This window comes from Ziziphus jujuba, chromosome 4 (assembly GCF_031755915.1).
Source record: "Ziziphus jujuba cultivar Dongzao chromosome 4, ASM3175591v1".
Lineage (NCBI taxonomy): Eukaryota > Viridiplantae > Streptophyta > Magnoliopsida > Rosales > Rhamnaceae > Ziziphus > Ziziphus jujuba.
In genome coordinates, this window is record NC_083382.1 from 27,303,465 (window position 1) to 27,415,082 (window position 111,618).

General features: G+C 35.1%; 1 protein-coding gene, 3 long non-coding RNA genes and 1 pseudogene across 4 annotated transcripts; all 5 read left to right on the forward strand.

Moving 5' to 3' along the window:
- The first annotated feature begins 7,830 nt into the window (after nt 1-7,830).
- LOC112490296 (uncharacterized) lies at nt 7,831-13,714 on the forward strand. The gene is made up of 3 exons (XR_003054549.3): nt 7,831-7,981; nt 9,047-10,584; nt 13,319-13,714. It is a non-coding gene; the product is annotated as an uncharacterized LOC112490296 (long non-coding RNA).
- A 4,585-nt stretch (nt 13,715-18,299) lies between these two features.
- LOC125421937 (uncharacterized) lies at nt 18,300-19,721 on the forward strand. Its single transcript, XR_007240415.2, has 2 exons — nt 18,300-18,484; nt 19,535-19,721. It is a non-coding gene; the product is annotated as an uncharacterized LOC125421937 (long non-coding RNA).
- A 45,163-nt stretch (nt 19,722-64,884) lies between these two features.
- LOC132803489 (uncharacterized) lies at nt 64,885-66,679 on the forward strand. The gene is made up of 2 exons (XR_009638786.1): nt 64,885-65,023; nt 66,435-66,679. It is a non-coding gene; the product is annotated as an uncharacterized LOC132803489 (long non-coding RNA).
- An 18,213-nt stretch (nt 66,680-84,892) lies between these two features.
- Nucleotides 84,893-88,578, forward strand: LOC125418339 (zinc finger BED domain-containing protein DAYSLEEPER-like). The gene is made up of 5 exons (XM_048471220.2): nt 84,893-85,048; nt 85,933-86,070; nt 87,712-88,024; nt 88,140-88,250; nt 88,363-88,578. The coding sequence occupies exons 2-4, from the start codon at nt 85,939-85,941 to the stop codon at nt 88,247-88,249; spliced, it is 555 nt and encodes a 184-aa protein (XP_048327177.1). The 5' UTR covers nt 84,893-85,048; nt 85,933-85,938; the 3' UTR covers nt 88,250; nt 88,363-88,578.
- Nucleotides 88,579-89,651: 1,073 nt separating this feature from the next.
- LOC125421969 (anaphase-promoting complex subunit 10-like) lies at nt 89,652-90,501 on the forward strand (annotated as a pseudogene).
- Nucleotides 90,502-111,618: the final 21,117 nt, after the last annotated feature.

Genomic DNA, 111,618 nt, shown 5'->3' on the forward strand with positions numbered 1-111,618 from the left:
CATATTAAATGCAATTAAATCACAATAATAATAATCAAGAATTTCTTAATAAACCAAACTTTCATTTAGCATCAATAGGCATATATATATATATATAATACAATTTACCACAGTTATAAATAAATTCCACCACATGAGTATATTTTATAAATATTAAATTAACACAAAATAAATATAATTAATCACCCCAAAATAGTTTTAAAAGTGGGTCACTCACCTTAAGCACTTGTATCAATCGAGATCCTCTGCAGGATCAACTCTACTACCCACATGTGCATCTAAAATATCCACAATACACAAAATTATTTATTTTAACATTTTAATCGGGTAACTCCCAAATGGGTTCCCGGGGAACGAACACGAATGACAACCAAAATTTTTGAGTGATATATCGAATCGAAGCTTGTGAAACGAGGATTACGAATCTGGTCTCACTTTCCGGAGATCGGACCCGAAATGGCCCGAATCTCATCAGAAAGGTGTTGGGTTTTGGATCCTCGGATCTCACAAACCGCCGCAAGTTGGAGGAAACCGACCTCAGATCTGGGTTCAGGGAGTCGAAACTAGTGGGAAAAGACGGACGGTGCAACTGGGAACTCGTCGAGAAGTTGATTTCTCGATGAGCTGCCGTGGTCACCGGAACCCGTCACTGCCGGCGGCGCATCCGGTGGCCACTGGTCGTGATTTTTGAAGGGAATGTAGATCGGAGGATGGGCGAATGGATGGGACTAGCAGTGAGGTAAACGGAGATCGGAATGGAGAGAAATATGGGTTTGAAGCAATCGGCACTGCCGTCGGAAAAAATCTCGATCCGGGCACGTCAGCGGTCCGGTGGCTACGAGATTTGGCTGGCCGGCTGTAACACCCCGTCCCAAATCGCACCGGAATCCGTGCACGTTGACCGAGGTTGACCGTTGACCGTTGACCGAAAGGGGTCAAAAGTTGACTTTTTGACTCGGTGGGAATTTCGAGTTGACCAGGGTACCGTGGCGAAGTGCACGATGCCACGAGTTCGTAGACTGGTAGCACGTTGAAATCGGAGCTACGGTTTGGAGGTTATGGATGAAACAAGTTGCGGTCCAAACTGTCCAAGGGGTGCCGGAGTTGACATTTTGTTTTTGGAGAATTGAGCTTTGACTCGTGCATGGTTGTGAAGTGCTCGTCGATACGAGTTCACAGACTAGCGGCACGCTCGAAACGGACATCCGGTTAAAAAGTTATGGACGTTTGAAGTTTACCGGATACCGTAATATTTTAATGTTTTTGGGTCGGTGAACAGTGAAATGCCACGTGTCAGCTTCTGATTGGTCCACGTGGCATGACCAGTGTCACACAGGGGTTTTTATTTGTTAAAACTCTCGGGGAAGAGAGAGAAAGAGAGAGAGGAGAGAGAAAGAGAGAGAGAGAGAGACCGCCGGCCACCGGAATTTTTGCACTGTTCCGGCCGAGTAACTGTGCACGCGCCGGCCAGCAAGCTTGCCCTCCTCATTTCCGGCAAAACCTCCAAATTTCACGGCGAACGGCCGCCTGACGCGCCCGGATCGGAGCTCCGAAGTTCGGCGGCGAGTTTTACCCCTCCACCGCCGGCCACTGCAAATCGACCCTTTTCCGGCCATTTTCCGGCCACACGCGCCAGCTAGCCTTGATCCTCTCCTCAAGTCCGGCCGACCCACCAAAAATCACGGCCATCGGACCTCCGACGCGCCGGGATCGGAGCGTTTTCCGGCGAGGGGCCGGAAATCTTCAAACGGTGATTTCTCTACCGTCCGACCTCCGTTTTGCTCACCGCCGGTCCTGTTGGATTGCTCTCCTCAAGATCTACAACTCTGCAAAATTTCACCACCAACGGCCACCGCACGCGCCGCCGCCGGCGATGATTACCGGTGACCGTGGCGGCTCGCCGGAAAATACTGTTCCGGCGAGTACCCGAAATTCCGGCCAGCTCGAGTCCGCAGTGTTCGACCTCCTGAACCTGAATCCGACTTCCGTTTCCGCCAATTCGCGACGGTTTGGGAGAAGTACGGAGCCGAAACTCAAAAAACTTTCCGGCGAGATTCCGACCCCGTTGGGTCCGATCACCGGAAAGTAAGACCGAATCCGTGATCCTCATCACGCGAGCTTCGATTCGGTATATAACTCGTAACCCTTTAGATATCGCTTGGTGTTCGCTCCCCGGGTATCCATTTGGGAATTATCCGAATAAAATATTAATATTTTTGGTTTGTGCACTGTGGTTGTTTAGGTGCACGAGCGAGTAGTGGAGTTGATCCCGAGGAGGATCTTAGTTGATTTGCGCTCTCCAGGTGAGTGACCCATCTTCAAAAATTATTTTGGGCAATTAATTATATTTAAATGGTATTTAAATTGGTATTTAAATTATGCTCATGTGGTGTGATTTATTTATGATTTTATTTTGGTTTAATTTAATTTATTATGCATGAGCAAGGTGTATTTTGGTGGTATTTGTACGTAGTTTTTAAAATTGATTTTCCGGGCATAATTGGGTTAAATATTTTACGAAAATATTTGTTTATATTTTATAAATTATGCCCGTGGTATTTTTATGGTTGCATCTCGTACTTTGAGAAAATTGTGGTTTGTTGGTTATCAATGTTTCGTACCGGGTTGTTGAATAAAAATATGTGGGATGGTGTTTTGTGAAAATTTGGTATACTTCCCACGGTGGTTTTTGGAAAAACAGTACGGTTGGTTATTATTGTTTATTTTTAGACGCACTCATACAGTATTGGTGTTCTGGTGTATGGTGTATGGACACGTGGTAGTGCGCGGTTATTATCTGGTTTAGCGCACGGTTATTACTTCACCCGTGAGTTTCCATTGGACCGTGGGCAGGCAAGTTTGTTTGCGCACAGCCGCCCCCCTCCTTGGCCGGGTGATGGTTTTTAGCAGTCGGTACTGTCGGGACGCCGAAGTGACCGCTGCAGGTTTCTCTCTTTAACCCCCCGCCAGTCGGTGCTCGGGACGCTGGGTATCGGAGGGCATCACCGATATATGGTGTGGTGCGTCGGTGTAAATTGCAAATAATGGTTTAAACCCCAAAGGTGTTTAAAAATTTATTTACTATAATTTATTATATTTTTATTATATATTTGGGGTATGTTTTCTATTTATTTATTGTGTATCAACTGGTTTAATCCCTTGGTTTTTGGGAGGTATGTACATTGGGTTTTGCGAAAAGGTTTTAAAAAGGGAACATTTCAAACGGAGCGATTGGTGAGAGTTTTGAGGGAAATCATTATTTTCCAAAGGTTATTATTATTTATTTATTAATTGTTGGTATTTGTTCCACTCTTTAATTGTTATTATTTTATTATTATTATTAAAAGGTGTTCAGTAGTCGGGTTACTCACGGAGATGATTAGCATCTCACACTCTTAAATTCCGTTCCCTTAGGTGCAAGTGGTGGTAGACGTTCTTCCGGAGCGAACCAAGTTTTCCGCTGCTGTTGTGTTTCGAGACGTACTCTGTACTCTTTCATTTCAGTGTATTATTTCTTTTCAGCCTGGTTGTATTTCTGTTGTTTAGCACTTCTTAAAGCTCTGTATACTATTGGGATACTTCTGTTTTATTTATGCACTGGACTGTTGTTGCTTTTGAGAAGTGCTGGAATTTGTGGAATCAGTTGTAGCTTGTGGGAGGAATAAGGAGATGTTTATAGAAGTGTGTTTTCAGTGCAGGTAGTTTGTGGTAAGTAAATCCCTTAGGGGAGGCTCTGTCGGATTTTCCGTTGGAGGGTCCGGTAGGGTTTCCCTGGGATCAGGGCTGTCTAGGGTTCCGGGGAAGGGATTCTGGACGGGTCCTGACACCGGCTGGTTTTCAAGTGGACTTCAAGGTGGGATGGCGCATGTACAGAAAGGGTGGCCGGAAAATGGCAAATCAGCAGTGGCCAATGGTGGTCTCTCCTCTCTCTCTTCTGCCCTCTCTCTATCTCTCTCTCCGGTCACATGGCTCACACACAGGTTTGAGCCAATAAGAAGCCATCCCGTGGGTGCCATTGTGCACTCACGGGGAAGGCTGACGGCTTGACACGTGGCCCTCATTTGTCACAATAACACCATTTAATTAAAAATAATATAAAATAATAATGTATCAGAAAAACTTTGCGAGTACATAACTTTTAACCTGATGTCCAAATTAGGCATGCTGTTAGTCTATAGACTTGTACCGATGAGTACTTTACAACCATACAAGAGTCAAATCGAAATTCTACGTAAATAAAAAATCAAACTTGGCACCCTTGGACAGATTGGACAGCAACTTGCCTTGCGCATAACTTTCAAACGGTAGCTCCGATTTCGATGTGTTACTAGTCTACGAACTCGGGACGATATGTAGTTTGAATTTGTGCCTTGATCACGCAAAATTCCATCCAGAACAAAAAGTCAAAATTTTGACCCTCTCGGTCAATGGTCAATGTAACAGCCCAGACCACCCGCATGAGATATTGTCCGCTTTGGGCCCAGCCCGCACGGTTTTGCTTTGCGACCCCATTACACTGTGGGTCCACAAAATGCGTCTCAAGGGAAAGGTATCCACACCACCTTATAAGGCGTGCTTCGTTCCCCTTTTCAACCGATGTGGGATGTTACAGTCAACCTCAATCAACGTGCAAAAATTCCGACATACTTTAGGACGGGGTGTTACATTTGTCACTGGCTTTCAAATTTACTGTATACATTGAAACTTCTTTAGGGATATCTCCCATAACATTATCCGAAATCTAAATCTTAATTAGGAAAACCAAGCATATATGTTAATTCATCAAAATTAAAAAAAATTGGCATAATGGACAAGTTGAAGTTCCTTGTTTCTTTTATTTTTGGTTGGACTTGGATTGGCCGATTGGGAAACAACCCGAACTCCAATCTTCTAGGCAGATAGTCGAACTCGCAGCGGTCTGCTCATAAAACAACCCATGGGCATATCAATGTGCCGTCTTCAATCTCTGCGTTATGCCGTCGAAGCTATGTATCTTTTTCCTAAAGCATCTTGGCCTCTTCAGCCGCCTCTCACAAAAGCACAAGCTCCATTGATTCTTCAGCATCACAAGCAACCACCTAACGTTCCCTTCTACCATCACTTCTGAGCAGACCCACCATTTTTTACCAATCACTGACTCCCTGATCTTCCTCTGGGTTTCGGATAATTTTATTAACGAATGGGGTCTTTTGGGTTTAAGGTTGCTGGTATTTTTTTTTTTTTAATCACTTGGTTTCTTGATAATTTTTCTCTGATTTTTGTATGATTAAGATTGTATTTTCTGATAACTTTGGATGTTATTATGATGTGATTTTGCAGCTATATATTTTTAGTTTCTTTCTTTTTCTTTTTTTTTTTTCCCCTTATTTTACTCTTTTTGTAGTGGTGATAGCTAGAAGATAGTGATTCAGTGAAATGCAAAAAATTGTTATTAAAAGTTGTTGCCAGGTCTGTTTCAAAAAAGAAAAAAAAAAAAGAAGTGTTTTTGCCTGGTCTGCAATGATCATAAAAAGTGGTGATTCTGTTGCAACCCGACCTTGGATAAACATTTTCTCAATGCATAATATATTCATGATGCCTCTGCCAATTTCTAGTTTCTACGGCTTTCTAATTTGTCATTATTTGAAAGGCAACGGTTACTAAACCGCTGGCATGCAGAACTCAAGTCCGGTTGTTTAGAAAATATTCAACGATGATCAATTTTTACAAGTGGTTTAAAGCTGCATGGACATACTTTTACACATCATAAACTTAGGGTAGCACACCTTTACTGTTTTAAGGAAACAATAGCCTTTTTATCTCTGGAATGTCCCCGCTGAGAACACCTTAATGGTGGTGAGAGCAAAATTTTCAAAATTTTCTCTCTTATGTACCGAATTAAATGGTGAAATTTAAATGGATGCTGCAAACCTATTACGACTCAATTGAGCTGCCATTGGGGCTACAAGAATGATAGTTGTTATTAGTAGTGAAATGTGACAATTTAATCAGAAAAAAATTTACTTTCCCATATTAATAAGTTTTTTTAAATTTTTTTTTTTATACTGGGGCCAAAATTAGGAAAATTTTTAATATAGAGACTTAAAAATATACAATCATTTGCATGTATTTAGTTTTTCTCATCTTAACCAATAATTGTTTTCATTGATACTTGTCAATATTAATGGTAATAAATAACAAAGTTGTTCTAGCTATTTGTTTTAATTGTTCAAATTTATTTTTTTTCCCTTTCTTTTAATTTTAAAGGAGTAGTTAAGAGAAAAATTTTTGAGAGTGACACAACAAGCAGACATTTTCAATACATATTCCCACTTCAGTGGATGCATGGGGACCTTACTTTAATTTCTTGTGCTTGTTTCCTTGAGGAAGAATATTTCAACAGACGCAAAATTTTAATCAATTTAAAGCTCCCGATAAACCTTCGATTTCTTTATTCCCTTGGTTATGCCGTATGCAAACGTCGATTAAGAGAAGAAAATGGCGTCACTTTTCACACCATCCTATCTGAACTTTGGAAGAAATTTTGGAGTGAAGTGAGGGACAAGGTCATGTGATTTTAAATTTCTTTTGATAAAACTATAACGCGTTTGCATAGATACATTTAACATCTTTTTTCCAAAGCGACTGTAATAGCTGGAATTTAACTTAGAAATTGAAAATAACTAATTTATCTTAAATAATGTCAAAGGTTGTGAAATTAATTAAGCTTAATTTTATTAATCTTTGTTAATGTTTTCTTTGCTAAAATATTCTTCGTTGGTGTTAGTCATTGATTATTTCTATGGAATATTGTAATTAAAGTGATACAATTATCACTATGTATATTCATTTATATAAAAAAGAAATTATCAATATATATATTTTTTAATATTTTTGGCTTCCAACCCCAGCCAGGATGCAACTGAGGAGGGTGACATAGCAAAAATGGCCATTGCCATTTAACTGCGACCTTGGCCGCATATTTATTTTATTTTTTAATTTCCATTCATATATATATATATATATATATATATATATATGTCAAATCATATGCAGTTATAAAAAAGTTTTTTTTATAATATTCCTAAGTCCTTAACGCACAAGCTTAAAAAAGTTATATATTCTGTTGGAACTTGGAACTTGGTACTTGGTAGTGCCCATTCTTAAATTTTGAATATTTTAACCTTTGATTTAAAGCAACCAATACAACATCAAAAAATAAATGATAATGACAAAGTTGGAATTCCATAACAAGATTAGCACGCGAAATCGACACGATGAGAAAAACTTAAAATATATATATATATATATATATCAAAATGTCAAATCATATATGTTACGAAAATAATTCTATTTGACATTTGTAAGTCGTAACGAACAAGCTTAAAAAAGGTACATGGAAAATTAATCACTGTTTTTTAAGAAAAGCTATCTTTTAATAAAGGTATGCAGAAAATTGATTCCTTTCTTTTAAAAAATGCTAGCTCACTGTTTTTTATTGGTAACTCATCGTTAATAAAATTTATATGTTAAATGATAATTTAAATTATCATTATTAAAAATATATTTTAAAATTTTTAATATAAAAATAATAAAATATATCACTCGTTATTAGTGATAATAAATTGTAAAATTTATTTCTTTTGTGTATTGGATAAGAAATATTTATATTAATAGATTTAATATGATATATATATATATATATATAACAATGATCCTATATGATTAAGTTTATTTATATTTAATTTAAAAAATTAAGGATATCTTTAGATAATATATCTCACTGATAAAACCGACACGCATAAATAAAAGTAACAAGAAAAAAAAGTCTTATAGGGCATATATATATATATATATATATATGTAAGTAGAGAGTGCCTTGTTTTCATAAATACTCATCAATTAAATTTGTAGATCTAGCTTCTATCATTCAATTGGTGTGCAAATGGAAATCTTTCAGCTGATCGGCTCGATTATGAAGGGAGACAATATTCAACCACCGGTAAAATTCTTAATTAATCACCTCCATGCACATATATATGAACTATTTGTGCGTACACACATATTCATATCATTTTTTAAAGAAAAACACATCATTTATATCATTATTAAGTATATATGTTTATGACTGGCACTTCAGCAACCAATTTAATTGTCAGATTTCCTTTTAGTCTAGTTTACATAATTATCTGCACATATAATTCGGTGATAATGTGCATGCCACACAAACATATCCATGCAAACAATATAATCTTATAACTTAAACACCACTCAACTTTTTTCTTTCTTTCTTTCTTTGTTTTTTTTTTTTTTTTTTTTTTTTTTGGATAAATTGGAGGAGGATTTTAACAAGATCTTAAATCGAGAACTTGAAAGGTATCGTTCGTAATTATTATCAGTAATTATTGTCAAATGGGTTGTCTTAAAGGGACAAACATCCATCAACATTGACATTTCTATCTTTCAGTATTCTTCTTCTTCTTCTTATTATTATTATTATTATTATTATTATTGTTATTATTATTATAATTATTTTTGGAGAGATGAAGCATACATTCATGAATGATTAGTGACTCTTATAATAGTAATTAATAATGATAATTTTTTGTTTTTAACAAAACGAGTTTCATTTTATAAATAGTTTGAAATTATTTTCAATTTAATTTTTTTTTTTCACCTACTATGTGATCAATGTGGCAAATCCTTAACACTTGTCATATAAATATTTTTTATTTAATAAATTTGAGGATTCTTGCATGTATATTTTACACACACTCTCAAAACTCTAAATTTATTCATTAATTCTTTTTTGAAATCTATCAATTTAATATGATAGAAATTTCGATTTTGATCATGTCACACATATTATTAATTAACTGTTAGCTTTTTGGACAATTTGACTCGCAAGAGAGTGTATTAAAAAAAAAAAAAAAAAAGCAATTATACGGTAAATTAAGAAGGTGATTTGAGATGATTGGATGGGTGGTTTTTAATTAAGTTATATTTGTTTTTGTAAATGTAATTATACGGTATAACGATGAATATAAAAAAAACTTCCTGTTTTTAGAATCAGGTCCCGCGGGTTGATTTTGGTTCACCGAAAAGTCGCAATATCAGGAGACTTGACCAACCGGCAGGGAATAAGGGAAACAACAAACAAGGCTATCCCAAACCAGAAAAGTTCCCCTCCTCCAAATAAACAATATTTATATATTAAGGATAAATTTTATTTTGACCCTTTCAATTTTATCATATAAAGAAAAATTGACAAATGAGTTTTTAATATTATTTTTCATTAACATTAATTAAATTTATAACTAAGTCAAAACTGAAAGGGTTTAAATGAAATTTTTCTTACATATTAATTAATACAAATTTACTATCATAAAAGATAAGTGCCTATTTTAGCAAAATTTTATATATATATATATATATATGCATATAACTTTGTTATAATGGGTAGCCACTCCTACTATGATGTGGGTGTCACCAGACTCTCAAGGGCAAGAGATTGAACTGTGTATGCTCTAGAAGTTTTCTACTGGCTAAGCTTATGCTATTGATTCTCGTATGAAATACTGTCTAATTATCTTTAGTAGATAAAAATTATATATATATATATATATATATATGTACAAATGGACTTGGAACCTTGCGATTGTATATATAAATGGAATTTATAAGCATATAATAAAGCTATCGAACTCCGGACATCTGCCAGAGATATTTAGTTAAGGATGAAATATTATATATATCTAATTATGTGCATATAATTTTATGCATAAGGCAATATTTGTGAGTATATAAATGTGGTTTGAGCCCCTCTCCTTGTCCGGTTTAATTTTTAGAATAAAAATAATTATCCAAAAAAAAAAAAAAAGAATCTTAGAAGGATAAACAAAAAATAATTAAAAAAGAGCAGTGAAATAGAATAACTGCTTTTTTAGATGATATGGAATTCAGTTATTAATTTGATAGGAACAAAGATAGAAAAATGGAGATCTTCTTCCTCCATGCAATATGTATACTTCAAATTAATTATTTTTTATTTATTTTTTAATTGGAAGGTGATATATAGTATTCATAAAAGTGAAAATTTGTGTTTTATATATCTTTGAATTAATTTATAATTTAGAAATGTCAGAATACTATTTTTTATTTTTATCATTTTCAATAATTTCTCATTCTAATATCTTGAATTCAAAATATGCAAAAGTAGTATAAATTGAATCAATATTACTTAATAAATATCAAAATATTTTCAGATTTTTAAAAAAAAATTAATGAAATTTCATTAATTTATAAATAATTGGTGTCATTTAAAGCTAGCTAATTGAAAATTTTAATTAGGAAACCGAAGCGAAGTATATTGAAAGTTTCATCAAAATTGTAAATAATTGCCATATTCAACTGGTTCGACTTTTCCTTTTTTTGGGGTCCACAAGACCGGTTGGACTGGACCTCAGCAGTCAGCACCACGTTTAGAAAACAAACCGAACTCTAAACGTTTTAAAGTGGATATCCGAACCCGCACCGAGTCTGTGCATAAAGGTGCTGACTTCAACCCATTGGTAATTTTATTAACCAATGGGTTTAAGGCTGCTGGTACGTGTTTTTTTACTTGATTCTTGATAATTTTACATGATTAAGATCGTAGTTTTTGATAATTATGGGTTATGATGTGATTTTGCTACTATTTTTAATTTCTTTTTTTGTATTAATTTATTTGTTTTTGGCTATGATAGCTGGAATATAGTGATTCAGTGAAATGCAAAAAATTGTGATTTAAACGAGTTGCCTGATTTGTAAAATAAAATAGGGAAAGTTTATATTTCTAAAAACAGATAAAAATTTTAACATACATAAATTATTTTTTTAAAAATTTATTCTTAAACTCAAATATCATTTAGTAAAGTTTCTTTTCACTTCCTTCATTTATTTATTTTAATTTTGTTTTTATAATTTATGGGAAAATTTATAAACATTTATAAATTTATAATTTTTTATATTGTTTTTTTTTAATTTTATTTTATCTTCTCTTAAAAAATTTCAACCATTTAGTACTCCATCCAAAATATAGTTTTGTATAAGAAGTGTAACTTTTATAGTTTTGTTAATCATAAAGATTTTTAAATTTAAAATTATCTTTGAAACAACTTTTTTAAAAAGAATATTTTTCTCTTAACTTTTTTAATTATTGGCACAAATGATTTAAAAAATTTTAATAACTTAAAAATAATTTTTTTACAAAAAATTGAAGTATATAAAAGAAATTTTACTAAATAACTTTGATTTTAAAAATAATTTTTTTTAAAAACATCTATACATATTTTAAATTTTTTTAAAAAATATTTCAAAAGATAGATACCTTTCAAATTTTATTTTCAAAGCTTTCTATGAAAAAAACAAATTTGTATTTTAAATATTTTTTTAATAACTACTAATAAAAAATATTGATTTTGTTAGAAAAATATATTTAAAAGTAATATTCAGGTCTCTTTTACTAGTTACTGAATGTGTCATCCCTAAATTATATAAAAATTTTACTTTGTTCCCTTTTAATAAAGAAATTTTAAATGAAAATTAGTTAGAGACTAAAAACATAAAAAATTTAAAAACCAATTTTTTTTAAAAAATATTAGTTTGAGGACCTAAATATAAGCAACGATATAGTTTAGGAGAAAATTTTGCATCAAACCATGGCACCATTTAATCCCTGCCACATCCATTGACCGTGTGTCACATAAACTTATTAACCTATAATCACCTTGGGATTATTAGGAAACAAACCTCTTCCACATCTCATGGGATTCATAGGCTCAAATTTTGATATCTTTTCCTTGTACATCCTCTCTGCTGTCTTTCCTTATGTAGAATATCTGTCAGCTGTATAGCTTGTAAATCTCCATTGATGGAGGACCAATATTCTAGTTACCTTTTATTCTCTCTTTGTAACTATATATATCTTTCAAATTCACTGTATACATTGAAACTTCTTTATGGTATCATAGCTCAATTAGCTTCAACGAGTCTTTTTCGATCCTTCATTTTTTTTTTTCAATGGAAACTCCTAACTCCATCTCTACCAATATTCAAACACCAGTATCTTCTGTCCTTGTTCAGTCTTTAGACCAACCTGCATTAATCCCTTTCAATGCTTCTCAACTTCCTATAAAATTAACCAACAACAATTATTTCTCATGGAAAGCCTAGATCGATGCTCTCTTATTTGGATACAACCAGATTGATTTCTTGGATGATACTAATCCCTGTCCTTTTCCTCTCTTGACTGACAATGGTCAACCAGTCCCAAATCCCGGATATATCTTCTGGATGCGTCAGGATAAACTTCTGTTGTATGGTATTATCTCCTCTCTTTTTGATTCGATTGCCCCACTTGTGGCGTTAGCCACCACCTCGCGAGAAGCATGGCAACATCTTACCAAACTGTTTGCCAATGCCTCTGCATCCCACATTCTTGGCCTGAAGGAGCAACTCACTATCATCAGCTGTGGTACTCAACCAATGAACAAGTATCTTGCTAAAATCAGAAGTCTTGCTGATGAATTAGTCTTAATTGGATCTCCCGTCGGAAATGATGATCTAGTTATTTACTGTCTCAATGGCATAAGTTCAAATAAATGTCTACAGCAATCCGTGCTCGTGATGCAATTATTACTTTTGAGGAACTCCATGACAAACTTATTGAATATGACAATTTCCTTAAACGTGAGGAAGTCAGATCTGGTTCTATGCCTCTCACTATCAATTCCACTCATACCTCTAAGTCACGGAATCATTCTTACTGGCAAAGGAATGGATATCAAAATCGTGGACCAAACGGCACTCTCAACAGCTCCTCATATGGCTCGAAACCTTCATCTAATGGTCAAAATTATGGTGGTCCACCATTTGCAAAACACCCTGTCATCTGCCAGTTTTGCTCTCAACCTGGTCACATTGCCAGACAATGTTACTCAGCCAAGAAAATTCTTCTTGAAGGCCACCCTAACGTCAATCACACAACCACTTGTAACAATATCCAATCCCCTCAAAATTGGCTTGTTGATTCTACCGCATCACATCATGTGGCTTTCTCTTTTGATGCCCTCTCTCTTCATCACCCTTATAATGGTCCGATGACATTGTACTTGGTGATGGTAATGGACTTCCTATCACTCACACGGGTTCCTCAACTCTCTCCACTCCTCACACTTCCTTCTCTCTTTCTAATGTTTTGTGTGTGCCTACCACTCAAAGAAATTTAATTTCTGTCTCTCAGTTTTGCAAGACAAATAATGCTTCCATTAAATTTTTTCCATCTTTTTTTGTTGTGAAGGATCTAGCTACGGGGGCACATCTAGTTCAAGGAAAGAGAAGGAATAATGTATATAAATGGCCATCCATTAACGGGACTTCTTTCCAGTCCAAGCTTGCTTGTGTCAGCATCTCCACCTCTTCTCATCATTGGCATGCGAGACTTGGTCATCCCTCATCTAAAATCCTCTAGCTTGTTTTGTTCTCAAAATAATTTTCCTGTTAACTCTGGTCAATATGCTTTTACATTTTGTGATTCTTGTCAATGTAGTAAAAGTCATAAACTACCTTTTGGCACTTCTTCTATCACAAGTCCTCGTCCTTTAGATTTAGTTTACACCGATGTATAGGGACCCTCTCCAATACGCTCAATGGATGGTTTTTCTTACTATGTTTTGTTTGTAGATCATTTCACCAAATATTCCTGGCTTTTTTCTATGATAAACAAATCTAATATTTTTTCTTTATTTCCTAAATTTAAATCCATGGTTGAAATTTTTTTTTAAACACCCATTGTTACCATTTACTCTGATGGAGGAGGTGAATATAAAGGTCTGAAATCATTCTTGAATTTCACGGTATTCAACATTTAATCTCACCACCTTACACTCCTCAACATGTGGCTACCGCTGAACGTCGTCATCGCCACATCGTTGAAACTGGTTTAACTCTCCTCCATCAAGCTTCTTTGCCTTTATCATTCTGGACCTTTGCTTTTCAAACCGCTGTCTACCTAATAAATCGTCTTCCTACGTCCATTCTTTCCAACAAATCTCCACATCATATGCTTCTTCGAAAGACTCCAAATTACACCAAACTTCGAGTTTTTGGCTACCTTTGCTATCCTTGGCTTCGACCATACACTAAGCACAAATTAGAAGCTCGATCCCAGCCTGGTATATTTCTTGGTTACTCTAACCTTCATAATGCTTACATTTGTTTTGAACCCAGCACTCATAAATTTTTTTACTCTCGTCATGTTCAGTTCTTTGCAACTACATTCCCTTCTCTGCAAACATTTCATGCATCTGACCACATCACCTCTTCAACTTATATTTCTTGGTCCCGGGCCTTTCCTTCTCTCCAAAACCGAGACACGTGCTCCCCCACCCCACCACATACTGTTCCTACTCCTTCTCCATCAGATACCTCACTCACTTTGGTCACACCCACTGTCACTATCCCTCCTCCATCATGTCCTCTTCATCCTTCCATTTCATCTTATTCTCAGTTCGCAACCAAGCCTTCTTTTTCTTCGCCCCCGTCTAGTTCTTTTGCTTCTCCTTCAGCTACATCGTCCTCTTCACCATTCCTTCCTCCTCCCACTCCTTTTGTTTCTACACCCATTCCTTTCCCTTTAATGCCGATTGATACAGCTTCTCATATGGCTGACCATTTTGTATCTGCACCTATCTCTTTCTTGATTGATGCTGCACCCGTGGTTGATTCTTCACCTGCACCTCAGCCACGTTGAACTCACCAGATGGTTACCCAATCACAAAACAACATTTTTAAGCCCAAACAGATTAATACTACTACCTTTCATCCTCTTTTTTTACCAATTGAACCTACCTCTGTCTCTTAAGCACTGAAAGAACCACTGTGGAGGGAGGCTATGTGTGATGAAGTGAATGCTTTGCTATGCAATGGCACGTGGGACCTTGTTCCTCAGGACCCAAATCAGAACCTTGTGGGTTGTAAGTGGGTCTTTCGTGTGAAGCGTCATCTTGATGGTCGAGATGATCCCTTCAAAGCTAGCCTTGTCGCAAAAGGCTTCCATCAACGACTCGGTATCGATTATACCGATACCTTCAGTCCAGTCATCAAACCCATTACTATCCGGGTAATACTATCCATTGCTTTAAACAATGACTGGCCTATTCGGCAGCTTGACGTGAACAATGCCTTCTTATATGGGAAACTTGCTGAAGAAGTCTACATGCTTCAACCACCTGTTTTTGTGGATGAATCACGACCCACTCACGTTTACCACCTTCGAAAGTCTTTATACGGCTTAAAACAGGCCCCTCATGCTTGGTTTTCAACCTTAAAGGAGTTCCTCTCCTCCTGTGATTTTGTTGCCTCCCAATCGGACTCCTCCCTTTTCATTTTCAACAAAGATGGTGTTAAAGCTTTCTTTTTAGTTTATGTTGATGATTTGTTGCTCACAGGTAATTCCAGCTCCTTTATCGACAGGTTCATTGCTGATTTATCCAACCGCTTTTCCATTAAAGACTTGGGTGCTCTACTTTCTTCCTTGGCATTGAAGTTATCCCCATTTGTGATGGCTTTTTCTTGTCTCAACACAACTACATAAGAGATCTTCTGGCACATTTTCACTTGTCTGGAGTAAAAGAAAATGTCACTCCCATGTCCACAACTACCAAACTTGTCCTAAATGATGGTACCCCAGCAACTGATCCTACTTAGTACAGAAGTGTTATTGGTGCTATGCAATACTTCTCCTTAACACGACCTGACATTGCATTCCCAGTCAACAAGCTTGCTCAGTACATGCATGCTCCAACCCAAACCCACTGGACTGCTACCAAACGTATGCTCCGTTATCTCAAACATACTATCCATTATGGCCTCACACTTCGCCGCAGCTCTTCATTCAATCTCTTTGCTTACTTTGATGCGGATTTTGCGTGGTCTGCAATGGTCATAAAAGTGGTGATTCTGTTGCAACCCGACCTTGGATAGACATTTTCTCAATGCATAATATATTCATGATGCCTCTGCCAATTTCTACTTTCTACGGCTTTCTAATTTGTCATTATTTGAAAGGCAACGGTTACTAAACCGCTGACATGCAGAACTCAAGTCCGGTTCTTTAGAAAATATTCAACGATGATCAATTTTTACAAGTGGTTTAAAGCTATATGGACATACTTTTACACATCATAAACTTAGGGTAGCACACCTTTACTGTTTTAAGGAAACAATAGCCTTTTTATCTCTGGAATGTCCCCGCTGAGAACACCTTAATGGTGGTGAGAGCAAAATTTTCAAAATTTTCTCTCTTATGTACCGAATTAAATGGTGAAATTTAAATGGATGCTGCAAACCTATTACGACTCAATTGAGCTCCCATTGCGGCTACATGAATGATAGTTGTTATTAGTAGTGAAATGTGACAATTTAATCAGAAAAAATTTTACTTTCCCATATTAATAAGGTTTTTTTTTTTTTTTAATATTGCGGCCAATATTAGGAAAATTTTTAATATAGAGACTTAAAAATATACAATCAATTGCATGTATTTAGTTTTTCTCATCTTAACCAATAATTGTTTTCATTGATACTTGTCAATATCAATGGTAATAAATAACAAAGTTGTTCTAGCTATTTGTTTTAATTGTTCAAATTTATTTTTTTTTTCCCTTTCTTTTAATTTTAAAGGAGTAGTTAAGAGAAAAATTTTTGAGAGTGACACAACAAGCAGACATTTTCAATAAATATTCCCACTTCAGTGGATGCATGGGGACCTTACTTTAATTTCTTGTGCTTGTTTCCTTGAGGAAGAATATTTCAACAGACCCAAAATTTTAATCAATTTAAAGCTACCGATAAACCTTCGATTTCTTTATTCCCTTGGTTATGCCGTATGCAAACGTCGATTAAGAGAAGAAAATGGCGTCACTTTTCACACCATCCTATCTGAACTTTGGAAGAAATTTTGGAGTGAAGTGAGGGACAAGGTCATGTGATTTTAAATTTCTTTTGATAAAACTATAACGCGTTTGCATAGATACATTTAACATCTTTTTTCCAAAGCGACTGTAATAGCTGGAATTTAACTTAGAAATTGAAAATAACTAATTTATCTTAAATAATGTCAAAGGTTGTGAAATTAATTAAGCTTAATTTTATTAATCTTTGTTAATGTTTTCTTTGCTAAAATATTCTTCGTTGGTGTTAGTCATTGATTATTTCTATGGAATATTGTAATTAAATTGATTCAATTATCGCTCTGTATATTCATTTATATAAAAAAGAAATTATCAATATATATATTTTTGAATATTTTTGGCTGCCAACCCCAGCCAGGATCCAACTGAGGAGGGTGACATAGCAAAAATGGCTATTGCCATTTAACTGCGACCTTGGCCGCATATTTATTTATTTTTTAATTTCCATTCATATATATATATATATATATAAATGTCAAATCATATGCAATTATAAAAAGTTCTTTATAATATTCCTAAGTCCTTAACGCACAAGCTTAAAAAAGTTATATATTCTGTTGGAACTTGGTAGTTGGTAGTCCCCATTCGGCAACCATCTCCAATCTCATGAATTACGTACATGAGTTAATATAGATTCTTAAATTTTGAATATTTTAGCCTTTGATTTTAAAGCAAACAATACAACATCAAACAATAAATGATAGTGACAAAGTTGGAAATCCATAACACGATTAGCAGGCGAAATCGACACGATGAGAAAAACTTAAAATATATATATATATCAAAATGTCAAATCTTATATCGTTGCCAAAAAAATTTTATTTAACATTTGTAAGTCGTAACGAACAAGCTTAAAAAAGGTACATGGAAAATTGATCACTGTTTTTTAAGAAAAGCTATCTTTTAATAAAGGTATGCAGAAAATTGATCCATTTCTTTTGAAAAATGCTATCTCACTATCTTTTATAGTTGGTAACCAATTATTAATGAAATTTATATGTTAAATGACAGTTTAAATTATTATTATTAAAAAAATATTTTAAAAATTTTAATATAAAAATAATAAAATCAAATATCATTAAATAAAATATATCACTCGTTATTAATGATAATAAATGGTAAAACTTATTTCTTTTGTGTATTGGATAAGAGATATTTATATTAACAGAATTAATATGATATATATATATATATTTATTACAATGTTCCTATATGATTAAGTTTAATTATATTTAATTTAAAAAATTGAAGATATCTTTAGATAATATATCTCACTGATAAAACCGACACGCATGAATAAAAGTAACAAGAAAAAAAAGTCTTATAGGGCATATATATATATATATATATATATATAAGTAGAGAATGCCTTGTTTTCATAAATACTCATCAATTATATTTGTAGATCTCGCTTCTATCATTCAATTGGTGTGCAAATGGAAATCTTGCAGCTGATCGGCTCGATTATGAAGGGAGACAATATTCAACCACCGGTAAGATTCTTAATTAATCACCTTCATGCACATATATATGAACTATTTGTGCGTGCACACATATTCATATCATTTTTTAAAGAAAAACACATCATTTATATCATTATTAATTATATATGTTTATGACTGGCACTTCAGCAACCAATTTAATTGTCAGATTTCCTTTTAGTGTAGTTTACATAATTATCTGCATATATAATTCGGTGATAACGCGCATGCCACACAAACATATCCATGCAAACAATATAATCTTATAACTTAAACACCACTCAACTTTTTTCTTTCTTTCTTTCTTTGTTTTTTTTTTTTTTTTTTGGATAAATTGGAGGAGGATTTTAACAAGATCTTCAATCGAGAACTTGAAAGGTATCGTCCATAATTATTATCAGTAATTGTTGTCAAATGGGTTGTCTTAAAGGGACAAACATCCATCAACATTGACATTTCTCTCTTTCAGTATTCTTCTTCTTCTTCTTCTTATTATTATTATTGTTGTTATTATTATTATTATTATTTTTGGAGAGATGAAGCATACATTCATGAATGATTAGTGACTCTTATGATAGTAATTAATAATGATAATTTTTTGTTTTTAACAAAACGAGTTTCATTTTATAAATAGTTTGAAATTATTTTCAATTTAATATATTTTTTTTTTTTTTTTTTTACCTACTATGTGATCAATGTGGCAAATCCTTAACACTTGTCATATAAATATTTTTTATTTAATAAATTTGAGGACTCTTGCATGTATATTTACACACTCTCAAAACTCTAAATTTATTCATTAATTCTTTTTTGAAATCTATCAATTTAATATGATAGAAATTTCGATTTTGATCATGTCACACATATTATTAATTAACTGTTAGCTTTTTGGACAATTTGACTCGCAAGAGAGTGTATTAAAAAAAAAAAAAAAAGCAACAGGTAAATTAAGAAGGTGATTTGAGATGATTGGATGGGTGGTTTTTAATTAAGTTATATTTGTTTTTGTAAAAGTGATTATACGGTATAACGATGAATATAAAAAAAACTTCCTGTTTTTAGAATCAGGTCCCGCGGGCTGATTTTGGTTCACCGAAAAGTCGCAATATCAGGAGACTCGACCAACCGGCAGGGAATAAGGGAAACAACAAACAAGGCTATCCCAAACCAAAAAAGTTCCCCTTCTCCAAATAAACAATATTTGTATATTAAGGATAAATTTCATTTTGACCCTTTCAATTTTATCATATAAAGAAAAATTGACAAATGAGTTTTTAATATTATTTTTCATTAACATGAATTAAATTTATAACTAAGTCAAAACTGAAAGGGTTTAAATGAAAATTTTCTTACATATTAATTAATACAAATTTACTATCATAAAAGATAAGTGCCTATTTTAGCAAAATTTTATATATATATATATATATATATATTCATATAACTTTGTTATAATGGGTAGCCACTCCTACTATGATGTGGGTGTCACCAGACTCTCAAGGGCAAGAGATTGAACTGTGTATTCTCTAGAAGTTTTCTACTGGCTAAGCTTATGCTATTGATTCTCGTATGCAATACTGTCTAATTATCTTTAGTAGATAAAAATTATATATATATATATGTACAAATGGACTTGGAACCTTGCGAATGTATATCTAAATGGAATTTATAAGCATATAATAAAGCTATCGAACTCCAGACATCTGCCAGAGATATATAGTTAAGGGCGAAATATTATATATATCTAATTATGTGTATATAATTTTATGCATAAGGCAATATTTGTGAGTATATAAATGTGGTTTGAGCCCCTTCTCCTTGTCCTGTTTAATTTTTAGAATAAAAATAAGTATCCAAAAAAAAAAAAGAATCTTAGAAAGATAAACAAAAAATAATTAAAAAAGAGCAGTGAAATAGAATAACTGCTTTTTTAGATGATATGGAATTCAGTTATTACTTTGATAGGAACAAAGATAGAAAAATGGAGATCTTCTTCCTCCATGCAATATGTATACTTCAAATTAATTATTTTTTATTTATTTTTTAATTGGAAGGTGATATATAGTATTCATAAAAGTGAAAATTTGTGTTTTATATATCTTTGAATTAATTTATAATTTAGAAATGTCAGGACACTATTTTTTATTTTTATCATTTTCAATAATTTCTCGTTCTAATATCTTGAATTCAAAATATGCAAAAGTAGTATAAATTGAATCAACATTACTTAATAAATATCAAAATATTTTCAGATTTTTAAAAAAAAAATTAATGAAATTTCATTAATTTATAAATAATTGGTGTCATTTAAAGCTAGCTAATTGAAAATTTTAATTAGGAAACCGAAGCGAAGTATATTGAAAGTTTCATCAAAATTGTAAATAATTGCCATATTCAACTGGTTCGACTTTTCCTTTTTTTGGGGTCCACAAGACCGGTTGGACTGGACCTCGGCAGTCAGCACCACGTTTAGAAAACAAACCGAATTCTAAACGTTTTAAAGTGGATATCCGAACCCGCACCGAGTCTCTGCATAAAGGTTCTGACTTCAACCCATTGGTAATTTTATTAACCAATGGGTTTAAGGCTGCTGGTATGTGTTTTTTTGCTTGATTCTTGATAATTTTACACGATTAAGATCGTAGTTTTTGATAATTATGGGATATGATGTGATTTTGCTACTATTTTTAAATTCTTTTTTTGTATTAATTTATTTGTTTTTGGCTATGATAGCTGGAATATAGTGATTCAGTGAAATGCAAAAAATTGTGATTTAAAGGAGTTGCCTGATTTGTAAAATAAAATAGGGAAAGTTTATATTTCTAAACTCAAATATCATTTAGTAAAGTTTCTTTTCACTTCCTTCATTTATTTATTGTAATTTTTTTTTATAATTTATGGGAAAATTTTATAAACATTTATAAAGTTATAATTTTTTGTACGTATTGTTTTTTTATTTTATCTTTTCTTAAAAAATTTCAAACATTTAATATTCAATTCAATTTTTAAATATACTTTTGTATAAAAAGTATAATCTTTAGATGTCAGGACCCGTCCAGAATTCCTTTCCCGGAACCCTAGACAAGTCCTGATCCCAGGGAAACCCTACCGGACCCTCCAACGGAAAATCCGGCAGAACCTCCCCTAAGGGATTTACTTACCACAAATTACCTGCACTGAAAACACACTTCTATACTCATCCCCTTATTCCTTCCGCAAACTTCAAATTACAGCACTTCTTAAAAACAACAATAGTCCAGCGCATAAATAAAAACATAAATATCCCAATAGTATACAGAGCTTTAAGAAGTGCTAATCAACAGAAATACAACAAGGCTGAAAGAAATAATACACTGAAATGAAAGAGTACAGAGTACTTCTCGAAACACAACAACAGCGGAAAACTTGGTTCGCTCCGGAAGAACGTCTACCACCACTTGCACCTAAGGGAACAGAATTTAAGAATGTGAGATGCTAATCATCTCAGTGAGTGACCCTATCTACTGTACACCTTTAATAATATAATATACCAAATAAAATGATTTAATTAATCAATACCAAATAAATAAATAATTAAATAAATAAACAATTGAGATAACAATTTCTCTCAAAACCCTCACTATTCACTCTGTTGGAAATGTTCCCCTTTTAAAACATTTTCACAAAATCCGATATTCGTACCTCCCGAAAACCAAGGGATCAAACCATTTGATAAACAATAAATAATAAATACCCCAATATATAATTAAAATGTAATAAATTATAGTAAATAATTTTTGAACACCTTTGGGGTTTAAAACATTATTTGCAATTTACACCGACGCACCACACCATATATCGGTGATGCCCTCCGATACCCAGCGTCCCGAGCACCGACTGGTGGGGGGTTAAAGAGAGAAACCTGCAACGGTCACTTCGGCGTCCCGACAGTACCGCTGCTAAAACCATCAACCCGGCCAAGGAGGGGAGCGGCTGTGCGCAATAACAAACTTGCCTGCCCACGGTCCAATGGCAACTCACGGGTGAAGTAATAATCGCGTGCTAAACCACATAATAACCGCGCGCTACCACGTGTCCATACACCATACACCAGAACACCAATACTGTATGAGTGCGTCTAAAAAATAACATTAATAACCAACCGTACCGTTTTCCAAAATTACCGTGGGAAATACATTAAATTCTCACACTTACCATCTCACGTATTTTTATTTAATAACCCGGTACGAAACATTGATAACCAACAAACCACAATTTCCTCAAAGTACGAGATGCAACCATAAAAATTCCACGGGCATAATTTATAAAATTTAAACAAATATTTTCGTAAAATATTTAACCCAATTATGCCCGAAAAATATTACTTAAAACCATGTACAAATACTACTAAATACACTTTGCTCATGCATAATAAATAAATTAAACCACAATAAAACCATAACCAAATTGTACCACATGAGCATAAATTAAATACCAATTAAACATAATTAATTGCCCAAAAATGATATAAAATCCAGACACAATCAATTACTGAAAATACTTGCTCATGTGTAATAAATACCATTTAATCACAATAAAATAATAATCGGAAATTTCTAATGACCCCAAAATTTCATTCAGCACCAATGGATAAATATATATATAGAATAATATTTTTTCCGATTGTATTTAAAATACGCCACATGAGCACAATTTACAGATATCAAATTAATACCACATAAATACAATTAATTATCCCAAAAATATTTTTAAAGGTGGGTCACTCACCTGGAACACGCAATTAAACCATGATCCACCATGGGATCAATTTCACGACTCACCGGTGCTCCTAGAACAAAATTCACAGACAGTCAAATAAATTAATATTTTAATCGGGTAAATAATACCCAGTACCCGGGGGATCAAACACAAACGTTAACCAAAATGGTCGAATAATATACCGAATCGAAGCTCGTGGAACGAGGATTACCAATCCGGTCTCCATCGACCCCAATTCCGCCGGAGGTGGCCGGAAAGCTTCGGCCGGTTTTCAACTTGAGGGATCTTTCAAACGGTGGGGATTTTGGGCAATCTAACCCTGGAAATGGACTCAGAGGGGTCGAAAATGATGGGATAGAGGTATGAGATGGGCTGGGTTGGTCGAAAACGGCGAGAATCGCCAGAAAAATTTCACCTCGCCGTCGCCACTTCGCCGGCCCGATCTGGGCGCGTCCGGCGGCGGCTGGCCGGGAGATTTGGTGGCTGAGGTCGCGAGGTGGTGGGCTACACCGGTGGCCCACGCGTGTAGCATTCCGACTGCTGAAATCCGGCCAAACGCCGGTCAAACAGAGAGAGGGTGAGATAGTCAAAGGAGAGAGAGAGAGAGAAAAAAAAGTCTGCGTGTTTTGTTGATGGGTCGGGGAAGAGAAGGAAGAAAAGGAAAAAAGAAAAGGGTGTTTTCCCACGTGGGGAAAAAAGAAAAGAAAAAGAAAAAGAAAAAGAAAAAGAAAAAGAAAATGAAATAAAAAATAATTAAATAATTAAATAAAAATATTATTATTTAAAATAATAATTAAAATAATTTGATTTGTACACCTGGTTGACATGTGGCTTCTCAACATGGTGACACATGGTCACCTTCATTAAATCACACGTGGCACATCGTTACGCGTTTAAAAATAATATTAAAATAATACGGTATTTGAAAAACTCTATATGTCCATAACTTTCAAACCACATATCCAAATCGGACGTGCCGCTAGTCTACGAACTTGTATCGATAAGCACTTCACAACCACGCATGAGTCAATGCTCAAACTTGCATGAATAAAAAGTCAACTTCGGCACCCCGTGGACAGTTTGGACCTCAACTTGTTTTGCTCATAACTTTCAAACCGTAGCTTCGTTTTCAACGTGCTACTAGTCTACGAACTCGTGCCAACGTGTACTCCGTAACGGTACCTCAGTCAACCTAGAATTCCAACCGGATCAAAAAGTCAACTTTTGACCTCTTCGGTCAACGGTCAACGGTCAACCTCGGTCAACGTGCAAAAATTCCGACATGGTTCGGGACGGGGTGTTACATTAGAGTTTTATTATTCATAAAGATTTTAAAATTTAAAATTATCTTTGTAAAACGTTTTAAAAAATAATTTTCTCTTAACTTTTTAATTATCGGCACAATTGATTTAAAAAAATTTAATAATTTTTTTACAAAAATTTGAAGAATATAAAAAGAAACTTTACTAAGTAACATTTGATTTTAAAATAATTTTTAATAATAATCTATAAATATTTTAAAATTTTTATGTTTTTAATAAAATATTTCAAACGATAAATGCTTTCAAATTTTATTTTCAAGGTTTTCTCTGGAAAAAATTTATATATATATATATATATATGTATTTTAAAGGTTTTTAATAACTATTAATGAAAAATATATATTTTGTTAGAAAAATATATTTAAAAGTAATATTGAGGTCTCTTTTAGTAGTTATTACAGTGTGATTTTTATAAACTATATAAAAATTTTACTTTGATCCATCTTAATAAAAAAAAAAATTAACGGAAAATTAGGTAAAGACTAGAAATATAAAAAGTTCAAGAACCAATTTGTTAGGACCCGTTTAGGACCCCTCATCGGAATCTTAGACAAGCCCTGATCCCAAGGAAATCCTACCGGACTCTCCGAGGAAAATCCGGCAGAACCTCCCCAAAGGGTTGGACTTACCACAATATTACCTGCACAAAATTTACACTTCTACAAGCACTTCTTTATTCCTCTCACCTTACTACAATTTATTCCACAACTTTCAGCACTCCGATAAAATAAACAGGAAATTCATGCAATATTGATACAATAGGTCCAGTAAGTATACAGAGCATCATAAGTTACAGATGAGTGTGAAAGTTATACAACATAAAATAGGAAACAATAATACAATAGAATACAAGAAAACATAACTCTTTGAAACTCAACAGCAACAAACGTCGAGCTTGTTTCTGATGTCGTCTACCAGCCCGAACCTAAGGGAACATAATTTAAAACAAAAAAAAAAAAATATATATATATATATATATATATGAGATGCTAATCATCCCAGTGAGAGACCGTGGCTAGTGTAAGGAGCTAATAACAAAGATAATATATTAATAATATATAACCAACCTCATTAAATAATATTTATCAAAAAAAAGTATAATATACGTGATAGAAATAATTTAAAGGAAGAGTTTCCTCTCAAAGCCCTCACACTGCACTCAATTTAGAAAGGTTCCTTTTTTAAAACATTTCACAAAACCCAGCAATTATATTTCCCCAAAATCAAGGTAGCCAATAAATAATTAATTAAATAACAAATAAATGGAATATCAACATTTAAAATACACAATCATGCAAATAATAATATAGAGCACCACAATTTATATGAAAATATTTAATCAATAATTACCAATAAAATGCAACAATTTTTGGAATCCAATGCACTCAGAATAATAATCCGGAATAAAGTAAATTTTTAATAACAAATAATAAATCATATAAAAAAATGCCATAAAAATTATTTGTTTGAAATAAACGGTAAAATTTAAATAAATTAACAATTTTTAATTGAATAGTATTTCCAAATAATAAGCTTAAAAATTCAAATCGAAAATAGCCTGACGCACCACACTATATACCAGTGATGTCCTACGGTACTCAGCGTCCTGAGCACCCTCAAGCAGGGGTTAAAGAGAGAATCGGCATACGGTCGCTTCGGCGTCCTGACAGCGTCGCTGCTAAAACCTGTCATCCCGGCCTAGGAGGAGGGCGGTTATGTGCACTATACTAAACCGGCCTACCCTCAGGTCCATAGGTAACTCACGGAAGATTAAAACCTGCGCGCTAATCACAATCTCATGTACAGTACAGAATACCAGTACTACATAAGTACGTCTAAAATAATTAAAATAAAATAAATACCAATAGCCCATTTTTATTATTACCAAAAATTTTCGAAATTTACCATGGAAGTTATAAAAATCTCCAATCCCACATTCTTTGCATTTCTCACCATAAATCATCAATATAGAAAAGAAATATGGTTTACTCAAAACCATGAAATCAACCACTTTGCATTATAAATACATAATTACCTTTTTAAAACATACAGTACCTTCATACCAATATTTTTCTTCAAATCCTTTAAATCAATTTTTTCCTCCAAAATAATATATAAGGCTCACAAAAATATTTAAATATATTTTCTCTTCATAAGCCCTTGATTGTACATGAAAATTCTCGGTAAAATGATAATAATAATCCAGAATTTAAATCATAAATTCTTTGAATTTCTCCAATATTCAATCATGGCATCAAAATATATATATGTATGCATATAACCAATCATCCAAAATTTGATAGTATAATATAAATACCCAATTTTATAAAATTCCAACCACATACATATATTTTCCAAATATTCAAATATCACCAAATAAATATAAATCATCACCCGAAAATAGTTTTTTTAAGGTGGGTCACTCACCTCAAGCGTGTGTCTCAGTCAAGATCCTCCGCAGGATCAACTCCCCTACTCACCCGTGCACCTAAAATATCAATATTTCACAACTTCGATTAAAATAATATTTTAATTGGGTAAATTCTCAACCGAGTATCCAAAATTTACAAGCAATATACCGAATCGAAGCTTGTGAGGTGGGAATTATGAATCCAGTCTTACTTTCTGGAGATTGGACCGGTGGTGGCCGGAATCTCGTCGGAAAGCTCTCGGCCTTTAGAGCCTCGATTCTCCCAAACAGTCGCGAATTGGAGGAAAAGGACCCCTGATCTGAGTTCAGGGGGTCGGAATTAGTAGGGAGGGGCTGGAGACGTGACTGGGTACCCGCCGGAATTGGATTTTCCGGCGAGCCGCGGAGACCCACCAAAAACCATCACCTCCAGTGGCGCATCCGGTGGCCGATGGCTGAGATTTTCGGGGGTTTTGTAGGTTGAAGGGAGAGGGTCTCAACGGGACCGGCGATGACAAGAATGGAGGCCGGAATGAGGAGATCTCGACGGTTGAAGAAATTGGCGCTGCCGTCGAAAATGGCCTCGAACTGGGCGGGTCGGCGGTGAGATTCAGTGGGTAGGCCAGAATTTCCATGGGTGAGAGACCGGTCAGGTGCGTGTGGCTTGAGGTGGCTGAAAAACGGGCAAATCGATGGTGGCCGGTTGGGTTCTCTTCCTTTCTCCTCTCTCTCTCTCTATCTCTCTCTCTCTCTCCCTCCGCCCTCTCTCTCTCTCTCTCTCTCTCTCTCTCTCCTCCTTGGCTTTTCCCCGTGAAATGGTGAAATAACACAGCCCATGGGTGTTACTGTGCACTCACGGGATTGAATGAGGACGCGACATGTGGCATGAACAGTGCGCACGTTTCACACATTTAAAATAATAATAAATTAATACGGTGTTAACAAAACTTTGCAGATCCATACTTTTTAACCGTACATCCTAATTAGACATGCCATTAGTCTATGAACTCGTATCGACGAGTATTTCATAACCATGCACGAGTTAAAGCTCAACTTTGCATGAATAAAAAATCAACTCCGGCACCCCTTGGACAGTTTGGACCTCAATTTGTTTTGCTCATAACTTTCAAACCGTAGCTCCGTTTTCAACGTGCTACTAGTCTATGAACTCGTGACAACGTGTAATTTTTAACGGTACCTCGGTCAATGTGAGATTCCATTAGGATAAAAAAGTCAACATTTGACCCCTTCTCGATCAACAACGGTCAAAACCAGGTCAACCTTGGTCAAATTTGAGAAATTTCCGGTGTACTTCGGAACGGGGTGTTACAAATTTTTAAAAAAATATTAGTTCAAGAACCTAAATATAAGCAACAATATAGTTTAGAAGAAAATTTTGCATGAAACCATGGCACCACATAATGCCTACCACTTTCCTACCACTTTCATTAATCATGTGTGACATAAATTTATTAACCTATGATCACGCACAATGTCACTTTGGAACACCTCCCATAACATTATCCCAAATGTTAATCAGGAAAATGAAGAAAAGTATATATATTGATTCATCAAAATTATAAATAATTGGGATAATGGACAGGTTGGACTTCCTTTTTTCATTTATTTTTGGTTGGATTGGCCGATTGGGAAACAACCCGAACTCCAATCTTCTAAGCGGATATCTTCGTAAAACAACCCATGGGGCATATCAATGTACCGTCTTCAATCTCTGCGTTAGGCCGTCGAAGCTATGTATCTTTTTCCTAAAGCATCTTGGCCTCTTCAGCCGCCTCTCACAAAAGCACAAGCTCCATTGCTTCTTCAGCACCGTAAGCAACCACCCACCTTGCCCTTCTACCATCACTTCTGAGCAGACCCACCATTTTTGACCAAACACTGACTCTCTGATCTTCCTCTGAGTTTCAGATAATTTTATTAACCAATGGGGACTTTTGGGTTTAAAGTTGCAGGCATATATATATTTATATATATATATATATATATATATATTTAATTGCTTGGTTTCTTGATAATTTTGCTCTGATTTTTGTATGCTTAAGGTTGTATTTTCTGATAATTTTGGATGTTATTATGATGTGGTTTGCTGCTATATATTTTTAATTTCTTTTTTTTTTCCCCCTTATTTTACTCTTTTTGTAGTAATGATAGCTGGAATATTGTGCTTCAGTGAAATGCAAAAAATTATTATTTAATGTTGTTGCCTTGTGTCTTTTCCACCCAAAAAAAAAAAAAAAAAAAAAAAAAAAAGGTTTTTGCCTGGTCTGCAATGATCATAAAAGTGGTCATTCTGTTGCACCTCGACCTTGGATAAACATTTTCTCATGGCATATTGATGATGCCTCTGCTAATTTCTACTTTCTACGGCTTTCTAACTCGTCAGTATTTGAAAGGTAACGGTTACTAAACCGCTGGCATGCACGACTCCAGTTCCAGTCCGGTTCTTTAGAAAATATTCAACGATGATCAATTTTTAGAAGTGGTTTAAAGCTACATGGACATACTTTTACACATCATCAACTTAGTGTAGCACACCTTTACTGTTTTAAGGAAACAATAGCTTTTTCACCACTGGAATGTCTCTGCTGGGCACACCTTAATGGTTGTGAGAGCAAAATTTTTAAAATTTTCTCTCTTATGTACCAAGTGAAATGGTGAAATTTAAATGGATGCTACAAACCTATTACGATTCAATTGAGCTTCCATTGTGGCTAGATGAATGCTAGTTGCTATAAGTAATGAAATGTAACAATTTAATTGATTGTCGAAAAATTTTACTTTCCCATATTAATTATGTTTTTTCTGTTTTTGATATTGAAGCCCATATTAGCAAGATTTTTAATATAAAAAGTCAAAATATATAATTAAATGCATGAATAAGTTTGTGTCATTTTATGCAATAATTGTTTCTATTGATACTTGTCAATATTAATGGGGCAAATAACAAAACTGTTTTAGCTATTTGTTTTCAGTGTTTGAATTTTTATTTTTTATTTTTCCTTCGTTTGGTTTCTTTTCCTTTTTAAGCAGTGGTTAAGAGAAAAAAATTTTGAAAGACACGATGAGGAGACATTTTCAAAACGTATTCCCACTTCAGTGCATGGGACCTTACTTTAATTTCTTGTGCCTTTTTCCTTTAGGAAGAAGATTTCAATAGACCCATAATTTTAATCAATTTAAAGCTTCCGATAAACCTTCAAATTCATTATGCCCTTGGTTATGCAGTATGCAAACCCGGATTAAGAGAAGAAAATGTCATCACTTTCACACCATCCTATCTGAACTTTGGAAGAAATTTTGGAGTGAACTGAGGGACAAGGTCATGTGATTTTTAGTTTCTATTGATAAAACTATAACGCGTTTGCATAGATACATTTAGGCTCTGTTTGGTAGAATTTTTTTTTTTTTTTATTTAAAAGCTCTACTTAATGATCAAAAGCTTTTTTATAAAAAAATAAAAATGTTTGGCAAAAATCAATAAGTATTTATTGACCAAAAAATGAGTTTTTTAAAATTATTTTAGAGAAGCTCAAATTTTGAGCTTTTCTAAATTTTTTTTTAATTTTATATAGAAATTTAATAATCATTTAATATAGCTTAAAAAACATTTAATGCAGCTTTTTTATTTACAACCAAACACTTATTAGTTTTTTAATAAAAGTTATTTTTTAAAAAAATTTATTATATAAAACTCTACAGACTAAAGCTCTATTTTTATCAGCTATACCAAATGGATCTTTAATATTTTTTTTTACAAAACGACTGTAATAGCTAAGATTTAGCTTAGAAATTGAAAATAACTTATTTATCTTAAATAATGTCAAAGGTTGTGAAATTAATTAAGCTTAATTTTATTAATCTTTGTTGATTTTTATTTTGCTAAAATACTCTTTGTTGATTTTAGTCATTGATTATTTCTATGGAATATTGTAATTAAAGTGATTCAATAATCAAAATATATATATATATATATATATATATTCATTTATTTAAAAAAAAAACAATATATTATATTTTTTGGCTTCCACCCACGGCCAGAATCAAACTGGGGAGGGGCACATAGCAAAAATGACTATTGCAATTTTGACTGCAACCTCTGCCGCATATATATATATATATATATATTTTTTTTTTTTTTTGAAAATTTCCTTTCATATATATATATATATATATATATGTCAATCATATGTAGTTATAAAAAGAATTCTTTTTAAGATTCGTCAGTTGTATCGCACAAGCTTAGAAAATGTATATATTCTGTTGGAACTTAGTACTTGGTAGTCCCCATTGCGCATCCATCTCCAATCTCATGAATTACTTACATGAATTAATATAGATTCTTAAATTTTAAATATTTTAACTTATGACTTTAAAGCAACCAATACAACATCAAACAATAAATGATATAGTTGGAAATCCATAACAAAAGTAGCACGCGAAATCGACGCGATGAGAAAAACTTAAAATATAAAAATATATATCCATATATATATATATATATATATATATTTTATTTTTTTTTGAAATTTCCTTTCTATATACATAATCTAAATGTCAAATTATATACAGTTATGAAAAAAAAAATCATTTTAATATTCGTTCAGTCATAACCACAAGCTTAAAAAAGATATGTAGAAAATTTTGATCATGTAGAAAATTTTGATCACTTTCTTTTGAAATATGCCATCTTGCTGTCTTTCCTGGTTGGTGATCGATTTATAATAGAATTTATATGTTAAATAATAAGTTAAATTGTTATTATTAAAACATATATTTAAAATTTTAATAGAAAAATAATAAAATTAAATGTCATTTATTAAAACTAAATACATGCTTGTGCGATGTATGTATAATTGTAATATATTATTTTGATAATAGATTATAAAAAAAATTATAATCAAATCAAATATAAAGCATCATAAAAATAATATTAAATTAAAATTTTAAATTTAACATAACTAATTCAAATTTTAAAAAACTTCTTTGAAGATCATATTAATACTTAAATTGGTAGGTTCTCCATCTCCATCACAAATTAATATCTTCAATCATTTCTTATTTGTAATTCTAAAAACTGCAATATATAGTTGTCCATGATTGAAAACTGATATTTTAAAATAAATTCCGACATACAAAAGAGATTGACCTTGACTCTTATTAATAATCATAGTATATGATACAATCAAAGAATATTATCTTCTTTGAAACTTAAAAGATAATTTTGGATCCGATAGAGTTAAAGTTATTTTTAGAATAAAAACTTTAAATCCGATATTGCTCCTTGAAATTATTTTGCCTTCGAGAACATAATAACAAATAGTATGACTTTTCTTTTATACATTGACTTACAAATATTTAATATGATAGATATAATATGATATATAATGCAATGATTCTACATGATTAAGTTTATTTATATTTAATTAAAAAATTGAGAATATACTTATGCATATCTCATCGACAAAACCGACACATATGAATTAAAGTAGTAAAAAGAGTCTTATAGGGTCTATATATATATATATATATGTATAAGTAGAGAATGCCTTGTTTTCATCAATACTCGTCAACTGAATTTGTAGATCTAGTTTCTATCAGTTGGTGTGAAAATGGAAATCTTTCGGCTGATCATCGCCTGATTATCATTGGAGTCACTACTCAACATCGGGTAAGATTCTTAATTAAAGATTCTTAATTAATCACCTCCATGCACATATATATATATATATATGAACTATTTGTGCGTACACACATATTTATATCATTTTTTAAAGAAAATCACATCATTTATATCATTATTAATTATGCATGTTTATGACTAGCTATTCAACAACCAATTTAATTGTCAGATTTCCTTTAGTCTAGTTTACATAATTATTTATATAATTTGGTGATAATGTGGATGTCACACAAACATATCCATGCAAACAATATAATCTAATAACTTAAACACCCTTCAAACTTTTCTCCCTTTTTTTTTTTTTTTTTGGTGTAAATTGGAGGAAAATTTTAACACAAGATCTTAAATTGAGAACTTGAAAGGTATCACCCATAATAATTGTCAAACGTGTTGTCTTAAAGGACAAACATCCATCAACTAGTAACATTCCTGTCTTTCGGTTGTCTTCTTCTTTTCTTCTTCTTATTATTACTGTTATTATTATTATTTTTGAAAAGATGAAGCATATATTCATGAATGATTAGTGAGTATTATGATAGTAAATTTTAATGACAAAATCTTTTTTTTTTTAAAAACAAAATGAGCTTCATTTTATAAATAGTTTGAAATTATACACACACACTGACACACACACACACACACTCAAAACTCGAAATTTATTCATTGATTTATTTTTGAAATCTATTAATTTCATATGATAGAAATTTTGATTTTGATCATGTCACGCACATTATTAATCAATTGTTAGCTTTTTGGACACCTCGACTTGCACGAGAGAGTCTTAAAAAATAATAATAATGATTTGAGATGATTGTTGAGTGGTTTTTAATTAAGTTTTATTTGTTTTTGTAAATGTGAGTATACAATATAACGATGAATATAAAAAACCTCTCGTCCGCAGGCTGATTTTGGTTCACCGCAAAGTCACAATATCAGGAGGCGCAGCCAACCTGCAGTGAATAAGGAAAACAACAAACAAGGCCTCCCAAGCCAAAAAAGTCCCTCTCCCCAAAATAAACAAGATAGATTTCATTTAGACTTTTTTAATTTCATCATAATTACATTTATGATTTATAATTATAAATTTTTATTGCAAAAAAAAAAATGATAAATGGGTTTTTAATATTATTTTTCATAAATATGAATTAGATTGTGATCAAGATAAAACTAAAAAAATCTAAATGAAAATTTTCTTATATATTACTTAATACAGATTTACTATGTTAGGAGATAAGCGCTTATTTTAGCAAAATTTTATATTAAGAGATATATATATATATATATTATATACATATAACTTTGTTATAATGGACAGCCACTCCTACCACGTGTGTCACCAGCCTCTCAAGGGCAAGAGATTGAACTGTGTATGCTCTAGAAGTTTTCTACTGGCTAAGCTTGACCCGCATACTGCAAGTGTTAATAGATGCTATTAATGCTCGTATGCGATACTGTCCAATTATCTTTACTAGATAAAAATCATATATATATATATATATATACACACACAAATGGACTTGGAATATATACAAATGGACTTGGAACCTTGTGGATGTATATCTAAATGGAATTTATAAGCATATAACAAAGCTATCGAACTTCGGATATCTACCAAAGACATTTAATTAAGTGCGAACTATTATATATATGTAATTATGTGTATATAACTTTATGCATAAGGCAACATTTGCGAGTATATAAATGTGGTTTGTGCTTTTCTCCTTGTCCTGTTTAATTTTTTGAATAAAAATAATTATACAAAAATAGAATATTAAAAATATAAACAAAGAAATAATTAGAAAAAAGCTAAGTAAAATAGAATTACTGTTTTTTAAATGATATGAAATTCAATCATTATTTTGATGGGAATAAATTACGATAGCAAAATAGAGATCTTGACAAAAGAATTCCTTCATATGATATGTACACTTCAAATTAATTATTTTATTTTTTTTCTTAATTGAAACGTGATATGTAGTATTCATAAAAGCAAAAATTTGTTTTTTATATATCTTTAAATTAATTTATAATTTAGAAATGTAGAAATACTACCTTTTTATTTATGATTATTTTCAAAATTTTCTTTTCTTGTCCTAATCTTTTGAATTCATAATCTTTTATTGAGCCAGTATCATTTGATAAATATTAAAATACTATAAGGTTTAAAAAAATTAATGTAATTTCATTAATTAAAAATAATTTGTGTCATTTAAAGTAGCTAATTAAAAATTTCAACTAGGAATCCCAAGCAAAGTATATTGAAAGTTTCATCAAAATTATAAATAATTGGCAAATTGGACTAGTTCGACTTTACCCTTTTTTAGGGATCCACAAGACCGGTTGGACTTGGACCTCAGCAGTCAGCACCATGATTGGAAACAAACCAAATACTAAACCCTTTAAAGTGGATATCCCAACCGGCACAGTAATTTTATTAAGCAATGGGTTTAAGGCTGCTGGTATGTGATTCTTTTACTTAGTTCTTGACAATTTTGCTCTGATTTTCGTACAAAAGATTGTATTTTTTTATAATTATGGGATATGATGTGATTTTTCTGCTATTTTTAATTTCTTTTTTCGTATTTATTTATTTATTTAGGGCAATGATAGCTGAATACCGTGCTTCAGTGAAATACAACAAATTATGATTTGATGTAGTTGCCTGGTTTGTAATGGTTATAAAGTGGTGATTCTGTAGCACCTTGACGTTGCGTAAAGTTTTTCTCAGTGCGTAGCTATGCAGTTAAGGAACAAATATTTAATACTCCGGCAGTACCAGCTCCCACCGTTAATACATTGGTGGGCATTTTTCATATTTAATTTGATTCTATCAAATGATATGTGATATCTTTATCTATTTCTATCAATGAGGCATTTTTATAGCTTATTTTTCTCTATGCTTCGTTGATTTTTAATATAAACCTTTCATTTAACATTTAAAGGTCCATATAAATACCACCTTATATATATATATATATATATTCTATATTTCATTTAATTTTTTAATAAAACTAAATTGTTTTATGCCACATCATCAGTTTTATTAACCTAAAGAAAAAAAAAATCTCGTATGAAATTGCCATGTCATCTCATTGAATTTTGATTTTTGTAAAAAAAAATTAAAAAAATAATATTTATCATCAAACCACATATTTATAAATCAAATAGCAATGTAATTGGTTGTTATTAAAAGATTCATCTTTAATATTTTAGTATAAAAATATATAATTAAATGATCCAACTACAATTTATTATGTGAACTAGTAATCATCATCCCGTAATAAATAAAAGATTCAAAAATCAAAATCTTTTTCTCTCTTATATTTATCTCTTTCTTTCTAACTCTTCCTCTCTCGTTTGAACCAAAATTAGGATTGGGGTTTCCAAAATCCCTTTATCTTTCTCTGCAGTTACAAGTTTTTTTTTTTTTTTTTTTTCAATCCTTTTTTCGACGTGTATATATATATATATATATAGACATATGGTGTGGGTTGGATTTTTAAGATTCTTCTGGCTCTTTCCCTTTGCTTTGGATTTCTGATTGGTTTGATTGCCTTAAAATTTCTTGAATTTGAGAGAGGTGATGGTTTCACCACCACTTTCTATCTTTCCTTCAAACAAGAAAGGAACGTCCAAAAAGGGCGGAAAAAAAAAATCAATTTATTAGTGTAAATTTCAAAAGATAAGTACAAAAATATTTATTGTAATTTTCAAAATTCGAAGAATTAAATTGAAATTAATATAAACTTAAATTAAACCGGTCTAAGTAAAAAATATTCCCAAATATTAAACTAAAAATTATAGAGACCAATCGACAGAACCTGAAAATACAAACCCCATAAAAAAACACACATCTCCATTCTCCTTTTAAAAGAAAACAATTTATCTATAAACAAAATATATATATATATATATATATATATTTGGTTATAAATAAAAAAAATAATCTCAATAGTTAAGTATCTTTATGTATACCATGAACATACCAGAACGCATGAGATTCGTGTAACACCCCGTCCCGAATCGCACCGGAATCCGTGCACGTTGACCGAGGTTGACCGTTGACCGTTGACCGAAGGGGTCAAAAGTTGACTTTTTGACTCGGTGGGAATTTCGAGTTGACCAGGGTACCGTGGCGAAGTGCATGACGCCCTGAGTTCGTAGACTAGTAGCACGTCGAAAACGGAGCCACGGTTTGAAAGTTATGGGCAAAACAAGTTGAAGTGCAAACTGTCCAGAAGGTGCCGGGAGTTGACTTTTTCTTGTGATGTAATTTTGAGTTGACTCTTGTATGGTTGTAAAGTACTCGTCGATACGAGTTCATAGACTAGCGGCACGCTTAAATTGGACATGTGGTTAAAAAGTTACGGACGTTTGAAATTCGCCGGGTACCGTATTATTTTAATATATTTGGCTTAAGTGCACAGTACGCCACGTGTCAGCTTCTGATTGGTCTACATGGCATGAACAGTATCACGCAGGGTTTTTATTTGTTAAAACACTCGGGGAAGAGAGAGAGAGGAGAGAGAAAGAGAGAGAGAGAGAGTCATCGGCCGCCGGTCATTTTCACGTTTTCCGGCCTAGTTACTGTACACGCGCCGGCCAGCCAGATTGCCCACCTCATTTCCGGCAAAACCTCCAAATTTCACGGCGAACGGCCGCCGGACGCGCCCAGATCGGACGTCCGAAGTTTGGCGGCGATTTTTCCCCCTCCACCGCGAATCGGCACTGTTCCGGCCATTTTTCGGCCACACGCGCCTGCCAGCCTTGATCCTCTCCTCAAGTCCGGCCTACCCACCAAAAATCACGGCCATCGGACCACTGACGCGCCGGGATCGGAGCGTTTTCCGGCGAGGGGCCGGAAATCTTCAAACGGTGATTTCTCTACCGTCCGACCTCCGTTTTGCTCACCGCCGGTCCCGTTGGATTGCTCTCCTCACGATCTACAAGTCTGCAAAATTTCACAGCCAACGGCCACCGCACGCACGCACCGCCGGCGACGGTTGCCGGTGACCGCGGCGGCCCGCCGGAAAATACTGTTCCGGCGAGTACCCGAAATTCCGGCCAGCTCCAGTGTCAGGACCCGTCCAAAGTTCCCCACCGGAACCCTAGACAAGCCCTGATCCCAGGGGAACCCTACCGGACCCTTCTGTGGAAGATCCGGCAGAACCTCCCCTAAGGGATGGACTTACCACAAAATTTCCTGCACTGAAAACACACTTCTATAATTGTTCCCTTATTCCTCCCACAGTACTACGAACTGGTTCCACAAATTTCAGCACTCCAAAATAAAAATACAGTAATCCAGTGCAATACAAATACATAAGTGTCCCATACAGTATACAGAGCTTTATGAAGTACTACAAAATACAGAATACAGCAAAAGTGAACGAAATATTACAACTGCAGTAAAAGAAGAACAAGGTACTGCGCGAACAAATACAGCGAGGAAGATCAAGTCCGCTCCGAGTGAACACCGACAACCTGGTACCTAGAGGAACGGAATTTAAGAGTGTGAGATGCTAATCATCTCAGTGAGCGACCCTACTACTCTACACTATCATACCACGGTAATAGGTATATAAATAATAATTATTTGGAAATAATAATTTCTCTCAAAGCCCTTACAATTCTCTCAGTTGGAAAGGTTCCCCTTTTAAAACATTTTCACAAAACCCTTTATTCATATTTCCCGAAAACCAAGACATCAATTAAATACCAGAAGCGGTAACAATTATATTTTTAATTCTAATTCAGTTTCCAAACATTTTATTTTTAAAACACAGTTCTGAAAATCATTTGATGCACCCACTATATACCAGTGGCGCCAACAGTACCCAGCGTCCCAAGGTACCGCCAGACAGGAGGTTATAGAAAGAAACCGGCATACGGTCGCGTGGCGTCCCACAGCGCCGCTGCTAACCTGGTGTCCCGGCCAAAGGGGGGTGGCCGCCCTCTCCGATGGCATCCACAGGACACCCTCATAATATCAACCGCGCGCTACTCACACCCACCTGCGCGCTAATCACAACCGTGTGCACACTAACCATATCACATATACCATATCACATAATCAGAACACCAGTACGTGCACGGTGCATCTAAAAATTATAAAATCCATAAATTTAAATCATAAAACAAATTTCACATTTTTCATAAGCATAGCGGGCATAATCCATCCGCTTGAACCGGGAAATTCTCCACAATTTCCTTATAATCCATACCATAAATTCCATGATTTTCAAATCCACCAACTTTCAAATCCATCAATTCAAATATCCACATTTTCCCAATAGCATAAATAATGCTCAAAATCTCATAATCAAATCTCATAATATTTCATGGGCATATTTTATAAAAATTGAAATCACCAACATAACCAAATATTTTCCTTGAAATATTTGAAATTCAAATCGTGCCCAATTTACCATTAAAACCACACCAATTTCAAAATCCTCAAAACCATAAAATAATTCCACACGGCATAAATTTGTAGAATTCGCATTTTCTTAAATCCAATAAATTCATAAATAATTCTACAATAAATCCAATAAATATTTGGCACATAGAAATTAAATTCCAAATATTTAATTCACACATAATATATTCATCAATTAAATTCCCCAAAATTAATTTGAAGGTGGGTCACTCACCTTGTGCACGTATCTCAATCAAGATCCTCCGCAGGATCGACTCCGCTACTTGCACGTGCACCTAAAACATCCACAGTACCAAAACCACAAATATTAATATTTTATTCGGGTAATCCCCAAATGGGTACCCGGGGAGCGAACACCAAACGATAACTAAAATTTACGAATTATATACCGAATCGAAACTCGAGTGATGCTAATCACAGATCCGGTCTTAATTTCCGATGATCGTACCCGACGGGGTCGGAATTTTATCGGGGAGCTTTTCGGGTTTCGGCTCCGCAATTCTCCCAAACCGTCGCGAATTGGTGGAAACGGAAGTCGGATTTGGGTTCAGGAGGTCGAACACTGCGGACTGGAGCTGGCCGGAATTTTCGGGGTACTCGCCGGAACAGTACTTTCCGGCGGGCCGCCACGTCACCGGCAACCGTCGCCGGAACAGTAATTTCCGACGGTGGCCGTTTGCTGTGAAATTTTGCAGATTTGTAGATCGTGAGGAGAGCAATCCAACGGAACCGACGGTGAGCAAAACGGAGGTCGGACGGCGGAGAAATCACCGTTTGAAGATTTTCGACCCCTCGCCGGAAAACGCTCCGATCCCGGCGCGTCGGTGGTCCGATGGCCGTGATTTTTGGTGGGTAGGCCGGACTTGAGGAGAGGATGCTGGGTGTATGGCGCGTGTACTGTAGATCGGCCGGAATAGTGCCGATTCGCGGTGGCCGGCGGTGGAGGGAGAAAAATCGCCGCCAAACTTCGGACGTCCGATCCGGGCGCGTCCGGCGGCCGTTTGCCGTGAAATTTGGAGGTTTTGCCGAAAATGAGGTGGGCAATCTGGCTGGCCGGTGCGTGTACAGTAACTAGGCCGGAAAAACGTGAAAATGGCCGGCGGCCGACGGGTCCTCTTTCTCTCTTTCTCTCTCTTCTCTCTCTTTCTCTCTCTTCCCCGAGAGGTTTTTCAAAATTAAAACCCTGTGTGACACTGTTCATGCCACGTGGACCACTCAGAAGCTGACACGTGGCATTTCACTGTTCACGACCCAAAAACATTAAAATAATACGGTATCCGGTAAACTTCAAACGTCCATAACTTTTTAACCGGATGTCCGATTTAAGCGTGCCGCTAGTCTATGAACTCGTATCGACGAGTACTTTACAACCCTACAAGAGTCAACTCACAATTACATCACAAGAAAAAGTCAACTCCCGGCACCTTTTAGACAGTTTACACTTCAACTTGTTTTGCCCATAACTTTCAAACCGTAGCTCCGTTTTCGACGTGCTACTAGTCTACAAACTCAGGGCGTCATGCACTTCGCCACGGTACCCTGGTCAACTCGAAATTCCCACCGAGTCAAAAAGTCAACTTTGACCCCTTCGGTCAACGGTCAACGGTCAACCTCGGTCAACGTGCACGGATCCCAGTGCGATTCGGGACGGGGTGTTACATCCAGTCCGCAGTGTTCGACCTCCTGAACCCAAATACGACTTCCGTTTCCGCCAATTCGCGACGGTTTGGGAGAATTGCGGAGCCGAAATCTGAAAAGCTTCCCGATAAAATTCCGACCCCGTCGGGTACGATCATCGGAAATTAAGACCGGATCTGTGATTAGCATCACTCGAGCTTCGATTCGGTGCACGTGCGAGTAGCGGAGTCGATCCTGCGGAGGATCTTGATTGAGATACGTGCACAAGGTGAGTGACCCACCTTCAATTTAATTTTGGGAAATTTAATTGGTGAATATATTATGTGTGATTTAAATATTTGGAATTTAATTTTTATGTGCCAAATATTTATTTGATTTATTGTGGAAATTATTGTGAATTTATCGGATTTAAGAAAATGTGCATTTCACCAATTTATGCCATGTGGAATTATTTTATGGTTTTGAGGATTTTGAAATTGGTGTGGTTTTAATGGTAAATTGGGCACGATTTGAATTTCAAATATTTCAAGGAAAATATTTGGTTATGTTGGTGATTTCAATTTTTATAAAATATGCCCATGAAATATTATGAGATTTGATTATGATATTTTGAGCATTATTTATGCTATTGGGAAAATGTGGATATTTGAATTGATGGATTTGAAAGTTGGTGGATTTGAAAATCATGGAATTTATGGCATTGATTACAAAGAAATTGTGGGAAAATTCCCGGTTCAAGCGGATGGATTATGCCCGCTATGTTTATGAAAAATGTGAAATTTGTTTTATAATTTAAATTTGTGGATTTTATGATTTTTGGATGCACCGTGCACGTACTGGTGTTCTGATTATATGTGATATGGTATATGTGATATGGTTAGTGTGCACACGGTTGTGATTAGCGTGCAGGTGGGTGTGAGTAGCACGCGGTTGATATTATGAGGGTGTCCTGTGGATGCCATCGGAGAGGGTGGCCACCCCCCTTTGGCCAGGACATCAGGTTAGCAGCGGCGCAGTGGGACGCCACGCGACCGTATGCCGGTTTCTTTCTATAACCTCCTGTCTGGCGGTACCTTGGGACGCTGGGTACTGTTGGCGCCACTGGTATATAGTGGGTGCATCAACTGATTTCAGAACTGTGTTTTAAAAATAAAATGTTTTAAAGCCGTATTGGAATTAAAAATATGATTAGTACTGTTTCCGGTATTTATTTATTTTATGTCTTGGTTTTCGGGAAACATGAACAAAGGGTTTTGTGAAAAAGTTTTAAAAGGGGAACTTTTCCAACTGAGAGAATTGTAAGGGTTTTGAGAGAAAATATTATTCCAAATAATTATTATTTATATACCTATTACCATGGTATTATAGTGTAGAGTAGTAGGGTCGCTCACTGAGATGATTAGCATCTCACACTCTTAAATTCCGTTCCTCTAGGTACCAGGTTGTCGGTGTTCATCCGGAGCGGACTTGATCTTCATCGCTGTTTTACTTCGTGAAGTACCATGTTCTTCTTTTATTGCAGTTGTACTATTTCTTTCACTCTTGTTGTATTTACTTTGCACCGGATTACTGTATTTTTTATTTTTGAAGTGCTGCAATTTGTGGAATCAATTTGTAGTATTGTGGGAGGAATAAGGGGATATTTTTGAAGTGTGTTTTCAGTGCAGGTAAATTTGTGGTAAGTAAATCCCTTAGGTGAGGCTTTGTCGGATTTTCTGTTGGAGGGTCCGGTAGGGTTTTCCTGGGATCAGGGCTGTCTAGGGTTCCGGGGAAGGAATTCTGGACGGGTCCTGACAGTTGGTATCAGAGCTCTAGGTTCTAGTATTCCTAAGGGACTGTGCATTGTTGTGTGTCCTATCCGTGTCTAGTCTCTCGTTTTACCCGCGTGAAAGCATTCTTTCCGTTTGTCTCGAAGTAAATTCGTTGCTCGAGTTTGAATAACTCTAATCTTCGAGGGTGACAATTAGGATCATCTAGCCTAACGGGAAATTCCTATGGCCTAGTCGATGGTCGAGGATGCCTTTTCTTTTTGAAGGTCAAGCTTATCATCGTGAATGGTATCCGTTTCGTTCATGGAAAAGAAGGATGATTGCCTAAGGATGTGTGTCGATCGATTTCAAAGCGTCAAAATATTTTTCCGATCGATTATCAAAATTTAAATGCTTTTCAAAGTGGTATTTGAAATTTAAGGGTATTTTGTTCAAGTATTTTTGGTTTGTGTTCGTACATGTATTTGTATGTATATTGTTGATATTATACTGCACCATATGGAGGCGGCGAACCAATGTGGTCCATGTAGAGCTAGCCCTGATCATGTTGCCTACGAGCCCGGGGAATTGGACGGCCAATATAGGCAACCACCCTGGTTTGTATTGGTAGCAGAGTGTCGGCGACAGTTGGAATCATGGATTACGTAGCATGTAGAAGGTGTCGTATGTACCTCCATTACAAGCGTGCATATTTTATTTTATGCTATGGATTTTAAGATATGATTTTGTGCACTTATTCATGTTTTTATTATTGTTTCAATGTGGAGTTTTAACAATTGCCTATGCAAGTTAGGTATATTTGAAAAATATATTTCATTATTTGTTTTATGTTATGGTTTTTCCAAGAGCGACTTAAAGGTTAAGTATCGCCAGTCGAGAATCCAAAGTAGGGTATCGTTGAGTTCAAAAAGGAGATCTTAAAGGAAGCACCCGATTCAAAGTATGCGATACACCCCAAGGGTACTAAGACATATGGAATGCTCACTGGATGACATGGTGGTTTGGCACGATAAAGGAAGTTGCAAGATCCGAATAAAGGTACTTAGGTCACCGATAAGTAAAAGTAGGGAGATGTAAATATGGATTTCGTGCTTAAACTATCATTCACAAAGAGAAGGTACGACAGCGTTTAGAGAATCAAGCAAGCTCCGAATAGCGACTATAGTTCTACTTGGTGGTTGATGAGGTTAATGAGATGAGGATGATTCCTTAGGCATGGTTGGATGTTTAAGCATGGTTATTTTCATTCTAGAAGCTAAGATCTTAATATCTTATTTCCTTGGAGATTTAAGGTTCGTATTGATGGTGCTTCATCGATTCAAGGTGGTTGATATTGTTGGTGATAATTTACAATGATAAGGAGTATGATTTTTGGGATGGAGTTAGAATTTAAGAAGTGTGGAATACTTTTATGGGTTAAGGATCTAGTGATTTGTTCATAGTCTTGGTGGTGATGCTAGAATTAAGATTTAAATTCTTTATTGCTTGAGGTGTGGATTCATGGAATTTATTTGAAATGGGGGAAACTTAGGGTTTTCAAGAATGGTATTTGGATGTTGAGAATTTTATTCATGACCTTGATGAATTTAGTTAAAAGAAAGATTGATGTTTGTCGAGGTTAAGACTATTGGTTAATCAATGAGGAGCAAGGGTTTTATAATTGTAAGTACTAGGAGGGTAATCGAAGACAAGTGAATTAATCTCAACCTTAACTTGGTGATACCAGTATTTGAGGAAATTAGACTTAAGTTCTAATCTAACCTTTTAAAGTGCTGATCGAGTCACGAGAGTTGGTTGTTGGTTTAAGGATGCATGCTTTAGAAGCACCTTATGGTTAGCGTTCGACTATGACCAAGACTTGCAGATCGTGTTCTCGTGGACCAATTTGAATATCCTTAATTAGTGGGCATGAGAATGAAAGTTGCACAAGAGGAAAGTTAAAGTCACTATTAGGCATGATGGTAGTGTAGTGATAGTGGATAAGGCCTCTAGTATACTTGCTAAGTTACGCTGTCGACAAGTGGAAGCGGGAAAGCAACATCGGCATGCAGCGTAATTCATGTGTTGTTGCTACAAAAGAACATCGAATACCTGTCAGTCGAGGAAGCGATGTGGAAACTCGAGGCACTACTTGTATGGAGCCACATGCCAAATCTATACCGACCACAAGAGCCTCAAGTATATTTTCACACAGAAAGAGTTAAATATGAGGCAAAGGCGATGGATGGAGTTGTTAAAGGATTATGACTGTGTGATTGATTATCACCCGGGTAAGGCGAATGTAGTGGCAGATGCCTTGAGTAGGAAGGCTACTGGATCTCTTGCTCACGTCCAAGTCATCCAACTACCTCTCATGGTGGAGTTGAAGAAGATGGGGGTGTTAATGCATATGCATCCTTCAGGAGTTCTCATGGCTAGCTTCCAGGTACGACCGGTGTTGGTGGATCGTATAGTAGAGACCCAAATGGAAGATCCTAAGTTGAGGACAATTAAAGGCAAAGTACAAGAAGGTCTTGATCTGGAATTTTCCATAAGGAGGGATGGAGCCCTCGTGTATAAAGGACGACTTTGTGTTCCGGATATCCCAGGACTCAAGAAGGAGATTTTAGAGGAGGCGCACAGCTCGATGTATGCGATGCATCCTGGGAGTACCAAGATGTACCGGACGCTTGTTAAGTATTATTGGTGGATTGGTATGAAGAGAGAAGTGGCAGACTTCGTATCAAAGTGTTTGATTTGTCAACAAGTGAAAGCAGAAAGACAGAAGCCTTCGGGACTACTCCAACCTTTACCGATTCCCGTGTGGAAGTGGGAAGAACTCAACATGGACTTCGTATTCAAGATTCCTTCCACACCTAGAAGGTACGACGGCATTTGGGTAATCATTGATCGTCTCACCAAGTCGACACACTTCCTACCGGTACGAGAACGTTTTTCACCCGAGAAGTTAGCCCAGTTGTTCGTGCAAGGCATACGTGGGATCAGTTCAAGATGGCCTTCTCTACTGAGTTTTGTCCTCCTGCCTACCGTGAAGCAAGAAGGAGAGAGTTCGAGGAACTGCGACAGGGGAACATGACAGTGATCGAGTACGAGAGGAGATTCCGAGAACTATTAGAATTCTGCATGCACCTGATTCCCGACGATCACACGAAGAAGGTGAGGTTCATAGACGGATTGAAAGAGAGCATCGGCTACACCCTTTCCGGATCAGTACATCCCACCTATCAGTCCGCCAGGGATGCAGCGCTCGAGCTAGAGAGACAGGAGGAGATACACAGACCCTCAAGGCGCAGATCTTTTGAAGGTTAGTATAGCGGAGTACCTCGACAGGGGGCAGCTAAGAAAGGCTATAGCTCAGGCTCAGACAGTGATGGGTTAAGCCCACGAGGCAGATTCCAGAGGAGAGATAGTTATCGTATGCCCCAGCCAGCTCGCCATTCGATCAGTGTGGATACAAGCTCGTATCAGCAGTCACGCATTAGTTCTCCGCGGATTTGTCCACTTTGTAGGGGGAATCATTCTGGGCAGTGTCAGATGGATGGTTTATGCTTTCGGTGTGGGCAGCCAGGTCACATAAGGAGGGATTGCCCTTATGGTAGCGGCAGTGTGCTAGAAGCAGGTCGACGGACACAGCATACGGGGATATTTCCAGGACAGAGTTCCCAGGGGAGTCAGCCAGTAGGAGTTTCTTCGGGATCAGTCCAGCCGTCTGCAGGATCGAGTCGAGGTAGAGGAAGGAGACCCCAGCAGACAAGTCAAGGCCGGGTGTTTGCTATGACGCAGCAGGGAGCCAGGACTACGACCGACGATTTCACAGATCAAGTGATGGAAGCAGACCTGATCCTATTGGATCTATCCGGACTTGAAGTAGTGTTGGGCATGGATTGGTTGGCAAGGAACTACTTAGTCGAGGAAGCGACATGGGAGCCCGAAGCGCAGGTGCGTGATCAGAACCCTTGTTTGTTCCAGTGATGCGCGGAAATTTCGAGGACAAAATTTTTGTAAGGGGGGAAGGCTGTAACACCCCGTCCCGAATCGCACCGGAATCCGTGCACGTTGACCGAGGTTGACCGTTGACCATTGACCGAAGGGGTCAAAAGTTGACTTTTTGACTCGGTGGGAATTTCGAGTTAACCAGGGTACCGTGGCGAAGTGCATGACGCCCTGAGTTCGTAGACTAGTAGCACGTCGAAAACGGAGCTACGGTTTGAAAGTTATGGGCGAAACAAGTTGAAGTGCAAACTGTCTAGAAGGTGCCGGGAGTTGACTTTTTCTTGTGATGTAATTTTGAGTTGACTCTTGTATGGTTGTAAAGTACTCGTCGATACGAGTTCATAGACTAGCGGCACGCTTAAATCGGACATGTGGTTAAAAAGTTACGGACGTTTGAAATTCACCGGGTACCGTATTATTTTAATATATTTGGCTTAAGTGCACAGTACGTCACGTGTCAGCTTCTGATTGGTCCACGTGGCATGAACAGTATCACGCAGGGTTTTTATTTGTTAAAACACTTGGGGAAGAGAGAGAAAGAGAGAGAGGAGAGAGAAAGAGAGAGAGACAGAGTCACCGGCCGCCGGTCATTTTCACGTTTTCTGGCCTAGTTACTGTACACGCGCCGGCCAGCCAGATTGCCCACCTCATTTCTGGCAAAACCTCCAAATTTCACGGCGAACGGCCGCCGGACGCGCCCAGATCGGACGTCCGAAGTTTGGCGGCGCTTTTTCCCCCTCCACCGCGAATCGGCACTGTTCCGGCCATTTTTCGGCCACACGCGCCTGACAGCCTTGATCCTCTCCTCAAGTCCGGCCTACCCACCAAAAATCACGGCCATCGGACCACTGACGCGCCGGGATCGGAGCGTTTTCCGGCGAGGGGCCGGAAATCTTCAAACGGTGATTTCTCTGCCGTCCGACCTCCGTTTTGCTCACCGCCGGTCCCGTTGGATTGCTCTCCTCACGATCTACAAGTCTGCAAAATTTCACAGCCAACGGCCACCGCACGCACGCACCGCCGGCGACGGTTGCCGGTGACCGCGGCGGCCCGCCGGAAAATACTGTTCCGGCGAGTACCCGAAATTCCGGCCAGCTCCAGTCCGCAGTGTTCGACCTCCTGAACCCAAATACGACTTCCGTTTCCGCCAATTCGCGACGGTTTGGGAGAATTGCGGAGCCGAAATCTGAAAAGCTTCCCGATAAAATTCCGACCCCGTCGGGTACGATCATCGGAAATTAAGACCGGATCTGTGATTAGCATCACTCGAGCTTCGATTCGGTGCACGTGCGAGTAGCGGAGTCGATCCTGCGGAGGATCTTGATTGAGATACGTGCACAAGGTGAGTGACCCACCTTCAATTTAATTTTGGGAAATTTAATTGGTGAATATATTATGTGTGATTTAAATATTTGGAATTTAATTTTTATGTGCCAAATATTTATTTGATTTATTGTGGAAATTATTGTGAATTTATCGGATTTAAGAAAATGTGCATTTCACCAATTTATGCCATGTGGAATTATTTTATGGTTTTGAGGATTTTGAAATTGGTGTGGTTTTAATGGTAAATTGGGCACGATTTGAATTTCAAATATTTCAAGGAAAATATTTGGTTATGTTGGTGATTTCAATTTTTATAAAATATGCCCATGAAATATTATGAGATTTGATTATGATATTTTGAGCATTATTTATGCTATTGGGAAAATGTGGATATTTGAATTGATGGATTTGAAAGTTGGTGGATTTGAAAATCATGGAATTTATGGCATTGATTACAAAGAAATTGTGGGAAAATTCCCGGTTCAAGCGGATGGATTATGCCCGCTATGTTTATGAAAAATGTGAAATTTGTTTTATAATTTAAATTTGTGGATTTTATGATTTTTGGATGCACCGTGCACGTACTGGTGTTCTGATTATATGTGATATGGTATATGTGATATGGTTAGTGTGCACACGGTTGTGATTAGCGTGCAGGTGGGTGTGAGTAGCACGCGGTTGATATTATGAGGGTGTCCTGTGGATGCCATCGGAGAGGGTGGCCACCCCCCTTTGGCCAGGACACCAGGTTAGCAGCGGCGCAGTGGGACGCCACGCGACCGTATGCCGGTTTCTTTCTATAACCTCCTGTCTGGCGGTACCTTGGGACGCTGGGTACTGTTGGCGCCACTGGTATATAGTGGGTGCATCAACTGATTTCAGAACTGTGTTTTAAAAATAAAATGTTTTAAAGCCGTATTGGAATTAAAAATATGATTAGTACTGTTTCCGGTATTTATTTATTTTATGTCTTGGTTTTCGGGAAACATGAACAAAGGGTTTTGTGAAAAAGTTTTAAAAGGGGAACTTTTCCAACTGAGAGAATTGTAAGGGTTTTGAGAGAAAATATTATTCCAAATAATTATTATTTATATACCTATTACCGTGGTATTATAGTGTAGAGTAGTAGGGTCGCTCACTGAGATGATTAGCATCTCACACTCTTAAATTCCGTTCCTCTAGGTACCAGGTTGTCGGTGTTCATCCGGAGCGGACTTGATCTTCATCGCTGTTTTACTTCGTGAAGTACCATGTTCTTCTTTTATTGCAGTTGTACTATTTCTTTCACTCTTGTTGTATTTACTTTGCACTGGATTACTGTATTTTTTTATTTTTGAAGTGCTGCAATTTGTGGAATCAATTTGTAGTATTGTGGGAGGAATAAGGGGATATTTTTGAAGTGTGTTTTCAGTGCAGGTAAATTTGTGGTAAGTAAATCCCTTAGGGGAGTCTCTGTCGGATTTTCCGTTGGAGGGTCCGGTAGGGTTTTCCTGGGATCAGGGCTGTCTAGGGTTCCGGGGAAGGAATTCTGGACGGGTCCTGACATTCGAGTCAAAAGAAATTCAAAATTAAGGTAATTTGTAATATTAAATAATATATATTTGGTTGTGGAGACTCTATAAAAGGTTTTATGAAATGGGTTCTTCTTCGTGGGTGATAAAATGGCAACTTTAGCAGAGACACCTTTTGTAAAGACCCATTCCCTTACGGATTTCGTTGCTGTAGTGGTGATAGACGATTCAAAGTCAAGTTTTAAGCCGGCAGCCATGGAGATGCAGAAGGAGAAGCCTTGGTCATGGAAGAAGAAACAACACCTGCAACACAGGATTAACCTTAAATTGGTACTGATGAAAGACGAAGAGTGAGAAAGAAAGAGACAAACAGAAGAGAGAGAACATATTTCTTTTATAAAAACATTAATGAAATGACAGCGCAGTTTCATTCAAGATTGCCCCTTTACTTTATGGTTAGTAAAATGATGATGCGGCATCAAACAATTTAATTAGATTGAAAATTTAAAAGGAATGGTAGAATATAAGATGCATTGATACAGATGTTAAGTAAAAGATTTAAATCAAAAGTCAAACAAGGACAAGCATAGGCCAAACAAAGGATGCTAGTCTCAACTGTTCACAACTAGAGTTCTTTTATGTAGGTATACATAAAAGGAATCCATGATCAAGATGACTCTATCTACCTCAGCTTTCCAAATATATGCCTATTTATTGGGTTGCTACATTATTTAACTATGTATTTTTATTTCTTTTTATTTTATGAGCAATTACAACAAAATTTGTATTAAACATTTTAATTTAATATAATGAGAAGTTAATGTTAAATCTTGTATCTAATTATTTTTTTGTCTAATTATTAATGGAAGACATGAATATAATTTGCATAACTATATTGTTAAATAGTATTTCAAAAAATATATATTATTAAAAACCAAACTTATATTATAACAAACATAATCCAGCTTTAGTTGAAAAATATTTCAAAAATTAAAAGGAATTTGTTTTTGATTTTCAAAATTTGGAAGCCCCTAAACTTGGAAGCCCCGACTCACAGTTTGGGGAGAAAAAAAACCTTAAGAGGATATATATAACTTAGATTTGTTTTCCCTCCTCCTAATTTTAGTCATGGCTCCCGACCTTAAAAGGTTGGGGGATTTTGGGTTTCATTGTAACACCCCGTACCAAAAAATATACATGATTAAACAAGTTTGACCAAATTGACTAAATTTGTCCAAGTTTGACTAAGTAAATAATATATGGGTTCAAGTTGACTTTTTCATTAGCCAATATTTTTGGTTTGACTGAGGTACCATTGTATAGATATTATCGATACAAGTTCACAGACTGGCAGCACGCCAAATTTTGAGTTACAGATAAAAAGTTATGGTCCTGAGAAGTTTTAAACATAAGTTTTATATCAGTGTTCAAACCAGCCCCCAATTTTTGTCTGTTAGTGATTTAGGCTCTATACAAGCCTCGGTAAGTGTGCAAACAGGAAGAAAAGCTCAAAAATACCCATTTCATCTCCAAAACCAGAAAAAAAACACCCCAGACCCACAAGCCCGAACCGACCATTTTTACCTCCAAATGGGTTTACGTTGTTTGACCCATCTCCGGCTACCACCTTCCTACACTCGCTTGCCAGAGAGGAGCGGGGGACGGAGGTGAGCTCGATTTCAAAATTTCACGACCACCAGTCTCCGGAAGGGCTTAGATCGGGCCGAAGAAGCTCGACGGTCGAAAATTTTCTCTCTCCTCTTTTCTTGTGTTTTCCGGCCAACCCAGCTCGACCCATACCTCTATCCCACCATTTTCGACCCCTTTGAGTCCATTTCCGTGGTTAGATTGCCCAAAATCCCCACTATTTGAGAGATCTCTCAAGTTCAAGTTCGGTCAAACCTTTACGTCAATTTTCCGGTTACCAGAGGAGTCACCGGACCAAGGTAAGACCACTGGTGAACTTCTTATCTCTTGGGCTTTCCGTTGACATATAATTTGTGAATTTTGGAGGTCGTTTGATAATTTTCCTATTTTTGGGGTTATTTGGTTAATTTTCGAAGAAATTGGGACTGTGTTGGGACGATTTTGGTTAAATTGGTTAGAATTGAAGTTAGATTAGTGAAATTGGATATTATTAGGACCCATTAGGTGGTTCAATTTCAAAATATTAGGCTTCGGGTGAAAATTTCCAATTTTGGGTATCGGGTCCTAAGGACACACGGTATAATTGGACTGCCCGGTGTCCAATTTATGCAATTTTGTAGTATTGTAAATCTTTTTGAGACATTTAGGTTATACAAGTGTCTCTGGTTTAGTTGTTTGGAGCCTGAGAAATATTTTATTATATTATAGACATTTGAGTTGAGCCTGAAGACAATCCTGTAGAGGAGCAGGCATGAGCATCTCCAGTACTGTGAGTGGTTATATCATTTTTAAATGATTTGGATATATAGTATAATATATATATGTGTCAGGACCCGTCCAGAATTCCTTCCCCGGAACCCTAGACAAGCCCTGATCCCAGGGAAACCCTACCGAGCCCTCCAACGGAAAATCCGACAGAGCCTCCCCTAAGGGATTTACTTACCACAAGTTACCTGCACTGAAAACACACTTCTAAAAACATCCACTTATTCCTCCCACAAACTACAATTTGTTCCACAAATTTCAGCACTTCAAAACAAAACAACAGCAGCAAACCAGTGCATTAAAAACAACTATACGTCCAATACAGTATACAGAGCATTTTACAGTTACATGCGGAATTTATAAAATGACAGATAAGGAAACGATACAAGACAGAGAGGAAAAAGGGAAGAAAACTTCTTGAACCTTCGGCAACGAACTGAGACGTTGGGCTCGTCCCGGACAATCAACGTCTCCAACCTTGACCTAGGGGAACGGAATTTAAGAGTGTGAGATGCTAATCATCTCAGTGAGTGACCCTATCTACTACACAATATAATATCACAGTAATAAGTATATGAATAATAATTAATTGGAAATAATAATTTCTCTCAAAACCCTTACAATTCTCTCAGTTGAAAAAGTTTCCCTTTTAAAACCTTTTCACAAAAACCTTTGTTCATATTCCCCGAAAACCAAGACATCAAATAAATACTAGAACAGTAACAATTATAATTTTAATTCCAATACAGCTTTAAAACATTTTATTTTTAAAACACAGTTCTGAAATCAGTTGATGCACCCACTATATACCAGTGGCGCCAACAGTACCCAGCGTCCCAAGGTACCGCCAGACAGGAGGTTATAGAAAGAAACCGGCATACGGTCGCGTGGCGTCCCACTGCGCCGCTGCTAACCTGGTGTCCCGGCCAAAGGGGGGTGGCTACCCTCTCCGATGGCATCCACAGGACACCCTTATAATATCACCTGCGCGCTACTCACACCCACCTGCGCGCTAATCATATCCGTGTGCACAATATCCATATCACATATACCATATCACATAATCAGAACACCAGTACGTGCACGGTGCATCTAAAAATCACAAAATCCACAATTTAAATTATAAAACAAATTTCACATTTTTCATAAACATAGCGGGCATAATCCATTCGCTTGAACCAGGAATTTCCCCACAATTTCTTTGTAATCAATGCCATAAATCCCATGATTTTCAAATCCACCAACTCCCAAATCCATCAATTCAAATATCCACATTTTTTTTCCAAGCATAAATAATTTCTCGAAATATCATAATCAAATCCCATAATATTTTATGGGCATATTTTATAAAAATTGAAATCACCAACATAACCAAATATTTTCCTTGAAATATTTGAAAATCAAATCGTGCCCAATTTACCATTAAAACCACACCAATTTCAAAATCCTCAAAACCATAAAATAATTTCACATGGCATCAAAATGCACATTTTCTTAAATCCAATAAATTCATAAATAATTCCACAATAAATCCAATAAATATTTGGCACAAGAAATTAATTTCCAAAAATTTAAATCACACATGATATATTCACCAATTAAATTCCCCAAATAAATTTGAAGGTGGGTCACTCACCTGGAGAACGCAATTAACCCATGATCCACCACGGGATCAATTCTACGACTCACCGGTGCTCCGAATCGCAGCTCGAGTGATGCTGATCACAGATTCGGTCTCAATTTCCAAGGATCGTACCCGACGGGGTTTGAATTTCGTCGGGAAGCTTTTCGGATTTTGGCTCCACAATTCTCCCAAATCGTCGCGAATTGGCGGAAATGGATGCCGGATTCGGGTTCAGGAGGTCGAACACAGCGGACTGGAGCTGGCCGGAATTTCGGGTACTCGCCGGAATTTCGGGCAACCGTCGCCGGCGGCGGCGCGTGCGGTGGCCGTTGGCTGTGAAATTTTGCAGACTTGTAGATCTTGAGGAGAGAAACCCAACGGGACCGGCGGTGAGCAAAACGGAGGTCGGACGGCGGAGAAATCACCGTTTGAAGATTTCCGGGCCCTCGCCGGAAAATCCTCCGATCCCGGCGCGTCGGTGGTCCGATGGCCGTGATTTTTGGTGGGTAGGCCGGACTTGAGGAGAGGATCAAGGCTAGCTGGCGCGTGTACTGTAGATCAGCCGGAACATGGTCGATTTGCGGTGGCCGGCGGTGGAGGGGTAAAAGTCGCCGCCAAACTTCGGAGGTCCGATCCGGGCGCGTACGGCGGCCGTTCGCCGTGAAGCTTGGAGGTTTTTCCGAAAATGAGGTGGGTAACCGGGCTGGCCGGCGCGTGTACAGTAAATCGGCCGGAAAGTTTGAAAATTACCGGCGGCCGATGACTCTCTCTCTCTCTCTCTCTCTCCTCTCTCTCTTTCTCTCTCCTCTCTCTCTTTCTCTCTCTTCCCCGAGAGTTTAAACAAATAAAACCCCTGTGTGACACTGTTCATGCCACGTGGACCAATCAGAAGCTGACACGTGGTGTTACTGTGCACTTAAGCCAGATATATTAAAATAATACAGTACCCGACGAATTTCAAACGTCCGTAACTTTTTAACCAAATGTCCGATTTAAGCGTGCCGCTAGTCTATGAACTCGTATCGACGAGTACTTTACAACCATACAAGAGTCAACTCAAAATTACATCACAAGAAAAAGTCAACTCCCGGCACCTTTTGGACAGTTTGCACTTCAACTTGTTTCGCCCATAACTTTCAAACCGTAGCTCTGTTTTCGACGTGCTACTAGTCTACGAACTCAGGGCGTCATGCACTTCGCCACGGTACCCTGGTCAACTCGAAATTCCCACCAAGTCAAAAAGTCAACTTTTGACCCCTTCGGTCAACGGTCAACGGTCAACGGTCAACGGTCAACCTCGGTCAACGTGCACGGATTCCGGTGCGATTTGGGACGGGGTGTTACAATATGTGGTTTAAATATTTTACGTATATATCATTTGATTGAAATGTTGTTTTATGCATATATAAATATTTGTTTTCACATATATGTGTTATTATTTTATGTGACTTTTGATAATATTTTAAGTGATTTTAAATTTTAATGGGTCCATAAATGGACTTGTGGTATTTAAATACCTTGCTAATTAAATTGAGATTTTAAATCATTTTGGAAACTATTTGGTTTGAGAAACCAGATTGAAAATCATATAATTTTAAATACGATCAAATATTTTATAATTTTATGTGCTTAAAATTGGTTTATGGTGAATATATTTCACTGTGGTATTTTTGGTTTTCGTATGAAATGATGTTTTGAGATTTTGAAGTATTTAATTAAGCGGTGGAAGTTTAAATGTTAAATTATGATTTATGATACAGTATCATTTGGAAAAGTATATTTATAATCTTACAAGATTGTTTCATGTATACTGTATTGGTTATTTTTAAATTGATGTACCATGTAATGCCAATACCTTGGATCAGTATTATATTATATTATATTACGCGCGCTGGGTTTACCACGGTACCGTGAGGTTGGTTGCATCCAACAGTTATCTATTATTACCACAGATTGTGAGGTCGGGCTTATCCGACGGTTAATTATTATTACCATGGTGCCGTGAGGTTGGTATAATCCAACGGTTTATTATTGCCACGGACCGTGAGGTTGGGTACGTCCCGACGGTTATTTATTATTTGGATGACACCGTTCATATATTGAGGGTCGTGAGGTGGGTGTATTCCACGGTTTACAGATTGGTACATCGTATGGTACATTATATATGTTTGTATATATTGTTGAGTTACAAATATTAGGGTGATTCCTGCATTTTCATATTTATTTGGTGGAACTGTATTTATTATAGTGTATGCTCAAATGTTTATATCTTGATTTGAGACATTTCATAATATTACAATGATCGTTCATTCATATTTTTTAGCATCATTTTTTATGATATTAATTGGGGTACAAGTTTGGGTTTTGGTGAAATGATTTTAAACGGGGAACTTTTCAAAAGAGTGGAGCGAGAGGTCTTGAGAGAAAGATTTTTCAGAAGTAAATCATTATTTTTTTATTATACTATGCCACTCACTGAGATTCTTTATCTCATGTTTTATTGTTTTAAATTCGTTCCCCTAAACCCAGGCGGCTAGTAGCAGTCTACCTCGCGTACAGCTCACCGCTTGTTTCTTTCCACTACAGTAGCCGTATTTATCCTTTCTTTACCTATTGTTATCTTCTGGACTTATTTATTACTTATTTGTACTCATAGACCTTGTTGACACTCTTAGAATGCTTTGATTTTAAATATGGAACTTAATAGAAACCATAGTACTCATATGTGTTGTTATGGCCCGTAGTACAGCAGGCTGGTTGTGGACTTATTTATATATATATTTATATATTTGAGGTATTAATGTTAATGCTGGTGTTGATTATCTACGTTTTAAGGTGAGGTTCCATTGGATATTTTCTAGAGATTGTCCAATGGGACTTCACTAGGCGGGATCACCCGTGAGGTCCTGAGAGGGTTCCCGGGATGGGTCCAGTCAGCTTGGTATCAGAGCTTTAGGTTCTAATTTCCTTGGGGTTGTACATTGCTGTACAACTCATCCTGTATTTTACCTTCCATACCTACCTTTGTTGGTTGTTAAGTATATTTTGGCTATCATGTAGAACTTTTCCTTGATGTCGCGAGGAGGTAGACGTGGTTGCCAACGTGCTACAACTGGAGGTACAAGTGCGTCCACTTATGAGGAGCATCTTGTCGAGCGCCTAGCTTGATCACTCGAGAGGAGTCGGTTTATTAGGTATTCTGTTAAGTAGGCTTGTACAGTTGGAGCAGTTGGTTGTGATGGCTCCATAGATCCTATGCAATGTCCGGATGAGGACAAGGTCACATTAGTTAGCTTTATGATAGAAGGAAACTCGAGGAAGTGGTGGACGTATGAAAGGACTAGGAGACATCACCCTTGAACATAGTTTAAGACTATATTTCACATTGAGTTTTGTTCACCAACCTTTATTAAGACTAAAAGGTTAAAGTTGAGACACCACTCAGGGTTCAGGACAATGGACAGTGAACAACGATAGTAGTTTTTTGTTTTTAGAGATCTGCAGTCCGAGGTAGCTTATGTGGCAGGTTTCATGATGGGTAGTGCCAATGGGATGGACCATGCTTTCATTACAAGCAGTCGGAACACTTTAAAAATGATTAACCTTATCGAGAATATGGTCATGCTAGAACTTTATGATTGGGTGCACAATTTCAGCTAATTGATGGGTACAAAGTACATGATACATAAGTAAGCCAGACTTCAAGAGATTCTACCAACGCTGTACAACGGTCTTCATCCACACTCAAAGGTAGAGGTCTGAAGGGATGACAACTTACCAGAGGTAAGGTATATGCTATGATCAATTAGGAGGATTACTCTGATGTTGTGATAGATACATTATCTATGCTTGGTGGTGACAGACATATTTTATTGGCTCAAGCACCACACACTCTTTTGTTTTACGTGAATATGTTACACTAGTCGAGATGGCTCAAGTTTGTTAGGGATGTTACCTGAAAGGTTCCACATCCATAGGAGGATTCTTTTAACCTCGTCAGGTGTTTAAGAGTAGTTATCTTCATTGCATGGAAATTAAGGTTCTTAATATTAGAATCTAGTATACATAAAGTTTGTTTATGCATTTAAGTGATCTTGTGTAGGACAATTTGCTGAGAATTAAGTGGTGAATTTCATAAGTTAGTTTTGTAGCATCTGCTTTTGGATGATGATTTTAGATCTTAGTTTTGATATTTTGTTTTCTTGAAGATTAATAGTTTTATATCGATGATGTTTTATGGATCTAAGGTGGTTGATATTCTTGATGATGACTTAATCTCCTAAGGAATATGATTTTTGGGGCATAACGAGAATATAAGCAAGTAATGAATGTTTCTTATGATTTGAGAGTCTAGTAACTAGTTTATAGTATTTATTTGTGATATTAGAATTAAGATTTAAATTTCATTATTTGCTTGAGGTATCTTGGAGTTTGTTTGAAATTGGAAGAATTTGAGGTATCTTCAAGAATGATATTTAAGATGATGAGAGGACTCGGACTTGATCTTTTGGCTTCATATTTCTTGGTGTTGACAATCTTGAGGATTTCTTTAGGCTTTATAAGCAATCTAAAGCTCTCCATTGGAATAAATATAAGGAACTTTGTTTTATGACTTTGATGAATTTGGTTAAAAGAAAGATGTTTGTCGAGGTTAAGGAAATTGGATAATCAATGAGGAACATGGATCTTATAATTGCAAGTACTAGGAGTGTAATCGGAGGCAAAGAGAATAATTTACATTTTAACTTTGTGATACTAGTATTTGGTTTGAGGAAATTAGATTTAAGTTCTAAACCTTCTTTTTGAATTGATGGATGAAGTTTTTTTAAAAAAAGTTATGAGTTGTTACTTATGCTTCTAGACAGTGGAGGAAGCACGAGCTGAATTATCCGACTCATGAGTTTGAGCTTGCTGCAATGATTTTTTTTTTTATATTGCAAGCTTGGAGGCACTACTTGTATTGAGTTGCTTGTCGGACCCTTACTGATCATAGGAGTACTAAGTATGTGTTTACTCAAAAGGAGTTGAACTTAAGGTAAAGGAGATGGATAGATTGCTCAATGATTATGATTGCGCTATTTCCGTGATGTTTGAGTTGCACAGTTGGGTGTTAATTTCTGCATGCATATTTCATGAGGACTTTTTACTAGCTTTTGACTACGACCAATACTTATGGATTGTGTTGTTGAGATCCAATTTGAAGTCCCTTACTTAATGAGTATAAGAAGGAAAGCTGAACAAGGGGGAAGTCAGATTTCACTATCAGAGGCAATAGAGCATTGGTGATTGGTTCTAGACTTTGTGTTCCCGCAAACGAAGAGTTGAAAAGGCAAGTACTGGATCAAGCGCATAGTTCTGCGTATACCATGCACCCCGGTAGCATCAAAATGTACCATACCTTGAAAAAGTATTATTGGTGCCCAGGGATGAAAAGAGAAGTTGCTGATTATGTATCCAAGTGTTTCATTTGCCAATAAGTGAAAGTAGAGAGATAAAAGGCTTTTGGACTTCTACAACCCTTACCCATCCTAGAATGGAAATGGAAGCACATCACGATGGATTCTGTATTCAAGCTTTTCCTCCCACAGTTCAGAGGCACGACGGTATTTGGGTGATCATGGATCGACTCACTAAGTATGTACATTTCCTACCCTTTCGTGAGAAGTTTTCTCCTCAAAAGTTAGCGGAACTCTTTATGAATCATATAGTGAGCTTGCATGGAGTGCCAATATTGATTATATCTGACAGAGATCCACAGTTCACTTTGAGATTTTGGTGAAGCTTAATGAATGAACTTGGTGTCAAGTTGAATTTGAGTACCGCTTTTCACCCTTAGACCGATGGATAATCTGAGAGGACTATTCAGACCTTAGAGGACATGTTGAGGTCATGTGTGCTACAGTTCAAGGGGAATTGGAATGAGTATCTACCTTTAGCAGAGTTCACCTACAACAATAGCTATCACTCGAGCACTAAGATGTCACCTTATGAGGCGTTGTATGGCCGACAATGTCGGACTCCATTATGTTGGAATGAGACAAGTGAAAGGAAACTTCTAAGCCCTGAGATTGTACAGGTGACAGTGGACGACAGTGGACAAGGTTAATATTATACGGGCCAAGTTGAAAGCAGCACAGGACAGGCAAAAGAGCTATGCGGACGTGCGTAGGAAGGATCTCGAGTTTGAGGTTGGCAATCGAGTATTATTGGAGCTCTCTCCTTGGAAAGGTGTAGTACGTTTTGGAAAACGAGGGAAGTTAAGTCCTTGCTACATTGGACCGTATGAGATAGTAGAGAGGATAGGTCCAGTGGCTTACAGGATTGACTTGCCGGAGGAGCTTTCTCGAGTCCATGATGTTTTTCATATCTCCATGCTCCGCAAGTATATCTCAGACCCATCACATGTGTTGGAGACACCGGAGATTGAATTGAGGGATGACTTGTCTTATGAGGAGTTGAATTGAGGGATGACTTGTCTTATGAGGAGTAGCCAATGCAGATTTTAAGAAGGGAATAGAAAAGGCTTCGCAACAAGACTATAGCTTTGGTGAAGGTTCTTTGGAGAAGCCACCTTGTCGAGGAGGCGACTTGGGAGAGAGAGGATCAAATGCGGAGTCAGTATCCTTACCTCTTCCAAAGCTAAGGTATGAATTTCGTGGACGAAATTTCTTTAAGGGGGGTAGGTTGTAACACCCCATACAAAAAAATACACATGATTAAACAAGTTGGACCAAATTGACTACGTTTGACTAAGTGAATAATATATGGTTCAAGTTGACTTTTTCAATAGCCAATATTTTTGGTTTGAGTGAGGTACCATTGTATAGATCTCATCAATACGAGTTTACAGACTGGCGGCATGCCAAATTCCGAGTTACAGATAAAAAGTTATGGTCCTGAGAAGTTTTAAACATAAGTTTTATATCAGTATCCAAACCAGTCCCCAATTTTTGTTTGTTAGTGATTTAGACTCTATATAAGCCTCGGTCAGTGTGCCAAACAGGAAGAAAAGCCCAAAAATAGCCATTTCCTCTCCAAAACCCGAGAAAAACACCCCAGATCCACCCATCTCTGGCCACCACCTTCCTACACGCGCTGGTTAGAGAGGAGCGGGGGATGGAGGCGAGCTCGGCCGCAAAATTTCACGGCCACCAGTCACCGGACGAGCCCTGATCCGGCCGGAGAAGCCCGACGGCCAGAAATTTTCTCTCTCCTTTTTTCTTGTGTTTTTCGGCCAACCCAACTCGACCCATACCTCTATCCCATCATTTTCGACCCCTCTGAGTCCATTTCCGTGGTTAGATTGCCCAAAATTCCCACCATTTGAGAGATATCTCAAGTTCAAGTTCAGCTAAACCTTTACGTCAATTTTTCGGTCACCGGACCAAGGTAAGACCACTGGTGAACTTCTTGTCTCTTGGGCTTTCCGTTGACATATAATTTGTGAATTTTGGAGGTCGTTTGATAATTTTCCTATTTTTGGGGTTATTTGGTTAATTTTCGGAGAAATTGGGACTGTGTTTGGACGATTTTGGTTAAATTGGTTAGAATTGAAGTTAGATTAGTGAAATTGGATATTATTATGACCCATTAGGTGGTTCAATTTCAAAATATTAGGCTTCGGGTGAAAATCCCCAATTTTGGGTACCGGGTCCTAAGGACATGTGGTATAATTAGACTGTCTGGTGTCCAATTTATGCAATTTTGTAGTACTGTAAATCATTTTGAGACATTTAGGTTATACAAGTGTCTCAGGTTTAGTTGTTTGGAGCCTGAGGAATATTTTATTATATTACAGGCATTTGAGTTGAGCTTGGAGGCAATCCTGTAGAGGAGCAGGCATGAGTATCTACAGTACTGTGAGTGGTTATATCATTTTTAAATGATTTGGGTATATAGTATAATATATATATGTGGTTTAAATATTTTACGTATATATCATTTGATTGAAATGTTGTTTTATGCATATATAAATATTTGTTTTCACATATATGTGTTATCATTTTATGTGACTTTTGATAATATTTTAAGTGATTTTAAATTTTAATGGGTCCATAAATGGACTTGTGGTATTTAAATACATTGCTAATTAAATTGAGATTTTAAATCATTTTGGAAACTATTTGGTTTGAGAAACCAGATTGAAAATCATATAATTTTAAGTACGATCAAATATTTTATAATTTTATGTGCTTAAAATTGGTTTATGGTGAATATATTTCACTGTGGTATTTTTGGTTTTCGTATAAAATGATGTTTTGAGATTTTGAAGTATTTAATTAAGCGGTGGAAGTTTAAATGTTAAATTATGATTTATGATACAGTATCATTTGGAAAAGTATATTTATAATCTTACAAGATTGTTTCATGTATACTGTATTGGTTATTTTTAAATTGATGTACCATGTAATGCCAATACCTTGGATCAGTATTATATTATATTATATTACCGCGTGCTGGGTTTACCACGGTACCATAAGGTTGGTTGCATCCAACGGTTATCTATTATTACCATGGACTGTGAGGTCAGGTTTATCCAACGGTTTATTATTATTACCATGGTACCGTGAGGTTGGTATAATCCAACGGTTTATTATTGCCACGGACCGTGAGGTTGGGTACGTCCCGACGGTTATTTATTATTTCCACGACACCATTCATATATTAAGGGTCGTGAGGTGGGTGTATCCCACGGTTTACAGATTGGTACATCGTATGGTACATTGTATATTTTTGTATATATTGTTGAGTTACAAATATTGGGGTGATTCCTGCATTTTCATATTTATTTGGTGGAACTGTATTTATTATAGTATATGCTCAAATGTTTATATCTTGATTTGAGACATTTCATAATATTACAATGATCGTTCATTCATATTTTTGAGCATCAGTTTTTATGATATTAATTGGTGTACAAGTTTGGGTTCTGGGGAAATGATTTTAAACGGGGAACTTTTTAAAAGAATGGAGCGAGAGGTCTTGAGAGAAAGATTTTTCAGAAGTAAATCATTATTTTTCTATTATACTATACCACTCACTGAGATTCTTTATCTCACGTTTTATTGTTTTAAATTCGTTCCCCTAGGTCCAGGCGGCTAGTAGCAGTCTACCTCGCGCACTGCTCACCGCTTGTTTCCTTCCATTACAGCAGCTGTATTTATCCTTTCTTTACCTATTATTATTTTCTGGACTTATTTATTACTTATTTGTACTCATAGACCTTGTTGAGACTCTTAGAATACTCTGATTTTAAATATGGAACTCAGTAGAAACCATAATACTCATGTGTATTGTTATGGCCCGTAATACAGTAGGTCGGTTGTGGACTTATTTATATATATATTTATATATTTGAGGTATTAATGTTAATGCTGGTGTTGATTATCTACATTTTAAGGTGAAGTTTGGATATTTTCTAGAGATTGTCCAATGGGACTTCACTAGGCGGGATCACCCAGAAGATCCTGAGAAGGTTTCCGAGACGGATCCTGTCATTCATGGTCTATTTTAGTCATATTAAAGGTATACAAACACACTTTAACATACTGTTGTGAGATGGGTGGTGGGAGTGCAAGAGAAAGATGATTTTTTTAAAAAAAATATATATATATATATACATATAAATAATTAATTAATTAATTAATGGTTAAAGGAGAACGAACAGTCACAAGGTGCAATAATATTGTCGAGAAAGGGAAGATTAAACAAAAAAAAAAAAAATAGTAGTAATAATAATAGTAATAATAACAACGATGGATATGGGTTTACAGGTAATTTCTGGAGATATGGGGTGGGTATACTTTCAGTTTTTGGGATGAGTGAATTTTTTTCTTCAATTGGGCCAAGCAAAGGGTATCTAAAGGAAGGAAGGAAAAAAAAAGAAAAAAAGAAAAGAGAAAAAAAGTCCATTATCTTTCTTTCTGTGAAAGAAACATGCATGAAACGACCTTTGAACTTCAATTTCAATCTCATTAAGAGCTTTTTCCACCTTCCAACACTTAAGAAAACCAAATGGGCCTCACTGATATTCCAAGAACATCTATCAACAACTCTCTTTCTACCACATTTTCAATGAAAAAGTGATTATTCGCAAAATAAATAAATAAATAAATAATGATTTATTACAAGAATCTACTCAGAAGAAGCAATCCAAGCTTTATCGAGGATATCATACAATACCTAACTTTTAATAGACTTGGGCAACAAGAGTTCTACTATTAAGAAAAGTTGACAAACTATTCATATTCACAATTGAAGGGTTGGATTTGAAATATTGAAATTAAAAAATATATATATATTATAAATGATCAAAACTATATTTAAGATATTCATACATGCTTAATGTAATCTTAAGGATATAAAGAAAGAATGAATAGTGTGGGGTGGAGGGTGAGGGTATTTTGCTAGCGACGAGACAGGAAGATAACAGTTTTAGTAAATAAATAAAAAAAAATATAAAATTAATTAATTAATAGATAAGGGAGAATGAACAGTGTTGAGGTACATGTGCTAGAAATAATTACGAGCTATTTCCACCTCTCAAAACTTGAGAAAATCAAATGGGCTCCACTGATATTCGAAGGACATCTATCAACAAACAACTTGCTTTCTAGCACATTTTCAAGGAAATTATTTAAACAAAAGTGATTATTCACAAAAATAAATAAGTAAATAAAAAGTGATTTGATACGAGAATCTCCAATTGGAACTCAAAAGAATTATTCAAAACTTAATAGAGGATATGACGGTATTTACTTTTTAATAGACTTGGGCAACAAGAATTTCACCAAAAGCGAAAGTTGAGAGGCCCTTTACTTTTTAATAGACTTGGGCAACAAGAGTTTCACTAGGAAGAAAATTTGAGAGGCCTTCTTACCTGTTTCCTTATCCGGTTCCAATTAAATATCATCCAAAGAGCAATTGAGATTTCTGTTTTTCCAATAAAAAAAACTATAGTAAAAGAAAGAACTTATATACAATGTTGTGAATGATATAATATAATAAATCATTTATAATTGGATGTTTGATAAAATATTAAATAAGGATTTGCATATTTTATTTTAATTTTATGCGATGCTGCCAATGAGTAGGGTTGAGTTTGTATATGTATTACAGATATATTGAAGTGGTATGATGCTGCAGTACCACTATCGTACACATACATATTTTCCTCTCATAAGGGATTCAACCGTATTAATTGCACAGGCTACAAGGAAATTTCTCAATCCTGACAAAACTGAGAAAAATAAATTAATAAATTAATAATGGAATCAAGGAAATACTGTCCGTTGCAAGAAAATAGAGGGTGGGTTTCATTTCACATGTCCAAATCGTATACAGTATATATGAAAAAGAAATTTCTTTTAGCTATTCGTTATGCGGAAGCGAGATAAAAAATTAGAAAAAAATTTTTTTTTTAATTACTTTTATACATACCAATACAGTAGTAAAAGGGGGTCTGGTGGGTGTATATATATATATATATATATAAGTAGAGAATGCCTTGCATTTTCAATATTCATATCGACTACATTTGTAAGATCTAGCTAGTTTCTCTCATTCAATTTGGTTTGCAAATGGAACACTTTCAGCAGCTCACCTCGACTCAAAAGAATGCAGTCCATGATCCCTTATCGATTCGAAAGGTAAGATTTTTACTTAATCACCTCCATGCACATTAAATGAATTATTTGTGCGTACACACATATTTATACAATCTTTTTAAGAAAAACACATAATTAATCATTACTAATTATATATATATGTTTAGGATCTTGGTTTTTCAACCAAAAATAAAATAAAAATTAACTAATTAATTATCAGTTTTCAATTTAATATTCAAAAAAAAAAAAAAAAGGCTTCCGTTTAGTGTACATAATTATTTACATATATAATTTGGTGATATTGTGCATGCCAGAAACACATCATATATCCATGCAAATAATATAATCTTATAACTTAAAACACTCCCTATATATCTAGTAACATTTTTATTTTTGTGTCTTTTTTTTTTTCATTTGAAACATGAAGCATACTTGTATGCATGATTAATGTCTACAATAATATTTATTTACAATGACAAAAATAAATTATGAAAAATACAAAATCAGTCTCATTAATTTTATAAATAGTTTGAAACTATTTCCAACTTGCCGTTCTTTTTTATTTTTACAATATTTTCATTTTCGTTAAGCTTGTAGTTCAGTCAAAAGTATACATGTCATTTAAAAAGCACAAGTTAATAATACACAAATAAAGGAAAACTTTTAGAAAAAATTGAAAATAAAAAACGTAAACATTAATACCAAACACAAAGTTAATCCCTTATTAGGAATCTCTAATTTATTAATCCTAAACATAGATAGAATATGGTAATTCTTAACATGTGTCATATAAATGTTCATTATTTGATAAAATAGATTTTCCTAATTCAAGAATTCTTGCATGTAAATATATGAGTGTACACTTGAAACTATAAAATTAAAATTTTGAAGTTATTAATTTCATGTGATAGAAATTTTGGTTTTAATCATGCCAGGTAAATTATTATTTTTAATTAATAAATGTTAACATTGCAATAGTTTATGCCTCTTTTTTATATAATTTATTTTTTAGTGAAAAACACTTATTGATTGTCATAAGCTTTTCTGTTTAAAAAAATAAATATTTGGCTATAAGTCAATAAATACTTGTTGATATTTTTTAAACCAAAATTGAAAAGTTAAAATTTTAAACTTCTCCCAAAAAACCATTTATGTAAGCTAATATGGGAAGTCAAAAGAGCATAAAATGAAAGTTTAAAAGCACTTTTTAAATTGATAACTAAACATTCATTAGTTTTCAATAAAAACTCTTCTTATATAAGCTGTTGGAAAAAAATTTTAGAACCAAAAGCTCTTCTTACATAAACTATATTAAATAGACATTAAAAATAATAACCAGTTGGTAAATAAAAAAGGTGGTTTGAGTTGAGACGACTTGGATAAATGCTTTTTAATTATAAGCTGCTTTTGTTTTTGTGATATTTTAAATATCGACGACATCTCTTGTTTTCAGGATGTTGGTTCGACAAAAAGTCGCAATATAACCAGGATCCACCGTCGAGTTGTTGAGGCGACGATGGAGGCCACATCTGCCTACCCAAAAACTCCCATACCCCCAATGGAAGCCACATTTGCCCACCCAAAAACTCCCATACCCCTAAAGAAATTGATTTCAATGTAAACAAATGACCAACTGAGGCTGATGCATATTGTATGGATATTTAAGTTTTCTACTATATGGCTTTGTTGCTCCGTTTATACTAGTTGGTTAACCCATATATAAATATATATATATATATATATATAAGGGTTAATATGTATCTATTAATGCTTATATATGTATATGCAGTTATCATATAACATATAATGTTTGATGATCCCAATAGAAAAAGATTACATATGGGGAAAAAAAAGGCAGTAATATTGGTTATGTATTTATAGGACAGTATACTGGAAAAATATTATGGGAATAATATATGTATATATATATATATATGAATTCAAAATAATTGTAAATAAAATATACAAAATTAACAATATAAATTTAGGCACCTGTAAATCCTTAGATTTGCTAATTTATTCTTGATAAAATTAGTCCGAAGCCTGTGTGGTACCACAATTTAACACCCCATCCCAAAGTACAATGAAAATTTTCCAACTTTGACCGAGGTTCACTGTTGACCGTTGACTTTGACCGTTGACCGTTGACCCAAGGGGTCAAAAGTTGACTTTTTGACTCGGATGAAATTCTAGGTTAATTGAGGTACGTTACGAAGTACACGTTGGCACGAGTTCGTAGACTAGTAGCACGTTGAAAACGGAGCTACGGTTTGAAAGTTACGAGCAAAACAAGTTGGGGTCCAAACTGTCTAAGGGATACCGGAGTTGACTTTTTATTCATGCAAAGTTGAGCTCTGACTCATGCATGATTGTGAAGTACTCGTCGATACAAGTCCGTAGACTAGCGGCACGCCTGATTTGGACATGTGGGTTGAAAGTTATGGACCTGTAGAGTTTTTCAAATATTGTATTATTTTAATATTATTTTTAAACGTGTAACAATGTGCCACGTGTGACTTAATAAATGTGACCATGTGTCACCATGGTGAGATGCCACATGTCAACCATGCTTAATATCATATTATTTTATTATTATTACTTTATATAATAATATTATTTTTAATATTATTTAATTAATTTTAATTTATTTCTTTTTATTTCTTTTTATTTCTTTTTCTTTTCGTTTTTTTTCTTTTTTCTTTTCCCCCACGTGGGAAAAATGCCTAGCCACCCCGAGCCTTCTTCTTCTTCTTCTTCCTTCTTCTTCCTTTCCTTTCCTTCTTCCTCTCGGGCCGTCGCCGTTTCTTCGTTTCCGGCCACCACCTTGCTACATGCATTGGCCAGAGATGAGCGGGAGACGGAGGCAAGCTCGGCCGCAAAATTTCACGGTCACCGGCCGCCGGACGTGCCCAGATCGGGCCGGAGAAGCCGCCGGTCAGAAATTTTCTCTCTCCTCTTTTCTTGTGTTTTCCGACCAATCCAGCTCGACCCATACCTCTATCCCACCATTTTCGACCCCTCTAAGTCCATTTCCGGGGTTAGATTGCCCAAAATCCCCACCGTTTGAGAGATCCCTCAAGTTTAAACTCGGCCGAAGCTTTCCGGCCAACTTCCGGCCACCGCCGGTTGAATTGAACTCAATGGAGGTCGGTAATGTGATCCTCATCTCACAAGCTTTCCATAGACATATAATTTGTCAATTTTGGTTAACGTTTGTGTTAGATCCCCCGGGTACCGGGTATTATTTACCCGAATAAAATATTAATTTATTTGACTGTGTGTGAATTGTGTTCTAGGAGCACGGGTGAGTCGTGGAATTGATCCCATGGAGAATCTTAGGTTAATTGCGTGCTCCAGGTGAGTGATCCACCTTTAAAAATATTTTGGAGTAATTAATTATATTTAATTGGTGTTTAATTGATATTTGGAATTATACTCATGTGGTGTAATTTAATTATAATTGTGGAAAATTATTATTTTATAAGTGCGTATATGTTTGTTGGTGCTAAATGGAATTTTGGGTTACTAGAAATTTCCCGATTATTATTTTATTGTGATTTAATTGTATTTATTATACATGAGCAAGTATTTTCATTAATTAATTGTGTTTGGATTTTATATTGTTTTTTGGCATAATTGGTTTAAATATTGTAAGGAAAATATTTGTTTAAATTGGTGGTTTAAATTTTATAATTATGCCCATAGAATATTATTTGTTGAACCTCGTGTTACGAGAAAAATTATTTTTATATTGTTATCGATGGTTTCGTACCGGGTATGTTAAAGGAGAATATGTGGGATGGTAAATTTGAAAATTGGTATATTTCCCACGGTGATTTCGGAAAATCGATACGGTAATAATTAATTTAGTAATTATTTTAGACGCACTCATACAGTATTGGTGTTCCAGTGTATATGTGGTTAGCGTTCAAGTATTATGTCTCCTGTGAGTTGCCATTGGACCGAGGGCAGGCAAGTCTTATATATTGCGCATCAGCCGCCCCCCTCCTTGGCCGGGATGACGGTTTCAGCAGCGGTAGTGTCGGGACGCCGAAGTGTCATATGCAAGTTTCTCTCTTTAATCTCCCGCCAGTCGGTGCTCGGGACGCTGGGTATCGGAGGGCATCACTAGTATATGGTGTGGTGCGTCAAGTATAAATTTTCGGATAAAGAAATTTCAAACCCCAAAGTATTCAAAATTTATTTATTATATCTTATTACATTTTATTTATAATTGGGGTATTTATTTATTGTTTATCAAATTAATTGATCTATTTATTATATCTTATTACATTTTATTTATAATTGGGGTATTTATTTATTGTTTATCAAATTAATTGATCTCTTGGTTTTCGGGAAGTACAAATATCAGGTTTTGTGAAAATGTTTTAAAAAGGGAACATTTCCAACGGAGTGAATAGTGACAGTTTTGAGAGAAAATATTACTTCAATTGTTATTATTATTTATTTATTTGATTGTTGGTATTAATTAAATTCCTTTATTTGTTATATTATTAATATTAAAAGTGTTTAGTAGATAGGGTCACTCACTGAGATGATTAGGATCTCACGTTTTTAAATTCCGTTCCCCTCGGTCCAGGTTGGGAGACGTTGATCGTCCAGGGCGAGCCCGACGTCTCAGCTCATTGCCGAAAGTCCAAGAAGTATTTCTTCCCTTTTTCCTCTTCGTCGTGTATTGCTTCTTTATCTGACGTTGTATTAATTCCACATTTATTTGTATAATGCTCTATATACTGTATTGGACATGTAGTTATTATTTATGCACTGAGTTGTTTATTCTTTTGAAGTGCTGTAAGTTTGTGGAATCAACTTGTAGTAATGTGGGAGGAATAAGGGGATGTTTTTAGAAGTGTGTTTTCAGTGTAGGAAAATTTTGGTTAGTCCTACCCTTAGGGGAGGTATTGCCAGATTTTCCGTTGGAAGGTTCGGTGGTATTTGCCTGGGATCAGGGCTTGTCTAGGGTTCCAGTGAGGAATTTTGGACGGGTCCTGACAGTTGGTATCAGAGCTCTAGGTTCTAGTATTCCTAAGGGACTGTGCATTGTTGTGCATCCCATCCGCGTCTATTCTCTCGTTTTACCTGTCTTAAAGCGTTCTTTCTCTTTGTCTCGAAGCAAATTCATTGCTCGAGTTGAAATAACTCTAATCTTCGAGGGTGTCAATTAGAATCATCTATCCTAACGGGGAATTCCTATGGCCTAGTCAATGGTCGAGAATTGTCTTTTCTTTATCGAAGCTCAAATAATGGGGGCAGATCCAATCTTTGAATCTTTTTGGGATCTGAAGTGACCCTAGATATGGATCGAGTGGTTATGCAACTTATGTTTATGGACCGCTGGCATAAAGGAGTAAAGCTAAAGTGATTCAGCTTACTTGAAGTGGTGCTTCATGGAGGAGTTAGGAGGCCTTTACCGTGGTTAATTTCTGTCCTCGTCTCCAAGGAGCTATTGGAGAAGGGTTGTCAAAGGTATTTGATCCATGTGGTTGATGCCAACGAAGATGGTGAGCGTTGGAACCACTAATAGTGGGAAGTAATTCGAAAGCATTTTCCCAGCAAGTTATCTGGATTACGACCGTAAAAAGGATATCGAATCATTATTGATTTGGCTTTGGACATCGATCTATTTCAGTACTGCCATACCATGTGACTCTATGAAAGTTAAAGGACTGAAAGGCTCAGCTGCAAGATTTAGTGAATAAAGGTTTCATTAGATCAAGCTTACCATCAGACATCTGTTTCGTTCATGGAGAAGAAGGATGATTGCCTAAGGGTGTGTATCGGCTACCAACGACTTATCAAGGTCATCACCCATAATCGATACCCGTTGTCGAGTATGGATGCGTGTCGATCAACGTCAAGGTGTCAAAATATTTTTCCCAATCGATTATTAAAAATTAAATACTTTTCAAAGTGATATTTGAAATTAAAGGCATTTTATTCAAGTATTTTTTGTTTATGTTCATACATGTATTTGTATGTTATATTGTTTGATATTATACTGCACCATACGGAGGAGGCGAACCAATGTGGTCCATGTAGAGCTAGCCCCATAATCATGTTGCCTATGAGTCCAGGGGATCGGACGGCCAATATAGGCAATCACCCTGGGTTGTATTGGTAGCAGAGTACCGGCGACAGCTGGAATCATAGATTATGTAGCATGTTAGAAGGTATCGTACGTAGCTCCATTACGAGCGTGCATATTTCATTTTATGCTATGGATTTTAAGATATGATTTTATGCATTTATTCATGTTTTTATTATTGTTCCAATGTGGAGTTTTAACAATTGCCTATGCAAGTTAAGGTATTTTAAACTAGTTAAAATAATTTTCGTATTATTTATTATTTCATTGATTTAATTAGTAAATTTCATAAATTATATTTTGATTTTGAAGAAGTTTGGAAATTTAATTTGGATTGATAAATTGTGTATATTTTATGTTGGTGGTATATTTGAAAAATATATTTTATTATTTGTTTTATGTTATGGTCTTCCAAGAGCGATTTAAGAGTTAAGTATCGCCAATTGAGAGTCCAAAGTAGGATATCGTTGAGTTCAAAGGAAGCACGTGATTCAATGTATGCGATACACCCCAAGGGTACAAAGATGTATGGAATGCTCACTAGATGACATTATGGTTTGGCACGATAAAGGACGTTGCAGGATTCGAATAAAGGTACTTAAGTCACCGACAAGTAAAAGTGGGGAGTAGAAACGTTTGAGGTAGTTTCAATCCTTGCCCATTTCCATGTCGGGTGGGGAGATGTAAACATGGATTTTGTGCTTAAACTATCGTTCACAAAGAGAAGGTACGACAGCATTTAGAGAATCAAACAAGATTAAAGTTCTACTTGGTTGTTGATTTAAGGATGCATACTTCAGAAGCATTTTATGGTTAGCGTTCGACTATGACCAAGACTTGTAGATCGTGTTCTCGTGGCCTAGTTTGAATATCCTTAATTAGGGGGTATGAGGAGGAAAGTTGCACAAGAGGAAGTTAAAATTCACTATTAGGCGTGATGGTAGTGTAGTGATAGTGGATGAGGTCTCTATTATACTTGCTAAGTTAAGCTACTCAGGTTCGGAAGAAGAGCTATACAGTTGTGTGTATACGGATACACTTGAAGCGAGACTTAACGACTGCATCGCCTTTCACCATAGGCCAATGGACAAGCAAAGTGCAGAATTCACACTTGGAAGTTATGTTGAGACCGTGCATTATGCAATGTCGAAAGAAGCTGGATTGAGCAATTGGCATCGATAGGATTCGTTACGATATTAACTACCAAGCGAGCATCGAGATGTCTTCGTATGAGATTCTATATGGAAAGCAGCGCCGAACTCCACAGTGTTGGAGTGAAGTAGGTAAGGAGAAGCACCGTACGACGACCAATGTGAATTGGATGCAAACACCTACGAATGACTATGAATAAGGTGAAGGTCATCCAAGGGAGTTTGAAGACCGCTCAGGAATCGACAAATGAGTTAAGCCGACGTGCATGGGAAAGATGTTGAATTCAAAGTTCGAGATTAAGTTTTGGAGATTATCTCTATAGGAGAGAGTTGTACGCTTTGGTTGATAGAGAAAGCCAAGTTCTTGTTACATTGGTTCTACGGGGTTATGGGAAGAATTGGTTTTGTGGTATGCAAGTTAGTATCTTCGGGAAAGCAGACATGGATATGCAGCATAATTCCCGTATTGTTGCTATGAAAAGACGTCAAAGACCTGTCATGTAAGGAGCGACCAGTGCAGATTTTAAATCATGAAGAATGCTTATGGATCAGTAAGACTATTTTCTCGAGTCAAGGTCTTGTGGTGAATTAATTTAGTCGAGAAAGCGACGTGGAAGCTCGAGGCACAAATCCGCAATCAATATTCTTATGCGTTTCAGCGACGAAAGAAATTTCGAGGACGAAATTTTTTTAAGGGCGGAAGATTGTAACATCCCGTCCCAAAGTACAACGGAAAATTTCCAACTTTGACCAAGGTTGACCATTGACCGTTGACTTTGATCGTTGACCGTTGACCGTTGACCCAAAGGGTCAAAACTTGACTTTTTGACCTGGATGGAATTCTAGGTTGACTGAGATACTGTTACGAAGTACACATTGGCACGAGTTCGTAAACTAGTAGCACGTTGAAAACGGAGCTATGGTTTGAAAGTTACGAGCAAAACAAGTTGGGGTCCAAAGTGTCCAAGGGATGCTGGAGTTGACTTTTTATTCATGCAAAGTTAAGCTTTGACTCATGCATGGTTGTGAAGTACTCGTCGATACGAGTCCGTAGACTAGCGGCACGCCTGATTTGGACATGTGGGTTGAAAGTTATGGACCTGTAGAGTTTTTCAAATATTGTATTATTTTAATATTATTTTTAAACGTGTAACAATGTGCCACGTGTGACTTAATAAATGTGACCATGTGTCACCATGGTGAGATGCCACATGTCAACCATGCTTAATATCATATTATTTTATTATTATTATTTTATATAATAATATTATTTTTAATATTATTTAATTAATTTTAATTTATTTCTTTTTATTTCTTTTTCTTTCTTTTTCTTTTCTTTTTTTTCTTTTCTCTTTTCCCCCACGTGGGAAAAATGCCCAGCCACCCTGAGCCTTCTTCTTCTTCCTTTCCTTTCCTTCTTCCTCTCGGGCTGTCACCGTTTCTTCGTTTTCGGCCACCACCTTGCTACACGCGCCGTCCAGAGATGAGCGGGGGATGGAGGAGAGCTCGGCCACAAAATTTCACTGTCACCGGTCGCCGGATGCGCCCAGATCGGGCCGGAGAAGCCGCCGGCCGAAAATTTTCTCTCTCCTCTTTTCTTGTGTTTGCCGGCCAACCCAGCTCGACCCATACCTCTATCCCACCATTTTCGACCCCTCTGAGTCCATTTCCGGGGTTAGATTGCCCAAAATCCCCACCGTTTGAGAGATCCCTCAAGTTTAAACTCGGCCGAAGCTTTCCGGCCACCGCCGGTTGAATTGAACTCAATGGAGGTCGGTAATGTGATCCTCATCTCACAAGCTTTCCATAGACATATAATTTGTCAATTTTGGTTAACGTTTGTGTTAGACCCCCCGGGTACCGGGTATTATTTATCCGAATAAAATATTAATTTATTTGACTGTGTGTGAATTATGTTCTAGGAGCACGGGTGAGTCGTGGAATTGATCCCATGGAGGATCTTAGGTTAATTTCGTGCTCCAGGTGAGTGACCCACCTTTAAAATTTTTTTAGGGTAATTAATTATATTTAATTGGTGTTTAATTGATATTTGGAATTATGCTCATGTGGTGCAATTTAATTATAATTGTGGAAAATTATTATTTTATAAGTGCGTATATGTTTGTTGGTGCTAAACGGAATTTTGGATTACTAAAAATTTCCCGATTATTATTTTATTGTGATTTAATTGTATTTATTATACATGAGCAAGTATTTTCATTAATTAATTGTGTTTGGATTTTATATTGTTTTTGGGCATAATTGGTTTAATATTGTAAGGAAAATATTTGTTTAAATTGGTAGTTTAAATTTTATAATTATGCCCGTAGAATATTATTTGTTGAACCTCATGTTACGAGAAAAATTATTTTTATATTGTTATCGAAAGTTTCGTACCGGGTATGTTAAAGGAGAATATGTGGGATGGTAAATTTGAAAATTGGTATATTTCCCACAGTGATTTTGGAAAATCGATACGGTAATAATTAATTTAGTAATTATTTTAGACGCACTCATACAGTATTGGTGTTCCGGTGTATATATGGTTAGCGCGTAAGTATTATGTCTCCCGTGAGTTGCCATTGGACCGAGGGCAGGCAAGTCTTATATATTACTTCAATTGTTATTATTATTTATTTATTTAATTGTTGGTATTAATTAAATTCCTTTATTTGTTATATTATTAATATTAAAAGTGTTCAGTAGATAGGGTCACTCACTGAGATGATTAGGATCTCACATTTTTAAATTTCGTTCCCCTCGGTCCAGGTTGGGAGACGTTGATCGTCCGGGGCGAGCCCGACGTCTCAGCTTATTGCCGAAAGTCCAAGAAGTATTTCTTCCCTTTTTCCTCTTCATCGTGATTGCTTCTTTATCTGACATTGTATTAATTCCACATTTATTTGTATAATGCTCTGTATACTGTATTGGACATGTAGTTATTATTTATGCACTGAGTTGCTGTTATTCTTTTAAAATGCTGTAAGTTTGTGGAATCAACTTGTAGTAATGTGGGAGGACTTAGGGAATGTTTTTAGAAGTTTATTTTCAGTGCAGGAAAATTTTGGTTAGTCCTACCCTTAGGGGAGGTATTGCTGGATTTTCCGTTGGAAGGTTCGGTGGTATTTGCCTGGGATCAGGGCTTGTCTAGGGTTCCGGTGAGGAATTTTGGACGGGTCCTGACAACAATCTCCTTAAGAATATTTCCATCTTACCAGTGCAGGCGTTTTTCGATGGTCATCTCCCAAAATACAATGGATTCTTGAAGCTTTCAGACGTTGCACCACTAAAGCTTTCCCTCGAACTTTCAGTATACCTGATCTTTACCACATTCACGGACCAAAAATGCACAACAAAACCAATTTTCTCTCTAATCCTCCAAAAACACACATCAGGGAGATGAAGTAATTTCCAAAAAAAAAAACACACAAAATCCTTCTTTTCCCTTTCCTTATTCCATAGCCTTAAAACGGAAACAATTAAATTTCATTAAAGGTAATAAAAACAATTTAATGCCCACAAATCATTCAAAATATTTAATAAAATCGTTACAATCCCCCACATGAATGATTCGACTACTTGGACTATGCAAGACTCTGGTGGTAAAGCTTTGCAGTTGGAACCTGCATAGGATAGGTAGATGTTACACTTTGAACATTTTCTTGTGAGACTATATCTTTTTTGCTGACTAGTGGTAGATGCGATATCTTTGAGCTATTTCGTTGTTTGTGTAAATGACAACATAGTTCACATAGATTCCTTCCTCATACACATCAGTTCTCACTGTTATGTTCATTTTGACATTTAATACCTACGTGGTTCTGCGAGAGTTTCTAAATAATTACGCCCTTAACAATTCGCCTTTGAAACGGCTATTCTTCACTCTCACATAGGTGATTCCTATTTCATATACTTCATGCTTATACTCTTTTTATCACTGTTTCATCATAGGAATGAGTAGAGGAATAACCCCCACAGTGATCTACACCAGTTTTTACAATTACATTTTTCCACTGAACCTAGATCTTGGGATCTCCAGTTAACTAGGTTGGGTTTCCATCGTATCGAATTTACTCATAGGCTTTAATCCCATTCCCTTAGATAATTTCTCAACTAATTCTCTATTTAATACTTTGGTTAGCTGATGCGCAACGTTTCTTTAGACTTTACATAGTCTATTAAGATAACTCTAATTGAGATTAATTGTCTAATGGAATTGTGTGAACGAGGAATGTGTCTAGACTTTCCATTATACATCACATTCTATGCCCTACCAATCACAAATTGACTGTCACAATGTATACTTATCGCTAGCACAGGTTTTGGCCACCTCGAAATGTCCTCCAAGAATTGACGTAGCCATTCTGCCTCTTCACCACATTTATCTAATGCGATGAACTCAGATTCCATCGTGGATCGAGCTATTACTGTTTGTTTTGAGGACTTTTACGTTACGGCTGCACCCGCTAATGTAAATATATAACTACTAGTGGATTTTGATTCCTTAATATCTGATCTCCAATTAGCATCACTGTATCCTTCTAATACAGCTGGATATCTAGTATAATGCAGTTCGTATTTATGAGTATATCGCAAATATCTTAATACTCTAACGATTCCTTTCCAATGATCATCATTCAGATTACTCATGTATCTACTCAGTTTACTTATAGCGTAAGCTAAGTCTGGTCTTATACAATTCATTAAGTACATTAGATTTCCAATTACCCTTACATATTCCACTTGAGATACACTCTCTCCTTTATTCTTGGATAAGTGTAAACTCACATCAATGGGTATTCTAGCTATACTAGTATCATCTTTACTAAAAAAATTATTCAGTATTTTATCTACATAATGCGTTTGACTAAGAATGGTTCCATTCGAAATCCTAGTGATTTTCATTCCTAAAATCACATCAGCAAGCCCCGTATCCTTCATGTCAAATCTAGATTTTAACATGACTTTTTTAGTTCGGACCATATTGTCGTCACTACCCATAATGAGTATATCATCTACATACAAACAAAGAATGATATATCAATTCTCTGTATCTTTTACATAGATACACTTGTCATACTCATTTATTTTAAATCCATCATTAAGCATGGCACTATCAAATTTTTGATGCCATTGCTTCGAAGCTTGTTTAAGTCAATACAAGGACTTCACCAATCTACAGACTTTCTTTTCTTGTCCTGAAGCGAAGAAACCTTCGGATTTCTCCATATAGATCTCTTCATCGAGATCTCCATTAAAAAAGGCTGTTTTCACATCCATTTGATTTACCTCAAGATCCCGCAATGCAGCAATTGCCAGTACCATCCTTATGTAATTTGTTCTCGTCACCGAAGAATAAGTATCAAAATAATCAAGACCTTCTTGTTGCTTGTATCCTTTAATTACAAGTTTTGCCTTGTATTTGTCTATAGTTCCATATGCTTTCATCTTCTTTTTAAAATTTCATTTGTAACCTAAAAGTTTATAACCTGGAGCAAGATCTACTAACTCCCAAATGTGATTTTGCAAGATAGAATCTATCTCACTTTTCACAGCTTCTTTTCATAAATTTCCTTCAGGAGAATTTATAGCCTCTTGGAAGCTTTAATGTTTAAACTCAACCTTAGTCTTAGCATCAGTTTCTTATTCTTGACCACTATCATGATTATCTTCATTGATAGTATCACAAGTTCGTTTAGACAAACTTGATCATTCTTCCATTTTATATGGAAAAATATGTTCGAAAAATGATGCATTTCTTGATTCTATTATCATATTCTTGTATATATCAGGAATTTCTGACCTATACACAAGAAACTGATATGCACTACTATTTTGTACATATCCTATGAAGATGCAATCAACAGTTTTAGAACCTATCTTCACTCTCTTTGGAGTTGGTACCACAACTTTGGCTAAACACCCCCACACACGTAAGTAATTAAAGGAAGGTTGTCTTCCTTTTCATAATTTATAGGGTGTCTTTATTTGGTCCTTTTGAGGTACCTTATTAAAAAGGTCGTTTGCCAACAAAGCGGCTTCCCCCTATAAGTTTTGTAGTACTTCAGAACTTATCAACATTGTATTCATCATTTCTTTTAAGGTTTTATTTTTCCGTTTAGCCACGTTATTTGATTGTGGTGAATATGGTAGAGTAACTTCATGTATTATGCCATGTTGAGCACAATACTCTCCAAAAAGAGTCATGTACTCCTCACCATGATCACTTCTAATCACTTTAATTTTTCGGGTGAATTGATTCTCAACTTCCGTTTTATAGAAAATAAATTGCTCTATAGCCTCATCTTTGCTCTTTAGCAAGTACACATAGCAATATTTCGCGCTATGATCTATAAAGTTGATAATATATTTATTACCACCTCTAGTTGATGCAAACTGTAAATCACATACATCACTATGTATTAGATTCAAAGGTTCATTATTTCTTTCAATTGTTTGATATGATAACCTCGTTAATTTTTCCTCTACACAAGTTTCACACTTATGGTTGGAATCAATATAAAACGTGGGAATATGATTCAAGTTAATTAATCTCCACAGAGAATTAAAATTAACATGACCTAGTCTACCATGCCACAAAATGGAAGACTCAAGCAAGTAAACAGAAGAAGTACTAGCTTTATTATTAATATTCTTTGGCTTTATAGTCATTACATTCAATTTGAACATTTCATTGACTATACAGCCTTTTCCCACAAATATTCCATATTTGGACAAGATACCTGTAACAGTCCAGATCACCCGCGTCCGATATTGTCCTCTTTGGGCCTGGGTAATCCTCTTACAACCCAGCTTTAAAGGTTTTGTCAAAACGCGTCATAATGGTTAGGGGTCCCACCCCTTCACCTGCTAGTCCCACTGGCCCGGGCCTCCCAGGCCCAATCACGATATTGTCCGCTTTGGAAGCTAGATGTTGAGTCCAATCCTACCCCTCACGGTTTTACTTTCCCTCATGGGAATATGTTGTACGGGAAATGTATCCATACCCATTTATATGGTATGCTTTGTTCCCCTTTCCAACCGATGTGGGACTTCACAATCCTCCCTTCTTGAGACCCAGTATCCTCGCTGGCACACCGATCCGGGTACTGGCTCTGATACCATCTGTAACAGCCCAGACCACCTAGCTTCCAAAGAGGACAATATCGGACGTAGGTGGTCTGGGCTGTTACAATAACCTTGTCTGACTCAAGCACTAAGAGAAATCTATGTTTGCTTAGCAACGATCCAGACACCAAATTATTACAAATATCTAGAACATACAATACATTATTAAGAGTTAGATTCTTCCCGGAGGTCATCTTTAGGACTATCTTGCCCTCCCCTTGGATCTCGAATGTGGCAGAGTTACCCATAAACAACCTCTCCCCATTTGCCTTCGGTTCAAATGAGGTAAACATGCTCTTGTCTACACACACGTGGTGGGTTACATCTGTATCTATCTACTACTTTGTTGGATTTGAACTAAGTAAGTTCACCTCAGAGACAACAGCATTTAGGTTAATCTCATCAACCTCTCTTCTGATGTGCTCCATCATCGTTGCCTCTTTGTTGCTTTTTCTCTTCGACAGTTTACAATACACCGTTCTGTGATCTATCTTGTCACAATTGAAACATTTTCTTTAGAACTTGGCCTTTTTGGAGATGCCTCATTTAGGCCCCAACTTGGAACTCTTTCCAATTTTCTTCTTGTTCTTGGAGCTACTTCCATGCTCCACAACATTGGCCTTCACTCCGGCCTTCATGGATCTTCTATCAAACCTCTTATTGTCATCTTCAATTCGAAACTTGCCAACAAGAGCTTCTATATCCATTTTCTTTTTCTTATGCTTGAGATAATTTCTGAAGTCTCCCCAACTCAGAGGCAGGTTCTCAATCATAGCAGCAATATGAAAGGCTTCATTAATGACCCTCCCTTCAGTAAAAAGTTCTTGAATGAGCACTTGCAGCTCATGTACTTGACTCGTCAATGGCTTAGTATTCACCATCATATAGTCCAAGAAACGGCCTACAACAAACTTTTCGGACCCAGCATTCTTAGTTTTGTACTTTCGATCCAAAGTTTCCCACAGTTCTTTTACCGACTTCATGCAACAGTACACTCCGTACAGAGCATCAATAATCGGAATTCCTCCCCGCATCCACCACCATCAGAGTCTCTTCGTTACTCTCTTCACTATTTGGTGGTGCATCTTCAGTCAGGTACCTCGCAAGGCCCAACATAGTCAAGTAAAACAACATTTTTTGTTGCCACTTTTTAAAATTAGCCCCATCGAATTTCTCAGATCTCTTTACATAATCTGCAGGAGGAGGCACTTGAAACATAGGAGTCTGAAAAGGCACTTGTGCAGCAGGCACATCTCCATTTGCCATTTCTGTAAAATCACAAAATAGAAATTAATTAGTTGTTATTTTCTATCTCAACAAACTAATTCCAACCAATTTCTAGTTTTAAACTAAATGAATATTTGCCCAAGAATTTTTGAAAGCCATGGGATAGAAAAATTTTTTTTTTCCTCAAATCCGGTTTTATGAAATCCTTTCAAATCCGGTATAAAAATGTAGATCCAAACATGGGCATGTAAATATTATGAAAAATAAATATATATATATATATATATATTTTAATAAAACAAATAAAATGCCCATCCACAAATTTAATCGGGTAGAAGGCGTACAAAAAATTTATTTCTTTCACACACAAACTCAGATCAAAATATGGGCTACCAAAAAAGTTAAAAACAAATTTTTTGATAAACTAAATACATCAAATAAACTAATGCCCATTGAAATCAACACTCGGGTGTGAAGGAAATTAAAATTTTTTTTTTCAATTTTAATTTCTTTCCACCCGAAACTCACAAATCAACAAAAAGATTGAACAATCCATTTATATCTACATATACTAACGGGAAGTTAGTCTTAAGATTGTAACAAAAATATTATGGGAATAATATATATATACATGTCGATCCACAATAATTGTAAATAAAATATACAAAATTAACAATATAAACTCCGGCACCTGTAAGTCCTTAGATTTGCTGATTTACTCTTGACGAAATTAGTCCAATGTCCGTGTGGTACCACAATATCCTTAAGACTATTCCTTTTCCATCGGTGCAGGCGTTTTTCGACGGTCGTCTCTCGGGATACAACAGATTCTTAAAGTTTTCAGATGTAGCACCACTGAAGCTTTCCCTCGAACTTTCAATGTGTCTGATCTTTACCACACTCATGGACCAAAAATGCAGAAAAAACCAATTTTTTCTCTCATCCCCCAAAAACACACATCAGGGAGATGAAGTAATTTCCAAAAAAAAAAAAAAAAAAAAACGCAAAATCCTTCTTTTCCCTTTCCTTATTCCACAGCCCCAAAACAGAAACAATTAAATTTCATTAAAGGCAATAAAAACAATTTAATGCCCACAAATCATTCAAAATATTTAATAAAAACGCTACACAGTACTCTAACATGATATATGAAATAAAAGAAAATCTTGCTTGCTTTGCTTGGGTGTGTATATATATATATATATATATATTGGAGTTGTAGGAATTTTTCTTTTTTGAAAAATATTAAAGTTGTAGGATTTATACTTAATAACTTTGCGAAAGGTTGTTAATTTAAAGCTAATAATATATGTATATATTTCTCTGAATTAGGCGTACTGTGACCATATAAATGTGGTGGGTCTTGGGTGGTGATTGAGAAAAACAGAGTTTTTCCCAAGTAAAAACGATCTGCGAACACAAATGCTTATGTTTCTCATATCGTTGGACAGTAAACGTAGAATAAAAGTAAAATTTATCTCCTCGCTGAGTAAAAGCTCACAGAAGCGCACACACACACACACACACACACACACACACACACACACACACACACACACATATATATATATATATATATATACACTTTGATGGATTATTTTGTCTATTATTTTAAAAGAATGACGAGATTTTTCAACAAATTGCCGACTACTGGCCTATACAAGCAAAGAGAACAAAGAAACAAATCAATTTCTCTAAAATATTTTTTTTCCAAGAAAAAAAGAAAAGAAAAGAAAAGTAAACTAATATAAAGGGAGATGATCAAACTTCCATAAAAAGTCTCCTCTCGTGGGGGGTTTTGCATTGGAAACAGAACTGTCTCTGCAGCAAATGATGTTTATGTTGGTCTTCACCTTTCGGTTTCGCCAAAGGAAAAATTAAATTATTTTTTTATTTTTCATTATTTGGTAAAATTATTTAATAAACAGAATGATAGTCTCTTTTTTTATGCACATTCTATTACACGACTATTTATAGAAAAATCATGGTTAGATTTTTAAAATTTTAAAAATATATATTTTATCATAAAATTTTGAAAAAAAATTTAATCATGTTGGAACTGGGATCTATGATCTATCAATCCGTTGGCTAAATTTTTTTTTTTTCAACTTCATTTCTTTCACAAATTCATGAAATATAAAAATAACTTTTTGTTTTCCGATATTACAAAAAGTATGTATCTTAAATTAGAAGTCCAAGATAATGACTAGTTCATTTTACTTTTTTTTTTTTTTTATCAATCAAGAATTTTAAAACAAAATAATTAAATTTTTTATCATTACAAATAATTCAGTCACAAAGTAAGCTAAAAGAGAGTTAGAGGATAACAAGTAAAGAGTTAAGCAATTCATTTCTTTGTTGAGATTGAAATCCATTTCTTATAAAAGGGTGTAAGTATGTCATGCAGGTCAAATCAAGATAAGGAGTTCCTTCCTTTTGTTTCATAGTAGTTTTAATTAAGGTTTAAAATTTCGGTATTGATAGAAATATTGAAGATTCAAAATATGAAAATACCCATGAAAATATTGGAAAATATTGAATATCCAAAAAAATTCACAAAAAATTATGGAAATTTATTTTTAAAAAATGAAAAATTTTGTTAACATTTTAATATTTGTTTATTTAAACAATCAATTATCAAATTGATTATAAAAATTATAAAAATACTGAATAAATATTATATTTCTCTTAATCAATTTAATTTATAGTAAGCGGTAATGATCATAAATAAACTATTATTAATAAAAATATACAAATATATTTATATATATATATATATATATTTGATAAATTGTTTGTTAATTAAGATAAAACAATCATTACAATGATATTATATTTTATAAATATCATCTCAATAATTATAGTACTCTTATATAGTTGAAAATCATTAGTATATTTCTCGTTCTTATTTTGAGATATGAAATGTGAAAAGTAATGGTTAAAATATATATTTTCTTAACAAATTTTCATATAATTATTAATATATCAATTATAATGATCTTATATTAAATATATTTATTTTTGATGTTTAGTATAATATATTCTATCATCTTTTTATTTTTATTTGCTTAATGCTATTAATTTAAATACTATAAATACCAATTATATCTAATCTTGTATTTCCATATTATTATCTTATGTTATTATTTTTCATTTTTATATAATAAATCTTTAACTTGTAATTATGGGATTCTAATAAATCCATTTTATACAAAATATATAACAAGTATACATAATATCAATGAATAGAACTTATTAAGGTTATTGAATTTAATTCACTTCATTTTATTTATATCATTAAATACTTAAAAAATAATTAAAAGTTAAAAAAAGTTAATTTGGTAAAATTATTTACTAAACACCAAAAATAAGTCAATTATAACAAACCAACTAGATAATAATAATAATAATATGGATAATTTTAAGATATTAAAAAAATCATTAAAATCTTTTCCTTTCTTTCATTTTCCTTTTAAATTTGGATGGAAAACAATTTTTCTAATATAAAAAGATGAACTCCCTCCCATTCTTTTCTACTTATTTCCTTTCCACCTTCTTTTAACTATCAAAATAAGGAATTTGAACGCTTTTCTTTCTATTCCCTCCTATCCTTTCAACGTTAATATAATGTTAGTTTATATTATTTATGTATTTATGTTTTTCAATTACGTGTCATCTTAGTTTATTTGATTTATGTATTTATGTTTTTCAATCAGGTGTCATCATATATCAATAGCAGACGTGGAAAATATACAGAAAAATGAAATATAAAATTAGGATTCCTTTAACATTATTGGTACTTTATTACCCTGTTACATTTAACTATTATTTCAATTAGCTTATTTATCTTTTTCTCTCTTTTTCTTTTTTTTTTTAAAGGACTGTAGGTAGACCTGGCAATTTAGGTCATGACACGGTGACACGACTCGAAAACGACACGGAATAAATGGGTTTGGGTTTATTATAAATGGGTTCGGGTCATAATCGGGTCAACCCGTTTAACACGATTATTAATCGTGTCATTTTCGGGTTGACCTGTTTAACTCGAAATTGACCCGTTACGATCCATTTATTAAACGGGTCAGTTTCAACCCGACACGATTATACACCTATTACAACCCATTTAAATTTAATATTAAATTAATATTTTATTACTAATATAATATTTAATAATTAAAAAATATTAGAAATTAAAAATTTTATACAAATAATTTTCTATTATTAATTTTTTAAAAACAAAAAATATATTTTTAATAAAAAAAAAATTCAGATCTAACTCAAAAGTCGAGAGTCAAGCCCTATTTTTCAATTTTGCATCTTATTCTCCAGCACACAACGCCGCAGCCACCACAGATCACACCAGCCAGCCCCATCTCCAATCTCCATCAGCCATTAAAGCCTCCTTCCTCTACCTCTGCTTCTTCTCTCTGCCTCATCAGCCAGCCCCATCTCCAAGTAAGTCTTTGTTTCCTTTTCATTTCTACATCTCCTCTATCCTGTGTCTCTTGAGCTTTTTTTTTTTTTCTGCGAAACTCTCACTCTTTGCTAAGATTGGTGGGTACATTTAATTAATAATTAAGTCTACATTAAAGTTACATAAGAAGTGATGAATCATTACCGACAATATATAGGAAGCGACGTACGAAAATGCAAGCATTGTAGGTCGCAATTTACAATATAATTTAAAAAAGATTGGGGAGCTTTTGACTTCATTTGGGTAGGTTGAATTTGCATCAGATATTTTGCTATATTAAATATATAATTTAAAAATGAGAAAAAAGATGGTTCCCCAATATTTAATTAGTATCCATTGTATACAGACATAGACCCATATATTCTATATAAATGCTAAAAGGTGGCTTTGCAATAAAATAATTAAAGAGAAGAAGAGATAACTTATTTTAGGTTGTTTACTTTAAAATTCTCAGACAGAAATTGACTAGGATGCATGTGAAGTTTTATCAATCCACGCATGAAAGAGAGAGAGAGAGAGACGACACAAAGACATGTTCCATAAAATTTCCACATAAATATATAATATTTTTATATTAAAGGGACTACATATTTATGAAAATTAACCTTATTTTTGTAAACAGATTGACATGGTTTTCGATTCTGCCATTAAACAATTGGAGGTTATTCTGCCATTTTTATATTCTTTTTTCTTTAGCCATCTTGTACCTCTTATAGCTTGGGAAATGAAAAAATTATATATGTGCATATGTGTGAATATATTTTGCTTTGTGATTTGGAAACAAAAAATTATATACATGTTTATTATAAGGTTGTTATAATATTTTATTTTAATATATAATTTTTTTTGGTTTGAAAACATGTAGATAAACATGGATGGACTTCAAATAAATCTTGAATCAAGTAGCTTTGAAATGCCTATTAATTTAGAAGATGTTGCAAGTCCTATGGAGGGAGTCACAAGTGGGCATAAAGTGAAACGCAAGAGAAAACTCACTTCAAAGGTTTGGTCTTACTTTGATGTGCTTCCTTTGGATGTTGATGGTAAGCAAAAATGTAAATGTAAAGATTGTGGTACCATTTATCTTTGTGATAGTAAATATGGAACGGGAAATTTGGTGCGTCATTTGAAAAATTGTGTGAAAAGAGACACTCGTGATATTGGTCAATTATTGATATCTCAAGATAGAGGGACTATCTCATTGAATGCATCTAAATTTAACTTTGAGCATTTTCAAGAATTGGTAACTTCGGCCATAATCATGCATGATTTGCCTTTCCAATTTGTTGAGTATGAGGGAATTAGAACCATATTTCAATATTTACATCCTGATATACAACTTGTTTCTAGAAATACTGCTAAGTCGGATGTTCTTAAAATGCATTTGAAGGAAAAATGTAGGATAAAATGCATGTTGGATGCAACTCCTGGTAGAATTTGTTTGACTTCTGATTTATGGACTTCTGCAACTACTGATGGATATATATGTCTTACTTGCCATTTCATTGACAAAGAGTGGATCTTGCAAAAGAGAGTGTTAAATTTCTGTTATATGCCACCTCCACATACCGGTATAGCATTGGCAGAAAAACTATACTCTTTGTTGTGTGAATGGGGAATTGAGACAAAGTTATTTTCTTTAACTTTGGATAATGCTTCTGCCAATGATGTCTCTGTTGATATGTTAGTTACTCAATTGCAATTAAAGGGGGCTGTAGTTTGTGATGGTGATTTTTTTCATCTTAGATGTTGTGCTCATATCATTAATTTGGTAGTACAAGATGGGTTGAAAGATATTGATAATGTTGTTCATAAGATTCGGGAAAGTATTAAATATGTAAGAGGGTCACAAGTAAGAAAACAGAAGTTTTTAGAATGTGTTAAATTGTTGTCAATGGACTCTAAGAGAGGTTTGAGGCAAGATGTGCCTACTAGATGGAACTCTACATATTTAATGCTTGAAAGTGCATTGTACTATCGACGTGCCTTTTGTCATTTGGAGCTAACTGATTCAAATTATAAAAGTTGTCCTTCTAGTCATGAGTGGGAGAAGATTGAAAAGATAAGTAAATTCTTGGGTTTGTTTTATGATATCACTTGCATATTTTCGGGCACTAAATATCCTACTTCAAATTTGTACTTTTCCTCGGTTTTCTTTTGTTATGTTACATTGAAGGAAAATATTGAAAGTGAGGATGATTACTTGAGAACCATGGCTAATCAAATGCTTAAAAAATTTGAGAAGTATTGGTCAGAATTTAGTTTGATATTAGCCATTGCAGTGGTTGTGGATCCTTGATATAAGCTTCAATTTGTAGATTGGTGTTATAGAAAAATTTATGGAGCAAGTGGTTCTAGTGAGTTTATACGTGTGAAGAGCAAATTATTTTCAATATTTAAGGAGTATGTTCAAAAAAGATCTTTGACATCTTCTACACATTCTTTGGAGAAAGAAAAGAGTAACACATCTTGTGGTGTTGGAGAAGATGTCATTTCTTTTAGAAAGACAGCTAGTTCCATTTTGAAATTAAATAACTCTTAAATTTTTTATTAATTTTAATTGTTTGTATTTGTGTTAATTAGTGATTATTTATAATTTTTTGAAAAATAATCTTATTGAAATTTTTATTTTCTAACACTGTAGGAATTTAATATTTGTGAAATTGAAGAGTTAGGTGCCAATACACAAAAATCACAATTGGAGCTTTATTTAGAGGAGCCAAGGATGGCTACTGAAATTGAATTGAATGTGCTTGATTATTGGAAAGCAAATCAGTTTCGTTATCCTGAAGTTGCTTCAATGGCTCGTGATCTATTGAGTATCCCTATATCCACCGTTGCTTCTGAATCTGCTTTTAGCATTGGTGGACGAGTATTAGATCAATTTCGTAGTTCATTAAAGCCTAGCACTGTTGAAGCGATAGTTTGTACAAGAGATTGGTTATTTGGGCAAAGAGGTAATTATTTTTATTAATGTTTTCTTTATTTCATTTGCATATATTAATAATTTTTTTGTTTCACTAATTTATTTTATTAATGATTTTTTTGTTTCACTAATTTATGGAATGCAAGAAAAATTTGAAGCACAACTTGAGGATCTTACTGAAGATGTTTTGAGCTGTGATATCAATAAAGAAGAATCTTCAAGTCAATGCTCTAATTATGCTAATACTCAAGCATAAGGTAATATCAATGTTAAAATTTATTTAATTTATTTTATTTTATTTTAACATTTTAACTTTTGTATTATATTTAATTGATTTTTTATTTATTTATTTTGATATTATGATCCCAGGCTGGATTGTTGAGCACCAAAAATCGACATATTTGGTTTGGAATCTGGACATCGATAAATAAATTTGGAGCATAATGATAGTTATGTCCTTTTTCCTTTGGTTTTATATGTATTATGATAACAATTTGATACCATTTATTTTATTTTGTATTGGTGTTTTACTATTATTAGGACATTAAATTTTATGTTGGTGTATTGAATTTGTCTTTTTTAGCACATATTAAGACTTATGTATTGTGAATTATAATTTTTGGCATTTTAAATAAGTTATTTTAATAAATAGGTTAGTTTTCAGGTTAATAGGTTAATTTTCGGGTTAACGGGTTAATCGATTAGTTTTCGGGTTAATAGGTCAATTTTCGGGTTAACGGGTTAATAGGTTAATTTTCGGGTTAATAGATCAATTTCAGGTTAACGGGTTAATAGATCAACACGACCCGTTAAAATAATCGTGTTAAACGGGTCGTGTCGTGTTGACCTGTTTATAAACAGGTCGGGTTAGTGTTTTGGATACCTGACACGATTAATAAATGGGTCGTGTTCGGGTTAGGCATTTTTGACACGATTATTAAACGGGTTGACACGAACACGACCCACGAACCCGAATTGCCAGGTATAACTGTAGGTAGATATAATTTGTGGTTTTATCAAATAATTTTTAATTTTTCTATTTCAAACTTTGAATGATAAGGTTTTGTTATGGTTTTTTTATTTTTCTATTATAAACTTTGAATGATAAGGCTTTGTTATGATTTTTTATTTTTTTACTTCAAACTTTAAGCGGCAAATAATGGCTTTATTAATAGTCGTCCACGTAAACTTAAGTTTTTTAAGCCAATTTTTTTAATGTTTTTTATTTTTATAAATTTAATATTTATGGACCTTATATTTTGAGTTAAATTATACAGTAAACATCTTTTTTTTTTTTTTTCTTTTTTGGCTAAGGTTTAATCAGTGCAAAACAAATTTTCATCATATTCTAATCCATATTAAAATAAAATTGAAACTGAAAACCTCAATTAAATATATACAAAAAGCAGAGCCACACTAAAATTAAAATTGATTTGTTCAAATTTTTTATATTTTTTAATAAATGACAAATCGACTAAATGCAATATTTTGGAGGGAAATTGCATAAAAAAAATTGAGGGGTATTTTGTAATTTTACATTTTTATTTTGTTTTCCCACTAAAATTTTGGTACTAAGCTGAAATGAAAACCAGGCCGCAGATCAGCGCCTACTTCAGGGATTAGGGTTTTTCCGGTAAGGTGCTCTAGAAATGGTAATTTTTTTTTTTAATTTTTAATTTTTGTGTTTAAAATTGTGAAAGAAAGTTTAATAAGATTATTATAATCAGGAATCAGTGTGTAGCACTGAGAGTGAGAGGTGAGAGAGAATGGCGACGGAGTCTTCGGAGGGAGAAGAGGAAGCGAAGCTGACAGGAGGGAATAAGGTGCTGATGGTGGACGATGATCTCAGAGAAATGGGTAAGAAGGTCGCTTGTAGTGTCAGCTCTTGCAAGCCGGGCAATGGCGTCTCTTCTCTGCGCGACGATAATCTCGACACCTATTGGCAGTCAGTCTCTCTGCTTCTTCTATATCCCAATTAAAAATTTTTATTTATTTAAAATCTCAAAAATTGATTTGGGAAAAATGTTCCAATTTGATGTTTTTTCTATTGCTGCTTTGTTCCAGGTCAGACGGTGCACAGCCTCACCTGGTAAATGTTCAATTCCAGAAGAAAGTAAAGCTCCAAGTATGTGTATTCATTTGCACAATATTCATTTGATGAAAGCTATCCGCCGTGTAAGATATCTATCCGAGCAGGGGATGGATTCCACAACTTAAAGGTTAATTTTTGGTGATAATCTCATCAAGGAGGAACATCGGGCAGTTTAGGATTTTGACAATTTTTATTACTCCATCACTTTTATCTGTCTTTGCTGGGACTTCATATGGTTTGGGTTTACCCCTTCTACTCTATAATTGCACTTATAAAATTCTAGCATGGGGCAGAAATTGAAACACATTGCCCTCTACTACAATTTCTCTCTTTCAGTACTTTGATTTCTTATTAAAATGATATAATGTATTGGTATGTCCATTCTTCTTCCATGGTCCAATAGAACTGGAAGTATCCATGGTGGTGTCAAAATAGTTTTTATCCAGAATGGTTCGGAACCAGTCCTATAGATAGATACTTTTAAAGTGCAAAAGATTTTAAATTTTGGTTTGACCAAGCAGGGCTCCAGGTAGAGAAAATACATGTTTTTTTGGTGAGTTCTTATAAAAAACCAAAAGGGTTTCATATCCATCGGTCATACTTTTGTGTTGATGGAAGAAATTTTATGTATTTTTTGGGGACTGAAGTGAGAAAAAGTATCCTAATAATAAATGTATTACTTATCACAGACTTAAGTATTAAGAATCTAAACTCTAGCCTAACAAATTTTCTTAAAAATTTTACTGCTCTTGTGATAGAGTAGTAAGGCTTGAAATTTCAAATTTGTCATTGCTTATTCAAAGCTTTTAAAGTGACTGTTGGATTTTTAGCTGTATGAGATAAAAGGTTTTACCATTTTTCACTTACCATTGGCCTTTTATTCTTTTTTTTTTTTTTTTGGTCTTCTTTAGTTTAGAAATTGAATTAGATTTAAAGATTTGCCTTTTCGAAAACTTCAATACTAAAATTGAATAGGAGATAAATTTATTGGGAAAACACAAAAATACCCATCATTCAGCCAAAATGAAGAATGCGACCTCTCTTGTTTTCAATAAATTTTTTTTCCTACCTTTCACTTTTTCTATTCAATGAATTACTAAAATACTCTTATCATATTATCCGATAAATTCACAAAAAATGGATTTGTTTTGCAGTTACCATTATTATCAAATCTTATCAAGAAATTTAACAACATAATCACTATGTGTCATTTGTAGCCTTAACACGATTTTTGAACAATGCTACCTAAGTTATTTTCTTTAATATCGCATACTTATCAAAGGAAGTTTTTAGTTAAAAAGTGATAAATTTTAAAATTTATGAATTTATTAATTTAGTGTAGATATTTTAGTAAGCAATATGGCGAGATTTCTTTTGCTTTGATAATAATCTTTATTTTTGTTTGTAAACGGTTAGAGGAAAATATAAAAAAGAATAAGGAAAATATGAAAAAAAAGGAAGAAAAAAAAAAGAAAAATCAGAAGAAAAAAAATATGTTAGTTCGAAATTGAAGACAACACGCTCTACCCTTATTGAGGAGGAGGTTCTTACCATGGGGCGGGATGTGTGATAAGAGGTAAGGTATGGACAAAATTAAGTAATAATGTCCTGTCTTCCTTAGGGAGAGATGGTGAGGTTTAGACAAATTTGAATAAGATTACTCCACCTCTATCAGGGAAGAGGCTCTTTCCCTGCGGAGGGGGTTGGGGTGTGGACCCCTTTCCATGAAAGGAGGTCTTTACCTCACCTCCTTTCCATGGAAGAGGTCTTTTCTTTGATGGGAGTGGTGTAGTTTTACTTGATTTTGTTTATGTTCCGTCCTTAATAGCAGGCCCTGTTTCATGGTAGGAGCTTTTTTTACCAATGAAGAAAGAGCATGTCTTCTTTAACTTCAGACTGACATAGTTTTTCTCTTATTTATTTTTTAATTTCTATTTTTTTCATTCTTTTTCATATTTTCCTTTAATCATTTATAAATAAAAATAAGATTACCATCAAGATAAAAGAGATTTGTAAAGCTGTAGGTGTCGATTATTAAAGAGAAAAGATTGTAAAATAAATCTAATTTTTGTGGATTTCTTTAGATAATATGATGGGGAAACTTAAGATAATTAGTTAGGTAGGAAAAATGAAAGTGAAAAGTGTGAGATTATTAAAATAAAGATTATTAAAAATAAAAGAGGTGGACATTTTTTCCTCATTTTTGTGTTTCCGCTAAATTTATTTTGGTGTATTATTCTTGGGGAATTTGGCTCATTGTCCTTGTTGGAAGGGTCTTGAGGATATATATCTCCCAATTTGTGAAACTTTTTGATTTACTCTTTAATATTGATTGTATCCTTAAAAAACTTCTAAAAGATGTACATGTCCTTTTATTTTACTTTTTCCTTCGTCCAATTCCACAAAAACACCACATCACCGTATTTTTTTTTTTTCCAAATTTTCAACTCAAAAAAACAAAAATCCACTTTTTGATCCAACTTTTGTCGATACTTTTTGCTTCAATACAAGCAAAATTTGGTTTGAGCTTTTAGTTTTCTTCCTCAAAAAGCATTCTTAGATAAGGTTTTTTTATTTTTTATTTTTTTGTTTGTTGTGTATATGTATATATATTTCAGAGTTGATATTTACATAAAATACTTTGAATTTTTGATATATATGACATTTTTAAAGTATTTTATACTACATTTAGGAGTTTAAATTGTTTGATTTGGATTTAAAATCAGTTGAAAATTGAAATTTTTTTAAATTTCTGTTATATGATGTTTTTTGTATGGAAATTGTTATAAATTAGGTTTTAGAATAAATTGATATTGGATAGCAATCGAAAATGAAGATAAGCAAAAAATGGGACCAGTTTAGTTGGAGAAGATGGTCGAGGGTGGGAGTTATGATTGGATTGGGATTCGGCTGCGAGACCCAATCCGTTGGGTTTGGGTTGACCAGACTGAGGGTTGAAGGAGAACCCTGTGGCGTGTCGTCTGGCTGGTACAGACGACATGTCGTTTGTGGCCTCCAGCCAGGTGACACATCATTAATCCTGAACGACATGTCATTTGGCCTGGACGATACATCGTTTGCTATTGTCATCGATGATGTTAGTATTTAAAAAAAAAAAATTGTAATTTTTTTTTTGGTTGAAAAAAAATTAAAATATGGAGTTTGTGAAAGTTTATATGTAACGGCCAAGTTCACCCGCATCAAGATATTGTCCTCTTTGGCCCAGGGTTCACTCCCTCTCTCCCCCCTGGCCTCAAAGTTTTGTCAAAACGCGTCTTGAAGGGAGAGGTGTCCACAGCCTTATAAAGACCGCTTTGTGCCTCTCTCCAACTGATGTGGGATGTTACAATCCTCCCCCCTTGGGGTCCAACGTCCTCGCTGGCACACCGATCCGGGTACTGGCTCTGATACCACTGTAACGGCCCAGTCCACCTGCATCAAGATATTGTCCTCTTTGGCCCAGGGTTCACTCCCTCTCTCCCCCCTGGCCTCAAGGTTTTGTCAAAACGCGTCTTGAAGGGAGAGGTATCCACAGCCTTATAAAGACCGCTTCGTGCCCCTCTCCAACCGATGTGGGATGTTACATTATAGTTATTTAAAAAATTATAATTATTATTTGTTATTACCAAACTTTTAGTTTAGAAAAGCATTAAAATCAAAATTGATATAATTTTTTTTCTTTGGGATCAATTGGGATCTCTTTTAATGAATATGGTACATTGATATGCATTGTTTTGAAAATTTTTCATTCCTTTTATAAAATTTATATATGTGATAAAAAAGGTGGACTTGTTTGGATGAATATACATAAATAAATATGTTTGATAAATTTTTATGTTATTTAAGTTGTTCATAAATAGTTATATAATATTGTAAATGTGGATGAAAATGAGCTGCGTTATGAATTTAAATTTATATGTTTATTTTTGTATTGGTTTGAATTATATATATTTTTTATTCGTAAATTAGGGTTGTGGTTATTTATATATAGATACATAGTTGGCAATGTGTTTAAAGGATAAAAAGTTATTGGTGTTTGCAATTTACATTTATAGGCTGTAAGTTAGAATGACACCAAAAAAGAATCTGCGATCTCAATCAAAGAAGGCAGGTAAGAAGCTGCAAACCAAGAGACACAGTGGAAGCACATTAGCATGTAACTCAAAGCGTCGCCGAACTTCCAGGTAGCAATCTAAATCTGAGAAGGAAAACATCAAACTTTTAGGTCATGTTCTAATCTTCTTTTCCTTAAGTTTTATATTCTTTTACATAGCTCGGTGCATTAAATGTGTGATTTGATTTAAGTTTTAGTTCATTTTTGTTTTACTATATTTATTATAAATATGAAAAATTATGAGATTTTGATATACGTTTTTGAATTTCGTGAGATTTATATCAGTTTTATTGAAAATATATTTTTAACTATTTATTCATGAATGTGGATACACAAGATAAACACGCTCGATGGCCATTGATAATTGTCGATAGACCATTGGGATTTTTCTTAGTTCATTGTAGTTTGATTACCGATGATTTCATCGGTAATGCTACTAGTGCAAAAATGTTAACAAATATGTTTTAAATTTGGTTTTAACATATTATTATTAAGTTGAGGTGAGAAAATAGTGTATGAAGAAATGATTGATTTTCATTCTATTTATGTAAATTATTTTCCAAGCCAGTGAAGTTCCAATTTGGAAGGCATGAATTTTCGAGGATGTGGAAATATTTAAAGATAAGGTGTATTCTTTTGGAAATCCAATGGAAGTAAATGTAGTAATTAAAAGTGCACTCACAATTGATCAACTGAATAAGTACAGATAGATATGTTTTAGATCTTTGATTGCAGTGAAGAACCTTAGGTTTTCTAATCACGTAGTTCATAATCTATTATGTAAATAAGTTGTGTCCAACGATTCTAATATAGTTAAGTTTAACCGGTGGATTTGGAATTCAGTTTAGGAAATGCGAATTTGTACTTATTACCGGTTTAAAGTTTTGTCGATATCCTTTGAGTTTGATATGCGAAATCTTAAATTAACGAAGCTGTGTGAGAGGTTGTTCGAAGATAAGTCTGATTTGCAACCATTCGAGTTGGAACAAACACCTAAGAGTACATATTTTGGAGATGATTGGGATGCAGTAAAGATTGCTTTACTATATTACCTAGTTTATGGTGTGTTTACAATAGATCTAAAGGTTTAAATTAATAGAAAGTTTGTTGAATTGGTAGATGATGTTGAATTTTTTAATTTTTATTTTTGGGATATTTTAAGCTACAAGGAGATGATAGAGTTGTTGCACAATGCATTCTATCACTGATGAGATGAAATAAAAAATAAATCATACTAACACAATCTAAAAGGTTTTTTGTTGACGTTTCAAGTGTTTTTTAACACTAAATATAAATTTAGGGTTTTTAACACTAAATATAAATTTAGGGTTTTTAACACTAAATATAAATTTAGGGTTTAATTAAAAATTATATTTGATAACTTATATTTTATATTTTGTAGGTGTGGATTTTGAAACTATTTCAAATTTTGGTAAACATTTTGGTGAGTAGCAAGAAATTAGTTGTCCTAGGATCGTTGGATGACATTTAAGAAGTCTATTGTACCATAAAATTGTGGATTCTGAAGGTGTAACATAAGTTTGGTAAAACATGTAGTTGAAATAAGTTTGCCTTCAATTGCTACTTGAGGTGAATCAAGAATCCATAGCTCTATGGTTCGGTGGACTTGTTAAATGTCATTCAATGATCCTATAATAACTAGTTTTTTGCTTCTTGTCAAAATCTTTACCAAAATTAGGAACGACTTCAAAACCCTACATTTACAAATATAAATATAGGTTTTCAAATATAATTTTTAATTAAATCCTAAATTTATATTTGATGTTAAAATGTACTTGAAATGTCAACAGAAAACTTTTCAGATCGTACAAGCATGATTTATTTTTTACTTCATCTTCTCTATGATGGAATGCATTGTACAATGACTCTATCGTTTCTTTGTAGATTAGAATACTACCAACGGTAGAAATTAAAAAGTTTGATATTATTAATCAATTCAACAAATTTTCTATTAATTTGAATTATCGGATCTATTTCAATCACATCATGAACTAGGAAATATAGTAAGATAATCTTTATTGTATCTCAATCATCCCTAAAATGTGTACTCTTGAATATTGATTTCAACTCGGGTGATTTCAAGTTAGATTTATTTTCGAGCAACCTCTTATGCAGCTCCGTTAATTTAATATTTTGCATATCAAACTCAGAGGAGTACTGACAAAACTTTAAGCCAGTAATAAGTGTAAATTTCCATTTCATAAACCAAATTTTAGATCCATCAAAGTTAAACTCAAGTACATTAGGATCGTTGGACGTAATTTGTCTGCATAATAGATTATGAACTACGTGACCAAAGAACCTAAGATTCTTCACTTCAACTAAGGGTTTAAAACATGTTTGTCTATACTTATTTAGTTTATTAGCTGTGAGTATATTTTTAATTATTATATTGGTTTCCATTGAGTTCCTAAAAGAATGCACATTAATTTTAAATATTTCTGTATCCTTGAGAATCCGTTCCTTCCAAATTGGAGCTTTACTGGCACGCAAAATAACTTACATAAATGAAATGGAAATCAATCATTTACTCATAAATTATTTTCTCACCCCAACTTGATAATAATATGTCTAAACCAATCTTAAGATATATTTGTTAACATTTTTGCACTAGTGGTATTACCGATGAAGCCATTGGTAGTCTAGCTACAATGAACTAAAAATATCCCGATGACCATCAGGTGATGTTTATCTTGTGTATCCACATTCATGAATAAATAGTTAAAGACGTCTTTTTAATAAAACTTATATAAATCTCACGAAATTCAAAAATGTATATCAAAATCTCATAATTTTTCATCTTTATAATAAAACAAGAATAAGCTAGGACTTAAACCAAATTACATATTTAACATACTAAGTTATGTAAAAGAATATAAAACTTACCATCTTAGATGGGAGAAAGGAGACTGGAAAATGGCGTGAAAGCTTGGTGTTTTCCTTTTCAGATTTGGATTGCTGCCTAAAAGTTCATCGACGCTTCGAGTCACGTGCTGATGTACTTCCACCGTGTCTCTTGGTTTGTATCTTCTTATTTTCCTTTTTCGATTGAGATCACAGGTTCTTCTTTGATACATACAGCCTATAAATGTAAATTGATAACACTAATAACTTTTTAGCTACATTTAAACACATTGTCAACTATGTATAAATATATAAATAACCACAACGCTAACTTACGAATAAAAAATATATATAATTCAAACCAATACAAAAATAAACATAGAAATTTAAATTTTTAATGCTCTTCATTTTCATCTACATTTAAAGTATTATATAACTATGTATGAATGACTCGAATAACATAAAAATTGATCAAACACATTGATTTATGTATGTTCATACATTGATTTATGTATGTTCATCCAAACAAGTCCTTTATCACATATATAAATCTTATAAAAGGATATGAAAAAAATATCCAGACATGTCGTTCAGGACTAACGATGTGTCACTTGGCTGGACGCCATGAACGACATGTCGTCTGGACCAGCCAGGCGACACGTCGTATAGTTCTCCTTCAACCTTCAGTTGGCTCGACCTAAACCTAGCAAACTAGGTCTTACATCCGAATGTCGACCTGGCTGTAACTTCCACTTTCGGCCACCTTTTCAGTCTAAATTGATTCCATTTTTTTGTCTCTTCATTTTTTATTTCTATCCAATATCAAATTATCATAAAATCTAGTTTATAACAACTTGCATAGAAAATTTTAATCTAACATAAATTTAAAAAAATTTCAATTTTCAACCAGTTTTAAATCCAAATCAAACAATTTAAAGTCCTAAATATAATACAAAGTACTTAAAAAATGTCATGTATACCAAAAATTCAAAATATTTTATGTAAATATCAACTTTGCAATATATATACATACACACAACAAACAAAAAAAACCTTATCTCAGGATGCTTTTTGAGGGAGAAGATTGAAAGCCAAGACCGGGTTTTGTTTGTATTGAATCACGAAGTAATGATGAATGCTGGATCAAAAGGTAGGTTTTTGTTTTTTTGAATTGAAATGTTAAAAAAAAATACGGTGGCATAGTGTTTTTATGGAAATTGGACAAATGAAAAAGTAAAATAAAAGGACATGTACGTTCTTTTGAAAGTTTTTTAAGGGTATAATCGATATTAAAGGAAAAAACAAAAAATTTCACGAATTGATGGGTATATATCCTCAAGGCGATTTCAACATGGGTAATGGGCCAAATTCCTCCCCAAAATACTTCAGTTTACAAGGTTTAGGACTAGGTTTAGGACCAATCATGGCACAAGACGCCCAAACAAGGGTCAGGGAGTGTGGCCCAATCACTCTTGGATCCATATGCATGTACCACATCCAAACATGGTCTAGTGTACACGATCAACCATGTTATGTGCTTATATTGCCATGTTTCTTGTTTTATTAAGCCATGTAAGTAATGCATGGTTGATTGTTAATGTGTTCTTTTCTATTGTGTCCAGTTTCTATTAGTCCACATGGTCATCACTATCACCTATCATGATAGTATGGAGCTTGATCTACGTGCCCCATAGATCTGCATGTCATGTTTCTATTTGGCCACATGTCATGTAGTGCCATGTGCCACAACCACGTGTCATGAAGTTGACGTGTGCACTAGGTGTCAAGTTTCAATTAATCCACATGTTAGTTGCGGCCATGTGTCAAGCCTAGGTGGTCGTATGTCTATGTGGCTTTGATGGGTGCCTGTCATTTTCCTACTTGTCCTCGTGTATGTAGCACCATGTGTTATAATGATGTGGCTGATTGTTGACGTGTTCTTATTGGTTGCATGTCTAGTTTTTTTTAGTCCACATGGTCATCATTGCCACTTGTTGTGACAGCATGATGTTTCTATTCAGCCACATGTCAGGTAGGCCATGTGTCATGACCACGTGTCATGCGTTGACGTGTAGATATGCAACTAGTTGTCAAGTTTCTATTGATCCACATGTCAATTGCAACCATGTGTCAAGTCTCCATGGCATTATGTCTATGTGTCTCCGATGCTTGCGTGTCATTTTGCTATTTGTCCATGTGTATTCAATGCCATATGTCGTAATGATGTGGCTGATTGTTGACATGTTTTTATTGATGGCGTGTAGAATTTCTACTAGTCCATAGTCCATCACTGCCACCTATCTTGACAGCATGGAGTATGGTCTATGTGTTCAAGAGATCCATGTGTCATGTTTCAATTGATCCACATGTCAGGTAGTGCCATGTGTCTTGACCGCGTGTCATGACGTTGACGTGTGCATTTGCAGCTAGGTGTCAAGTTTCTATTGATCCACATGTCAGTTGTAGCCACATGTTAAGCCTACATGGCATTATGTCTATGTGTCTTCGATGGCTGCTGTCATTTTGCTATTTGTCCATGTGTATTCAATGCATGTGTCCTAACGATGTAACGATGCGGTTGATTGTTGACGTGTTCTTATTGGTTACATGTCAAATTTCTACTAGTACACATGGCCACCATTGCCACTTGTCTTGACAGCTTGGAGTTTGGTCCACATGTTCAAGAGATCCGTGTGTCCTGTTTCAATTAATCCACATGTCAGGTAGTGCCGTGTATCTTGCCCATGTGTTATGACGTTGACGTATGCACTTGCGGCTAGGTTTCAAGTTTCTGTTAATCCACATCTCAATTTCAGCCACTTGTCGAGCTTTCTTGGCATTATGTCTACGTGTCTCCAATTGCTACGTGTCATTTTGCTATTTGTCCAAGTGTATTCAATGCCATGTGTCGTAACGATGTGGCTATTTATTAACGTGTTCTTATTGTTTACGTGTCCAGTTTCTATTAGTCCACATGGCCATCACTGCCACCTATCATGATAATGTGGAGTATAGTCTCTGTGTTTAAAAGATCCACGTGTCATGTTTCTATTCGACCACACGTCAAGTGGTACCATGTGTCTTGACCATGTGTCATGACGTTGATGTGTGCATTTGCAATTAGGTGTCAAATTTTAATTGATCCACATGTCAGTTATATCCACGTGTGGAGCCTATATGGCATTATGTCTACGTGTCTTTGATGACTATATGTCATTTTGCTATTTGTCCATATGTATTCAGTATCATGTGTCGTAACAATATGGTTGCTTGTTGACATATTCTTGTTGGTTGCATGTCAAATTTCTATTAGTCTTCATGGCCATCGCCACGTGTTATGACTTTGATGTGCGCATATGCAGCTGGGTGTCAAGTTTCAATTGATCCACATGTCAGTTACATCCACATGTGGAGCTGATGTGGTGTTATGTCTACGTGTTTCTGATGGCTGTATGCATTTCAATGCCATGTGTCTTAACGATGTGGCAGATTGTTGATATGTTCTTATTGATTGCGTGTCCAGTTTCTATTAGTCCACATGTCAGGTAGTGCCATGTGTCTTGTCCACGTGTCATAACGTTCACGTGTGCATACGCAGCTACGTGTCAAGTGTCAATTTATCCACATGTTTGTTACAGCCACTTGTCAAGCCTACATGGCTATATGTCTACGTGTCTTTAATGGCTGGGTGTCATTTTCATATTTGTCCACGGGTATCAGCGCCCCCTGTCATGACATGTTGGAGAACGGTCTATGTATCTGGTGTCTCTACGGATATTTGAAAAGGGTTCTCTCTGTGGTCAAGCGCAGAGTCCACCATCCATCCTCAATGTGGTGTATGTCTTCTTACGTCAAATTATATATATATTCTAATGAAAATCAAAGCTTAAACAACCATTTACAAAAGTGATCACCCTTTTGTGTTTCTATGCTTTTTCTTACGTGCTGTTATTATTATTAATTTCGTTATTGCTGCAGCAGCATTTTTTTTTTTTTTTTTTTTTTTGGCAGATGGAAATTGCTGCAACAGCGATTGGCGAAACGACCGAGTGAAGTCTGTATTCATATCAGATAGACATTAGATTTTTCATTTTTTGAATCAACTATCATTTTTTTTTTTTTTGGGAGTGTATATTGTATATATTATATATTTATTTAACATATTATATTATTAAATTTGATACTCAATGGAATATTTTTTTTTTTTTCGAGTGTATATAACCATGTGAATTTGATTTTTATTTCACACACACAATATAAAATTTAAAAGCGCCAAGTAAAAATAACAAAACACGTAATCAAAAAATTGTGCCTTCAAACTTCCTTAAAAAAAAATTAATTAATCAAAAATCCTTAATCCTAGCCTAAGATCGTAACCAAATAGGCAATAGAAGAAATAAATTGAATTGCCTTTTTAGAAGGGAAGCCAGTCCTTTTACGAGCTCATTTCTGATGCTCTAGGGAGCACAATCGATTTTTTATCCTTTTACAGTGTGCCACATCAATTACATAAAATTCTTTGCATGCTATCTAAATATATTCTCTATGTTTGGTCTAACATGATATCTAAAATTTTATTTGACAATTGCAGAATTAAGATGTTATTGTAGAATTAAATTAATCTTAAAGCTTGTAAATATTAGGCACAACGACTTGGGAAACCATTTTTGTCATGGTTCCAAAATAATATAGCAAAAAACAATTTAATAACTGGCAAATTGGAAATTAATTTTCATCAAAATTATAACTGGCAAATTGGACTGGTTGGACTTCTTTGTTTTGGGCCAGCAAGTCCGGTTGACCTGGACCTCTGCACCGGACTGGCGAGGCAACCCAGACTCCCATTTTTTTTTTTTTCAATTTTTTATTAGAAACCATAATATATAGTTTGTATTGCACATTTTTAATTTAATATAATGAAAAATTACAAGATAATTTTGGTTATTGAATGATTATTAATAGAAGACATGCATATACATTTGCATAGCTATATCATTAAAAATTATTTAAATATATATATATATATATATATTTATAAAAAAAATCGAAACTATATTATAACAAACATGTCCTAACTTGCAGTCGAGGCATTCTGATTCATCTTAATCAAAAAGTATTTCAAAGACTCATTGAGTCTTAGACTCCGAATGAGGATTTAAAGGAAAATTTAAAAAAGTAAAATTAATTCATTAATTAACTAATGGACGGATAAGGAAGCATGAACAGTCGTGAGGTGCGGGGGTATCTTGCGAGAGAAGAGAGGGAAAATAAATGGTTTTTTATTTTTTATTTTTTTTTTTTAACAAAAATGTATAAGGCCTTAAGAGAAATTTTCGGATCTGTAGGTGGGCAAAATTTTAAATTTCGGGGATGGGTAAATTTTTTTTCTTCAACTGGGACAGGTAAAGGGTATTTTTTCACAAAAAAAAAAATAATAATAATAATAATAAATAAAAAAAGAAGCTTTATCTTTCTTTCAGTGAAAGATATTGCATGTATTTATTTACCAAAAAAGAATACCGAAGTGGTACAATGACGTGGAGAATTAAAATTTTTTGTTTGTTTTTTTTCTATTCGTGCTTATGTTTTTTTTAATCAATACTTGTTTATGTTTGTTTTTCAATGTTAATTGTGAATTGTCAATTTAATGAATAATGTACATCTATTTTATTAACATGATTTTGTAAAATATAATTAATTTCAAGTAAAACGTATATGATTAAATATTTTCTGTATTAAAAAACCAAGTATGAACAAAAATAGAAGAAAAATAAGGAAAGGATTCAAATCCGGACTAAACCGTATCAATTGCATGGAAAATTTTCTAATATTTCCAGAGTATTGAGTGGTCATAACTCATGCTATACATTATATGCCATCTTGTAAAATAATACATGTCATGTATTTACAAGGCAATGCTAGCTTTCCGTCACCAAACATACGTCTTTCTCGAGTCCTCCGTCTCTCTCTCTTCAGCCATTCCACTTATTCTTACCTGCTTCCTTCTTGACTCCACTGTAAAATTTTTTTCAAGCTCTCAAGGTTTTACAAATTTGGTCTTCGATGGCCGGTTCTGGAACTTATCAACAAATAAAATAACTATTTCTTACATTTATAACTGAGTTTCACAGAATAGTCTGTGGGTTCCAAATTGTTAATTAGTTTTTCAAATTTAATGTGGGTATTTTTTTTTTTTTTTTTTGGTTTGAAGAATATATATATATATATATGTTTATCTTTGGGTTGGGTGTGCCATCAAAAAAAAAAAAAAAAAAAATCTTTGGGTTGGATGCTTCCTGGTGGTCGTCTGAGTTTATATGTCTGAGAGATTGATGCTGATAGAAAAAATGCCAGCAGACCAGGGGAAGAAGAAAAAAAAGGGTTAAAAGATGATATTGTTCCTTTATATGCATAGACGAGAGATCTGCAATTGGAAATTTTATTTTTTATTTTTTATTTTTTATTTTTTGCCATTCTGGGTTCTGATTTCTTTTTCTATTTTATTTTTAGGGAGGTTTTCATGTTTATATAATTTTTTTCTTGCTAAGATATGAAAAATATTCTTATTGAGGAAAAAAAATTATGGAAAATATTAATATTGTGAGAGATCAATGGATCGGATATGCTATGGTTACCAAAAATAAAGAGACGGAGAAGTTAACGTTTTTTTTCCTGTAACATGTAACCGTATGACATGGATTAAGATAGCCTGATGGCATTTAAATTTTAAAGTATGGAAAGAATTTGAGGTACTAGAAATTATTCCCAATTGCACAAGCTACAAGTAAATTTCCCAAGATGGCGAATCTTGACAAAACTGAGAAAAAGAAATAATGAACAAAGGAAAACACTGTTCGTTGGAATAAAATACAGGTGGGTTTCTTTTCATATGTCAAATCGTATACTACAGAATATGAAAAAAGAAAAAAGAAAAATTATTTTACTTATTCGTAACGCAGAATCTAAATAAAAAAAAGTATATAGAAAATTGATCACTATACATATCAATAAAGGTAGTAAAAAAGGAGTCTGAGATGGGTATAAATATACGTAGACAATGCCTTGTTTCAATATCCATATCAACTAAATTTGTAGATCTAGCTTCTCTCATTCAATTGGTGTGAAAATGGCAGGCTTCAGTGGATTCCTTCTGCTGCCCGGCTTGACTTACAATGGAGTCGATGATCCCTCCGCGATTCAACAGGTAAGATCACCTTCATGCACATATATATATATATATATATACGAATATATCTATGCAAATAATATAATTTTACGACTTAAACACTCCTTATGTATCTAATAAACATTTCTATTTTGGGATTTTTTTATAAAAAAAATTATATGAAAGATGAAGCATAAGTGCAGAATGATTAATGACTACTTTAATATTCATTTATAATTACAAAAATAAATCACCGAAATATCAAAATCAGCCTCATTTTATTATTATTTTGAAATCATTTTCAATTTAATATGTCTTTTTTATTTTCCATTTTTTGGGGCAATATTTTCCTTTTGGTTAACCTCGTAGTTCGGTCGGAAGTGTACATATCATTTAAAGCAGAAGTTAACTATACAACTACAGTAAAACTTTTAAGAAAATTGAAAACAAAAAACAAAAAATCATAAACATTACCAAACAAACAAATAGATAACATAAACATATATTGCACTCACAAATAAATAAAGCGCCAACTTTTTATTAGGAATGTCTAAGTTAAATCTTAAAATATAAATAATGATGTGATAATTTTTAATACTTATCACATAAGCATCCATTGTTTAATAGAATGGATTTTTCTAAATTCAAGAATTCTTGCACGCAAATATTACGAGTGTACACTCAAAAACTCTAAATTTTAATTGACAACTGTTAGTTTTAAGGACACTTTGATTTTTAATGGAGTCTGAAAATAATACTAAATTGGCAAATGAAAAAGATGATTTGAGTTGAGACGATTTGGTTCAGTGTGTTTTTATACATAAAATATGTATATATATATATATATATATATACACATTATAGCTATTGATATTGTTGTGGTTCTCTGACCACTTTAGAGAAGAAATATGAGAAGAAAATAAAAGAATTCTATTAATCTCTTAAAAATAGAATACAAAAATAAAAACTTCTCTCATGGAGGATTCTCTCGTGGAACCTCTCTCTGCACTCTCCAATTCTCTCTGGAATTGCTCACTCTTCTCTCAAGTTCTCTCTGGAACTTAAACAACTCTCTCTCTTGGAGTTTTCTCTCAATTCTCCTCACTTGGGAGGATTGAGATTGCTCTCTTGGCTTGATTTTCATGCAAAGGTAAGGAGCCTATTTATAGGCTTACAAGGCCACACTTTTCAACATCTTAGCCCACAATTGTTGATCGGTGCAGCAATGGTGTCAACAATGGTGGCTGTCAACAATGGTGGCTGTGGTTGGTGAGGTTGGTGCGGCTGTGGTTGGTGAGGTTGGTGCGGCTGGACTTCACAATTCTCCCCCTCCAGCCGCATTTAAAACTGATGGTCATCTGCCATCTATTCCAGCTATGTCTCTGCATAGCTTCAGCTTCTCTTGAGCAACAACTTTTGTTAGCATATCTGCTGGATTCTCTTTTGTGTGGATCTTTATCAGTTTCAGCAACTGTTGATCTATTACTTCGCGTATCCAATGATAGCGGATGTCAATGTGCTTTGTACGGGAATGATACATTGAGTTTTTGCTCAAATCCATGGCACTTTGGTTATCACAATGTATCTTGTAGTCTTCTTGCTTGATGCCCAATTCTGTGAGAAAACGCTTTAACCACAACATTTCCTTACCCGCTTTCGCTGCGGCAATGTACTCTGCTTCAGTAGTGGATAAAGCAACACACTTCTGCAATCTTGACTGCCATGACACAGCTCCCCCTGCAAAAGTGTAGAGATAACCTGATGTAGATTTTCTATTATCAGGGTCTCCGGCCATATCTGCATCTGTATAGCCTTCTAAGATTGGATCACCTCCCCCGTAGCACAAGCACAGCTTCGATGTACCTTTAAGATACCTGAGAATCCATTTGACTGCTTCCCAGTGTTTCTTTCCAGGATTTGAAAGAAATCTGCTCACAACACCTACTGCATGAGCAATGTCTGGTCTGGTACATATCATTGCATACATCAGACTTCCTACCGCTGAAGAATATGGTACTGAAGCCATCTCCTCTATCTCTTCTTTGGATGAGGGGCACAATCTCTTACTCAACTTGAAATGATTTGCAAGTGGAATGCTGACCGGTTTGGCTTTATCCATGTTGAATCTCTTTATCACCCGTTCAACATACTTCTCTTGAGATAGCCATAACCTTCTATTTTTCCTGTCTCGGATTATTTGCATTCCCAAAATTTGTTGAGCTGGTCCTAAGTCTTTCATATCAAAAGACTTAGACAATTCTTTCTTCAGCTGACTAATCTTCATTGCATCTTGTCCAACGATCAACATGTCGTCCACATATAGCAAAAGTGCAATGAAGTTTCCACCTGAAAATTTTTTAATATAAACACACTGGTCTGCTGCAGTCCTTTTATAGCCTTGACTCACCATCAACGAGTCAAACTTCTTATACCATTGTCTTGGTGCTTGCTTGAGGCCATACAAGCTCTTCTTTAGCTTGCATACGAGGTTTTCTTTCCCTGAAACCTCAAATCCTTCTGACTGCTCCATGTAGATTTCTTCATGTAAATCACCGTGAAGAAATGCTGTCTTCACATCCATCTGCTCAAGCTCTAGGTTTAGACTTGCTACTAAACCAAAAATGACTCGAATTGAAGTCATTTTTACCACTGGTGAAAAAATCTCATCAAAGTCAATTCCTTTCTTCTGAAGAAATCCTTTGACCACCAATCGGGCTTTGTGTTTCACCACCCTTCCGCTGCCATCTTTCTTGAGCTTGAACACCCATTTATTCTTTAGTGCCTTCTTTCCTGTTGGAAGCTCAACCAACTCATAAGTATGATTTTTCTGCAAGGATTCCATCTCATCTTGCATTGCTTGCAGCCATTTTTCCTTCTCTTGATGAGAAACAGCTTCCTGGAAACTCTCTGGCTCCCCTTCTTCAGTAAGCAGAATATACTCAGATTCTGGAAATCTCTTTGATGGAATTCGGCCTCGCTCAGATCTCCGAACTTGTAAACCACTGGTTTCAGGAGGTGTACCATCATCTGACCGCTGTGATGGCCCTGCAGCTGCTTGAGAGGATTGAGTCTCCCCCTGCTCATTATCCCCTTCTTCCTCCTGGTCTGCTTCTGGTATATCTTCATGCACCTCATTATCCTTTGTGGCTATTTGTGCTGGTGCTGGATTAGGACAAAAATTCTCGGCACTAGAACTATAATTAGGAGACATTCTGGGCTTTTCAATGTCTTCCATTTTTTTGGTTTTCATGGAATACTACATCCCTGCTTCTAATAACCTTCTTGGTTTTCGGGTCCCATAACCTGTATCCGAATTCTTCGTCTCCATATCCTATAAAGATGCATGGAGTAGATCTTGCATCGAGCTTCTGTCTGAGCTTCCTTGGATACATGTACATAAGCTATACAACCAAACACTCTTAAATGAGAGTAGGAGGGAATCTTTCCCGACCACATTTTCTCCGGAATTTCAAAATTCAACGGTACTGACGGTGATCTGTTGATTAAATAGCAGGCGGCACGAACAGCTTCTCCCCAGAATGGCTTTGGCAGCTTAGCCATACTGAGCATACTTCTGACCTTTTCCATAATGGTTCGGTTCATTCTTTCGGCTATTCCATTATGTTGTGGGGTGCGAGGGACCATCTTCTCATGTCGAATGCCGTGTCTTCTGCAGTAGGCATCGAACTCCTTGGAAGTATACTCGCCTCCATTATCTGAGCGGAGACATTTCAGCTTCTTTCCTGTTTCACGCTCTACCATGGTATGAAACAGTTTGAAGTAATCCAGTACCTGGTCCTTTGTCTTCAAGAAATATACCCACACCTTCCGTGAAGCATCATCAATGAAGGTCAGGAAATACTTGTTGCCACCTAATGATTCCACCTCCATGGGACCACAAACATCAGAGTGCACCAGACTAAGCAACTCTGATTTTCTCGATGCAGAGAAACTGAAGGAGACTCTATGTTGCTTACCAAACAAGCAGTGATTACAAGGATTTAGCGCAGCATCCTTGCAAACAGTGATAAGCTTCTTCCTTGCCAAAGTGGACAATCCTTTTTCACTCATGTGACCGAGTCTCTGGTGCCACAGATTTTGAGACGCCTCTCCTTCTGCAATATTGAGGCTGTCTGCACATATCTTCACATGAGTCTTGTACAACGTTCCACAAATATGTCCTCGGGCGACAACTATGGCACCTTTCGTCATTTTCCATGTGCCTTTGCTGAAGTAGTTGTCATAGCCTTGCTTGTCTAAGGCTGCTCCCGAAAGTAGATTAAGCCGAAGATCTGGAACATGACGGACATCCTTCAAAGTGATTGTACAACCAATATTCGTTTTTATCTGAATATCACCAGTTCCCATAATCTTTGCGAAACTGGAATTTCCCATCTTTACCGTACCAAAGTCTCCTGCTTTGTACGTTTTGAAGAAATCTCTATGTGGAGTGACATGGTAGGATGCTGCAGTATCGACTATCCACTCAACATCTTGGGTTGATATATGAAGGCATGTCTCTTCTTCGGTGGAGCAGAGCGCCACTTCTCCTGTACAAGTGACTAGTGTCTCTCCATCCTTCTTCGGCTGATTACCTTGGAGTCTCTGCTCTCTCAACAACTTTCTGCAGTTCTTCTTCATGTGACCCTCCAGGCCACAATGATAGCACTTATACGATGATTTTCTGCCGTCTGTAGATCTGCCTCTGCTCTTGCTCCTGCCTCTCCCCCTATCTCGACCACCTCTTTGCTGTCTTCCTCTCTCTGTGACGAGGGCATGTGACTGATCCATGCCAATGTCCTTTCTCCTGGCCTCTTCATTAAATAGGGCATCCTTAACCATAGCCATAGTAAGTTTGCCATTCGGGGCCGAATTGCTGAGAGAGACTACCAATGTCTCCCAACTGTCTGGAAGAGAGCTTAGAAGTAGGAGGGCCTGATCCTCATCCCCTAGTTGGTAATCCACAGCAGATAGTTGATTTACCAAGCTCTGGAACTCACTGGTATGCTCGGCTACAGAAGTTCCACTCTGTAATGTGAGATGTACCAATCGCTTAAGCAACAGGGCTTTGTTCCGAGCAGTCTTGGCCTGGTACATGTCCTCCAATTTTGTCCAGAGGGCATATGCATCCGTTTCCTTCGCTACATGATGGAAGACACTGTGGTCGATCCATTGCCTGATCTGACCGATCGTTTTCTTGTTTAATTTCTTCCATTCTGCTACTTTGCTGGGATCGGGGTTTTCACCTTCAGCTTCTATAGGATCAAACAGATCCTTACAATTGAGGAGATCTTCCATCCGAGGTCTCCAAAGTATATAATTTGTGGCAGTGAGCTTAACCATAGCTCCCGAAGATGATTCTTCCATTGACATTATGGCTTGACCAAAAATGGAGTTGAATTTGGCAAAACGGAGTTAACCGTTGCGTCCGGAACGGCCGAAAATGGTGGACTTGACTCTTCCGGGGTCAAAATATAATTACCAGAAATTTTGGGGCAAAACTGTAATTTCACAAAATTTCTGGGTCAACCTGCAAATACAGAAACTACAGGGGTCAATCTGTAATTTCCAATAGTTCAGGGGCTGCATCGTAATTTCAGAAAACTACAGGGGTCACTCTGTAATTTCCAATACTTCAGGGGCTGTTCCGTAATTTCCGAAACTTCAGGGGCTGTTCCGTAATTTCAGAAAATATTGCTGACGTGGCAGGTGGTGCTGACGTGGCAGCTGACGTGTCAGATGATGTGGCGACATGTGGCAGATGACGTGTCGGCTGGCGTGGCAGATGACGTGGCAGGGGTTCGCTGACGTGGCTGCTGACGTGGCTGCTGACGTGGTCGTCTTCAACCTCCAGACGGCGCGTGCGCGCGTGAACAGTTGCAGAAAAATTTCAGTCGGCGCGTGCGGGCGCGTGGAACGTCCGTTTTCTCTCCGGCGAACTTCGTTGTTCTCCTCTCGTCGGGTACTTTCACCTGGAATTGTCAAATTAATTATTTGAGCAACTTTCCGAAACACCAACTTGAAGAACAGTAGCTTTGTTTCTTCAAATTTTGAACCCAAGCTCTCAACCTGGAGCTCTGATACCACTTGTTGTGGTTCTCTGACCACTTTAGAGAAGAAATATGAGAAGAAAATAAAAGAATTCTATTAATCTCTTAAAAATAGAATACAAAAATAAAAACTTCTCTCATGGAGGATTCTCTCGTGGAACCTCTCTCTGCACTCTCCAATTCTCTCTGGAATTGCTCACTCTTCTCTCAAGTTCTCTCTGGAACTTAAACAACTCTCTCTCTTGGAGTTTTCTCTCAATTCTCCTCACTTGGGAGGATTGAGATTGCTCTCTTGGCTTGATTTTCATGCAAAGGTAAGGAGCCTATTTATAGGCTTACAAGGCCACACTTTTCAACATCTTAGCCCACAATTGTTGATCGGTGCAGCAATGGTGTCAATAATGGTGGCTGTCAACAATGGTGGCTGTGGTTGGTGAGGTTGGTGCGGCTGTGGTTGGTGAGGTTGGTGCGGCTGGACTTCACAGATATCAAATATCTCGATTTCAGGGTGGATCAATTGAGCCTATTGGCTTTGGTTCGCAGACAAGTGTCATTACGAAGGACAAACCCAACAGGCTCCCCCCACCAAACAGGAAGAACCCAAACCCCCCACCCAAACCACGTAAACCTTACAACGGAGGCTGAGGCATGTATTGTATAGATATCTAAGTTTTTTCTACCGTGTGGCTTTGTTGCAAGTGGCATCTATTAATACTTGTATGCAGTCATCACATAACTGTCCGATGATCCCAATAAATAAAGGTTATATACATGCATAGGAAAAAAACAATAATATTGGGTATGTATTTACAGGACAGTACTCAATCATGATATTATGAAATAAAGGATAAAGTCGCTTGCTTTGCTTGGGTATAGTTCACTTATACAATATATATATATATATATATATATAATATTGGAGATGCGGAATTCTGACTTATTAATTTTGCCAAATATCTTTAATTAAAAGCTAATTATATATGTATATAATTTTATGAATAAGGCATATTGTGAATATATATGGTATTCATAAAATGAAAAAAATTGCGTTTGTCTGTTTGATATAGTTTTGGATTAATTTATAATTTATAAATGCGGGAATACTGTTAGATTTAAAAATAAAAAATAAAAAAATTCCACTAATTTATAAAGTTTTGGGCCATTTAAAGCTACTTATTTTTATTCAAAAAACACAAAAAAAAAAAAAATCCAAAAAAACCGAAATATTTTTAAATTAGAAGTTCTACTTACACTATCAAAAAATTTCAATAGTCTTTAAATTTTTTATTTTCTAAATTACCCTTTGATTTGTTTGTTTTATTTTTATTTTTTCAAGTGC

Excerpts from the sequence above, each read along its gene's own strand:
- LOC125418339 (XM_048471220.2), top strand. The coding sequence starts at position 85,939 with ATGGATGGACTTCAAATAAATCTTGAATCAAGTAGCTTTGAAATGCCT. Across the intron at positions 86,071-87,711 it reads AGAGAAAACTCACTTCAAAG|GAATTTAATATTTGTGAAAT; the intron begins GTTTGGTCTTAC and ends CTAACACTGTAG. Across the intron at positions 88,025-88,139 it reads TTGGTTATTTGGGCAAAGAG|AAAAATTTGAAGCACAACTT; the intron begins GTAATTATTTTT and ends ATGGAATGCAAG.